The sequence below is a fragment of the Ruditapes philippinarum genome, unplaced genomic scaffold, assembly GCF_026571515.1.
Source record: "Ruditapes philippinarum isolate M1 unplaced genomic scaffold, ASM2657151v2 ctg162_1_1_1_1, whole genome shotgun sequence".
NCBI lineage: Eukaryota > Metazoa > Mollusca > Bivalvia > Venerida > Veneridae > Ruditapes > Ruditapes philippinarum.
In genome coordinates, this window is record NW_026866001.1 from 327,191 (window position 1) to 471,369 (window position 144,179).

General features: G+C 30.8%; 6 protein-coding genes across 6 annotated transcripts; 3 read left to right on the forward strand and 3 right to left on the reverse strand.

Annotated features, from left to right (window-relative positions):
* The first annotated feature begins 22,173 nt into the window (after positions 1 to 22,173).
* Positions 22,174 to 33,063, forward strand: LOC132730975 (homeobox protein HMX3-B-like). The gene is made up of 2 exons (XM_060717063.1): positions 22,174 to 23,748; positions 32,205 to 33,063. The coding sequence occupies exons 1-2, from the start codon at positions 23,379 to 23,381 to the stop codon at positions 32,789 to 32,791; spliced, it is 957 nt and encodes a 318-aa protein (XP_060573046.1). The 5' UTR covers positions 22,174 to 23,378; the 3' UTR covers positions 32,792 to 33,063.
* An 18,945-nt stretch (positions 33,064 to 52,008) lies between these two features.
* Positions 52,009 to 53,506, reverse strand: LOC132730967 (alpha-(1,3)-fucosyltransferase C-like). Its single transcript, XM_060717054.1, has one exon. It carries the CDS (start codon positions 53,500 to 53,502, stop codon positions 52,009 to 52,011), a length of 1,494 nt encoding a protein of 497 aa, XP_060573037.1. The 5' UTR covers positions 53,503 to 53,506.
* Positions 53,507 to 59,441: 5,935 nt separating this feature from the next.
* LOC132730973 (uncharacterized) lies at positions 59,442 to 74,928 on the forward strand. The gene is made up of 11 exons (XM_060717061.1): positions 59,442 to 59,766; positions 61,265 to 61,393; positions 61,897 to 62,306; positions 63,164 to 63,312; positions 64,194 to 64,353; positions 64,936 to 65,069; positions 65,457 to 65,589; positions 66,439 to 66,611; positions 68,390 to 68,501; positions 72,878 to 73,044; positions 74,656 to 74,928. Exons 4-11 carry the CDS (start codon positions 63,177 to 63,179, stop codon positions 74,664 to 74,666), a joined length of 1,026 nt encoding a protein of 341 aa, XP_060573044.1. The 5' UTR covers positions 59,442 to 59,766; positions 61,265 to 61,393; positions 61,897 to 62,306; positions 63,164 to 63,176; the 3' UTR covers positions 74,667 to 74,928.
* Positions 74,929 to 79,261: 4,333 nt separating this feature from the next.
* Positions 79,262 to 79,828, reverse strand: LOC132730968 (uncharacterized). Its single transcript, XM_060717055.1, has one exon. It carries the CDS (start codon positions 79,826 to 79,828, stop codon positions 79,262 to 79,264), a length of 567 nt encoding a protein of 188 aa, XP_060573038.1.
* Positions 79,829 to 96,446: 16,618 nt separating this feature from the next.
* On the forward strand, positions 96,447 to 102,328 carry LOC132730982 (uncharacterized). Its single transcript, XM_060717074.1, has 2 exons — positions 96,447 to 96,779; positions 101,758 to 102,328. Exons 1-2 carry the CDS (start codon positions 96,452 to 96,454, stop codon positions 102,285 to 102,287), a joined length of 858 nt encoding a protein of 285 aa, XP_060573057.1. The 5' UTR covers positions 96,447 to 96,451; the 3' UTR covers positions 102,288 to 102,328.
* A 12,020-nt stretch (positions 102,329 to 114,348) lies between these two features.
* On the reverse strand, positions 114,349 to 114,909 carry LOC132730969 (neuroglobin-like). The gene has a single exon (XM_060717056.1). It carries the CDS (start codon positions 114,907 to 114,909, stop codon positions 114,349 to 114,351), a length of 561 nt encoding a protein of 186 aa, XP_060573039.1.
* Positions 114,910 to 144,179: the final 29,270 nt, after the last annotated feature.

Here is a 144,179-nt window from a genome sequence, read left to right on the forward strand (position 1 = left end):
ATGAAAATAAAAGATAAACAAGGGGGGTTGGCAATTAATGAAACGCAATCTCAAAATACAAAATCGGGTCCATCCGGCCAAGGGAACCCAATGCAGGATACCAAACAAAAAACAGAAAGAGGTCAAGCCACAGGTGATTGCCGTCGGATGGTAAGTCACAGTAGAACATGAACTTTTTAATGCCCACTTTGTTCATTGGAATAAACAAACATGCAATATTTAAAGACCTTAAAAATCAGCATTATTGAATGTGGTCTTTTTTGGGAATAATATCCATTTTTAAACAAATATCATATTCGAAGCAATAAACATCAGTTTTTCTTCTTCCCCATTTTCCTTACAAAACAAAAGTCGAGTTTAAAAAATAAATGTTGCCCTTACAGCCTTTACAGCATTTTGCAAAAGATGACAATATTGTATCTTAATGGAAGTTACTTGCTTTTACCTCCAGGAGAAAATAAATATCAAATATGAGACATTAGTGCTAATTGAGTGTTTGAAACGAAATTAGAATTTGTCACAAATCACGGTAACTCTATTAAACTCTCTCGATCCCAAAACGCTTTAGAGTATAACAGACCCGCATAGCTTCACCGGAAGCTGCGCGGCGTTCGTAATTATTTGTAATAACATTCAATTACGGAATGTTACACGGGTTAAACGGACTAAATGGTCTAAATTATTACTTTTAAAGGGAGAAGCAATTAATTTGTTTGAAAATGTTTCTCTTCGCTCCCCCTTAAGAAACTACAAAAAAAACCTTTTTTGTTAATTTTTTTTGGAACATGTTGTTGATTGAACCAACGAAAGCTTAGGGCAAAATATCAATTGGAACCAATGTTAATACTTCTAAACCTTCATTTTAATTCTGTTGATGAAAATGTTTCTTTGAGAAGACTAATAGCTAGTCCTTTTAATTTTTTTTTAATTCAAAATGACTACATTTATTTTGCATGCGTAATTTACATGAATTTACATTTTCAAAACATTACTGCAAACGATTTCAATCTTAAAACCTTGCTCAACAGCGCCCGCAACGGCTTTATAATACTTAGGTCGCTGGTTTGGATCCTCGAGCGGATTCGTCGTAGGTCACTTGCGGAGAAATTGGTGTTATTAAGGAAAATCGGTTAGGTTGGTTTTGATGTATATGTTGAATTGTAATAACAAACTGTTTCAAAATATTTTTCATCAAGATTTTTTCATACCAGCCTGTGTTTCTACCAACATTTTTCATGCCTGTTTTATACCGTTAACAGAAAACCTTTAAAGTCGGCAATAAGCTATGTCGAACGTTGGAGAAGAAACATTGTAAGTTTTCATTTGCCCGCACGGATTAATGAAACTCTAAGTGCTTTACCTGTTTGCGAGTATCTCCTCCCTTATACACTCTCGAATACTCTAAGTTGACCGATGCGTAGGTTTTTCCCTGTGGTGCAAAACTTTTCAGAATACCGTCTTTTTTCAGGCAAAAAATTTAAATAGTAAATTCTAAAAAATAAGGGTAATGAAAACCCCAAATTATTAATTAAGACCCCATACTTAAAAATGGCATAAATCATAGGTGTAATTTTGATTTCCAAAAATTTTTCACTTCTTACCATATAATAATTTATAACAAAGGGATTGAGCGTGTGCCGTTCCTCATTTAACTCTGAATGCATTGGTCAGATAAAAATTTAAGTGATTAAGACAATTCGGTTCAGTGAAGATTTGCTCTGTAATGACTTACAACACTTTCTTTATCAATCTAGAACCCAACCCTCGGGCAATCGGTTCCATTGGGAAACTCCGCCAAAAAGCTCCTTTCCCAATTTGGAAAACCGATACTCACCGGTTTGGGGAATTTCCCCTTAATCACCTATTTTACCCAATGGTAAGATTTAATTTTATGTGAGACTTATTGAATTGTTAAATGGTAATTTTGTTCTTGGTTTGTTGTGTTATGTTTTAACTAAATATATCCCATATAATTATCTTTGTACCAAATAGACCTTAAAACATTATAGAACAATTTTTACATTTTTTTCCTGCCCTATCTCCATATTTTAGATTCTTGTTTGTGGGTTTTTCCTTACTCTCGAGCTTATTTTAACTAGGTGTTATAGTTTTGCAGGGGTGTTCTGCTTACATTGTCCTTCCAGAATGAGCCAAAAATATTTTTAGAAACATTTTAACCCTTGAGAAAAAGGGATACAAATAAATAAGAAAGTTTTTAAAAGTTTTCCCAAGGTAAAAATTTTTAATTTACTTTTTTACGGGGGAAATTAAGGACTCTAAAATTTTTCAGTATTTTCACCATATTTCTATTGCTTAACTAACGCGGAAGGGCTAATGTTCCTTATTTTAACCTGTTTTTGTTTTTTTTTCCGTAGGTTGCAAGTGAAGTTTACGGCGTGTATTTTTTCTTTATTTTTTCACTTTACAATATTTCACTTTTAGATAAATTTGTAAAATTTTCATGATAATTAGAATGAATCCTGGAGACCGTGCCTGCTTTTAAACGCAAGCAACCAATGAGGGAAGAAAAATTAAGAACAGGACATTTTCAAGCTAAAAACGATAAATGAACCTGTATGACTTTATTTGTAATATTATAAATAAAATGCTTTAGTCCTGACTTTATGTTCATTAAATGAAACCTTAGGTTATATTGAATTAGCGGGGAAAAATTTACTAAAAGAAATATAAAAGCACGGTTCCAAATAAGATTTAAAGAAATAATGGAGGGCGGATAAATTTAAGGACCGAACATACACCAAAAATTCCAGAATTCTAATAATTATTATAATAATTTCTATTTGGGCTAACGGTCGGCCCTATTTATTTAATTCCTGAATGCACGCACATGTTGCCGATTATTAGTATAATTATACTGATTATATCTATTAAAGGCTCATTATGCCTAAGAAATGCGACTTATTTTATTTTCCAAAAACGTTTATTTTTTGGTTTCTTGTTACTGATTTCAAAGTAATACTCATTTGCCATATGTATTGACTATCTTTTGCAACCAAAGTTTTGTTATATAATTTGTATCATTATAGTTAGTATTTTGTATGGAAGTCAAAATACTTCTTTGTTTTACATTTTGCTACTTTTATGTCACATAACTGCACATTCAGTGCGTTAAACATCTAACAAGCTCTAAATCCATTATTCAAACACTATTAAACACATGTTTGACATTTCTAAAGAATTAACAAATATTGATTGCTGAGCATAGTGTCCCTTTAAATATATTTTTTTTACAAAGAACGATCTTTGTAATTCCCTTTAATTGTTTAAGTACTAGATGCATATATTGGTGGGCCAGTTAAAAGCAATTTAAACAGATTTGAAAAAAAACAACAAAAAAACAACAACAAAAAAAAAAAAAAACAACACATTTCACAAACGTTCTTTACGGTTTGGCATGAAAAAGTTGAAAATTTGGCAATTTTGTTGTTTGGTTTTGGTTTTTTGTTGAGGAATAAAAACACGCTACAATTAGTTTTTTTAGGCCCAAACTTTTTTTTAATCGGGCCCCAGTCCCGTTTTCGACCCAGTCTAGGTTTTGGCCGACCATTTTGGTCCACTTTTTTTAAATTGTAAAATTTAGTTTATTATAAACATTTATTTATTACATGTTATTTATTTATTTTATATTAGTTCTTATTTGGAAAGAAACGGACAAGACGACGAAGTGGGTACTTTTGGCAAATTGATTTTTAGTGATAAATGGTATAACCAGTTAGAAAAGGGAACAGAAAAGAACATTTCTTTTTATTTCATAGACACAGATTACAAAAAATTACATTTTTGGTAATAAACATGTAACAAATAAACAATTAGTTTACAACATAATATATATGTTACAGCACTTTTAACTATAACTATAATGGGATGGTGAGATATGGGATTGTGCATCAAATCTTTATTCTATCATATTAAAGAAATTTCAGAGCATTAGGAACAAAACATCAAATTTCATTAAGTATTTACAAATAATATGTCTAATCAAATGTTCAGTGATTCAGTATGCAATGTGTTTAATTCATGTATGAAGCGAGAGAAAAAGAAATTTACAGTTTCATCTTTGGTTTATATTATACTGTAAACATGCATAATCATGTGACATTATACTTGTTCCTTAACAAAAAAGTCCAAGTAACACACGAAAAAAAAATAGAATCCAAACTCATACATAATAATATTCAAATAACATAAATTACAAAGTACCATGTTTGCTACCCTATTTATTTGAAACATAGTTCGCCGTTTAGATTTGTTGGGAAGAATTGCATCTGGTACGATAAATATAAGTATTTAATGATGTGAAAATTACCATGTTCTAAATAGTCATCCATTTTAAACAAGGAAATGGCGTAATTAAAGATATGGGAGGTTACTATTATTATAATATGTAATGACTGTTTTTGATAAATAAATTTAATTAATCAATTTGCAAATGCCACTTTTATGCCTCCGAACGTTCTGATTTAACTTACCACTTTTCCATTTTCAGACACATTCAGCATTCTTCTTAAAGTCACACTTTATCCAAGCGTCGTAGCTACAGAATTCACCGCAACCAATGTGTCGATTTTGTCTGTGTCTTTTGTTACTTTCTGTAATTACCATTAATTACTGAAAAATGACGCGTTGTAAAACGCGCAAAAAACTGATTAGTAATTATATTTATTTGTCACCGTTTTTGTTGATATTTTATGGAAGTGAGATAAGTGTCTTGATCGGCTTCTCTTACATAATGTGACGTAAGTAAAAGCGCCAATGTGTGAATCTATTATTGAAATATCAGGAGTGGCGTAATTATTATGGAAACGGTCTGGTTTGAAATGGTTTTGTTTTCGGATACTCATAGGTCATGTTTTAATATTTCTTTATCTATTACATAGCACATAAAGGATTTGACACTTGGCCTGATAAATTTCGAAACAATAAGAAGGTATTGAACTGATAACAAGCATTTGCTACTTTGTTATGAATATAATATCACATGTGCATTACTATGTGCGCTTATATATGCATGTGGTTGCCATAATGTGTTTATTTGTTATAATTTTTGTTTCCTTGTTAAAAGGATATATTGAGCATTGCTACAGTGTCTGTTATATGAAATTTTAATAAGTATTATAGAATAAATAGCTTAGTTCCGGGTATTTCTGGATCATCCCTCTGTATATTCTGTTGTGTACACTTAAAGTATTGTTTTCTTCAGCAATATTAAACTGTATTTATAAACAATACTCCCTGCCAGGTTTTTAACAGCCAAGAAGAAACATTATACCGCTGTTCAATGCGCAAGGAAATCGTTTGTAATAAAAACCGGAATTAAAATGAAATACTAAAGATGTCATTTATTGTGACACTTTTTGACGTGTGATGTTCTTAATATTTTTGTCACAAAACTATCATCAAACTTGATTTGATAATTAAAGGCACATTATTCAGATATCCATATAGCTTTTTATTCTTTATCAAAAAATGGCAAGTTTGTTTCCAAAAATGTTTTAATAGAGGCTTTAGAACATGTAAGGTATTTTACAACTGAAGAAAGTAGTGCTGAGCGCGCAGTAATTTGTCTTAAAAGTAACAAAATATACACAAAATAGTATTTTAACTTCTATACAAACCACTAAGTCACTATATAGTTATGAGAAAGAAACTATAGGATAATTCATCTACTAGTATATTGCAAATTAATATTTCTTAGAAAATGTAACATAACATAACATATAGTTTATTAGCATAATATGTGTTTACATACATACATAGCCATTTACAATGCAAGAAGTACAGACATGAAATTTTTAACAGAAGAACATGATCAATTCAAAAAGGATAAGTATATTGATTACATGTACATTCAGTCAATTTTTAAAAAACAATACAAATTATCTGCAACTGTGACTAGATCAGTATATAAAAAGTTATCTATAAAAAATTGCGTTTCTTTGATCATTATATAGTATGATAGTATAAAATACTAAATAAATCGCCAGTGTATTTAAACATTGTTATTGGTATTTCGTAGTTGAAAGGAAGAATATATGAATTTAGCAACATTGGTAATACTTTTTGAGGATTCACATGATAGAAAGGTTATGAACTTTTGGATTGATGGCCATCTACAATAATATGGTTTAAAGTATTTGGTTCTTAGTTCACTATATTTCGAGCATACTAATAAAAAATGATACTCATTTTCAATCATGCGCATATTACATTCGAAGTTGTCGAGCGACATTTGTGTATCTTCCACTTTCGATAGCTAGTTGATTAGAAGACAATCTAAATTTAGATAATGCTATTTGATATTTTCTTTCATTTATACATTCTAGATATTTTTCAAAATTAAATATAACAATATAAAGTGAAAAAAAAAACATAAAAGGTTATGAGAAGTAAATTTAAAGTTATAGCAATTTGAGATGCAATGGGCCTTTAAGTGATGTAATTAATAAGAACAATTAGATTTAGTTAATCACGCTGTCTAAAGCAATAAGAATGGGCATTGTAGAAATAGTTCGGAAACTAGTCCTAGTTTGGCCTGGAAGAACTTCTCATTTGATCGGCAGCTTATGAAAATCTTATCATACTAAATATGGTACATAATATGTAATTAAAAATGCTCTAATTTGTACATAAAAGAATCAAAATTTTTAAAAACAGTATATATCAGATTCATTTGGAAAAAAGTTTTTAAACATTTTTGAAAAGAATCGGTTGTGAAATTTTGAATCAGTAAATTTTAAAAAATAATTTTCTTTGTGTTTCATTAAAAGATTTAAATAAAATTTAGAAGAAAAAAGACAGGAAGGAAAAGTTTTTTTTGTATTCTTTAATTTTCATGATTTCCCCCAACCTTGTAAAAAATAGACATGCGGGTTTTTAAAAAATATGCTTTAAAAAGGGCCCCTTTTGGGCCCCCCGGGCAAAAAAGCTTTAATTATTTCAAAAGCAATTTTTTTTTAAAGTTGGGTTTTTTTTATTTTCCAAAACTGTTATTATTTTACTTATTACCTAAACCATTTTTTTTTTTTCGGTTTGCTTTTTTTTTATTATACTGTTTTAAAGGGTTTGACTTTTGTAAGGGGGTCAAAATACTACTTTGGTTTCTTTTTCCCACTTTGCCCACAAGCTATTTCCATTAAAGAGCTCTTTTTTCAGGGAACTAGCGTTTTTCATGCCTTTTAAAAACCATTTTTTAAACATAAAAATTCAGGTTAAAACCCTTTTAAAAAAAAGTAAATTTTTTTTCATGTCTGGGTTAAATGTGCCTTTAAAAAATTTTAAGAGTTTTAAGAGAAAAAAAATCTAGTGAGGATCCTTAGGGCCTTTTTTTTTCCCATGACTAACCCGGGGGGTTTATTAGGTTGTACTTTTTTTATTTTTTTATAAATCTTAAATTTATTTAAATTTTTAAAAACTAGACATTCAAATATTTAAAAATTTAAAAACGTATAATTACTTTAGACATTGTTTTATTTGACTTTCAGAAAACGTGTTTCCAAAAAGCCCGTGGTCCAAAAAATACATTTCCCCCATTTTTCAAGTTAAGTTTAATCACAAAATGGGGTTTTAAAATTTTAAAGTTAAAAATTTTTAAAAAAATAAAATAAAATCTCCCCGTAAACCCCCCCCGATAATAAATTAAACAAGGAAAAAAAAAAAAGGGAATGAAAAAATACAGGGACATTTTTTTAAACAACGGGAGATTTTAAAAATTTTTTTCAAAGATTGGGCCCCCTTAAAAAATGGAAAAAGCACATTATTTATTACTTAGGTGATTACACAGGAGTGCAATGAATACTCATTTGTGACCGTTTAAGTATATGACAAAAACAAGAAAAAAAACAACATTTGAATTGTTGTGGTATAAAAATCTAAATTCCTTCAAGGTTAAGCTTTATCGTAATTATAAAAGACAACCGAAATCCCATGTGTCACACGCCGACGAGAAACGTTATACCAGAGATCGTAGTCCTAGTAAATTGTTCGCAATAAAAAATTAGAATAAAATAAACCCTGACACTAATTGTCAGGGGCGATCCTGTTATTTCTGTCATAATTTTGTGACAATTAAAAGCCTTAATGACCGGCTGGTGTTACAAATCAGAGCCTGTAGGTGCCATATAACACCCAGTGCTTCATCGTAAAGTAGACCTTTTAAGAATGGTAACACCGGGCTTGCTCATTTGATTTAGCAAAAAATCTAGATAAAGGCTTCTGTCTTATATATTATCAAAGGTAAACGGACAGTTGCCCGCCGGACGATTCAACGATTTGCCCCCCCCCCCCCCTCCGCCCTCATATCTTTGGAAAGGGCGCACATTTGTACGGAAGAGTATACTGACCCCCTTATATATTTTATATGCCTGTTTAAAATACGACGATACATGATAACAACATAGTTCGTAATGTTTTTTTAAAAGTTATATATGTAGTTCATTTTGATCTTTTCTGTTTTTTTTTGCTACTATACTGTTAAAGATACGTATTATAAACTTAACTCTTTCTTAAGACCTTACTTTTATTTATAAGAAATATGTTTTTTCTTCTTTTCATTGAAATTCTACCTCAAGAAGCAGACGTTTTCTTCGAGTAAACGCTTTTATTTATTTGAAAACAGTATGTTTTTGAGGCATTATTTGTTTGTCAGATATAGAGATGATATAATCATTTATAGTATATATAATCTTTACCTGAGTTTTTAGCTTAGATGATGTTTTATATGTTTCGTAAAATAAGTTGATCGTTATGATAACACGCTTGCGGTACACGAGTATTATATAAAATATTATAATTTAACTGATATATATTATTTTTATATAAATGGTATTGAAACTTGGAGTAACTTATACTATAAATGTTTCTTACATCTTTATCAATGATTATACATGTTTTTTTTTATATCAAAACGAGAAAAGGGCCATTTAATATTATAATAATAGATGCGACTTATTATACCAAGATAATCTAATTTAATTTATAAATTCATACATCTTTTTTCATGAGATTCATATGATAAAGGCTAAAGTGTACAACTACTGTATGTTAAGAAGAACATTCTGTTCTCTTAAATTTCCAAATATCATCGAAGAAACAATGCACATTTGTGATTTATGGTGTATAATAACAGATAAAACTCTGCAAGATCTATTTTAGATATCATATAACTTGTCAATTTTTTAATGATATGTATTATACAAAGGATTTTTTTTCTTGAAGGCATAAAAAATATATAAGGGGGTCAGTATACTCTTCCGTACATTTGCCCTCCTATTTGTTTCTTATATTTGTAAATCTTGCAATCTATAGCATGTTGATAAATTTTAAGCCATTAATTATTTGTTCTAATATACAACTCATTTTTATACACGTATAACGTTAATAATTGCACATTATGAAGTGTGAATATTGTTTACAACAATCTAAAGATTGTTTTAATTCTTTTTAAATGTACTGTTTCAAATGCATTAGACAGAATCGTGAACAGAAATTCCGTTTCTTAATTTTTCTAAGACGTTAATCAATTATACACACAAATCATAGACATTCAAAGTTCAAGGAAATAATTATAAAATGGTGACTTTAGCAAATTTAGACAGTGAACTCAAAAACATCTTTTAGCAAAAATAACGTTATATAGATATGATGATAAATGTTATTTATGTCAACCAGGGGAAAATCTATTCCCAGTACTTCCTGTAGAACTCTATATTAATATAGCTAAAGCATACTGTATAATATACACTTTATGACGTTAAACTGGAGCTAAATTGAAACCAGATATTCCTAAGATTCTTCAATTGTCTGACTAATGCTTAATTATTACACCCTTATCTATTAGGTATAATCCGTCACTTAACAGACCGTACTTAAAACTATATGTAGACATTGTTTCATAAATCACGAGATAATATACAATTATAATGTACCTAAGTACATGGAAGATTTATCTATTGGAGGTAATTGTCTCCTGATCTTTTATGATAAGTTCAATGTTATGGTTGATGACCAAAACATTGTTTTGAAATCGCCATGTTTATACTGCAATTTCTCCCACTCATTTTAGATTTAATTTTCATATGAATATAGTGCTAAGTAAATGTGAAATATAACAATGAAATAATGATGGTGATGATGGCTAGGATGATAACTTTTATGATGATTATGATGATGGTGATGATTATAAAGATGATGATAATATTGATAATTATGATGATGATGCTGGTGATGATTATGGTTGTGGTTGTGATTAAGATGATTGTTATGATGATATAAGAAATGATGACGATGATGATAATGATTACGATGACGATTGATGATGATGATGATGATGATGATGTTTGTGGTTGTGACAAAGATGATGACGATGATGATAATGATGCTGATTATGCTGATAGTGGTGGTGATGAAGATAATGGTTATGATGATATTATAAATGATGACGATGATGATGATGATGAATACGATGACGATTGATGATGATGATGATGATGATTGTGGTTGTGATAAAGATGATGATGACGATGATGATGATGATGATGGATACGATGAAATTGATGATGATGATGATTGTGGATGTGATAAAGATAATTGTTATGATGATATTATAAATGATGACGATGATGATGATGATGATGACTATTGATGATGATGATGATGATTGTGGTTGTGATAAAGATGATGATGATGATGATGATAGTGCTGGTGATAAAGATAATTGTATTGAAAATGATGATATTAAAATGATACCGGTAATAAGAATAATGATAACAATGATGATGATGATGTTTTGGTGAAGTTGATGATGATGAAATAAATAGTAAGAAAAATGATAAAAATGATGCATGCTTTGTTAAATATACACTTCATGCTATGAACTTTCTAATCAGCTTATAAAAGGAATGCAGCATGTTTGGAATTATCTGGATAGAACCAGTTACACAAACATTAATTAAAGTATTCACCTGTTATTGTTTCCTTATTTGTAACTAATTATTAAATTAACAAGTTATTACTTTATTATTATTTACTTGACGTGTTATTCATAACAACCACCAAAGGTGATTGTTATAGGGGTTTGTCACCTTTTCATGCGTTAAATAAATAATTATGGAAACCGAATTCAATATTATCGTTGTTCTAACGTTGAACTTATACCTATTTGTCTGGAATTACATAAGCTGGTGATAGAAATAACAAACTTATTGATGATACCTTTGGTGAATCGATACATAGTACCCGAAACAAAATATCTTTGTTGACTAAATCTTCAAGGTGCGATGCAGATTTATGTTTTGTTTCTTTTTGCAAATAATTGTCCAGTGATGCCATGTGTGGGAATTAAGTTAATCACTCGATCAAAAATCAGTTAATTAACTTTGGCGATATCCAAAAAATATTTTGAGCTATGTCATCTGATTTCTTTTTCTTAATGCAAACTTTGCAAGCATGTTTCAATTTCAGCAACATGTGCGTCTGATATAATATTTTATAACAAAATGTTGTCAGCTATACGCACTAAATGCTGATTACAATTACTAATTCATGTACTGTAACTGTATATGCTGTAATTATAAAGGAACTATATAAAAATTACGTTGACTTGAGACATAAATTATATGTAACCATTGCTTCATAGTACAAAGAGGTAATGATGAAAGGTGTACACATGAAATGCAATTAGAGGGACTCTGAACAGGAACATGACCTCATTATTGATACGTTGTATATCAAGAAGCAGTTCAAACGCATCTCATTACTTCTTCCGAATGACGCCATGTTACAGTATAATATATATGACAGTACAATGTGGCCTTGATTTAAGATGACGGACTGAAAGAAAGACATTGTAAAGTGGCATTTCATCGTTAAAGTTCGTAATTAGAGTATTATTAGATTTTACCAGGAAAATGTGCTGTACGGGCAAGAACATGGGATAACAAAGGATTTTATACCATCACAGACCATTGCCAGGCCATCCTAATTAATAATATGATATCAGAACATGATAAGGTGTTGTCAAAAAAAAGATATTAGCAAGCATCTCATCAATAAAAACAATACTAAAGGTCATCGCAGTGTTCAATGTCATGCATACTTGTTGACAAATTAGCATTTTCATTAGATACTATGACGTCAATTTAAATTTAGTTTTGTCTGTGTTGTATTGATCGTTCTTTTCATCAAAAATAGGCTTGGATGGTAACTTTGCACTTTCCATTACTGTCCATGAACAGTTTCAATCAATCCAAGCCTGCAACATTTTCAATTTTGTCATTTTGCGTTCTTTAGGGATTCTTTATTTCTCTATTTTGTCGTTAACGGAAAGTATTGTCCATTGTCCATTTCCCCATCCTTTATCCCATTTTATACCCTTCCCCTTCTCCCCTTTCAACTTTTCACCCATTATCTCTTTATTTCCCGTATGGTCCCTTTTAGTTTTTATCATATCACTTATTACATGTCCCTCCTTTCGCCGGCCGCCCTTGTGTCCTCTTTTGGCTTTGTTCGGTGCCTTCTGGTTGCCTTGCTGTTATGGCTGGAGTGTGTCGGGGGCTGCGTCCTGTGGACGTTCCCTTTTCCTTGTTGACCTTTGTTATCGTCTTTTAGTATTAAAATCATAACAAATTTATTATTAACTTTATTTGACTTGTGTCTATTTATTTAGTCAGAAAACAATAAATTTGATATTTCGAAGTTATTAATCATCTGATTGCGATAAAGACTAATCAGGGAACTATACACCCGAGGCTATAGCTGAAGAGATTGTTCGTAATAAAAATTGAAATAAAAATGGATCTATTAACAAAGCGTTCAGTATGACATTTATTGCTGGTTGCTCATTTCATTTCTATAAAAAATGGATAATTATAATGTTCAATAATTGACCGGATTAAAAGGATTTAAAGGAAAAGGCAAAACAGAAGTAAAAAATTACTATCAGTAGAAGTTTACTATAAATAGTACAATTGTCTACGTAAGAAAAGTAAATTGCTTAATAGTACAATAGGCACCAACATGTTTGCGTAATGGGCCGCATAAAAACAGGTGCGCCGGACGTTGTACACGACATATTTTATTTTGATTACTGAAAAACATCATGATTATTACTATGTCTTTGTTTAACAATTCTTTGCATTATGGAAAATTAATAATAAAATTATTATTTTCACTGGTGCTTCCCAAACTTTGGATTGATTTAAAATATGAAAACTATCATTTTAAATTTGATTGGGAAAATTGTTTTTATTACTTACCGACTTGTTTTTATAATTAAGATAAATAAGAAAAAATAAACATTTTTGTTTGATGCAAACCGTCTTTCTTTGCTTGTGAGAAAATCATTCTGCACTTAAAACCAAACACTGCATGTCAGAGTCAAATTTATCTGACTAATCTCGTTCGAAAGAAAATGTCTGAAAGCAATTTTCCGGGAAAGGTACAAAATCTTTTCAAGCAAACAACACTTTTTTATAGTCTTAAATGGAAATACATGTTATTTATTGGAGACTAGGGGAAACATTTACACAGAAATTGTTGTAGTTACCTATGTCATTATATCTGTAATATTTCTATGAAATATCTATATGACATTAAATCTAAGCGAAATTAAAATGAAGCATAATATACAGCCATCTACTGTCTTGTTAATGCTTATCTATTATTCCCTGTTCATTAGGTATAATCTGTCACTTAGAAGACAAAATTGTCAACAGGAAGTTCCAGTGCTGTGATTTAATAAATCATGGGATATGTCTTATATAATTATAAACTATAAATTGATTTTGAGATATTAATATCTTATATTTTATGTAAAAAGTGTTTGCTAATTTTGTCGAGTATGAACCAATTTAGTTTTATTTTGCCTTATTATCATATTGTTTTTAAGTTGTAACACCACTATATTATTCAAGTTGTTGCTTACTTCCTACTAGGATGAACTTGAATTCATATATTATGGGTTCTAGAACAAGGGTACAAGGAAACAAAAAGGGGACAGTGACCTAAATCATGTGTTGATTGGTCAGTTTTTCTTATTGGAAATGTGCATATCAGTAGTTCTGGAAGTTTTTATAAATTATTATTCTCAGGGACTGTTTGCAATTTGCAATAGTTGAACAAGTAAAGCCCATCAAATTATAAGATAAACTATCATATGATACCCAATTAACTGTCATGTGAAGCCAATACAACTGGTAAGCGATGTCCACTCTGCTGTCATGTGATGCCAACTCGTCTGTATTGTGATTTCTTAGCTGCTGTGCCCCATTTTGCTGTCATGTGATGGCAAAACTCATGTCATGTGTTTTTTCCTATTCGTACCTGGAGATATGTCCTGGCGATTATTGAATTTAGAGATTTAAATTATCTTACTATTTATCTGCATCTTCATGGTGTAGAGACAAGTTCTACTCAAAGACCGGTGTTAAAAGCCTAGTTCATCTTGGACAGCTTTTTCAATGACATTTTTGAGAGAATTATGTTCTACACTAACTGGTACATGTATATGTACATGGTCCTCTCCTAAGGCTAGAATAACACATAGAAATTCAAACAAAGGAAATCGTTTAGAAATATTGTTAAATTGACGCATGATTTGGCCCAGAAGACGGTATGAAGTTCGTAATTAGATATAAGAGAAGTAAACTGATATTTTAAATTAATGATAAGTAAAGATACTGTAACAACATTCTATCGTAATAATTACATAAAATAAACGTGTATAGTGTTACACATATTTTTTCAAATGTACGAAATGGCTGCGAATGACGTCAATTTGTTACATATTCCATAATTCCACAGTACAAAGCGGAATGTACAAAACATAATGATGGTCACCGCAAGAGTACAAATATAGTACATGTAATTAAAATCTATCGATGAACACTATATTCAACACTTAGCAACGGATGTTGTATTATAGCTGCGTAAACGATGTAAATTTCATACCGTAACGCAATAACGTTTTGTTCCTAAATATTACTTTACATATAAAATTGAAAACGATATTCGTCGTGAAACTTAAACACATGACATTTTTAACTGTAATATAACCATTGTTTATATATTTATAATCATGTTAAATTAAAAACTTGACCGGTCAAAAAGTGATTTTTCGTCGTTTTATTAGAGATTTAAAATGTAATGTAATGAAAATAATCTTATGATTTAGTGTCATTCTTGCTTGACTTACTGAATTGGGCCCTACAAAAGCTCTAAAGCTCGCCACAGACCCGCTACACCACATAACCTTATTACCAATTAGTTTATATAACATACATGCCAGACATTATAAATCAGAGTATAGGTTATATGTCATGTTTTTCGAAAATTATAAATCAAAGCATATGTTATATAACACATATCAAACAATGTTAATAAAGAAAAATGAGGTCATTATTCAGTGTTGAGTACAATATTGCTTTTAATCTATATTGAACGAGGCGCTATATAAGTTTTGTATATGTGTACGAGTCCAATAGTATCAATATTGTTCTCAACCATGTTTAATGACTTCTTTATATCACATCAACATTTTGACAGGACTTTGTTACTTTATTTACAATAAAAATTTGATAATGAATTCGGTTTATCAAAAGGAAAACGAACCTTAATGAAGTATGATTTAATTAATGAGCCGCGTCACGGCAAACCAACATAGTGCGTTCGCAATCATGTGTCTAAAATTATAAATCAAGGTATATTTTATATAATATTTATGTCTAAAATTATAAATCAATGTATAGGTTACAATTTCAAATGTCGTACGCGTGTATTATATATCAAAGTATTATATATCAAACAGGGTGTGTATCAAAATAAATATAACAGATGGGAGCAATTTATGAACAAATCACGTGACTTTGGAACTTGTTATAAATAGATAATTGTCTAATTTTAACGTTAATGATGATATAAATTGAGATAATTAAGGCAAATAGGATAAAGTTATTTGCAATATTTCTTAATTTACATGCCCCTGTCTGACCTGTAAATAATATATTTACATGTGAAATATATGTGTATACATATAAAGGAAGTATTTATAAACATTAATCAAAATTTGAAATGTTATTCAGGGGTGCTCTATAAAATTATCATTTAAAAAGGACTTATATATTTACAAAAAAATGATTATCATAATGAATAATATTGTAAGTATAATGGAAATAAGTATGATATTAGTACAATAATTTTTATCTGCCCAAAAACCCTAGCCATACAGGGAAAACCTTTTATTAGAAAAACTTAGAGGTTTTTACTCTTTTTATGAAAGGGCCGGGGGACAAATTTTAGTTTCATAAATTTCCCCACTTGGGTTTTAACTTCGTTGGAAAATTTATGTGGTTTTTTTTTAACCCTGCGGGAAAAACAATTTTTCTATTTTAACATCCCCCGAATTCGGGCAAATTACATTCCCAAATTAAATATTTCAACTTCACGAATTCACGATTCAACTTCTTTAATTCATAATGTCATCTTTTTTCACCAAGTAGAAATCGCGAATTCATGAAGTTAAAATTGTGAATTCACGGAGATTAAAACGGGAAATTCATGAAGTTGAAATGTCCACACGTGGCTCACACATTTGACTAACAATACATGTATAAGCGTTTCATGACGGACGAAAGTTTAGTTCATGCTCGGTTATTCTTTATAAATATACAAAATTACTGTACCATTTTTTAACTGTTTCTCTGAAAAAAAAAATTTGAATACTCTAAAATACAAACTAAGTAATCTAATACCAATGTCATTTTATTATGCTCAGATTTTTTCTATTTTCTTTATGAATTAATAAAGACTTTTCCTTTCAAAAGAAAACCCCTTTGTTTTGACTATCAGGGTGTGTTCTGGTGCATTTTTTTTTAAAACCTTTTTTTTTATATGATGATATATCTTTCACGTGGACGGTCTTAATTCTGCTTTATTTGTCAGCCGATATAATCCGAACCGACTGGTAACGTCGCCATTTTTCGGATACTAAATTCATGTTGAATATTGCTGAAATTCTAGAATGATTGATATTAAATAGCTGTGAATTAGTCTTTCTTCCTGACTGCAACATAAGCCGAAATCTTAACAAATGCATGTCAATTTCTTCATGATAGATCTTTCCGAATAATTATAAGTCGTCTGCTTTATACAAACGCGCGCGTGCAGACGCCTACTTAGTTTCATCAAGACATATTGTTTTAGATGGCGCATTTTCCGCCGTTTTTTTTCTTCTGAAAGACGCATAAGGTCGGAGAAATACACTAACTATAGCGATTTTCCAAAAACAGAATAGATGTAATTTTAAGCAATAATAGTAACGTACCATCCTAGCCCTACCCAACATTTTAATATGGTATAACATACCTTTATTCAATATGTTTATCAACCCCAACAAAGTTTTACCATCTAAAAACTGGGTATAATTCTTATAGACCGCGGCAGTTAAAATATTCTATAGCTCTTATATCATTATATTTAACATAGGTTTCAACACGCATTTACAACAAGAAAATATATTTACTTTCATATGGTCATGAAATCATAAACTTTCAATTTGTGCAAATTGACAACAACAACAACAACAATAAAAAATAACGAAAACAGAAGAACAACATCAACCAGTAACTGGTAGCTGTTTGGTGCATTTTAACCAACTGTTTAAATAGAAAACCATAATTTTTGATCTGAAAAATAAAAGATAAACAAAATAATTTTGTGTTAAAATAAAGGGAAGATAATACAATGAATTTAAGGACAAGATATTTAATAGTTCATAATTATCGGTCTTTTGACTTGAATTTAAGTAAACCTTATCATAAAGATAGCGTCATTACAAAAAATTATGTTCTGTTTGAATTTTTGTTCGTTTCAATTTCCAAAAAGAGGAATTCAAATACAATCATTTTTTGCTTAGCGTAACATACATGTATGCGCAAAGCAATTTAAAGTTACATTATGCTCATAGACAAGTTGAACTAAATTTACTTAACATTTCAAAAAATTGTTTGTTAAAACGGTGATTGACCAACAGTTGATATTGGAAAATGTTTAGTATAAACTAAAAATATATCTAAAATATACAAAGACTGTCCCATTCTTTTAATAAACTGAACAATACTCAGTAAATTCCGATAGATATTTATTGAACTTTTCTTTGGCCACGTGAGTTGTTTATTATACCTTCAATACAAGTTAAAAATATATATAAGAATTATGGCAAAGTGTCAACTTACATAAACTCACCGTTGCACTCATTATATACTCGTAAATATACTTGGATGAACTTAATGTCAGTTTAACTTAAAAAAAATTGCAACAGTCCATTTATTAGTTTTTATATATTCCACAGCGATAATTTCTGTTAAATTAAAACCAGAAAAGAGATAAAAAAACGAAAAAGAAATGTTCAAACTTTTTTTTCAGGAAATGTCAATTATTCTGTCGCTGTATTTATTTCAAGTTAATATTGGCGACTCGTATCGTCTTAGTATATAGAATTTTATATACGAGGGGAAACAACTCAAATTGGAAACAATGAGAAGTTAAGTGAACGTTTACCGCTTGAAAATACTTATTATTAATTCTTTTTATAAAGAAAAAAAAAACATAAATAACTGAACTTAAGTACGAATTATTACGCATTTTTAAGCTTAATTAAATTACTAGTATATTTTATTGAAACAATTACATTCGATTACAACTAGATACAGTGACTTTCAAATTGAAAGACCATGCTAGATATAATTCACGTTCAAAATGCGGCAAAGGGTTGGGTCAAAAGACTTGACCTTGACCTTATGACAAAACAACATATTGTCAAAGAATCGCTGACTCTGTATCGATAAACTTGTTATTAGGTTAAACGCAAAGCTTCAACTGTCAAATGCCGAATGTTTCATGATGGTATTTGAATATCAATGCTGATCCATTAAAACCTAATAAAAAAACAGCAAACTTTCTTTTTTCCGAACCTTAAAGATGAAAATGAGTTATTTCATGTATATAAGATTTAACACAGAAAAACAAACACTTAAACAAAATGCATTTAAAGTTTGATCCCAGTTACAAATAAAGTATATGCTCGCACATATGTGACGTGAATAAATAAACGCAAGCTGTTAACGCATTCGCAACTTTTCGGCTATTTCCGCCATACTTAAACGGTAAAATACAATGTATATACGGCGAGGTGTTTGGATTGGCTGTGTGCGGTCTTATTTCGTCAACACCTGTAACTTCCGCTAATCTGTTCATCACATTTGATCCAAGTCTAACACTTAATTAAAGGCTGAACACAGAGAATAACTATAATCAAAATGTTTTTTTTTAATTTACTTTCGTAAATCATATTTGAGGTACCTTTTACAGAGGTTAAAATATGTAAGGTAGAAATGTAAAATATTCCTTGGTGTAACTAATTTAACTTCGAGTTTGTGCTTATTTATCAGTCCTTTACATTATGTAAATTTTTGTTACTCTGTATATAATTCTTCCTTTTTTTCTAATATACTTTCTGGAAATAATAATAATAATAATAATAATAATAATAAGAAAAATAATAATAATAATAAGAATATTAATAATAATAATAATAATTATTATTATTATTATCAATATTAATATTATTAACATCATTATTATTATATTATATTATATTATATATAATAATATTAATAACAATAATAACAATAATTATTATTATAATAATTAAAATAAGCAAAACAATAACAATGATAATGATAATGATGATGATGATGATGATGATGATGATGATGATGATGACGACGACGACGATGATGATGATGATGAGGGGTGATGATTATAATGATGATAACGATGATGATGACGATGATGATAAAACAATTGTCAGAAGCGATTCATATTTTTTTCTTTTGGTGATCGTCATTGTGATTGGAATAAATATAATATTTGATCATTATTTTTTTTATAAAAAGTCTTTAAAAGTTGTGTTTTTATACTTGTGTTGTGGCTCCGGAAGTTAGTTGTATTTGAATCAGAGAACTTGCTTGATTTGTAAGATTTTGCGGTACGTCACATTTACAGAATAAATGGTGTGAAAATATTTAACGATCGTATAAATTAAGTCGTATTCAGGTAAATGAATAAATTCTGTAGTACGGAAACGGAACGGCGAAAGACGGACATTTGTGGTAACTACTGATACATTCAGATGTGAATGGAGGAAAGTTTTAATTAAATAGTTATTGAATTAATTCAGCAAAGCGAGGAAACGAATTTGAATACCTGACAAGAAGTATTGAATACCACAGATAATTCATTACCTTTTAGCGCGAATTGGCGCGTGCCTCTTTGAAATCTCGTCTGACACGAGATTATATCGCACGCAATTCGCTACAATAAGAGAAAGGCAAGTTTTAAATAAAAATAGAAAACCATGTAATTTGTCACCAATTAGGGAGAAGCAGATTGTATCGAATTATTTTAGACTGTAGAAAACAAGAAACAATTACAGATCCACGGGCCCGATAACGAAATAATGACAGAGTGAAAAGACGAGATTCTACGAGAGGGTTTTGTTTCAAATTGCAGAAAATTATATAGACGCTAAATATATGGCTAAAAAACTTAAGAAAAGACAAAACGTTGCCAAACAGGTTTATTTTTTGAGTAGAGATTTTTCTTTATTAAAACGTCAACAAGCTTAGAATTTTAGAAACAATCCTTAAAATGATTATATTTTAAACCAATAATTACGACAAGAGGTGCGGTCCCTTTTTTCTGTCTTGCGTAAACAAATTGAATAATTAGCTTGAAAAATATGAGAAAGTTAAAACAGAAAAAGAATAATGAATAACATTCAATAAATGTTAAGATTGTTTTGAAAAAGAAATAATAAAAAAGTAATGAATAAAATAATGAATAAAATAAAAATGTGAAATACGTCATCAACATATTATGAATGAATGAATGAATGAATGAATGCATGAATGAATGAATGAATGAATGAATGAATGAATGAATGAATGAATGAATAAATGAATGAATGAATGAATGAATGAATGAATGAATGAATGAATGAATGAATGAATGAATGAATGGGTGGATGAATGAATGAATGAATGAATGGATGAATTAATAAATTAATGAATGAATGAATGAAATAATGCATTTATGAAATAATAATGAAATATAGCTGGCAATAATAATGAATCAAAAATAAACGAACGCCGGAAAACAAACAAAAATACAAATGAACTTCAGTGACCGAAAATAAAAAGAGAGAAAACGAATTAAATCTAATATATGATGTCGGTAATGTTTTGAATTTAATGGAGACATGTATACAGCATTTTTTATATTTTAAATTTTCCGTTTTTTTTTTTTGTTGTTCTTTTTTTTATTGTTTTTTTGTTTGTTTGCTTTGTTTTGCTTTTAGTTTATTTAACTCAAAGACATAAAATTACATACACTGGCTTTAATTTAGATTATTGTCATAAATTCATCAATTGCATTCATAAATTCATCAATGTATTTAATAGTGTTTAACTACAGAAAAAAGTCATGTTTTATTGTTTAGTATTCTTCAGCCTAGTATCATGAAAATACTAGTTTTTCGAATAAAAATTGTTCCTTTTGAAGTTTTACGATCTAAAATCATTATTTTAACATGTTGATCTTGTGTTTCACGTGTGTAAACTTAAGTCTCATTTAATTTCGTTCCAAATAAATGTCATTTTCAAAATTTCTATGACATGAAAACTTGTGTTAATATGCTCTGACATTAAAATGGAAACCTTTTTTTTTGAAAGAAAAAATCATCCCGAACGTGAAATTTGAAAGTTTAACCCCATATTGTTTCCCATCTCATGTTGTTTTTATTTGACACGAAAATTACCCGTGTCAGCGCTTTCATTGAAGTGATCAAAACTAAAATCTGCAGATATTGTACAAACCCGTTTACTCTAAATGTTTCTAAATTGACACCTATTTTCTTTTTCAACAGATGTGACGTAAAATTAAATACGAAGCGCCAATTAATCGCATAAAGTCACTCTACCCCAATCATTGTCCTGGCGCAGTTTGATATGTTGTTTTCTATGCTGGAGTTCGGCGACAATTGCCTGGTTTCATTCGGGTATTTAGCACGCTTGATCAAGATCACCTCCCTGTAAGGTGACAAATCATTGGCAACGAACCGTAAGAGCTGGTGCTATTATTCTATGTAACATCCATTCTCTCTCAAATTTTTGCTAAACAGGACGTAGTGCCGTATTTTCAAAGATGAAAATTAACTTAAGTCTGTCTTCGCGGGTGATAAACACAGAGACGGTAATTTGTTCGGGCACTCGATGGAGCTCACGTGCCAAAAGCGAGCAGTAGAGAAGTTAGAAGGCAGGTGAAGGTATCCGAATTGGGACATGCGCATTGCGATCTTTTTGTCTCTCTCGTCAAGACGTCTGTTTATTGCTGTAATTAGAGCTAATGAATGCGCATCAACCTGTGGGGAGGGGCCGAACTACAATAGGGCACCCGTGACTGTTGATTGAAAAGATTAGATGCCCCTAAATTATAACTTATTTTATGCCCGATTTGCAATTTTCTTTACTGCCCATAACGGATCACCAAAAATATTACTTTAGATCGGATGTTAATTTAAGAAAATAATAGTTGTTCGTTTAAACATTTGAATAGACAAAAGAATGCCTCGTTGAATTGATTATTTTCTATTAGAAACTTCACCACAAGACCTGATGCCATGAATAGCTGTTTCCACAGAAATCGCAGTCATTTCAGACGATTGGATTTCTTTTTCTCTGAGCGGCCAATGATAAAAGATATTGCATCGTTTCAATCAATACCAAATTAGCGAAAGGCGGAGCTTTGCGGAAAAAGTCAACTCGCGGAATTGTAATCGCACAAATATTTGTCTTGGCTCATTATGCAAACATATTTGTAATTGAGAAATGGGCAATAGAGATTTTGTTTGATTGTGAAAAAGCTGCTAATATTGCTGAAAGAATTGCTGTGCTAATAGGAATGAGTGTGGAACAATTTCGATGTCTGTTTTAGATAGTTTTGTCCAGAAGTGATTTAGATGATACAGAGTGATTTTTTTATCGAAACATTCAGGAAAAGAATAGAAACTGTGAAAATATGCTTCTCAATCATGATTAATTGGATAAATTTGATATAAATGAAACTGCAAAGGTTAATGTTCCATTGAAAACAGTAGTCTTTTGGCATTTAGAACCATAGGAAAACAAGAAAGAAAAGTGTTTCTATTTGGTCAAAAAATTTGATCTAATTGTTTAGTTTAAATTTAGAAAAAAAATCAAATAATTTGTTGTTTTTTTTAACAAGTTATTTAAACTGTATGATTCAAAATGTCGGAGGAAGCCACTTCTAAAGAAACGTCTCCTAGTACGCCTAAAAGAGAAGACAAGCCGGCGACAAAATCTTTTTCTATAAACAGTATTTTAGCACGGGTAGAAAAAGAGAAAGAGAAAGAAAAAAGTGTTTTTGATAATGGCGATAAGACATCTGAAGATGACGGTAGTAAGACAGATGAGGATGTGCCGGCTGTTGTGTCGAAAATAGACTTTCCAATGTTCCCGACGGCATTGCCGAAAGGTTTCCCAGGGTTCCAGCGTTCCGGCGACGGCGGACTCTTGCCGTTAGGACATCTGCCGGCATGGTACCATTGGTATGCCAGTCAACAAAATTTACAGTCGTGGCAACAAAATCACCGTAAATGTAAGTATATCTAAATAAAATGGCGGAACTTATTAATATATCTAACGCATACATGACGTTAAAGATTCTTAATTATGCAAATTAGTTACTCTATCTTTATGTATAAATAAAAATATTACTTTAACATAAAAATATACATTTTATTAATTGTTTTTCGAAACAAAATAGTATGTAAGTATGTTTCGATAAATCCTTAAATGTCATACAGTTATTGTACCGTATTTGTTTTATTTTATTTTATTCATTGAATTTTTATTTTTGTAATTTACATTTAAGGATTTTGACATTATAAAAAAAACTATTCCTTATTAAACAAATAGAAATCTTAAACTATTTTTATGGTATGTTAAAATGCATTTATAAGGATATTTAATCATATGAAATGCTTGTATCATATAAAATGATTATATCATATAAAAATATTTTTATCATATAACATATATATGTAATATGACAATTTAGTTCTCAATTGATTTTTTAATAATATAATACTACTTGTATTTAAATCCACTAATCAAACGAACAGAAAATACGTTTATCTTAAAGAAGCGGATATGAATTACGTTTTAAAGCATGCGTGTCATTTAAACTTACGTGTTCAACTTCCGCTTTAAAATTTAACGTAAAAAAAAATAATGTAATTTGTGAATGAGGTGCTTCAATATTTGACATTGTGCGTATTTTAGCGATTATACCATTATGACATCTGCGTATTCCTATGTTAAGAATTGCATACAATTCAAAATAATTTATATAACAATTCATATACGTCATTGAAACATTAGACTTCTTTTTGGATGGAGAAGAATGTAGGATATATATCGGAGAAATTTATAACAAAAATATATGGAAACACAAGCACTGGGGAAACAAATTAAATTAAATTTAATATTTGATCAATCTTATTGTCAATAAGATTATATATTTTTCTGATTTTCTTCAGTTTTTTAGAATGATGTTAATCAATATTCAATCAACAAATATCGGGAATATAATCGAAGTGATTTTGCATATATTTTTTCTTCCACCTGTTAAGTTCCTTTTCACTTTTTCCGTACATATATATGTGACAAAGCGTCTAGTTTAAAATCGACCGCACCTTGTACACTACTTTTTTCTTTTACTTTGGTTTTGGAATTTTCGTGCTCATATGTTCTTGATGTTAATTAAAAAAATGTAAATAGAAAAAAAGTGTTAGACAAAATATACATGTATCATTACTATAACAATATTCTGGAATGAAAGATTTATAAAAACTGCCTGTCAGATATATAGCATATTAACAAATGCTGCAGCGTAATGATTTGGTGCTAAAACATTACATTAGAAAAGGGAATAAATATATGTTTTCTGCCGATATATAATTATACTGAATTTTGTAAAATAGAATAGATTTTTATCCGAAATAAGCTACTGACACTTTAAGCATTTATTTTGACTCTAATTAGATATATCAGCCGACACAATATTAGCAAAATATAAAATATCTAGATGCAATCAGGGCTTTATATGACTGCATATTTCTATGCGTCTAGCATAAAGTCAGGTAAACGAGCACCTGTTATAAATACGAGTGTTTATTAGTAAGCATTTACAAAATTTGTCAAGAATGAACACTTACCATTTTAGTGTTTAAAATTATATTTATTAACAGTCGATTTACTAGACTGATTTAAAATTAGCCGGTTTACTTAATGTAGCGAATGTGTTACGATTCATTTGAAATACTGCAATCCTATTGGACATAAGATAATTTCAAACACTAAATATTAAAAAAAGAATCCCCGACATAATGTTATATATCCTTCCCCATCTGTATAAATTAATACGCAAGTTGTAATTTGGGCAACATATTATGTTTTTATTTCATCACATATTTTTTTTCAAGTCTTACCGATTAATGTTACTGATTCAGTTGATACATGTAGAAAAATGTATATAGTGCTGAGTATACTTTAGTCGATTCAACATTTCAGCATATATTTTAACGACTAGAAATTAACATAAAATATACTTGTACATGTACAAATTATTAATACTTGTTCTAGGTCTAGTAATATAATATCATTTGTAGAATAAAGACAAGAAGAAAACTCATTGTCAGTCATTTGTTACAAAACTTTGATGATAATTAAATAAACTTAAGACGAATTGAAAATTTAAGTTGTTTAATTTCATCTGACCCTAGATATAAAGCTTAAATTTGAAAATTAACAATCTTAAGTTAATCATAAACAAAAAGTAAAATTTATACATTTTTGAAATTAATATACATTACATTTAGGTAATTTAAGAAAAGTTGTTAGCCTTTATCAGGTAAAGGTGAGTGTTTTTTAGTCATCATTTATGAAATTTCAATCTGCCTGGGCATTCATGTGGCCAGATTTAATACAAATAATAAAGCAAACACTAGCATAATTAGTGGTTGCAATTATGATTCAAATATTTACACAGAGCGGGTATGATGCGCATATTTGAAGATATAGTGTTAAATGACAAATTGGTTCACATTAAGTACACTAAATGTACTACATACTTTGAAAAATAGAACTATCTCAATGGGCAAAAATAATTTCGACTTATCAGCTCAGTACATTAACGCCTATACAAAATCACAAAACACTGAAATATAGAATATTCTCATTTAAAGGCCCATTATGCCTCGGAAATGAAATCATTCTTTGTTTCCAAAATCATTTTACTTTTGGTATTTTGTAACTGTATAAAAATACTCATATATATTAACTAGCCTTTACTTCTTATGCTCTGTTGGCAATTGGTTTTGTTATAGAATTATTATTTTGTAGGGAAGTCAAAATACACGTACTATATGTACTACTATGTTTACATTTTGCTATCTTTCAGACACATTACTGCACATTTAGCGCTATTTTCGTAAGTTGTTATACAACTTACATGCTCTAAATCCGTTATTAAAAGATCTATTACACACATTTTAAACATTCCTTAAGATTAAGAAAAATATGAATTTCTGAGACATCATGTGCCTTTAAACATAGATACCAATTAATAGAGGTTAGAAATATATTCAAATTGGACACAAATATGACATTGTTGTATTTGTACTATAGATAATTTGAGTTAAATATTTGTCTTTTGGCAAATTATGTTGAAAGAAACAAGAGATATCTAAATGTTCGTCAACATAAAAAAATATAATTTGACAGAAAAGATATTTTATTGATTTGGAACTTATTAACACATATATACACGTACATTATAATATTATATATGTGAAGGGGCGATGAAATCACACAATTTTTATAAATATTAAAAGGAAAAACAACTGATGATTACTGCTTAATCTTACATACAAATTTGATATCTTATAATTTAACCAAATTACCATCCGTTAAGAGATCGACCAAGATTTATTAACATGCGCTTATAACTTCGATGTTAATAGTCCGATGAGAATAGTATACGACAAAGAAAGACATGAGCGTGCACTAAACCTTTGTTTAATATATTCGTAACGGTTATAAAACAACATTTTATAGTTTAGCCCATCTTCATCTTAAAATCTGGAGACAAAAAAATCATCATTTTTAGTAAAACATTTCAAAATATATACTGACTGAATGAGGATCAGTGCTGACCATGATCAGACAGCACATATGTGCATCACAACATCACATGGGCAAACTCAGTTGCCACCAACAAACCGAGAGCTAGTAACGTAGAAACTTGAACTCAAAATGCAACATTGCTCTTGAAAAAATATAGCACTATCTTATATATGATCATAATTCAAACGAAAATATAATAACATAATTGAGTTCTAAATGGTCATTGAACTGTTTTGCTGAGTTGTTTTGATAAATGATTAATCAAATCAAATATCTTCTAAACAACCATTTTCAAATGCTTAATCACCATCATCATTGACAAATTTTCGAAGGAAATCATGGACTCATTTTACCATTAGAAACATATGCTGATAATATACCCTTGATTTAACACACAGTTTTATGCACACAAAATAACAATATTTCAAAATGTTTGGTTCACTTTTAATCCTATTTTACAAGCATATACTATACATGGGTCATTTCCGATTTTTGAATGGTAAATATATATAATTATGCCAACCAAAACAACCCGCTCATTAAAACAACTTATTAGTATTCATTGACCAATAAAATAAGTTAAACGCGGATTGGGCTAGTTAATAATATCATTTTCTATACTTTGCTTTTTTTCATAAATAATATGGTATACATATATATTGGTTACATTTGCAATACAAATAACTTTACTGTAACATTTAAACAATTTCGTCAAAAAACTTACGCATGTATTGATTTTTCATATTTTACCTGCAACTTATACTTAGTGTCATTTCTGTCTATGCATATGTTATTTCAAAAATAGAATAACTTCAAAATAGTAAATTTTTATCATAGATTTAAGCTGTACAACTGATTCGGTGTTAGGAATAAGTGCATACTCGAAAATGTCTAAAAAAAACAAACCTTTTATGACTGGCTGACATTAATTGTAAAATGACTGAATCATTATTTTCGTATTGTATTAATTTTCGTGGTTTTCGTAGATAGTTTAATCCACCGTCAATTAGATTCTCAAATTAATATATAAAACTTAGTTTCTGTTTGTTACTTATACTATAGCTTTGAAGCTAAATATCATGACCCTGCAGATTTTTACAAATCAAATTGAAATAGATATACTGCAATTTAGAAGTCACTTTTACATCGATGGAAACTGGTATTCAGATAATATTTAATGAACGGGATTCTTTACAGTATTCACTACTTTTATAACTTGTGGCCTATATTTTCATATTCGGTTTAAATGCATACATGTATTTAATATCTCTTCAAGAAAGCAAAATGTTTGCACATCCATTAATGTTTTCATGAAGGACAAAAACGCATGGCAGCAAATGTTCCATTAAGTAAAACCCATGCTTATTTTCCCTTAATTAAAATAATTACTTATAACACTTGTTTCAAGTAATGCAGATAGATGTCACACGACTTGTAAATGTAAAAGTTATGCTTTTATTGAAAGTAACAGTATTACACAATAATGCATGTAGAGGTTACATTTGAGTACTTGAAGAAGACAATTTGAAATTTGCGATCCATTTAGCGAAGTCTTATCACGACAATCCAATTGTGAGCAGAGCGATTTGCAGAAAAGAAACCCTTCAAAAGTTGATGCACCGCGAAAAAGAGCCCTTAAAACTCTTGAAATAATTTGTTTCTTTGATAATAATCGACTTAAGTGGGTGTTTTATTAATTCCCAGAATTCATCTAAACATTTCAATATCAGGAAAGATGTGTTTTTATTTCCATAAAGACAAATTTGCCAATACTTTCAAGTGTTAATAGCTGCCTTCCCCGCAGCGCCATATTGCTTGTGATCACGTGACCTCTTTCTTCCGGGTCAATGCGCATGGGCACCGCGCGTGCGGACCACGTGTGGCGTACTTGATTACAAGATGAATACGTGACGGGACAAATCAACTCATTTTACGCTTTCTTGATAAGTGTGGAAAATTAGTCGCGTTATCTTGTTTACAATACAGACAATAATTGGTGGGTTGGATTCGACGCATCTTCTATGACTTCCAAAAATGGCGTTCTCTGGACCCCTGCTTGTGTTTCAATCGGTAAATCCAACGGCACGGGGCCAGATTACAATTAAATATCGTAACCCCGTTTAAATCTCACTTAAGCAGTTTTATCAAGCTCGCTGCGATAATTTCTGATTTCTCTAAGCTTCATTGTCACGCAAAAACTCTTTGTTTGATTTTTTGTGATAAACATTTGTCATAAACACAAAATATGTTAAGAATTAAGACAAGAAAATTGCTCTCCGAGCAGCATAACTAAGAAGCAAAACTTAAATATAAAGCTAAATATAAATAACTAATATTCTTTCAATAATGTTTTCTACATTGTAAATGAAAATCGTAAAATAATTTAAGTGCGGTAAATTTATGAGCCAGTTTAGTAGACAAATAATTACTTAATACAAATAAAGAAAATAAATCAAATTTTATCTATAATGATATTTCATTCCCGAGATAATTTTTTTTTATCAAATACGTCGGCAAAATGTTTTCAGTTCACATGATGAAGTATTCTGTTTCTTCTTCTGATTAAGCTCTAAGTTTGACGTGTCTGTGAAATCAGTTTTATACCGTGATCACTTCCGTTTTCACAATATGAACATTTGTGGGCCATAGACTTAAACATAAATCACTTTTGAAGTGATTCATTTTTATTGTAAGGGGATGTACTTTTCTTTGTGGATGTATCTATTTTTTTCCATTTCATGTTAAATGTTCAATTCTGCTAAAGCCGGTGCTAGGGCGCGTTTACGGTAGCTTGCACGTCAGTATCGCCCATGAAAAGACTCAGCCAAACCTTAAACATTTTCAATTTTGCCGTTTTGGTAGATTTTAGGGTTTCATTTTCTCTCTTTTTCTGTGATATAATTATTATCAAGAATGCTTATCACTTTATTGCATTATATAAATGAAAAAAAAATCATATTTTCAAATAAGTAGGAAAAGAAAATAGCTACTTTAATTTGAAGATAGATCCATTTAAAACAGTATATTGATTCATATACCATATGGAAAAACTAACGGGGTATATAATATGTACAATTACATCTCTCCAGCATGCCATTTATCTCTGGACACCTGACAATAACTGCATACAATCTAGTCTTATGCAAATATTTACCAATTCAGTAAACAAACTTGCTATACATGTATATCTTTTAAAACCTTAAGTCACCGAATAATCCACAAAAAATACAAATCATTAGTAATTAGAGTTATTAATATAATATACCGACAGATAATTTTATGACTTTTTTTCTCTTAAATCGTCTGACTGTGATTTATTTTTACAACTTCATACTGTGTTGTTTCATATTATTAATTCGAAACCAATTTTGTAACACTATTTATAAAAACAAAATAAGTGAAGTGGGTACTCTAAAGCACACCTAACACTCCAAAACTGAAAAGGTTGCCGGCTCGACTTTATTGAATTGACTCATGGACAGCAGGGGTTCATACAAGTCAGTCTTCACCCCCTAATACCGCATTTGTCAGAGTTTGAAATTTTGAAGTCAAAAATGTGTAATTTAGAATTAAGTCTCACTTATTATATGGGTTTCTTTTATTTTGATTTCAATATGGTTTTAGTTATAAAATTGTTGCAACATAATGACACATTTGTATTCGTAATAATTAGATCATTAAGTAAAATAAAGATAAAATATTGTTTTTATACAGTTTGTATATTATAAAGTTCATGTACTTGAAATACAAATGAATAAATATAGTATTGCTTTATCAAGTCTTTATAAATTAGATTTACTACTGAATTTTAACGAATTTAAACAAACAATATATGAAGAAAGTATATAAAAATGACAATGAAATGAAGTGTTTTTTTTAACTGTAGCGCATTTACACACATTTTCCTTTTCGTAAAACTTATAAGATCTCATTTAATCATAACATGAAAGGCGAAGAAAATAATTACTTATATACTGAGATATCACGGAGTATGCGTTCTCTATGTACTTATTTAAAGGGAAAATTATTTGTTGCTGCGAAAACTTAACCATAAAGTGGTAAAACGCTTCAGATCTTACAATATTCAAAACCTATGGCTTCACTTTGAAATCATGTAAATTGTTGCACTTTCGACGAAAAAGGAAAGAAAAAGAAAAAGTAAATGTATACCAAACTTTCCATCCTTGATATTTAAGAAAATACACCAATCAAAATGTTAATAACTCTTGGATTTGGATTAATGTCAGTATTAACTTTATAATTTAACTAAAATGTATGTGTTGAAAGGTAGTAATTATATCGTTTTTTAACAATAAAAAGTAATATCTTAGAAAACAAAGATACGAAAAAGCTTTTCTGTAAAACTAATTCACTGGCATTGTGAACTGTGAATTAGGGTTATCCTTTATAAACTGATATTATTTAGTGAGATAAAAACATGTTTAATAGAAACAAATGACAATATCCGTAAGAATAAGATGTGTGGTAACATATTGCCTATACGGTGTCTAATACCGGAAGTGATCACACCAGCTCATGACGACAATATGACACTTGATTGCGTAACGGCACGAGACGTTACTTTATTGGTGTTCATGCAATTGTACTTATTGTATCAAAAACCTGGCCATAACCATCAAAGGTGTCGTAAAGATCTGGAAAAAGCGACCATTCACCGACCTTTAAAAGTTCAGTGTTTTTGTTTATAATTTGACCACACATGAACTTGCCACATGGATATCCTTCAAAAATAAGACAAAATAGATATATGTTGAGTATAGAATATCTTATTTATATCATTATTAAAGGAAACAAATTCAAATCAATTGATAATTTAAAACTATTTTTTTTCTCCTTCCATTTCAGCTTGGAATACGGACTCGGTTCACAGTTTACAGTCACCGGATTCAGACGACGATGATGTTATTGTTGACAGTGCCCAAACAAAAACCGGAAGTGATCGTGAAACATCTAATCACTCACCCATTGTCATGGAGACAGAAGAATCTGACGTACTTTCTAAATCGTTAAATAACGATGACCACTGTTCAGATTCTGGGGACGATGAAAAGAAAAATAGACGTAAAAAGAAAACTAGGACAGTTTTCTCAAGAAGTCAAGTGTTTCAGCTTGAATCTACATTTGATATGAAAAGATATTTGTCAAGTTCGGAACGAGCTGGCCTTGCAGCTTCGTTACAACTTACAGAAACTCAAGTAAAAATCTGGTTTCAAAACCGCCGAAACAAATGGAAACGCCAGCTGGCTGCAGAACTTGAAGCGGCCAATATGGCGCACACTGCTGCGCACCGGATGGTGCGCGTGCCAATATTATATCATGACACCGCTTCCGGCCATGGGAGCGGAAGTGACAGCAGATCTGTGAGATTGGGGGCGTCTTTGTTTCGAGATCCTCTGTTTCTATCAAACAATTATTCACAGATATGTAGATGAACATAAATATTCATTTCTGAACGACAATCAAAAGACAAAATGTTGTACATATTTATTTTAGATGATGCCAATTATCTGGTCATTTGTTGTGAATATAAAAGATGTTTACCGGAATGTATTTTCTATTTATACTGTATCTTTTACTTAAATACATAACGGCTCATGTTACATAACAGGTCATCAGTAGGTCAGTAAAAAACATGTCAACAACAACAAAACAAACAAGAAAATTCTAAGTAAAAATTGGAAGATATTATATATATATAGTTAATTGATATTCGTAGAATACATGTCCGGGCTGACATTTAATAAATTGTTGTCTGTTTAACTGTAATGCTTATACATTCTTGAAGTCAATTTCATTTGTTAATTGCTTAACGAAGGTTTAGCAAAACGCTGTAAACTCCTCGGTAAGGATGTAATCCTTGAGATAAATACACGTTATAAATCAAAGATGTCAAGACGCCCGGATGTGTTCATGATGTCGTTTACATTTCATATATGATATATGTATTGATTGTATAGGAATATTATCCTATGGGATACATTTTTGTGTGAAAATATATGATTTTGTTTTCTGAGCAAACTTGGCCTAATTTAGGCTTTTTCTCTACTTTATCTATTCTCTCTATAAATTTGTTATTAATTGATCTATTATGAATAGATACTAGGCTGCCGTTGGAACACACATGGTCGCATTGCAAGTTGACGTTAAGGAACGTATGTACTTTTTCTAATCTTAAAATTCAGGTTTTTATCAAAAAGCTGTGATGTGCCTTTAAATAACTTTATGCTTTGATCAGTCTGTTTGTCCAAAAGCCTCATCTGACAGTATTTCCGACTAGTGTGTTTAAACGGTGTTATATTAATTTTGAATGAATATTTATCTCACATTGTTTCTTGTTTCAAATGTAATATTACATTTTCTTTATTACACCCAGTTCATATAACGCAAGCATAATGTTATAAGAATATTTTTAATTGTTAGTTTGTAAATTGATAAGTTATATGTCACCACCACAGTAATGAGATAAATTCGACTTTACCGTCACAGTAAAAAAATCAATTCGAATTTACCGTCACAATGATGAGATCTTTTCGAATTTACCGATGGGATAAACTAGATGGTTCGAATTTATGATCACAACTTTATTGTGTGAATTTAATTCTTTTTTTTATTAATAATGTGACGTGATGAAAATAATCAAACATTCGATTTATTAGACAAAAACAACTTTCGTTGCTTATGTTTAATATATGCTATAAAAGTATAAAATTAAATGCCAGACAAACAGATCTACCCATGTGACCATTGCAGATCAAGATTAGTTGTAGTTGCCACATCCGTGCCGGCTGAGCATGGTCTGTACTGTTTGTTATTTAATGAGTTCATGTTTTCAAAATGTTCCCTCAAAGTAATGAATGAATGGCTTTGTCCAGAATAAACATGAATGGACAAGTCCATCTATAATATTTAGCGTCGTTAAGTGTTAAACACTGTTGTCTGGTATATTAAATTAACACTTACAAAGAGCTTACCTCCAAATTCATGTTCATTATTATTATTATTATTATTATTATTATTATTATTATTATTATTATTATTATTATTATTATTATTATTATTATTATTATTATAAGTATTTTTTTTACAAAAATAATAATTATATAGAAATTACCCTTTCATCGTGTTAGGAATATAACGACAAAATAGTACTTTCCTGCTTTATTTGTATTAAGTATAAAAACAATTAAAGTGAATTCTGAACATTTATTATCATTAATTTTACATTTTTAAGCTTTTAATATATTTCCCTTAAGTTAATTTTTTTTAATTTTTTAAATGGTAGTTTATTATCTGGAGATGAGCAGCTTTAAGATGTATTTTCACCTCATTTTCTTTTTCATTGTCGGACTATTGTAAAAGTCCAATGATTTTGTTTTCTTTTTTGATGCGTCATTTGATTTTACTAGTGTTTACTTAACAGAAGCTTGTAATTTAAAATGTTTTCGTTTAAAAGGTGAACGTTTAACCGCATAATTTAACGGTTACGGAGTGACTGTCATTGAATATCTGTTTGTAAACAGCTGTCCTTCATACCTATGAAAGTTAATACTCCGAAAGCCTGGTTTAGCATTATTTTCAATCTTCTTTCTTTTAAACCGTTTAAATAATGTTCAATGTTTAAAATTATTTTGTGTCTAAAGGAATTGCAGTATTTCAAACGAATCATAACGCATTTACTTTAATAAATGGGCTAAAATTTTTTTCAGTCTTTTATAAAAGAATAATTTCAAACACTAAATTGGTTAGTGTTTATTAGTGAGCATTTATAACATTAAAAAGGTCGAATGGGTAGCCGTTCTTGACGAATTTAATTTTTAATATAAATGTGTTTGGTTTATCATAATTATTTAACTTTGCTAATCATTTTACAATTAGGCCACTAAAGTTATGAGCCTGACGTCAAACAAATTGCAACACAAGGTTTTTTTAAATTTTTTTTTGCTATCAACATGTATCAATGTATCTTATTTAAAATCGCAATAAACGCAACATTTAAATCGCGTTTTTTACGAAAATCTTTGTTCCGATTTTTTTTCGGGTTTTTACCTGTTTTAAATAATTCATTTGACAAGAGAATTGGGTTAAAAAAAGCTTGTGTTCCAATTTGTTTGAACCAAAGATTTACTTTGATCTGACTAAATCGGCATAAATATGTATCTTAGTACATGTACATTAAAACATGACACTTCTGTGACTTCGTGCCAAGTGGTCATGTTAAAATATCATTTTACGCGTATGTATAATGATATATAATACAATTTGTAACAAATTGTATCAATGATTGACATTTCCGTGTTTTAAGACCTCAGTTCGCATAATATAGTGTAATGTAATATGCATGTGATGGAATTTTGTGAATATATAAGTAATTTGTATATAAAATTGTTGTATGTGATTGTTGACATGAAATGAATAAAAGTTGTGCAATATGAATCATAGTTTAGATTTAAATATATTAATATATTATTTAAGATGGGTGTGGCGTGGTTGTGTAAGACGCCACTTTTAACCAATAAAAACGACTGGTTTATGAGAAAAATAATCGAGTCACGTGATTATAGGCTGATACAAGTGACAAGGAATCTTCAGTTCAGACGTGATCAATGTTGGTGCTATGAAATTCGGGGGGGGGGGGGGGGGATTGAACACGCCGCATCAAAACAAGTAGTTTGCCCTTTTCTGGATTACGTTACTATACTAGATTATGCTTCAAGTTTAAACATCTATGGAAGCGCTTCCGAAAAAAAATTAAGTGATTGCTCAAATGGTTTCATTGATTGATACATTAAACATTTTCCTTCCGTCGAAAGAAAAGGGTTTTGAATACCCCATGTCACGAGCCAGTTATGAGATCGAATGTATCACTTGATTTGCGTGCATTTTTACTATCGATATGTTTTCGAAACAAAATCTAATTTTATATACATGTGAATAAATGATGAAATATAAATATTCAGAAAAACAAACAAAAGTTAAAATAATATAAAACTACAGAACAAATTTTAAATAAAAATCTAAAAAATGCGCTTTCTTTTCTTCCACTCACCATTACTGTTACATGTACAGGAAACAAGAAATGAAATATTATAAGGAGAGAGTTTCTAAAAAAGCTTCTAGCTTTCTACTCAATCCTTTGTTTTGCATTTGATTGTAATTATATTGTGTATATATATTTGATTGAAATGAAATATTGTTTAAACCAAATGAAATATTTGCATTTAATTGTCAATTAAAAAGAACATAAAAAGATATTAATCATATCTTCTTGTAATTTATTTCGCTGTAACATTGTCCAGAAAAAAACTAAACTCTTTAAGGAGAATTGTATCAATAAACTGTATCAGAGGCTTTGGAAATGATTTAAACATGACTGTATGAAGTGAAATCGATATCCCTGTTTATGTTTTATTCTTTACCTATTTACTAAATTTAATTCTACTCAATTCAATTCTATTGAATTTCAATTCAATGGAATTTCAATTCAAAAGTTTATATGTAAAAAACATGTGGACATATACCATCATCAATTCAGAAGCAGTACTAGACGTAAACAAACAATATAATCTTTTCAAAAAATAATTAACAAAACTAATGATCTAAGTTGGAGGGGAAGAGGTTGAACTTTATTTTTATATATATTATTTAAAATGTAAAGTAAATTGAAAGGTTGTTTGAACTTAGGTTGTTTTATAAAGGAACCGAAAACAAACGTATGTGTTAATTAATGGCGGGAATCTTATATATTCAATGGTATTAAGTATCTTATTTCTGCGATAATTCAACAATTTTGAAAATAAACGACACATTTCTTAAACAAATATAGATTTAATTACAAATGTACTTATATTGTGGATTTAATGGTACATTAGAGTTAATTTCCTTCTTCTTAAGACATTTAATTCTAGTGCGTGTTCTTTTTGAACATTTTGTACCATGTAATTAAATTAAAACGTAAAAAACCTATGTAATCAAAAAGTGTACTTTTAAGGCAAATTACGTCAATGTTAACTTCTTTTTTTTGTACAATTTATTTTTGACATAGAAAATCGGTTAATCGTATAATCATTATAAAAACATTAGGTGCCTATACATTGTAACTATAGCAACGTAAGCTTGTATATATTAGTTGTTTTTTTTTGACATTTATTAAACATAATTAATTTCATGCAACATTAGTTCTTGGAATGTTTTTAGAAGCTTCCGAATGTCTCCGAACAATTCATTAATAGTAACAATCGTAACAACTCGGCAATCTCCGTCAAGTTCGAATTCGCCCGAGGTGTTCCGATTGTAATAGTAATTGTACTACACGTACTTCCAATTAATTAACACATACATTTATATAGACTAGGAGCCATGTTAACTCAATCTTGACAATGGTAAATGCCATTGGTCATGTTCTGTTCCGTTCACGAAACATTCAACAAATTTAAATTAAAAACATGCTTAAAAGAAATCGATGACCAGTTCCCTCACCTGCAACTCTTCGTATAAAACAAACACTGTTTTTTATGTTTCCGACGGTAAATTGGTAACATTAAAATGATTATATGATTGTGTGTGAAGTTATCCTACATGAGAATTTTTCAGTTATCATTAAATCAATTTAATGGTTTTCGCGATCCCCGGGAAAATTCAGCGACGTAGATTGACGCATGCAAGCCGTATAAGAGATGCAATTTGAACTAAATTCTTTCCAATTAGCAGGAAAAGAAGATTTTCGAAATCAATTAGAAAAATTTCTTTTACTAAGAGGATGAAGTTATTGGGTTTACCGACTATTCTGTGGTACTTAAAGTCAGAGATAAAATAACACGCGAGCATGTTGAATGTTTGAAGACTTGAAGACTTCAACTGTTGGTGCAACATGTTGTAATAAATGTAACTCTCAGCTTTGTCATCATTTTTCTAGAATATCCGAGTTAATTGGACTTTTGTAATTTTTATCATTCGTTTTCCGGTTTTTGTTTCCTTTCTTTTTTCCACAATCCGATTTTGTGTGTTACAGCTTTGTGAAAATGAAACAGAAATTTGACCCAGCTCCTAATCAGAAATGTTTTAACAGGGAATTTTAAAATGCAATTTCCCTGTCAAATGCTAGGCAGATGCAAAAATTGTCAAATTTCTTCACAAGCCTAAAACGAATACTGCAAATAATTAATTGCATTGTCAGTGTGGATATGTTGATAACGAGGCAACCCAATAAGTTCATACAGGTTTACAGTAAATGTTTTTAATATATATGTATCATTACTTACATCGACTAGTACTCTGTTCTGTAGCCTGGGTTCCAGTCTGTCGATTTTTTGTTATGTTTCTGTTTGGCAAATCGACATTATCAAAACGACGAACGAATACGGAAAAGCGCATATGTTATTAATAAAGAAAAAAAAATGTTATAAATAAGCAAAAACTATCAACGCCTGAATCCCAGGCTGTCTGTTCTGTTCTTATATAACCTTATTTTAATTGGTATTTTCCTTATAGCTGTGTGCTCACTCAAAAGGAAAGCGTTAGTAAACAATGTTTTATTAGATCAGATCTTGCCCACTTTAGTAATAATAAGCTAAAATAAAAAGATTGGTTTACGAAATGATTCCAATTAATGAACGTAAAACAGTGTATCGTAAATATTCATAAAAGGCACACTGTCTCAAAAGTGAATACATTTTTCCTACAATATAAGTATTATAATGTTTAAATTATTGTAAATTATTGTTTTAGAGCATGTTAGAGGTTTTTACCAAACTAATGTAAGGCTGAAGGTAAAATTACTAGTCATATAGATAGCAAAAAGTAAACAAAGTAGTATTTTGACTTCCATACAAAATATTAAATCACTATTTCAAAAAAAGCATCAAAATAAAAAGATGGTTTAAGTAAAAGGCCAATGAGAATCTTTTTGAAACGTATAACAGGACACAAAAAATGAATGAAAAAAGTAAGAATAAATAATGAAAAAGCTTGTGAGAAAAAACAATATAAAGGCAGTTTGGGGCATAGTGGACCGTTCAATATTTGTCACATATTAAATCGTTTATGATAACCCTTACCACACTAAATTACTTATATACACCCGTTCATTTTTCAATATAGACAACACAGTTATCTTTTATTATTTACTTTTTTGGCATTTTTTTAAATATGTAACGACTGTATTGCCAAAAGTGTGGACCATGGCATTGGTTTGTACTGGTCGCATGAGTAAAATGTGTTGCTGCAAGTAGACTAAAGGCTTCAGATTTCCTCAGATTTCTTTCTGTAGTTATGATATTGATATTTCCATTTACCTAAAACTATTTCCATTTACCTAAAGCTATTTCCATTTACCTATAAATATCTCCATTTATCTATAAATATTTCCATTTGCCTATAAATATTCCATTTACCTATAAAGACTTCCATTTACATTTATAAATATTTCCATTTACCTATAAATACTTCCGTTTACCTATAAATATATCCATTTACCTATAAATATTTCCATTTACCTATAAATATCTCCATTTACCTATAGATCTTTCCATTTACCTTTAAATATTTCCATTTACCTATAAATACTTCCATTTACCTTTAAATATTTCCATTTACCTATAAATATTTCCATTTACATTTTTTTTTTAAATATTTCCATTTACCTATAAATACTTCCATTTACCTATAAATATCTCCATTTACCTATGAATATTTCCATTTACCTATAAATATCTCCATTTACCTATAAATATTTTCACTTCCCTATAAATATTTCCATTTCCCTATAAATATTTCCATTTATATTTTATGAATATTTTCATTTCCCTATAAATATTTCCATTTACATGTTATAAAAATTTTCATTTACCTATAAATATTTCCATTTACCTATAAATATTTCCATCTACCTATCAATATTTTCATTTACCAACAAATATTTCCATTTACATTTATAAATATTTCCATTTACATTTATAAATATTTCCATTTACCTATAAGTACTTTTATTTACCTATAAATATCTCCATTTACCTATAAATATTTCCATTTACCAATAACTATAGATATTTCCTTTCATTTTTAACAAATAAATAATATTGATTTCACAGCTTTATTTTTTTCCGTATATTTGCGACAAAAATAGTTCCTTATTCATATTTAAAAAAATGCAGTGCTTGTTTTTTTAAAAAAAATATATATAAAACAATGCCATGTTTGTATTCAAAAGATAAAAAAAAATCGTTCCTTTTTCTATGCAAAATAAATCATATAATATTGAATTTGAAAAGTGCGCTTAAAGTTTAGGAGTCTTTTTTAAATAGCAACACTGTATATTTATTTATTTCAATTTAAAATTTAGTGAACTATCGAAATTGTTTTAAAGAATTATTATCCTTATTCAGGCTTATCGTGGTCTGAAAAAAAATGTTAAGGAGATGCAAGGTTATAAAATCTCTCAAACAACAACAACAACAACAACAACAAAAACACAAACACAAAACACACACAACAAAAAACAACAACAACAACAAAAACCAACAACAACAAAAACCAGCAAACAAACAGAACTTGATAGAGAAAAAAAGGCGCGACCAAGTTTTAAAACAGTAGTTCAAGAGTCCTTGAAACAGTTGGAAATGACACAGTTCAGCCTACTGCAGCCTTTTTTTAAAGGGGTCACGGCCAGATGTTACCGTAACAACATTAAATAACACTGATAATGTGTGTTTTCCTTTCTTCTGTGCAGAAAAAGTGACTATACAATAGCATAACGGCAAAGAATGGGCATAAAAAACAAAATTTGCACTGTCAAAATAATAAAAAATTGAGACGTTCAATTAGGGCGTTTCGGTGCGTTTGTGTGTGCTGCTAATATACGGTGTGCTTTCGTTTAATTTACACGGGATCAAATGCATCAAAACTTTAATTTTCATTTTTGATTTACATTATACAGAACAACCATACATCCACACTCTCCGATTTTAAATTAGATTAAATCGTGTTCGTTTAAAAGTATTTGCATTTGTTATTCAAAAAAAAATTCTGTAGCTTTCTCCTTAATGACTAAACACCTGATTTTTATTAATATCAATAAATCACGGCTACACTTTCACTTGCTTTTAAATAAATAAAAAAACTTTTTCACCACGAGTCTTTCTTTCCATTCTTTACAACTGATAATGTTTTAAATTATATATTGTGTATACAAACGGATCTTTATATTTAAATTCTTAAACAATTTCAATCAAATTTTGCATTTCTATTCTCAGCCATTTTTTGCCAATTTTATTCAATCGAGAAAACTGCATTGTGGGATCTCGCCAATAATTCTAGAGAGAAAAAAATGCCATATGATATTAAATAAATTTTCTGCCGTTTAAAGCTATCTCATATGATAGCCCGTAAAACATCGTTGAAAATTAATTAAAATGTTCTTAAATGATCTAACAATGTACTTTTTGTATCAATTTTCCTTTTGTTCACGTTCTAAAGCACGGCTTTGTATCATTTATTCCGTGTCTAATTGGGCGAAATTGTCTTGTCCCTTTGGTTCGCGTATAAAACTAAGAAGCACTAATTGTCGACTATCTGAGATAAATAACTGCACGATCAACCATTAAGCTGTTTTAAATTGACTAGACCCTTCTTTGTTTCATTCAATTATAGATAAATCATCCGTAATGCGTTTACTTTGAAGAATAGAGACTTTGTAATGAGAGCAATTTTCTAGGAACCCGCCTTGTGCAAGGTTTGTTATCACAGCAAGGTAGCCATTTCAATTTTGTGGTCATAATCTTGCAAAACAAGACCTGGTATTTCTTGGAATTATTCTCAATTTCTTGTTCTGAAAGGAACTGAAGGTTACTGCCATTATATGAAAGACTTGTACGTACACAGTACATCATCTTAAAACTCTTATAATATAACTTTTATAATTTTTACTTAACATACAAATGTTACTTTACATTTTATTTTTGTAATTATAGACATATTTATTAACTAACAACTTCATTACGGTGCCTTTACCACTGGACTTCGTTATATTATTATCAACATTTGATGATTTTCATGACTGTCTACACCACGTGACTCTATGATTGTCTACACAACATGACTATGATCGTCTACACCACGTGACTCTATGATCGTCTACACCACGTAACACTATGATTGTCTACATAACGTGACACTATGATTGTCTACCCCACGTGACAATATGATTGTCTACATGATTGTCGACACCACGTGACTCTATGATTGTCTACACCACGAGACTCTCTTACTGAATTGCCGAGAAAATTATTTATTGACAAGATACCTTTTTATCAAATTCGAAGTTCTCATAATATCGTAAATATACATAAGAAGAAGATAAGAAAAGTACCGTTTTGAATTTTTATATAATTATATTATCATAATTGTTTTCACAGATATATTTAATAAGAGCCTCTACTTACATTATATATTCTACAAACCACATATGAGCCGCGTCATGACAAAACCAACATAATGGGTGTGTGACCAGCATGGATCCAGACCAGCCGCGCAGTCTGATCAGGATCCATGCTTTCGCGTACAAACCCCATTACATGTAGAGAAACTGATAGCGAACAGCATGGATTCTGATCAGACTGCGCAGACTGGTCTAGATCCATGCTGGTCGCAAACCCATTATGTTGGTTTTGTCATGATGCGGCTCAAATATGTATGTAGACATTGACTGTTTGAGAAGAAGGGAAATTTGATCTTGACGAGACTTCAATATCAGGTTTTACCAAAAAAATATAAACCAAATTACAAATGTTAATTCTTTCTTTCTTTCTTTTTAGAAACATATATGATAAAAGACTCTCCCCTGAAATCTTATTTTTTTTTTTTTAAAACTTAAGAAATTTAGAATTTTGCTTTGGAAAACTTTCTTAAATTAAAATAAAAGATATATGTTTTGCAAAAATTGCAAAACGTATAAATATTCTTTCCTAGCATTCAACAAAACTACAGCGTATAACAACAACAACAACGACGACGACGACGACAACAACAACAACAGCAGCAGCAGTAGCAAAAGCAAAATAAGGCAACAAAACAATGGAATGAACTCTTTTAATGGCGTAGTAGTTCTCAACAATTCTTAACAACGGCAAGTAGAAATTCTTTTAACATTTCCTCTTCTGATTTAGAAGTATTAAGCCGTTTAGCTTTGTCTTTTAATAACCTTAACGTTTGTTACAAGCGTGTGTTTATAACGTGACACCGTATTTTATCTTAAAAGTTTCTTTTTCCTTTCTTTAGAAAAAAACTTGTATTTTACATAAGGCATTAATACATTATCAGAAAAGAGTTTAAGCCAAGATTATGGGCGTTAATACGCTCCTATCTGTGACCGGAATGAACTTCGGACCATAATTATTTGATTCCATGTCAGAAGCGATTTTTCGTAAAATCATTAGAGTAAAGCCGGTTTTTATACCTAGTAATTAATGCACAATTAATCATACAATCAATTTTCGACGCTATCTTGAAAAGAGATAGTGTTCCTAAACTTAATTAGAATAAAATAGGATATTTATTGCTTGAGCTTGCGTTAATTTTCAATAAAATCGTCAAACCGGAAGGAGCGATGACACAAACACTAGTTCACACTCTCGCGAGAAGTGGGCGCGTGAATTTAGGCCACGTGCCGACAGTGCTACCCTCGAATCTAAAGTAATTGTCGATGAATGTCGGTTTCTTTTATCGGCAGAATGTATCAATATGCTCACTGTCTCGGCATTAATATCAATAATTGTTATAATTGTTACACTGAAGACTGACATATTTATTAAAGTACATGTGTTTTCTTTTCTTAGCCAAGAACAGGGTCTGAGGTTATGTAGAAATTCCCTAAGCACAAACTCAGATCTCAGGTATTTGATTGGTCAAAAACTGTCACAGAATGTACACTGACCAATGAAAATCCTTAAGTTTGAGAGAAAAGTTTTAAAACCTCATGACAAGGCCCTTTAATTTATGTAATTTGCCACATTAGTCAACGATTCGTGTCTTTACTTTGAATATATGTTTCTTTCAAACTAATAAAAAAATATTTCAACCTTTAAAGTCGCTCACTATCATTATAACACCAATTTTCAGGTTTTTACTTCACTTACAATTCCGCATTGACTATATCGCAAGGAAAGTTTGCAGTAACCAGAAAAAGATAAATTTTACAAAATGGTATTTTCTTTACAAAAAAGTATGAATATTAAAAAAGAACGAAACTAATTTTTGCAATTATTTAAAAAAAGAAAGAAAAAATATCAGTTCCATTATAAACTGGATCACCCTTTCTTTTAAGTAACACACTTTAACCAATGATAAACGAGTTCAGCCAATATGTCTTGTTGAAGTTAAAACATAAATTCAGACTAGTTTGTTAAGTCTAGGTTAGAAAATAAAACTCAATCTTCCAACTCCCCACTCTCTTTCCCTTTAACATACCGTACCATTTATTTTTTTTATCTTTTTAAATTAAACGCTACTCTTCTTTAAGAGGGTGGGAATTTAGAATCGACAGACACGCTAAAAATGTATGAATCTTCTTAAACATTTTATAACATTCCTTCAAAGTATCTTATAACACTTTGGAAAATAATTTTGACGTATTTTTCTCCAGAGCAAATATTATAGAAGAAAACGAAAATTATCATAAATAAGTTTTAGAAAAACACTTTGTTTTTCCTTAAATCTTAAAATGGAATTTCTTTAATGGAATTTTCTGAGTCCCGCCGCTAGACAAAAATCACCCATTTCCGGCTTCAATTTGCAAGTGTTCAGAAACGGCGAACTTCTTTCTTTTCAATTTGACGCAAAAGTATTTTCCTATCTATTTACCCCCATTAAATCGCGGCCTTTAATGCGATATATTAATTTACAACACAAATTGGAGAATTAATTTTGCTCAGAATAGATAAAATAAATACAGCGTTAAGTCTGAGACGTTGAATATATTCTTGTGATGAAGCCAACTAACATCTCGTATATCTGTTCATTTATCATTACCACTCGCGGAATAGTAATTAAGGAGAAATTGTTCATTTGTAAAACGTCTCTTGCGCGGAAATTGCCGCTGGATGGATCCAGACATTAAGCTATTACTTGCCTATTATGGTGAACACCACCATCATCCTCTTTTCAAGACCAATTAGGGAACGCTTGTCAGCCTCTCGCGACATACTTCGAGAATTCGCGAGAATCTAATAGCGTTCGAACCTATGGGGAGTTGATGGCTTGCTTTTGTATTTAATACCATTGCTTTAAAAGGAGAGAATTTGTGACGACGTGATTTGACTTCTACCTAATGCGATTTTACCCATACCAACTGACACGCAATTTTATTCGCATTTTATCATCTTCTATTTCATTCTAAGTTAATTGAAGATCGGATTTGTCTTCGTGTTTATTTGTCCGCGAATGCAATATAATTACTTCATTTAATTTGGGGATCAGGGCAAATCGGGATTTATTGGGATTCAATCTCTGTTTAAAAAGGGCAATATGTCTGTAGAGAAATGGAATAAAAGGAAAGATTGGAACAGATCTTTCTATCATGATGACATAAAATGGAATCCTTACTAACAACTTAAGTTTAAAGAGCCCCGAGGATTTGCGACACAGTAAAGGAATTAACTTGATTTACGGCAGTTCCATACACTAAGATGAGGCCAATTATATTGTCGACATTTATAAAAATCAAATTATTTCTTTTCTTTTCCTTTTCAGTTGTATACATACATTTTAGAGGAGAAGATTTCCCGTTGGCATTTGTTAAGGAATTATTGAATTATTTTATTCAATGTATATAGATATGAGAAACAGAGATGTTTTCTTAAGGTATTAAAATGTAATTATTGTAATATATGACCTTTTTGTTGTAGTAAGTAATTTACTATGGGGGCAATATTTATAAATGCCCAAAAACGAAGTTAACTATAATACTAAAAATCATTTCAAAATGATCTATTTGAATATTTTGTAAAGTAAACCGAGTAACCCTGTTCGCGTATTTCATTTGTTTTTTAATACTGTACAATCTTCTATAGTATGTCCCACCAAAATTGAAAAGTTCATTTTTTTGTATTAAATATAACAATAAAATCATTTGTATGTTAACCCTGACGTCAATATCTTTAGGCATTTTTTTCTAATATTTTCAAAATGTTCAAATTGTACTTTTTTCAAGGTGACTTACGTTGTAACCTGACGTGACGTCAATTTCAATACTGACGTCATTAAGGGCTCGAGGGTCACCTTTTAGTTTACAAAAACTTGTTTAATTTCCATTCAACCTCGATCTGTGTTAATTCATACACGACATATCTTCATTTCCATTTTTATTGGGACAGACTATAGTGTTTTTATTACAGATGAAAATCATTGGATCTAAGACCTTTTGGGAAAATGCCAAATTCCTTGACAATTTTAAAAAATAACAAAAATACCCCCCCCCCCCAAAAAAAAAAAATAAAAAAAAATAAAAATAAAATATATATATATATAAATAAATTAATTGATTAATTTGTGAAAACTTTGTTCTTTCATATAAAATACAAAAAATAGAATTCGAATCTTTATCAAGAGGACAACACAATTTTATACCTGGTAAAAAGACATGAAGACCTGAGTAAAAAAACCTTTTGTCCCGCATGAACGACAAAGAGTAGCAATGGCGTAGCCAAACCTGTTTTTTGACCGAGGCAATTAGCGGGGTCAGGGGGGATACCTCCCACCCCCGTATTTTTTTCTTTATTTTTACCTAGAATGTCTCTGATGAATTTTGGAGCACTCTGGGACAAGCTTTTTGTCTTTCTGAATCTAATCATTTGTCTAACATTAAAGAAAATTTTATTTATATTTCGGAAAACAAACAAGAAAAGTTTATGTTCTTTATAAGATTTGAAATACAGCACATTTTATTAAATTTATCTATTAGCCCAGGTTCGAAGTTTCATGAAAATTCCATGGTAATTCTTCTGTTTCCAGGAGAATCCCATTACTTTAAAATCTTATTATAGTCAAGTGACATTTGTTTATGAATATGTATCAAAGCTCGACCATTTAATCTAGCATCCTTCATAGATGATCGAGTCCATTCTTCTTTAACTTATATTTGAGGCATTTCTTTTCTTTTCTGTTTTCTTTATCAAGACCAATTATTCTACCTTATATATTTATTAAGTTCTCAAATTTTAACCATGACAACTGCCTCGGTTTGCCTAAGAGTGGCTAGGGCGCTGAGTAGCATCAAATAAATTTTATGTAAAGATAGCCTAAATGAAAACAAAATCTAAATTGAATCCATTAAAAAGAAAGAAAAGAAAAAATTAAAAGAAAAAATAATACAAGTAAAAAAAAATCATGCACTCGGAACACCTCACTGCTTATCCATGATCATTTCATACGGATTGGTGCGTATTTTTTCTGTTAAAATTCTTAAATTGTGAAATGCACTCAGACAAGGTTATATTCTGGGTAACAATATCCAATATCCATTTTTAGATATGAAATTTGAAATTAAATTTAGCTAAAATAACATTACTTATCTAAATTTTAAATGATTTACTACTCCATTGAGTTTTTTCCCATTAAATGGAAAAAATGAAGAAAAAAAATCTTTAAAGAAAATAGATCTTTGAGAAATTTTGAGAACTTATTTTTTATATTATCACATGCATCACATTCTGAAAGCCTTTTCGTGAATACGACGAAATAAAAAAAAAGGAATGTAATGAATAGTAAAATTTATTTAAAAAGAAATATCAATTTGTGACAAAACTATAACTGAAAAAGATGTGTTTATAAAGTTCAGATGTTCAACTAAAGATTTATTTATAAATACCGTTTTTTCTAAATTTGACATATATGATATATTGAAATCGTGTACTTTTCAAAACTATTTCTATAGAATTACTTAACTATATATAGACAGAGTTCATGTACGAGGGTTTTTTGTCATTTAATTTAATCATGTTTATATGAGGATTAGTTTATACTCACTTATTTTGGTAGCTATAAGCTTATTGAAACCCTCTCGGATCCTTTCCTGAAAACCAACCAGTATTAGGCATTAAGAGTACAGTCCCCCCCCCCCACACCCCAAAAACAAAGGCTAACCCCTGACGGTTTCGGATTAGTGAGGATAACGAGACCAGGTTGTTTAGAAAAAGTGACATATTAATTTATTATTTATTCAACAAGAAAATATTTACAGAAGGGCCAAAATCATTTTAGGCCCAACTCAAATTTTTGTATAAATGTACATAATGATTTTGCTTAATGTATAATGGTGTAAGAAGTTTGACGGAAAAAACTAAAAGTTGTGACTGACATTTTTGTTTATTTTTTTAACGTAAACTATTACCAGTTTTGGAAAATACTGTCAAACAATTAATCAACAATGTTTGTGTTATAGAGATATGACTTGTTTGTTAGTTTCATTTTACGCCTTTTCCAACAGTATTTCAGTCATATAGGCGGGCAGTTTCCTAACCATCGTTCCCAGTACTAGACTACCTTTCTCCGCGCAAAAACTACCAAAGCATCTCCCGCGGATCTAATCCATGCCAGAGAGGTATAACTGGATTAGAAGTCATCGACTCATACCCCTCGACCACGGAGGCGGTACTATAGATATATGAAGTTGTTATATGTCTGTTTACAAATAGAGAAAAATATATTCATCTAATCTACCCTCGCATGTGCACATTTTAAACTCTTTATTTTTGAAAGTTTACTTTTTCATTAACTGATGGTTAACGCATCAGGAATGAAACAAACCTTCAATTTGATGGTTTTTACCAACATTATTGTTGTGAATCATACATAATAAGTTTTAAAATCAAGGGCATTTTATGTATATTTACTGAATTTTAATGTAATTTTAATTAATATACCAGCATGACAAACAAGAGAAATAAGTTACACTGCCAAAAATAAGATAATAAAAGTGATTCTATAAACGAGAATTATACAATGACATTTAGAACATAAAGACAACAGTAACTGGCCTATTTCAACAGTAGAGAGTAAGGCCTGCCTAGATTTTTGACAATTAAGTCATCCTAGATATTGAATAATCAGGACGGCCTAGATATTGTATAATCAGGTCAAACAAGTTGTTGAGTCAAGCCAGTCAAGATATTTAAGACAGATTTTGAGTCAGTCTTGTCTAGATATTTGTTTCAGGCATGTCTGGAAATGAGACAATCAGGCCAGTCTAGATATTTGAGAGGCAGGCCAGTCTAGAAATTTGAATCAGACCAGTTAAGATATTTGTGTCAGGCCAGTCTAGATATTTGAGAGTCAGGCCAGTCTAGATATTTGAAAGTCAGGTTGCCTAGATATTTGATAATCAGGCCAGTCTAGATATTTGAGAGGCAGGCAAGTCTAGAAATTTAAGTCAGGCCAGTTAAGATATTTGTGTTAGGCCAGTCTAAATATTTGAGAGTCAGACCAGTCTAGATATTTGAAAGTCAGGTAGCCTGGATATTTGAGAATCAGGCCAGCCTTGATATTTTAGAGTCAGGTCAGTCTAGATATTTGAGAGTCTGGACAGTCTAGATATTAGAGAGGCAGGTAAGTCTAGATATTTGAGAATCAGGCCAGCCTTGATATTTTAGAGTCAGGTCAGTCTAGATATTTGAGGGTCAGGCCAGTCTAGATATTTGAGAGTCAGGCCAGCCTAGATATTTGAGAATCAGGCCAGCCTTGATATTTTAGAGTCAGGTCAGTCTAGATATTTGAGAGTCTGGACAGTCTAGATATTAGAGAGGCAGGTAAGTCTAGATATTTGACAGTCAAGTCAGTCTAGATATTTGAGATTCAGGACAGTCTAGATATTAGAGAGTCAGGTCAGTCTAGATATTTGACAGTCAGGACAGTCTAGATATTTGAGAGGCAGGTTAGTCTAGATATTTGAGAGGCAGGTTAGTCTAAATATTTGACAGTCAGGTCAGCCTAGATATTTGAGAGGCAGGTTAGTCTAGATATTTGAGAGTCAGGTCAGCCTAGATATTTGAGAGTCAAGTCAGTTTGGATATTTGAGAGGCAGGTTAGTCTAGATATTTGAGATTCAGGACAGTCTAGATATTTGAGAGGCAGGTCAGTCTAGATAATAGAGAGGCAGATTAGTCTAGATATTTGAGAGTCAGGACAGTCTAGATATTTGAGAGGCAGGTTAGTCTAGATATTTTAGAGGCAGGTTAGTCTAGATATTTGAGAGTCATGACAGTCTAGATATTTGAGAGGCAGGTCAGCCTAGATATTTGAGAGGCAGGTTAGTTTAGATATTTGTGAGTCAGGTTAGTCTAGATATTTGAGAAGCAGGTTAGTCTAGATATTTGAGAGTCAGGTTAGTCTAGATATTTGAGAGGCAGGTTTGTGTAGATATTTGAGAGTCAGGAAAGTTTGGATATTTGAGAGGCAGGTTAGTCTAGATATTTGAGAGTCAGGACAGTCTAGATATTTGAGAGTCAGGTCAGCCTAGATATTTGAGAGTCAAGTCAGTTTGGATATTTGAGAGGCAGGTTAGTCTAGATATTTGAGAGTCAGGACAGTTTGGATATTTGAGAGGCAGGTTAGTCTAGATATTTGAGAGTCATGACATTCTAGATATTTGAGAGTCAGGACAGTCTAGATATTTGAAAGTCAGGACAGTCTAGATATTTGAGAGTCAAGTCAGTCTAGATATTTGATTCAGCATATTGATATAAGACTGAGCAGTTTTAAATTCCACGCAAGAAATTTTAATCATGGATAGTGCTTAAGTTCTATCAAGTATGTTTATTTCTGAAATAATCGTTTGTTGACGTACATAATGATTTTAAAAATGGAGGCATTTTGTTGCATTCAAATGAGATTAACAAGTAATTAGAGACAAAGCATGACGTTTATATTCTCTTTTTTCAGAGCTTACTAATTTAACAAAAGGATATAAATGCCACTTAAAACAAATTTTATGACTTTTTTTCTAAAATTCTATTTAAGTTTCATTCAAACGTGCACAGCTCAAGTGCAGAAACTTGTTGATAAATTCATTATAAAAATATATATTCGAGATATATTTAACAATATTTTACCAAAATCTCACGGACGCACTAGGACAAAGAAACCAAAATCGGGACTGTTAAAAAGACAGGAAAGCACAATAAAACCGTTCATTTACATTGGATAGTGTGAATAATAAATAGAACAGCTTACTACAGTTTTTCATTTTCTAAATGATTATTTTATATTTTGTGTGGAATAAAACAAATGAGCCGCGCCATGACAAAACCAACATCCGAGCAGTCTGATCAGGATCCATGCTGTTCGTTATCAGGTTCTCTACTTGTTATAGGGTTTGTTAGCGAACAGCATGGATCCTGATCAGACTGCGCGGATGCGCAGGCTGGTCTGGATCCATGCTGCTCGCAAATCCATTATGTTGGTTTTGTCATGACGCGGCTCAAATAAAGAGAAGAATTACTTTGATCCATTGTATTAAGAATCATATAGCAGGTGTTTCTATTTTTTTTGAGTACATAGGCAAATTATCATAATGCTAAAAGGGAAGTAACTAAGAGCGATGCAAAAATATGACAAACGTAATTGTCTCCCTTTTGTTTTTTAACTGTATTAAAATCTAGTTAAATTGCTACACGCCGTGGCTCATCACTGCTGTGTGCAAGTTATTTTGTCTCCCATCTTTCAGATATGTACAAAGCAGCGATAGAAACATGAAAATACATGTCAATCCTATGAGATAGAAAGCAAATCTGAAAAGTCTTGACCTTTTGCTTTCACGAACTCCAAACGCTTGTAAATATAAATTTTGAAATGCTGACGTGTCGTTTAGCTGCCACCAAAGTCCTATATTTGAATACGAGCGTCTGTTGGCGTCTATATGGTTTAATTTTTCACATAAGTTACAATATGCTTTCTGCTGCATTTGCTCCAAATTAGCAGAATAAAACTTGGACTTATTCTTCAAATATTTTATATACTTATTCTTATTACCACCTAGAGTTTTCAGAAAATGTGCCAACTCTTCCGGTGAATGAAATTCCGCAGCGTTAATGACGGTTTGAGGCGGGGTAATGACGTCATAATTGGCCATTCCGTAGACGACTTGAATGATATCTTTCGGGAACCAATCAAAAAGCTTTTCCGTGACGTAATCTGTATGGAACGTATTTTCGAATGACAAAACATACCTATATTCGCTTATTATCTTATACATACAACTATGTTTGTCGTCTTCGTTATAATTTCCTTTCGGGCACGACAGTGTTCCGCAATCACCATAAATATCAACATTGATGTGCTTTTTTAATTTCTGCACGTAATATTCACGCTTGGATTTCGTTTCGCAATCGCTCACAAGCCAGACTACATCTTTGGATTTCGTGTAATAAATGCGGTCATAATCCTTCCCAAGCCTTAGCTGTATTTCATCGCGGGTTGTTAAACCTTGATTTACCGCATCCTGGTTTGTTAGAATTTCTCCATATGGCATGAATATGTCCGAATCCCGCCGGTAAGTCATGGTCCAGTTAAAAACACTTCGGAACCGAAATATATTGATGTATTTTTCAGGGTTTTTCCATACATCAGGCATGCGCATTGCAAGCGATTTATCTTTCTTTCGTTTTTCAGTTTTATTTAAAGCCGGGTCCATCATTCTTTCAAAGGCTCCCATGTACCACCACGTTTCTCTTTCTGCAAACACAAAAACTTGATCGTTATCCCGTCGAACCGGTGGCATTATTTGACCAAGATGGCATCCTTGGAAGATGATAGCATCTGCGTCTAGAGGCCCGTACACAACGTTATCCCGTACAGGGACGATTTCATGGTCTAACAGTTTACAATTTCTATATTCACATTTTCTCATTTTCACATTGTGTGCTTTCATGCGCAACCCGTGTCCCTCATGATACGTGTCAAACCATTGTATTGTTTTCATTTCACCGCGCTTTCTAGGGGAGGCTACTCGAATATCTGTTTGTTTCACATGATATGCAGAGTTATTCTTCTTTCTGCGAATTTTTCGCTGGTTGGTATCAATGTTTATGTGTTTTAAAACAAGTAAAAGGAACATAACGATCACAATTATTATCGAAATGTTTCTTCTTAATAAAAAACTCATTCTCCCGTTTATTAACTACAAAAATCTGAAATATAAAAGTTGCAATTAATGATAAGTTTTTCCACATTTTGATACGAGTAACGTCAGTTGTTTTTATCCATGATTGAATACGAGGAGGATCTTGAAAACGCTATTCATTTGTGAATATATGGAACAAAAAATCATAAGCAAGGGACGTGGAATTAGAAGACAAAATGCAAGTAATTAAGCAAAAGGTAACCCTATTTAGTAAAATAAAAAAACTTACTTTCGAATCTTGAATGTGGCAAAAACTAGAAATTACTAAAATTTATTTAGGATAACGCTTCTCAGAGAAGTATTTGTATTTATTAATTATAGTCACAGTTGGGTTTAAACGAAAGATCCCCCTTTGTCCAACCCCATTAACATTTCATTATGATGTAGATAGATCGCATGAATTTTTATAAGAAATGTGAAGCATTACTTTAACTAATACGTGTACATTTGACATCCAAACTTACCTTTAAAGTAATTTAAAGCCATAAAAAGACTTGTGTCGAAAATCTATTGCCCATATAAATAATGGTGCTGAGTACAGTAGGACGGCATCAGAACGGACGGACGAACCACCAAGAACTTAAGAAATCCTCATTGAAAAAAAAACATACACAATTTACACTTACACTTTGAAAATAATGACAATTTGATAAAATAAGAAGACGCATTTCATGAGTATATCATGATTTTACTTTTTCCTAACAAATGGCCTGCGGCTTCTTATCTAATTAATTTTACATTCTAGATAAAGATCAAAACATTATATAACATTACAAATACTATATCTTAAAAACAGCAAAAAAAAGAAAAAAAAAGAAAATTCAAAAATTTAAATTGAATAAATAAATAAAAGTACTTACATTAGCACGATTGACTTAGTATGACTAACATCGGTAAAGATAGGGAGATACTTAATATCATAATCATCAACGTCATCATTATCATCATCATCATCACCATCATCTTCATCATCATCATCATCATCATCATCATCATCATCATCATCATCATCATCATCATCATCATCATCATCATCATCATCATCATCATCATCATCAACATCATCATTATCATCATCATCATCATTATCTTCTTCTTTTTCTTCTTCGTCTTCTTTGTCTTCTTCGTCTTCTTCGTCTACTTTGTCTTCTTTTTCATCATCATCATCATCATCATCATCATCATCATCATCACCATCATCATCAACAACAACAACAACATCATCAGCAGCAACAGCATCATATCATCAACATCAGCATCTGCAGCAGCAGCACCACCACCATGATGATGTTGATGATGATACTAATCATCACCATTTTAAGCTTTAGAATGAATTATTATTATCATCACCACAACACCACTACCAACATCATCATCATCAACATCATAATCAACAGCAGCAGTTATAGTAGCACTACCATAACCGCATTCATCATCATCACCATCATAATCACCACCACCACCACCATAATTATCATCACCAATGCCATCATCATTATTACCAGCTGCAGCAGCAGTTATAGTAGGACTACCATCACCACCAGCACCATCATAATATCATCATTATCAACAATACCAATCATCATCCCCACTACATCATAATGAATAAAATATAAAAAAAATAAAATAAATAAATAAAAAAATGATTTATAAATGAATAAAAGAATAAATAAATAAATGATTTATAAATAAATAAATAAATGATTTTTAAATCAATGAATGTTTTATAAATAAATAAATAAATAAATAAATAAATAAATAAATAAATAAATAAATAAATAAATAAATAAATAAATAAATAAATGAAAACTATCGTATATTACTAGTACTAAAAACAAAACATAAAAGAGAACAACTGATTGCACTATAGGCAGATTTTATTGCATCAGTGCTGACAATGACATATTCTGTTTAATTTCGTTTTTGTGCAACATCTTTAAACGGTTAGTTTGTACGGCATAACATTTGATGATATAGGAGTATTAGATGAGCCGCTCTGCATATATTTAATCCTTTAGAGTTAAAATGACCGCTGATTTTAAACGGGAGTAACTGTTAAAATGATTGTACCGCCGGCGTAATGCATTAAACAAATATTAATAAAAAGATTGAGTGTATAAATTTCTAATCTCAAGTTGGAGTGACATTGAGGACTTAAATGTCAACAAAACGAAATTACTATTTATAGATGTGTGATAACTTTTGAAATATTTTTACCTGTTCTACACACCTGGGATATGTTTTTATGTCAAATTGATATAATGTGTGTATACATCAAATCGTAGTATATAGTTGAAACATTTCTTTAAGCTAATGGACGTTAAAACGGACATATAAAGGTACATAATAAAGGTAATGTTTTTTGTGGGTTTTATGTCAACTTTACTTGTCTAAAGTTCGTCTGCTAACGAAGGAAATTCAACATGTTCAGGTTAAAGTAACATATTAACATGTTAAATATTTGGCTTAATCTATTGATATTTTAAATGCTTAAGTGCTAAGTACCATAAGTGTCAATAAAGATCATTGTACAAGAATGTATCTTGATACATTAGTTAAGATAATATATAAAAGGTTTAAAATAATCAACATAGCAGTGGTATAACTGATTTTCATTTCCGGGTTAATGAAACATAAATGGTTTCGGTCAATAAACTGTTTTGAAATAGCAAATACAATGTAAAGTATTTAAATACTTAAAGTTAGTGTCAATTTCTGTATATACACAAAACGTTTAAAAAGTAACGTTGACCTTGTAACCTCAACTCATCAAGGGCATCATGTTGTCATAAAGTACCATACATATACAGTCAAACTTGTCGGTCAAGGTCAGTATTTAAACTTAGTGTAATAAAAACTGACCATCTTATTTTAAAGACTTTGCTTGGCACCCTCAAAGCTATTTATCTTTCAGAATAGTTGTTAAAACGAATAATGTAACATGTAGTTACCGGGTTTCTGTATCCGGGTTCAAGTCAATGTACACTGATACAGTATTGACTGTATTTCAACTAACTGCAATAAATTCAAGAGTAGTTTGTGACAGGTAGTCGCTAAATAAGGTATAATACGCAAGTTGAAGAGATGGTAAATATGACTGCTGTTTTATTATATGAGCATAATCGTAAAACTGCCCTTGATGGTTAACCTAGGGCCAGAAAATCAAAGAAACTTTGATCTGTCATTATTTAACCGTGAACTTACTGGCCCATTAAAGTTTTATTTGTACTTTTCGTTATCTTTATCATCAATATTTGTGTGTATGAGTGTATTTGTATTTTTTATATTAGGGTGGGGTATGAGTGTATTTGGTATTTTTTTATATTAGGGTGGGGCGAAGGGGGGGGGGGCAAAGTGAGACGGAACCTTAAGAGTATATTATGCTTGAAGTCGTTGAGAGGTATACATTGTACAAGTTGACCTCCTTTTGAAACACCCTATCTTTTGAAATTGATCTTTTTTATGATCGTAAATCAAACATGCATTTATATGTCATGGCAACACCTGTTATCAGTGTTTTATAATTCAACACGTTTTATCTCGATTTCTGTATTTAACAAAGCAGAATTACATCACAAATCTACCTTTTATAATTTGGAAAGTTTTTTGTATACATGTATATTGGACTTTGCAATGACTTTTGAATATTTTGCAATTGATTTAATCTCTTAAAAAGGAGCGGTTGTCTAATGTTTTAAGTGTTCGTCATTGAGTCACCACCATTTTCCTTAAACTGATTTTTCCAGGAACGCACTATAGCGTTATTGTTTTAATTTGTAAGACTTTATTTTTCACATTAAGCACGTAACTATGTTCTTATTATTTTAGTTTTATTGCACTGACATATTCAGACGCTTGCTTAAAATAGGTTTTATTTTAATGGTTGGTATGATTTGTATATGGGCTTACATTTAAGAAGCGGAAGTTATTTGGTTTTAAAGATTTTTACTCGCCTTGGATGGATCAAAATTAAGTTCAACCCCTCCAGGTGTCTGAGATATCAACCATTTCTTGATGTTTTTTTTTTCGAAATTTGATGCACATACTTTCTTTCAAAATTTATAATTATATATTTTAACATTAACCTTTCAATTTCATATACCGGTAATGTACATGTATATTGAGGCAGTCAAAAGGTGATTATATTATGGCGGGTAATCAGAGGAGTTTAAAGATTTATAGTGATGATTTGGAAGACATGAGCGGCGTCACGACAAAACCAAAAAATGGGTGTGCGACCAGTATGGATCCAGACCAGCCTGCGCATCCGCGCAGTCTTATCAGGATCCATGCTGTTCGCTTGCATCTCTGTAACAAGTAGAGAAACTGATAGCGAACATCATGGATCCTGATCAGACTGCGCTGATGCGCAGGCTGGTCTGGATCCATGCTGGTCGCACACCCATTATGTTGGTTTTGTCATGACGCGGCTCACATAGACTAATGATAATAGAGATAGATACTAAATATGTATCTAAATATAAATCTGAGCACGTGCTGTTTTTTCTTGTGAGACTACATTACTGTCTACAATATCACATTACAGAGATTTTCACAATACAGACGCAGTCGTTTGTAACTAAATAATACTACCATTTCTACATTTGAAGATGGTGTTACAGTCAATTTAATATTTTATTGTGACCCGTGAATATGATATAAAAAGATTCACCCACACATCATCGCCATGGATGACCAATCATAAAAAGGTGTATCTATAGGACATCTTATTGTGTTTAAATACAAATGACAAGTTTCATCTTAATCGAAACACTTAAGGTGGTATTTCTTTTTATCTATATCTGGTATAATTGTCCATCTTTTTTGCTTTCCTCGTAATGTTTCTGATAAAAAAGTACAATCACAAAGTTTTTACTCTCGACATATTTCTTGACTTTCATGGAAAATCGCCGAAGTGTCCCAAATGTGTTGTACATATTCGCTACACCTCGCGGATTACCAATTATCTCCGAAATTCGACGAAAAGGGTCAATTCAAAAGTAAAAAGCCTTAGGAAAGACTCTACATTTTTGTTACTTTGAGTCACATATGGACACATTGACGTTTGTCGAGTCTAAAATCGTAGAAATTGACAGAAATATCCCGATTTCTTACGATTTTACTCGCAATGTAATACTATAGTTTATTCTGCCATTCTCACTTTAAATATTAATGTTGTATTATATGCATTTACCATGTAGAATAATAGAACCGAACGAGTTTTATTATTATATTTGAAAATAATGATAAGAAATATTGAGCTTTGAAGATAGAGAAAATTAGTCTAGTAAATCTAGCCGATATTCTACCGGAAGTTATTCATTTTTCATATACATATCTACGAAATAACAAGAAAGGTCCAATCTACGGGAAATATTGAATGAAACCAGATGTTATTGAAAGTGGACATTTAAGTTTTTATTACCACACAATGCTTTTTCCATGAATTGTATGTTAAAGCAATAAAATCTTACGTAATTCAACTTTCGGATAATCAATCGACTGAAGACATAGGAAGAATTATTATAAGTAATACTGCGCTAAATGCCTGTTGAATGTTTAGATATGCACGTATATACAAATATTTTCCGCATTTGCAACACTGGTAGTGTCTCATTTATTCACTTAGATACTAGTACATGTAAGTGCTAGACACGCAGTGATCTTCGATATTTTTTACTGAAATTCGGTTAGCCATTTTCTGTATTGCTCCAAAGTACTCTGGGGTTAAACAAATTTTGTACGTTCGTGTCCTATGGCATGGGACATGTTTTTTTGCGTGACAATATTTAGCTACCGCAATGAAATGACTTGAGATACGGTGCTATAGTATAAGATTAACCTATTTGAAAACTTCCTGTTACAGGTACATTTATAATTATATCTTATAAACTTTTTGATATTTTTCTTTAAAATAAAATGCTATCCTTCATTCTATTTACAGGATTACTCCTGCAGTTTCAAATTTTCTAAATAAAGACATCGTCATGATAACAACGCGAAATCTAGTGACAAATCGAAACAGCAGACGACATTAACCGGAAATCATGTCGTTCGGACAAAAAGATGCGGACAAAGAGTGGCCTACCTTTAACTACGAGGATGTACAAGTAAGCTATTCGCCTGATGGCGAGGGCGGTGAAAATGACAAAATATTCACGGACTTCAAACCGGCCACAGAGTTTCATAACATTAGAAACAAAAAGAGGAAGTCGAAGAAGGCTAGGGCTCTAAGATTGATTTCTGGTAAGAGACATTCGTTTTTTTTAAAGTACATTTAATACATATATATATATATATATATATATATATATATATATATATATATATATATATATATATATATATATATATATATATAATATTATATATATATATATATATATATATATAATATATGAAAGAAAGAAAGTCATGAGCAAAAAAATCATGACAAAACATCGATTCTTAACTGATATTCAAAAAGTAACTAAAACTATTATTGTTAATGGCTAAATTTACTCTTTAAAGCAGCATGCCTCCTGATTCATCCTAATTTTTATGAAAATTTTAAAATGTATTTAAAAGTAAAATATTGTGAAGTGAACAAAAATAGTAATTGACACATTGCAATCGGCACTTAAAATCCACGTTAATTACGACTAATAGGTCAAAATAATTATGCAAAATAGCCACTACTGCTTTAGTAACGCAATAGAAATATGGTGATTAATACTGCAAAAATCAGTCATTAATTGCACATAAGATATAAATAATCACTTGAATCTGTTTATTTTCTTAAAATCTTAGTACAGTTTTCCCAAGTTTAATTTTCTTGAAATATTTTGGCTCATCTGGAGGCATGCAACTTAAAAAAAGTACACCGACACAGGTACAGGACAAAAGGGGACTTTTCAGCATTTCCTGGCATTGGAAATTATGAGGTAGAGCAACCGACAGGGTGATAGTTAGTCAGATAGCTTATTTAGTCATGTCAAACTACTGACCGGACTTGAGTCCAACGGCAATTAGAAGTGAATGACCTTTCAACACTCGGCGACGGGACACCTCCCCAAACAGTTGAGAAACCTCTCAAAACGATAACTTACTATTTATAAAAGCTTTTAAAATGTAGAGACCTAAAACTACAATGTACTGATTTTCAACTTTAACTAATAAAACTAAATTTAGATGATGAGAAATATCTTATAAAACGCATCTTTCTTATTATTCTGTGTATTTAATTCAAAAGATTACATTCTAAAATTCGTGTGATGAATTGTGATGACGCGTCACAACAAAACCAACATAGTAGGTTTGCGACCAGCATGGATCCAGACCAGCCTGCGCATTCGCTCAGTCTGATCAGGATTCTTGCTGTTCGCTTACAAACACTATTACAAGTAGAGAAACTGATAGCGAACAGCATGGATCCTGATCAGCACGTGCAGATACGCAGGCTGATCTGGATCCATGCTGGTCGCAAACCCATTATGTTGGTTTTGTCGTGACACGGCTCAATTGTTCTTCCTTAACTCTTGCATAATCCAATTTAAGTCTAGTGTATTTCAATATGACCATAATACTTAACCTGGGCAGCTACCAGTATATTGCCAGCCAGATCGTATGGGGGTGCAGATTGGCTCATACGGTTCTATATTGGTGGTAAAAGGCTTGTCATAATAACCATCAGAGGATTTAGCCCATTTATGTCACGCTTGCATTTATTTGATGAAAATTTATGTGCATTTTGTAACATTTTCAGAGTCTGAGATAAACCGGAAGAATCAGTCTTGCTGTCAAGACCGGAAGCGATGTGTCGTCATATCCGTCCTAATAACATGTGTCATAATTATCGTTGCCATCTGCATTTTCCTAGGTGTCTATTTTGGTGGTAAGTGTTTTTACTTTTTTTTAACAAACATCGAAACAAGCAACAAAATACAACAAAATAGAAAATAAAAATGATAGAATACACTTTTTCAATCACACACCGCATGTTAAGTGTACACGATGAATTGTTTTTCTTTATCCATGTTAAACAGAAAGTGTTTTAGAGGGAAAGAAGCTTTACTGATTCAACAACATGATATTGACCAAAAAAAGTTTAAAACAATACTGCAAAGTTTTCCACAACATTTTATGTCAGCTACGATACAGTTACTTGTAAAATATAAGTCTTGTATATCAAATCAATCAAGTGGTTATACGCTACTAAAATCTAACATGGATAAGAAAAATGCAGACCATACGGCCGGGAATATTATTCTTTAATTTTGTTTGGTGACACAGACACGGAAGGAAATAAAAGAACTGATGTTAGAATTGACAAATAGGGGGCTGAAATGTTACGTTTACTATTTGTACTTATAATCATTTAATTAAACTTCATTTCAGTTCTTGTTAAAGGAAATACATCAAACGAACAGTCACAAAGTGGCAGTTCAGTAGATATAGTAAATTTATCAACTAACACAAGTACCGCCACCGCCGCAGCCACCATTGACTGCGGCTACAACTAAAAAAACCACAACAACCCAACCTCTCCCAACAAAATCACAATCAACACCACCAAAAACAACAACTTCATCTACAACAACATCTTCCAGCACCACTTCTACAACAACAACAACAACGACGACAACAACTACAACTACTACTACACCTGTACCGACGACGACGGAGCCGCCGGTACGTGATTTCAGCGGAAGTGACGTTGATACCAATGACGTCATAGCAACTGCTAAGAATTGTACAAATGAGATCATTTTCAGCACAGATGGTTTAAACCAGGATCAAAAATGCAGGTTGGCATTTCTATTAATAAAGATTTAGGCATCTCACCTTGCGCGTTTTCTGATTACTTAAACTTTTTATTTGCTGAATGTCTTAAAGGCCCATTATGCCTCAGAAATGCATTTATAATTTTATTTTTATTTTTCAAAAACTTCTGATGTTCGATGCTCTGCTACAGTTTCCAAAAAGAGACTCATTGGCCGAGTACATGAACCATCTTTTATATCTATTGCTTTTAAGCAATAAGTACAGTTATATCGATTTAGTATTTTGTCTGGAAGTTAAAATAATACTTTGTTTACATTTTGCTACTTTAATAAAAAACTTTATTACATTTATCGCCACGTTCTTCAGGTTATACAAATCTAACATGCTCTAATATCACTATTTAAACGTTATAAAATTAACAATAATGTATTGCTCTTTGTCAAGAATTAAAAGTGTCAGTATCTTAGGCATAATGTGCCTTTAAATTGACTTGTCCAGCTTTCCTTTTTTAAACTGACCCGTTGACCTTTAACCGTTTTATAGATATCAAGATGGATATTTTGAAGAAAGTCTGCCCACAGTATAAAGCCGGGTCAAACTGTATGGCAGTGCAGACTAGCAATAATGGCGACAAAGGCTTATCGCTTTCTGTACCAGCAGAATATAAACGATTTTAAAATAAAAAGAAATATCTCCTTAATTTTCTAAATTATATTCGGGGGATATGTTATAATTGCGACTGTTCAGTTGTGTTCACTAAGAAAGTTTTTTTAATCCACAATTGAACTGCCTGGCATAATGAATAAACAATTTGCCAAATTTTGCTGAAATGTGTTTATTTGAAAAGTCACTTTTAAAAGCATTATGTTGTAATTTTCAGTTTGTATTTCGAGATGCTACGTTGTGTATACGTATTAAGTACGAGGAATCTTCTGCACGTGCCTGTACAGACACTAGGTGAGATAATGGAGAATAATACACGTGACGTCTTCCCTATTTGGATTAAAATCGTTCCTGACACTTGTAAAGGTATGATCAACAAGTCAAATATGTTGCTATTGATTTGTAAATATTTCAGCAATGAATTTTGCTTTCTTGCGAATTGCCTTAAAAAGTCTTAAAAACAAGTTAATTGACAAAACTTGCGTCAGTTAGATGAATGCCCGTTTTTATATAGCTGTAAAATTAAGAAATGATAATAGATGCCAAGTTTTGCATTTCGGATCCAATTTCATTAAAATCAGATCATCGTTTTAACTCCGAAACTAGCGTAGGGTAGTAGAATGGCAGTTAGGATATGATTTTTATTGGATTGGTGTCGGATCGAAATTTCTGTAAACCCCGAGTACTTGCTTATGGACTGGTTACCCGAGGTATGGATATTGCGATCCGAATCGCAAATTCATATTTATTAGATATTTTAAATTGTTTCACCATGACAAATTACTTTATCATGGAAATTATGTCATTTCATCCGTTACAATTTATTTTATAGTAAGATATGAATATACAAATTGTTTCATAACGACGAAATGACTTCATCATAAAACACGCAATTCATTCATTAAAGGCGTAGAAATGACGTCATTTCATACCACAAAACTCATCTGGCACTCTAACACACATGTCAGATAAGATTTCCAGACGGAAACAAGTCTGATATGCAAGAAAAACATAATTCACGAAGTAGCGTCCCTTTGACTGTATTTTGAATTTTGTAACTTTAAATATGGTGATTTCGATTCGACGAAGACAATGCCAAGCGTTATATTGTTTTGAACCTAACACGTTAAAGACCTACCTTCTATATTTCTTATGTCAGCGCCCTCTGGATGCTTCCAGCGACGTCATTAAAAAATGTCCATCACTTACGAGCACGAATAATTTAAAACTATTTTATTTCCTTACAGAAAACGGTGTTTTAGATATAAATAATATAACTAGGTTGCCTGTTAAACTATCCGAGCTGTGTTCAAGTCCAGATGCCATTACGTATTTTGGTAAACGGGACTGTAATATGGTGCATAATTCGGCGGCCCTGGCGCAGGAATCTGACGAAAATAAGTGCAGGTAAGTAAAATTATCATAGAATTAGCATAGATAAACAGTATACAAAATATCTACTAACATCGGTTAGGCTTGTCACAGGATTAGGAACATTTAAGGGAAATCATGTTTATATATGTTAAAAAGGACAGCGATTTTGTTAAACTTCTCATTTTGATTAAAATGATACATTGCAGCTCATTTTATTGCTTTTTTTGGATATCCAGTGATGCAGCTTTATGAAAAAATATGGACATGACCGCAGTTGAGTTCGAACCTATCATCTTAGAGTCGAGAGGCATTTTAACAACAGTATGCTACCGGTCGATTGTTAGCATTTGTTTTAAATCATGACGATACCATTAAGGTTACAGTGCAAATAGGAGCATCTTGACTATTATGGATAAAAGCCTTAAACTTAATACGGATGGAAAGAAGTTCTACCACTTGGTTAATGTAAATAGGAACAAAGATCACCGTTCATTTCCTTAATCTGTGGAAGCAAAATGTCGACCATATGGACTAAACCATTGTTCTAGTACATTATGAAAACGGAAATTGTTATTGTCTGAATCAGAGTAAAAACTGAAATATTCTTTATTATAGAGTCCGGTGGGGTATGATCGGGTGTGTGTCACGTGCTATGTCATGTCCGCTCGAAGAGATTGAGTCTACCATTAATTCTTATGAATCCAATGTCACGGATATACTTCACACTGCCAGACAGGATCTGTGTAATGGTAAGGTGCATTTTTCCGCCTACTTGAAGAGAGAGGAGACTATCCACTAACCCCTGACCGAAGCATATATTCTCCCTTTCTCGAACTTTATGCCATACGCTGGGCGCAAAGGCTAAAACATGTTAATACAACAAAATTTTGACTTTCTCGTGTTTTTTGTTTTGAGACCAGCGGAGCAAAAGTACTACAAAATGTTGCCAAGTCTCGTACTTTTTTTTCCGGCGCCCTGCGGAGCAAAAATACGACATGGCACAAATCAGCCACCATACCTTTTAGATGTTGGAAAAAAGTACCGATAATGTTTTGACAATTTGTATTATTTAATTTTGTTTATTTGTAAAATAGCCTTGTTTAATTTGAAATGTGATACCCCCGTTATATTTTCAGATATGTTTGAAACGATATCCCAGACATCTCAGTGTAGTTTGACATTATATAGACATATGGGTTCTATATATACAAAGTGTTCTAGAGTAATTCAGATAGGAAGTCAACTTAAGGTGCAAGACCTCGCTTGCCCGTATGTATTATAGTTTCTTCCATTTTCACTTTTTTGTCCACATTTAAAATTAGGATTTGTTTTTTTAAAATTTAAGTTAATCCCTTTTTAAGGACCTAAGCAAAGCACGATGACTGCTTCTTAGAAGTCTTAACCTTTTCTTATGACACCAGTGTTGATTGACGAAGCCAGAGAGAAGAAACTTACTTGAGAAGGAGTTCGAACCTACGGAAACAAAGCTAAACAAAGCTATATTAAGGAAGTTGATGCTTGAAAAGAATCTTATGCATGCGTATTGAATTATTTCTTTAAATGATTATCAAGTCTTAGTAACATAACTATCTGGATGTTCTTTTTTGTATTGTTTTAATCATCAAGTTTTATTGGCATTCAATTTGTTTGTTCATCATTAATTATCAAATTGATAAAATAAATAAATAAATACATAAATAAATAAATAGATAAATAAATAAAAGATGAAAACAATATAAGCTTGGACGAATTGCCTTTTTATAAATAAATTTTAACAAATCAAACGAAAAAAATAAATGAAAAATAAATGAATAAATAAATGAATAAATGAATGAATGAATGAATGAATGAATGAATGAATAAAACTTAATTAATTAATTGATAATAAATAAATGTATGAAAGAATGAATGAATGAATGAATAAATAAGTAAATAAATAAATAAATAAATAAAAATTAATTAATTATTTAATCAATTAATTAATTCATGATAACAGCATCATTGTCCTTCCATATTTTGTTTGCGAATCGCTTAATGCATTGAATAAATGTCTAAAATAGATTCATTGCCTGATTTATCAGACAACTGCATGTATTATTCATTTGTTATATATTACAGATTATTCGAGGTATTTTTCGAGTGCAGCTACTCTCATATACCGTCCTTGATGCGGTACGAGACATGTGAACCGAGGAAGAATGACCTTCGTCCGGTGACCTTTGACATTGCTCAAACCTTGTCCAAGGTCGATCTTCGTCCTAGTTATTTTATTAACGTTTCAACTTGCATAGGTAAGTTTTTTTTAGATCTATATATTATAATTACTATTTATGACGTTTGAAATCAATCAGAGTGAAAAGCTGTGTTTTTGTAGTACATCGGAGCATATGATATCAACAAAAAATTAAAGAAAAATTATAAATTTCACTTATTAAATGAAAAAATCTGCATAAGATATGAAGAATACTCGTAGTTAAATGAAAAATAGAATTTTTGCACGACTTTCGGCCAAGTTTGAGTTAAAAACGTTGCAACGCTTTTTATTGCTCGGACATTTTACACAATAAAAATATTATTATGGGATATAGGAAAGTGAAAATGATTTGAAATTTGTACACAAGATTTTAATCCAGACCTACACCAAACAACAGTGTTAAAGTCCCGGAAAATTATTTCATATCCAACTCCCTGTGAAGTCCCTTTAACAGAAATAACCTGTTTACCCAATGAAGATAGAGAGTATAAAAATAGTTTAATATTTCATTGATATTGTTCTCAATTGATCACGAAAGTTAAAAGGGTTTAAATAAGAAAATATGAAATCGCAATAACAACAACAACAACAACAACAGCGAAATCGAAAAAACAACAACAACAGCAAGAAAAAAGAAACAAAAAACAAACAAACAAAAAACACACACACAGCACACACAAAATTATCAAATAATACAACTACAGACCCCCTCCCCCCAAAAAAAAAGACCACACAAAAAAATACAACAACAGCAAACAAACAAACAACAAATATTAATAATTTAAAAAACTGCCATGGCAGTTTTGTTCTTAAGTTAAAGATTTGTATAGCTTTAATGTGTGGTATTGTGTAAATCATCCTTACATGAATACATATGACTTGTTTTGGAAAATAGAGAAGACAAAAAAAAACAAGTAAAAAATACGGTCAATGAGATACTGTACAGAATTTTGCATATTGTTTATAGCATTGTAAATCCTGTCTGATATATTATATTTAAATTTACAGACACGTTTGTGTTTTGTGACTGACTCACATCATATGAGCCGCGTCACGACAAATCGAGCATAATGGGTTTGCGACCAGCATGGATCCAGACCAGCCTGCGCTTCCGCGCAGTCTGATCATGATCCATGCTGTTCGATTACAAACCTTATTACAAGTAGAGAAACTGATATCGAACAGCATTGATCCTGAGGCGCAGGCTGGTCTGGATCCATGCTGGTCGCAACGTTGGTTTTGTCGTGACGCGGCTCATATGTTTTTGTAAATTCACCGACTTTCTTAAATTTTACATGCACATTGTGTGAGACAACTTATGCTATTTTCGTATGGTTAAAACATATTTATTTAAGCTCGATTTCGAAACAAGCTCTTTCATTCTGTACTTTATTTTGTACTTTATTCTTGTATATGTCGGGACCCATAATGCTTGTGCAAAATTTCAGATCAGTCACTGAACGCTTTTCCGGAAAGTCATTTTTATGTCGCAAAATTACCCAAAAAATTGCAACGCTTTTCACTGAAACTGGACTAAGAATCGCAAACAAAATCAATATTCAATTTAGTTTTAATTGCAAATATTTCTATTTTAAGTGCTTGGCTTTATTTTTGTAAGAATTTCAAATTTCATGTTTAAGACTTTTTGACCTCATTGGAGAGCTCCTTTCAGTTTTATTAAATATTTCTATTTCATTTCACAAACAACATAGTATATACATGTACTCTCACACTATTTTTTTAACTTTATATTATTTCCTGTCCCACTTTCGTTTTATAGAAATGCCTATTTTACTTTTCATATTTTTTTTCCAGGCACACCAATTATCTCCAACTATATATGTGAATCTCCGAAGAAACTCGTGGCAGTAGTTGATACATTATGTTACAGAAAGTTCAATCTTGTTACAGAGGGTACTATCTGCAAGTAAGTAAATAAAGAACTATTTCATATTAACCGTTTCTTTATAAATGATATAAAACAACGTTTTTCCCTTATTTAAGGTGTAAGTGTGATTTTAAAAGGAAACAGTCAACCATTGGTTATTAACAAACCAATAAATGATGGTAATCATCATTTTATATCAATGTCTTCACGACAGCTAGAACTTGGTATTGGTACAAACTGATGACTAATTTCATAATCAATGTCATCCTTAAATAGGGTCATACAAACCGAGATTTATTTGCTGTTGTTGGTTCCCTCCCGTGGTGGTTACCTTTTTATCCCCCGCCGAAAAATTTCGGCGGAGGATATAGAAATAGTCTCCGTCCGTCCGACCTTCCGTCCTTCCGTCCGTCCGTCCTTCCGTCCGACATTTTTGTCCGGAGCATATCTCTAAAAGTATTTGAGGTATCAACTTGAAACTTCATAGGTGGATAGACCTCATTGAGGAGGAGTGCAGTGCACAAGAATGATAACTCTACCTTACAAGATTATTGAGTTATTGCCCTTTGTTATTTTTCAAAATTGATTTTTGTCCAGAGCATAACTCCAAAAGCTTATGAGATATTAACATGAAACTTCATAGGTGCATAGATCTCACTCAGGAGGTGTGCAGTGCACAAGAACGATTACTCTACCTTTCATAATTTTTGAGTTATTGCCCTTTGTTATTTTTCATACCTAATTTTTCACCTGAGTGGAGCATAACTCAAAAAGTGTTTGAGATATCAACATGAAATGTCATAGGCTGATAGATCTTATTGAGGAGGAATGTTGTGTGCAAGAATGATAACTCTTCCCTATACAATTTTTGAGTTATTGCCCTTTGTTTTTTTTATGTTATTTTGTCCAGAGCTTATCTCAAAAAGTATTTGAGGTATCAACTTGAAACTTCAAAGGTGGATGGATCTCATTGAGGAGGAGTGCAGTGCTTAAGAATGATAACTCTACCCTGCATTATTTTTGAGTTATTGCCCTTTGTTATTTTTCAAAATTATTTTTTGTCCAGAGCATTACTCAAAAAGCCTTTGAGATATCAAAATGAAACTTCATAGGTGCATAGATCTCACTCAGGAGGTGTGCACTGCACAAGAATGATAACTCTACCTTTTATAATTTTTGAGTTATTGCCCTTTGTTCTTTTTCATACTTAATTTTTCAATTCAATTTTTTTCTCAAAAAGTATTTGAGGTATCAACTTGAAACTTCATAGGTGGATAGATTTTACTGAGGAGGGATGCAGCACACAAGAATGATAACCTACCCTGCATTATTTTTCAGTAATTGCCCTTTGTTATTTTCAGCCAACAGTATTCACATAGGTTTCAAATCTGTAATCATTATAGCCATCAGTTTTCATTACCAAAAGACCTCTTAAAATGGAATTATTCCGCTCTACTACATATACATTCTTCCAATGAGCAAACACATTCGGCGGGGGATGGCCATGTTGACATGGCTCTTGTTCACTAGTTCATGGTATGATTTATTAGTGTCATGTGTGAACGTCTAAATAAAAATGATTTCATGAATATAGGAGACTTAGTATTGTGAATAGACTTTAATCATGCTTTGATTTTGTTATTAAATATACTTTATTTCTTATTATATTTCTCTCCATGCACGAAATATGTTCCTTTTTTGTTCTTAATGTAGAAATGATCGAAATTTTCTAAAACGTTTTCCGACATCAAAGTTCTCGAGTTTCTATGACTATTCTTTGATGCCATGATTGACAGGAAAACAAGTCATTTAATTATATATACGCAATACACAAAATAAATCAGTACTACTAGAGAAAGTAAATTAGCTTGTAAACAAGTGAAAGAAAAAACAACAAAGTTAAGCTGTTTTTGTCTTTAAAATATTATAACAGTCACATCATTAATTTCTAAGGTTGTTTATCCATTGTACCTTTTCCCAAAACAATGTTTGGAAGCAAATACGGTGTTTATATCAACTAAGTAATTAACCGATATAAAATGGCGGAAATGTGACTGTCTTATGATAAATCAGTTCACAGCGTGATTTATTTCCATGATCGACTTTATATCACGTCTTTTTTAAAAGTAACAAATGAGCCGCGTCACGACAAAACCAACATAATGAGTTTGCGACCAGCATGGATCAAGACCAGCCTGTCTGATCAGGACCCATGCTGTTGCTTACAAACCCTATTACAAGTAGAGCATCTGATAGCAAACAGAATGGATCCTGATCAGACTGCGCGGATGCTGGTCGCAAACCCATTAAGATGGTTTTGTCGTGACATGACTCAAATGTCTAATTCAGAATGAATGCCATTCCGGTACAGGCATATTCAGTATGGTATAAATGCCATGACGTTGTATTTATGAATAATCTGTTTGAATTATGAGAAGAATATTTACAACTTTATCTGGCATTTTCTACAATCTTAAAGAGAGTCCTAGCCCGCATGCTAAAAATGTATCTTGTTTTCTTTGAGCATCTCCATCAATAAAAAAAAAACGGTTTCAAGAATAACAAATATGAATCGTGCGCTTTCTAAAAGTTAAAGTCTATGATTCTTTTTTGAAAACCAATGTTTTGGTTTTAATACGTATTTACAGTTGACTCAATAAATATAAACTAACCGCAGACAATCTTATTTGCTGCAAAGTTTGAAAAATACCCAAAGTAAAATGGTAGTTCCAAATGTTCTGAAGATTTGTTTAATTTTTATATCTAGTTTGAATACAAAGATGTCATGTAAACTAGGTTTTCCGGCACTTATTTGACAAAATAACAGTGACGTTGTAATCATTCCTTCATCTTATGTTTCAAGTTACTTGCGAACAAGAACAAAAAACAGAAAAAAAACTATTGATGTGAAATTTAAAAATGATGTTACTGATGCCTCGTTAATTCGTAGAATTATATATCTATTAATGCATTTATTTCATTTGTTTTCAAAACCTAGTCGTCATGGAATCAAATGTGTTTACGTCAACGAAGTGATTAACCGATATAAGACTAAATGCACTCTCTACAGGGTTTATTTGCCTGACCAACTTGTTGTCACGTATGTTTAGTTACAAATGTCGAACATATATTAAGTGCCATTCCGGTACAGACAAGGCAACAATGATATTAATGACATTGAATTTTACTACTGAATGAAAAGTTTCAGCTATGAATTAACTATTTACTACAATACATCAGATTTTCTCGGTTCTCATCATGTCCAAACTTCAATCTTGCTTGTTTAAGTTTAAGTTCAAGGTTGATTCCTATTTGTAATATATTTTTGTTTGGCTTTACGTCGGACCAACTCTTGGTCATACTTATGGTGACTTTCTCGATTTTACTGGGTGAGGAAGACCTCAGTTGCCCCTCCATGCATTATAACCGGCACACACCTGAGTAGAACCATTGACGTTTCTGCGCAATATTGCAAAAACAGAACAAAATTGGGGATAAAAACATAACAAAACAAAAAACTAGAAAACTAGACCTCTTTTTAAGAAACAAAAAAAAAAAAAAAAAAAAAAAAAGAAACAAACAAAACTTCTCAACTTTTCACAAATACTTATATTGAAATAAAACCCTAATCATCGATTCATCACTAAGTCTTATAGCTCTTGCTTATTTAAGATGATTGTTTACATTTAACGCTAATACTTAAAGAGAACCCTCATATCTCAACATCTCCTCTGTAAGCATTGAGCATAAATTTTATTTCAAGGAACATCATTTTACAGTAAAATAATGATAATGAAACTTTCATTGATTTTACTTCCTTGAAACAGCGCCAACAATAAACCGTTGATTGAGGGGTAAGCATGCATATTCATTACGAACATTCTTACCTAAAAGGTGTAAGGGAAGTTATGCACTACTTATCCATTTGCATTGTTTAATAAGTCAAGGTATGGCTTTGAATTAAATATGTAATATTTAGTATTGATTTTACGGCTAGTTTAACACAAAAAAAAATTGAAAAACAAAAATCAACGAGGAAGGGAGACATTCACTGAATGCACCCTAACACCGGCAAATAGCACAGCAGGATACCATAACAGGACAGGGCACATGGGCAAAAGATATTATATAAACACTATTCTATATTTACACTATTCTATGTTTCAACTGTTTTGTATTTACAATTGTCTGTATTTCCACTATTTTGTATTTACAATTTTCTATATTTACACTTGTCTAGATTAACACTATTCTAGATTAACACTTTTCTATGATTTACACTATTCTATATTTACACTATTCTATATTTACACTATTCTATATTTACACTATTCTATATTTGCATGGTTCTATATTTACGCTATTCTATATTTACACTATTCTATATTAACACTATTCTATATTTACACTTACAGGGTCATCAGTGAGTATATATATGAATGTGGTCCGGAGTATATAGAAGAACTTGGTTTAAAATGTACAGCTAGTCAAATCAAAGCCGCCATGATCAGCGAAACAGCACAATTGTTTGCGGTGTATGGTTTGAACATGACGTCCCTGGCTAATCAAGATAATTGTATAAGTAAGTATAACATGGAGTAGCCCATACACAATATAAGATTGTTTGTCTAAAAGAACTGTTCGAAGATTAGATACTAGTAAATGGAAGGCAACAACGTATTACCTTTGTATTTCAGTACTTGAAAGTTTATATCTACTTCATCTAGTTTACAAAATCTTTGTTTGATTTTTTTTTAAGTTATGCTTTCAAAATGCGTGTATGAAAGATATTATTTGTTTATCTCCTTAGGAGCAAATTAAATTGTGCTATATTCCTTTAAGAGTAATTGGTGCACGCAGGAAATCATTGTAATGTGAAAAGTAATTCAAAGTATAATATGAAAGGTATTGCAATGCGTAATATGAAAAGGCATTTTAATGTTATTATGAAAGGGTATTTCAAAGTATTGCAAAGTGTAATATGAAAGGTATTGCAAAGTGTAATATGAAAGGTATTGCAATGTGTAATACGAAGGGTAATACAAGGTGCAATGTGAAATGTAATTGCTGTTTAAATTTGAATATTTTGAAAGTAAGGACTGTCTCTTTAACAAGTAAATTTATCAACGCTCAACAGCAAGTCCTGTTTCCAAAGTTGTACCACACGAAAAATATTTGCAAATGCATATCTAAATTTTCTATATTTTGTAGATATAACGATATTTTTAATTATAAACGTTGTGACTCTGTTATTTTTGTTTTAATAACCCCACAAGTATAAGACTAAAGAGCTTTTATAGAGAATATAGACTTAATGTGCCGTATAAATAAATGATATAATTATCCCGAGAGTAAATTTATCAATATTCTGACTCCATATCCAAAGGGTGTACATGTATAAGCTCTATAAATTGCCTTTGATCAACCATGTACATTATTTTCTCACAAGTATTTGCATTTAAACAATCAATGAATACGACACTCGAATTTAATATGTTTTTCTGTCATGATTCTATATTGTTTATTTAGAGAAAGTAAAAATTTACCAATGAATATACGTAGTATTTTTTTTTTAATCATAGTTATGTTGTTGTTTTTTCAACGGAACAACAAAATGATAACAACAATATTGCCTTTTATATAAGATGATCTATTTTACTTAGCAAAACTGGTTACATCGGAATGAATGATATGAATTTTTATTGAATATTCTATGTGTTTAACACACTTGGCGTTGTCATTGTTTTAAAATGTTTGCCAAATGTTCAGTATTCTTCCACCAGTTTCGTAATGTAACGATCTTAATATAAAAATCACCATTTAAATGAGGCTATTTATATTAAAGACAAGGGAAAAAACGCAATAAGAGGGTGTTGTAAAAGTACATTGTAATTATAAGCCGAACCGGTTTTTATCATTAAACATTGTTTTCATTTATATGTAAATACAGTCAACTACCGGGGTATCTCGACATCGCTTTTCTCGATTTTTCGTTATCTCGATGGAACCTTTAAAGTCCCGATTTCATTAAAAATTCCTTCTTTATCTATATACTAGTAAATTATACATCTCTTTCTTTTATCTCGACTTTTGCATCTCTATCTAGTATTTTCGTTTTTCGTATTTTCGTTTAAAACATTTTATTGTCTTTGTAACTCACTATTGTACTGATTATGTTATCTTTTTTTTTCAGAACCTGCTTAGCGCATGTATCTTACCCATACGTAACTATATCCTAATATTAAAAGAAGAATTTCGGACGATATATGACCTTAATTGTGTTGATGCGCCATAAAATCAAACAAACAATAGAAAGAGTAATGGCGCTATGTTTGTGACGCATGCGCAATCATCGCTTTTAGCTCTGATTAAACAATGTGTATCAGTGATTGAATATTTTGAAGAAAGGACTTTTGCCATAGCTTGATGCAATCAAAATAGATTGACTTCTAGATGAATGGCACACAAAAAGATAATACGTTATTATTGTTTTTATTTAGTTTACTTGTTTTATTTATCATATACACACATTTGTCATTTATAGTGTTATGATGATTTACGAAGATTTGTAGTAAGGTTTTGCTATTTTTCCTCTACAATTCGCATATTACGTATGTCCTTTACCGAAATGTCCAAATTTCCATAAAAAGAAACCCTTTTAAATCAATCATTTTCGCTAAAATTTCGAAAGACTTGTGTTAAATATACATGTTTTCATTCAGTTTTATCCCATATTTATGCCTAATATTCTCACAAACAAATAAAATCTATGATAGATTGATAAACTTAGTATGATTTATTTCTGATTATGAATTGTCATATAATTTGAATGGTGCATTTTAGTTTGTTTAGCTTTGATTTGCCGTAGTTCAAGCATTGGTAGCACTTGAATTGATATGATTTCATATGTCTAACATTGTGTCATAAATCATCGCAAATTATCATACATATCATCATGTAATTACATATTGAAATTTGTTATCATTCTTTTAATGTCAAATTTGCAATTTCATTTGGTATATTATATATATTTAAAAAGTGTTTTGCGCACATTCAATTGTTTATATTGAATCAGCATTACTTAAAAATATTGGCAATGACTTTGTCAAACTCAGGTAAAACTTTTAACCTTTACATAATATCTTTGTTCCTTATAACAATTTGTACATTGCATTTTGAATTGAACATTTGGTGTCTATCTTATTCCATAGTTTCGCCTCATGCACATTAAAATATTGACAATAAAAGTGCTCTCAGGTCATAAAATGTACTAAGAAAAATGGTTCATTTGTCCTAGATTGATTTATTTTGAATTCTTTAAATTCAGTATTGATACATACTTAATTTCTAATTTTATCAGACACCATTAAATTTCAAAACTCACAAGTCTAACTATGATGGCATATTTTACATTCAGACCTAAGATAAATTTCACAAGAAATAAAAAAAAACTATTAACACTGAACATTTTTGACACCTGTTTAGAATTAAAAATTTTTGATAATTAATTTGATGTATGAGTGTTTTGTTGCTGTAAGTGGCAACTTTTCGTGAAATATTCAAATGATGTTTCTCTGTTGTAACCAAGTGCATGACATTTTAGTAAAGTAGTATGTTTCACTTGTGGTAACTAGTACATTTCAATAATGGTAACTAGTACGTTTTACTGATGGTAACTTGTACGTTTTACTTGTGGTAACTAGTACATTTCAAAAATGGTAACTAGTACATTTCAATAATGGTAACTCGTTCGTTTCACTGATGATAACTGGTACGTTTCACTGATGGTAATAAGTACGTTTCACCGATGGTAACTAGTACATTTCAATAATGGTAACTCGTTCGTTTCACTGATGATAACTGGTACGTTTCACTGATGGTAATAAGTACGTTTCACCGATGGTAACTAGTACGTTTCACTGATGATAACGATGGTAACTTGTATCATGTTTCACTGATTGTAACTCGTACATTTAACTGTTGTTTCATTAATGATAACAAGTACATTTTATCTCAGATAACTAGCATGTTTCAGTAATGTTAACAGAAAAATTGAAACTTTTATTTACCAAAAGATTATGATGACAATGTTTATTCTATTTGACTCTGTAACTTACATATACATGATTTTAAAGGCATATATTTACTGCATAATGTAGACTGTAAAAAGAATTATAGAAAGTAGATTTTAGAATATTATTTATAATGACATAATTATATAGACAATTTTTATTTTGTAGATTTTGTAAATGTATCTATTGATTATAATCCAGTGCCTGGAAAATGTTGACACATGTTTTTTTTTAATGTTTAATAAATGTTATAATATTTATTGAGTTGTGTTTGTGTGTTTGGTATAACATAATGTAAAATGTTTGGTGAATGTATGTTTTAATATCATTTAAATTGGATTGGTCTACATAAGACCTTTCTATCTGAAACGGACTTCGTAAACAGACTACGTAATACGGAATAAATTGGGGGATTTCAAAACATAACTGTGCGAATAAATATAAGATAAAATGGTCAAAAAACGCTCTAGTTTTTGAACGCGTATTTCCGTGTTATAGTATGTCTATAACACACGATGTACCGACACTTGTAACTTGAAAAAAAATCACATCTTGGTCATAGGTTGATTAATTAGCAATACATTAACAGTACATGTATATAAATTAAGAAACTCATATTGTTTTTTCAGTCTTTATATACATTATGGTAATATTGTCTTCATCTTTAATATGTTGATGGTATATAACAGGACTAAACGTTATTTTTATCACTGATCATTACGTTCAAAGAGTAATTTTGGGTATTTTTAGATATTTTAAAAGACATTGGACACACTTTCCAATAAGTATTTCAAATACTGATTAAAACAAAGGAAATGTATAATTTGGATACACTTATAAAATATTGCTTAAAAAAGTGTTTATGTCGAACAGTTAAATGATGAATAAGAGTATTTGGTTCAAGATCATTTTATCTGCTACACGTATTTTAATTTATGTAATGGATAATATATATCACACAGGTACTAACAACATAATTCATTCATGGTTTGTTGTTATGTCTGACACTTAATTATAAACACACTGGCCATAGCTTTCGCAGAAGCGGTGGTTCCATCGAAGCAGTGGTGAAGTATTCGCCGCAGAAGCGGTAGATAAAATATGGCCATTTGCTGTTGCCGGTAAGTAAGTATATGACTGAATTTTGTTTTATGTTTGTATTGTTATAACATATTTATTTATTGTATAACAGACGTTCAATTATAGACTTATTCACGTTTAATCCAACTGTATCTCAAATTCAAGTCAAAGTAGGTCTCAACGTTATAGACATATTACACTTTGATAGATAATTATGGGCATCTAAATTTACATTTTACGAACAAAGAGAATTAAGCTTTGAACAAAAACAACTTTCACAGGAAAAGGTAGCAACAAAAGAAAGAGATTTGCTAGAGAAAATATGCTAAGTGTACAATATAAAAATTGTTAAGCCAGAAGCATTATTCAAGTAAAAGAATTTTTCCATCTAAATGATTGGGTGAAAATATCAAGGTCAAATCGATTTTGATTTTCCCACAGGAAATAAGCATAATTATAATGTTCACTGACCATTTCTGGCCTTAAAGGTATATCTTATAAGTGATATAATTAAAAATTATTCAATTTCTTTTCCAATGTTTAAAAATGACAAAAATTATCTGTCAAATTATGGAAGCTCCGTTTGCAGATATCTTATATATCATTTAGTTATTACAGCTCCTTGCTACGTTAGGTTTGACAACAAAGGCCAAGTTATGATATCGTTTTGAATTCAGCATGAACATTTTCCAATGAAGCATATTTATTTGTAATTATTTGTAAAATGAAAATAAATAATATAAAGAGAAAAGAAAAAATGAAACAAGCTATACCAAAACTTAGTCTTGTATTATAAAAAACGTTCAAATGTCAGAGCTTTCTTCAAGCATAAAGCAGCAAAACATTTTGCTTGAATATTGAGTTTAAAAAGTAAGGCTTTTGTATATTTTATTCAAGATTATTATTTATTTGTTTTGTTTATTGTAAAGAAATATATTTAAATTTAATTAACATATATATAATATGTAGACAACTGAGGAATAATATATTAAATAACATGCCGAATTTTATCCATAAAAGCACACTTGTTTTTAACCACCGTTTCCCTAAATTAATGGTGAAATTGGAAATATCGTCAAACGTTAAAAATGGTACAAAAAATGAAAAGATCCACGAAACTTGAACACAATATCCGAACTGTCCTCCATTTGAAAGCATTTAATAAATAAACTTGAAATGTACTTTCTACCGTATATGTCTTGGTTAAAAAAAGCAACAGCAACAAAAAAAACCAGACCTTCTTTCTTCAGAGCAAAAATAAATAGAAAAAACCCTGATCATTCTTGTTTAACATATCATATTTTTATTAAACATTATTACATTTATTTCACCACACTACCCATATTGGACAAAGAAATTTAAAAAGCACTGATTATTTCTCTCTTCCACATTTTTATACTCATTGAAACCCTGATTGTTTTCAGTTATCAAATATTGCTCCTTACTAGGCTCATACAGACCTGACATAGATTTTTTCTTCAAAAATTCTTGCATAACACTTATGAAAGAGAGTTTTACTCTTTAATCAAATGTTAAAATCTTTGACAAATAATTCATTTATATGATATTATAAATATTTTTTGTCTTACACTTTATCCAATTCTTCCTGATGATAAAATGTTCATAAAGATTATGATACCAATTCCTTCAAGTTTCTGGAGAAAGATAACCCTCTTTTAGTTTTTCCATCATGTAAAGAAACACGTGACTCCAAGTTTTTGAAACTTCTGCTGTAAAATATTCTCCCATACAAAATTCCCATCGCCACATTAGTGCTCTATAAAATACTTCAAAATATTCCGGTCTGAATCCTGAGGAGTTTTTGTGCCGCTGTCCAAGAACAAATAAAATGTTTCCCAGTTCATCTTGGTAACAGTTGGTTTCATTTAGACTATCAATTGCAGCAGCTATACCGTTCATAAAACGAGCGCCGTGTACTTTCAAAAGTGGATTCCTAGCAAGTTCCGAGTGCCGCACATTTTCCACTTTGAAAAGCTCTTTTGCTTCAGGACACAAATCAAATATTCGCAAAAAGATCTGAAGTCCATTGTCAGCTATATCTGTTGTCATATATTTCCATGTAGATTTTACAATGATCTTCTCTGCTTCTGTTAGACCAGTTTGTGCTCCGAAATTCTCTTGTAACTCTTCTTTAATCTCTTTAAATCCTTTACATTCTGTCTTTGGCTTTGGTATTGAACTGGAACAACCCATTGCATCAGTCTAATTCACAGAATATTGAAGTAACCAACCTTGCACAACATGTTGTCTTCAATAGTCCGTTCTTGAAAATAAACAAAACAGCACACATTGAAGTTCATCATCGTTAAACAACAACATGATTTTCCTCTTACATTTTAATGCTTTTATTTGGAAAATCAAATATTAATTTACTTACGTACTTATATCTATTTATTTGCCTTTTCATTTTAAGCGGCCACTTCTGAACTTTACAAACAGCAGTATCTTAATTAAAAGAGAAAATCCAATATAATATTACACATCCATCCAATACAATCGTTATTTCATCCAATAGACTTTTTCAATGAATATGATCTGTTTGAAATAGTAGTGCTGTTTAGTTAACTGATCCAATTCTAAATCATTCCTATGTAAGTTTCTCTTTCATTTATGTAACTTTTGCTCTAAAAACTAGGATAATAAATCAATGTACAGAAAAACAAATGACCTGTTTGAAGCAAACGAAAAAAGCTCTGATTATAGGCTTTTTCCATCAACTGATTTTCTTCACAAGGAGATTCTGTTATTCTCAATTATGATCACACGTGATGCGCAAAGAACATCGTTTCCTTGCTTAATCAAGCTCAGGTCACGACAAAGCTAGTTTGTTTCAAATTTATTATTTTATCATTAACGAAACATGACCTGTGTTTTGCAGGGCAATATCAATCTCGATTTGACAATACAAAATAATATAAAAAGGTCAAAAATGGAACCCTTAATTGTGAAGAACGTCATAAACAGCACAAATCATAACCCTTGCAGGTTTGGTTTGATTGAGTTTGATGATGAACGAATGTGGTAAATGCAATAATCTACCATCCAAGCCCCCAGCACCGAATAAAGCAAAATTAAACATTTTAACATGTTCTACAGATTTCCCCGTCTCCTATATTCTATAAAATAGTTTTTCTGGATCATTGATGCCAGCACTATTAAGTGTTGAAAATTGTGTACAGCTCAAGCCGGTGCTAGGGGGCGATGGGAATGTTGCACTTATCCATTGTCCCTCATATACTCAATCATACCGAGTCTGCAATCTCTAAGTAATTTTGATATGGTAAACGCTTCCGAGGAATCAGTTTGTTTCCAGATTTTTCTATTAAGAAAGGACAAAAATCATTCATTTTTAGATGTTTTGGTTGTTCTCAATTCAATCAAAATATTTCTTTGCAATTCTATTGTCATTGAGGGATCTCCGACTATGCTGTAGAATATACCTTCAATGATAATTAGCTTTTACAAGGACTTTAAAGAATCAAAAGAGTCTGATATATCTTTGGTGATGATTCTGTTTCATGGGTTTTCTTGTGTTTTACTAAATATTTTATACATAATTGTATTTTAGTTTTTATATAATCGTAAAAAAACTTTTCTATAACAAAATGTTGCAATATGCAAAATCTATAATTCCCCTTTAAATTTAATCATTCACCCCATTGGTAACAATAGTAATTACTGATAGACTTTTAGCAAATCTTAAATAAAAACATAAACTATTATATACCGGTTATCTTCCTTATATCTAATGTTTGGAAATGTATATCTAGCCAGCGGACGAAAAACAGTGTCACACAAATGTCGACGATATGAAATAAAAATATCCCTTTTAAGAAAAATGCCACAAATTTAGAACATGTCTGCCATTTACACAGTTTCCTCTCCGGAGCATGGCATAAAATAAAAAAAACTGTTAAAATCTTTGGGATTTTGTTTGCACTAAGCCATTCGCATCACATTGTACTGCTTAAGGTTGCAATATTTCTTCCTCATCTTAACCGTAATATCTAATTCCTAGTTGATAAAATATGTATGTAAGTAAAACAAAATAAAATTATTGAAAAACAACAACAACAACAACAACAACAACAAAACAACAGGATCTCCGAAGAGACCAAAAAACGGTCAAATTGAAAATAAGGCGGACTCGGTTCAATTGAGACGTTAAGCGGTACTGGACAGTGCAAGATACCTTTCGCGCCCACTTGCAATGGCTAATGCAGAATTCAACATTTGAACATGATGAATATGTTGAAATGCTGTCTCCTTTATTCTATATCTATTAAACAGTTTTTGTATCAAGAAATGACAAAAATCATTTATTTTTAGAGTTCATGAGTTTATTTGATTTTACTAAATATCTTATACATAATTGTATTTTACTTTTTTATATAATGTTAAAAAGTTTTTTTTATAAGATAATGTTGCAATATGCGAAATCTATAATTCCATTTTGAATTTAATCAGTTCACCCCATTGATAACAATAGTATTTACTGATTTACTTCTGGCAAATTTGAAAAAAAAGCTTTTTAAACTATTTTATCAACTATCTTGCTTATATCTAATGTTTGAAAATGTTTATCTTGGACGAAAAACAGGTGTCACACAAATGTCAGTGATTTTAGATAAAAACATCATTGTTGTAAAAAACTAACCAAAAATATGAACCATGTCTGTTATTACATTTTCAAGACCTTATTCAATGTTTTCCATCATTCACACTCAAAAGAGCTAAAATAAGTATGACAAAGTAACTTAGTTAATGCTTAAATGGACACAGCATACAATAGCACTTTCTTAAAAAATCAATGATCACTCTTGAAAATGCACTTTGATAAAGGTCGTTGCTATTTCGGCATGATCTGTTTCTAATGAAAATATTTGATGACAGGTCAATTACAGAAAAAAGAAAGATGATCAAAGAATTGTTCTATGTTTTTATGTATTAATTAATGAGCGATATGAAGTTCCGTTATAGAAAGAAAATCTTACCCAGCACTGCTGATATGAAGGATTATCAATATACAATATACAATATAATTTATTACTAAGTGTCCGTCAATAGTTTAAAAGAAAAATATAATAATAATATTAATTGAATATCATTGAAAAACTTGATATAATGGATTATTCAACGTCATTTTTTTCTAATTTTGAAATATTTAAATATAATATTTAATATATATTTCCCATTGACTCTTACTGCGTGTTCAGAGAATCGTTGATTGCGTAACAATTCGAATATCTGACCAAGACAGTCATAAAGAAGGAGTTGGTGCTGGTAGATTACCCTCAGGATCCTGGTAGAAAGTCACATTGAACTAACCAGAATAAAGTTCAGCCACCTCATCGTTACTGGATAGATAAACCGTCAAGCATTTAACCAGTACTTGTTGCTTTCTCTTTAGCAAGGAACTGATAACTGCTGTACCTACTAGAGCAAAGGTACAGAACGAATGACCACAGAACGGAATTCATGAGTCGTCCGATTCACAGGCCAACGGTCTACCTACTGAGCTAACCTGTCGGTTATAGAAGGTAATAGCACCTTTATTATAGCCAATAAAGAGTATTCATTAACTGCCCCTCTATATCTCTTATGAACTTGTCATCTATCATTTTAAAGAAGAAAGCAGTATGACAAAAACGATATTCAATTACCATCCTTCCATAAATCTCATGGGTAAGCAATCTTTCATTTTTCATTGAAATTGATTATGGCGAAGTAGCAATGACCTACGACAAAATTCTTTCGTTTCTAGAGTGGTCACTCAGAGAAAATGATCTTGATAATTAACAATGCTGACATCCGTCACAAACTGCGTGCCGTTTCTACTTTTCGTTAGATTTAATTGGAAAATGTCTCTATACTGGTCCGTAGAGATTGTGAAGTTATCATCAATATAGTAAATGCAAAAGTAACCAAGGGCATTTCACTTGACCTAATTGGTGACATTTTTGTTGCTAATGATATATTCTCACTGCAACAATATTCTTATATTATAATTTACTAGCTTCCACAATTTTTGTGGCAACGTTCTTGGTGACATCCTGTTTGATTACAAAACAAAGGTGTTATGTGACATTTTAATTTTTGTTGATTTCTTGTATAAACCAAAAAAATGTGTGGACAATAAAACTTTCTTTATACACGTATTTTGATAAAATCAGAACTTACTCCTAAATTCTTACCTTAAAATATAAATTTCATACTTGAATTTATTAATTTAATCCTAATCCAGAATGTTAAAGCTAACAATGGTGCAGATGTTGACCAAACTGCACACATATGAAGGATTATCCGGCTCTTAAATAGTGGCAAAGGCTTATCATTTGCAATGGGGTGACACAAAACGATTCACCTATGTGTCTGTGTTTGTGTGTGTGTATGCTTATTATATAATTGATATAGTGAACTTAAAAAAAATCTTGTGAAAAACAACTTGTCCAATTTCAACCCAATTTGGCAGGGTTGTTCTTTAGGTAAATATCTCCCAAGGTTGTTCAAAGATGGCCATGGCAACCAAAATTAATTATAACAATAAATTTAACAAATATTTTGTAAAGACCCACAAAGCCTAGAGCATACATATTTTGCATAAGACATTGTCTGTTAGATTTCTACTAAGATTATTCAATTTATAGCCCTAGTATCAAAATTGGACCTGCTCCGAGGGTCATAGGTTTTCCATATATGTTTATAGTCAAAAACTTAAAAACTTCTCTGAATTGACATAAGCTAGAGAATATATAATATGCACGCAACATCGCTGAGTAGACATCTACCAAAATTGTTGAAATTATAGCCCTATGGTCAAATTGACCCAGCCCCGGGTTCATTGATTTTCATTTTGTACATATAGTGAAAACAGAAACCAAAAGAATATTTTCTGAATAGGAGAAAGCTAGAGCTTATGTATTTGTCATGGAACATTGTCTGGTGGACCTTAATCAAGATTGTTTGAATAAACCCCTTGGGTCAAATTTTGGCCTGTCTAAGAGGACCTACTTTCTTGTCCTTTGATGTACAGCTATGAAATTTTGACCATGTGCACAGTTTGAGATGTTAAACTGAATGTTACAATCAGCTTACCGATATTTTTACAAGTGACCTTCTCTCTTGTTTTTTGATGTACAGCTATGAAATTTGGACCATGTGCACATATGATATTGTAGCATATCATTCTGCTCACGGTCATTTCAGACTTTTCGTCGTTATTCATTACACGCCTTGGAAAGTAGGTTAGAATAAAACATTTCAATGAACTTATTAACAGGCTATAACATTTCCCGTAATTCATCTTTTCTGTAACTGTGTGTCGTTGATGAAATAACAACAACTTTGTTTAAAGGTTACAAATTGGATATTAAATACTGGAAAAAGACCCGACTTCGTATTAAATTGATCAAATAATTGCATGCAGACATTAAAGTGAACCGGTAGACGGTCATTTATCTTTTTATCTGACGTAAAATAGCTTTGAATGTGATGATTGTGGCAAATTATTCGTACCATGTTACACAATGATTAAAATATATTGTATTGTATTTGACCATACTGCTCTTTTAAAAGAATATTTCAAAGTGCCATCATCGCGATCAAATCCTTATCAAACTCATTTGATTAATAATTAATTGCTATATACATGGTTGGTTAAAGGGGGTAAATTATTATTCACTATGAAATCCCTTTGAACGTAGGCTCGAAATATTGATTTAATGACTTTTTAGATATATACAGTATGTCTGACTTTTTTCTTTATTCTGAACAGATGAATTGAGGAATAATAATATGAAATAAATGTTTTACCGTTAAGCTATTTTTGTAATTGCTTCAAAAGAAAATGAAAAATGATTTGGTTCGTTATTCGCATTGTCAATCACAACCCGTATGTTCAAACATCAATGCCTATTCGAAATCCAGGACAGTTCCATTCGGACAATCTCTGAAAGAACCATGCAAATCTCCGAATTACTGAAAACCTCTTAGCAAGGACACATTTCCTTGTTATGCAAAATTTGATATAGAGAATGACAAACAAAACAATTGTATAATCGGTACATTTAAGTTTGTTCGATAAATAATAAAATCATACTAACATTTATTTGTACATAAAATAATTTGTTTCCTTAAATAATCATATTTTTTTTATCGCAACTGTTGAAACGAAAATCAAGCTGATAAAAACAACTAGCGCATTTCTCCTTGCAATAAATCTTGGTACTAAGGAGTAATACTCCTTATTCTTAATTGCAGCAGACAAATTTACCAGCAAAAAATGTATTATTTTGTATAGCTTTAAGAGAAAAAAATGCATTTATTGCAGGAAGCAACCCGCACTCACACACCAAATTACGGGAAATATCAAATATAACGGAAACGAGGACGTATAATAAAGACATTGATGCTTTGTATGCTCAGAAATACAGCTGTAAATATTTTTCCTGAAGGTACATTGTAAGCACATCTTTATATCAAATTACGTCTGCGCCGGAATAATATATATTCTGGTTCAGTGTTTTATTTTCTCTACAACGTAATACATATTCATTCAAGCAAATAAATACAGAAAAATCGGTTTGGTAACAAGAAAAACACATATCATTTATTTATCTTATATCGTTTGTTTTAGTCATAGAAACACAAACAGCACGTTTACTTTCAAATTTTCTTTTTAGAAATGTGATGAAAAAAAAACAACAACAAAACAACAAGAAATAAAAACATAAAAAACAACAACAAAAAAATAAAAAAAACCAAAACAAACAAACAAACAAACAAACAAACAAACAAACAAAAACAAAAAACACAACATATTACATTAATTAATTAGTTAATAATGAATAGTCAATATATTCATTTTCAAAAAAAACACCAACGAATTGTAAATGAAAAAAATGCTACCTTCCGAACGTTACACAAGGCAAACGTCCATCTCTTGTAATAATGTAAGCTAAAACTTTAGACATGAACCAATGCTGGAAGAAACCAGGAAATTGCCAAAAAATTGTTTTAAAATTTCATGTGCAACCCATGAACTGTGTTAAAGTGTGATTCAATTTCATTTTACGAAAAGTACCTACCAATGAAACGCTCTAAGAGACGATATGTGTTTATGTATAAGAATAATTTAGAGAAAACTAGTAAGAGTCGGGTCGAGAGGGAACCCATATATTAAGTAAAAGACGATATCGTGTTTGGAAAAAAGTCAATTAATAGTTAGAGATCGATGTTCTTTTTAAAGTATAAACTATAAAGTCTTAGACATAATGTAATAGTTGGTTACCTCAATTGAGGTATACACACGTTAGTGGACAAAGATATGTTTTTAAACATGGGTATTTGGATTTATTCTACAAGTTTAGTGATTGTATTAATATCTAATGTACCATAACTAGCACTAATTTTCACTCAATGTATTATAAAAAATATTGAAAACAAAACACGATGCATATTTATATTGTTTCGACATTAACAAAATGTTTGATTTAGTATTTTGTCTGGAAGTAAAAGTATAAACATTTTGCTGTTTTTATGACAAATAATGTCACATTCAACCCCGATATCCTATTCATTAATATTTGTCTTTTTTTAAGGAGGATATATGTATTTGGTTCTGAGGGATAATGCACTTTTAAAAAAAATATATGCTTATACGAGTACGTTATATATGCAGAGTTTTGATTGAAATAAATACAGGAAAGTATAAAGTAAGTCAAGAGATTACTTTTCAAAATATACACTAATTATATCTAACTTTATTGAATTTCTTTTTATTTAAACACTAATTATAATTATGTAATCTTTTGAATGTATAATTTCTCGTGCAACGTAAATAAGTTCACGCCACGTATATAAGCGTTTTGTGTAATATATCAAAATACTTATCTCCTGTTTCACAAGTTTGTGCTATTGATTAAAGCCAATATAAATGTTTGAAACTTATCTTTTAAATCTCTTTGCATTCAATATATAACAACACCAGACGTGTTTCTTAATGAGCTATGATATAACCTTTTTTTATAACATATTGTCTTCGTCAAAAATTGATTATTGGTGTTTATTGCATAGTTTGTAAATAATATTATGCTATAAATCAGGAAAAATAGGACTGACATATTTGTTAAAACTTTCAACGTTTAGCACTAAATAACGATATTTTGATTTATACCTTTATAATCATTTACAGAGAAAATGATATGTATTGGAAATTTATAGGTAACAGGAGATCAGAGTATAATGATACCATACTGACATAATTTAAGTAATGAAATAGCATGGTATGCAATTTGCAGCAGAAATAAATTCAAACGTGAATAATTCGTTATCAAAATGGCAAGTTTTGATTCGTAAACTATTCATAGAGTGTTTTTGAACTTGAGTAATGAGATTATTCCGACGCTCTTGTGCCTCACCCGTTTATTGCTTGCTGTCAAATGCGGCTGGGTTGTATAATGGGCTGCATTCTGTAAGATTATACAAATTATTTTAGTTCGATTGTTTTGGAAGCTATGAGCTTATTGAAACACTCTCAAATCCGTTCCTGGAATCAACTAGTACTTAGCAATGAATGTACAGTTTCTTGCTCAAGGAAATAACTGCAGGTTTAAACCCACGCGATCAGCAATCCTTAGATTACTTGTCCGACGCGTTAACCACTCGACCACGCCGCCACGCTGCAATCAGTTGATGCCGCCTTGCCCTGTTGATCTTTGTTCTCATTATTTTATTAATACATTATTTGAGAAACATGAGGATATGTCATCGTGCATTTGCAGACCAAAGTCGGCAAAACATTTAGGATGTCATTTGTTTTTATAGTTTATCATAAGATATATGAGCCGCGTCATGACAAAACAAACATAGTGCGTTTGCGACCAACATGGATCCAGATCAGCCTGCGCATCCGTGCAGTCTGATCAGGATCCATGTTGTTCGCTTACAATCCCTATAACAAGTAGAGAAAATGATAGCAAACAGCATGGATCCTGATCAGACTGTGCGGGTGCGCAGGCTTATCTGGATCCATGCTGGTCGCAAACCCATTATGTTGGTTTTGTAATGATGCGACTCATATGTGTTTAATTTCTTAGCAGTAGGACTATATAAGTGCGTTAACTGCCATACTCAAGAACAACAGTGGTTTTGTCTTTAGGCATTTTGATTTTTCTTATTCCTGTAACCTAAACATATGCCAATGGGAACAATAAGTATGCCTTTTTGGAACCTGAACAATATAGTGACCTTTGTAATTATGCTGTATAATGCAAATCACGAACAATACATTTATTTCATTATCAAATCTAATATCATTCTTTTCACGGTCATTCATGGCTAATGTCTTTTTCAATAATCCTTTTCAAACATAGGTTACATATTATGTTGAAATATTTAATTTAACTGGTTAATAAGGAATGCGAATGACTTAGAAAGAAAGAAATACTCCAAAATTTATGGATTAATTCTTGGACCTATTGTTACATTTATATAAATGATTGATACAGTGCGTCGGGTAAACATTATCCTAAAAGTAAACATCTTTTTATCAAAGAAAAAATATTGGCGATTTTTGTATAACGCTTTTCTTTTTCGCCCCTACATAGACTATTGAACAAAAGAAAACTTTCAACTTATTATTCCATGATTATTTTATCAAGTTTATAACAATTTAACGGCAAAGTAGCAATGACCTCGGACTTTCTTTGTTTCTAGAATGACCACATAGAGAAAATGATCTTGATAAATTACAATGTTGACATCCGTCACAAACTGTGTGATGTGTCTTGTTTCTTTAGATTATTCTATAGGAAATTGCTCTAAACTGGACCAGAAAAGACAAAAGTAACACAGGGCATCGCAATTGACCTAATTGTTAGCAATGTTTGTTGATAAAATACTACTGTATATACAACAACAACATAATTATTAATGGTAATATAAACCTTCGATTGAGTTCGAACTCTCTTAAATTGTTTCCCCATAGAAGTTGAATATTTTTGCATTTTAGAATATGAAATGTAGACAAATATTTTATTTACGAGTATTGCAATCAAATCCTTACCGCATTCAATGTATTAACAATTAATTATCCTAAATGGTTGTTTAAAAGGTGGCGATATATTTTCAACTAAGCTATCTCTTTGAACGTGGACTCGAAATATATAGATATAATGACCTTTGGGATATGCACTGTATATCAGACATTTTAATTTTTATTCTGTTCATGCAATTAAGGAGAACTTAATGAAAATTAGTGCTAAATAAATCAATTAAATGATTTCAAGAAGACAAATGAGATCTGCTGATTGCGTGTAAAGAGATTCGCCTTACTTTTATTTTGAAACAGCATCCACCTAATGTTTGAGGTATCAAATTACAAAAAATACACTACCAACAGTACATAACTTATTAAGTTTTATCCTGTCACTTGTATCAATTTCGGCCCGATAACAAGGTGCCGTATATTTTTACTGATCTACGGCACTTGATCACGTAGTTTGCCGGACTTCTTTACAGGCCGTTCCAGTGGTATGAAAAAAAAAACTGTCGTTAAATCTTCTGTGTGTAGAATAACGAATTTTGGAAACGTTGATTAAACTGTGTTTGTTTATTTTATTTCACTCTATAATTTTTCAAGCGAAATAAAAATTATAAAAAGTGAAATAAATATTCACTTAGCTCGTGTGTGACATTAAAATAGCGTACTTGATTTGATTGTTTTGCACGTGCTGTTTGGCGCTACATTGTGACGTCACGTAAACAATACTTTAAACGTCTGTACAGCGTTAACGACTGAATAAAAGATATTGGTGTTCGAATTCATTTTCTTAGTTAGACTATTTTCTTTCATTCTAGATAGTTTTTACAACAAAATTCGACAAAAAAATGTTTTTATTTATCACATTTTTCAAACAAAATGGCGCCTTCAATGTGAAAATACACAGGGAGATAATAAGAGCGGCGAGTACATTGTTGTAGAATAATGCACGCTTCGGGCCTTTTTTGGTTATAAAAACATTTTCGATAGTGTGATTAAAGGGTGTTTGCCTAATAAAATTCTTTAACAAAAAAACGGTGACAGGATAAATAGAATAATAGGTTGGTGCCGTGGATGGAAAAGTTTATCTGGCTCTGCTCCGGAATTTATTGGGTTCGCCTTCGGCTCACCCAATAAATTCCTCCGCCTCGCCAGATAAACTTTCTCCATCCACGGCACCAACCTATTCTTCTCTATGCACTGACGTTTTTCTTTTTTCATGAAACAAATCACGCTAACGCTAATTCGTACATTTGATAACTAAAATAATCATATTCCTATAAAGAAAAGACAAGATTGCATTGTTCAAACTCATACTTGAAACTTAGTATGAATGAATCCTTTCATCAAGTGGTAGTACGTATTCTAAATTTCAACAGACTGATTCACTAGAAACAAAAATGACTGAAATGAACCATTTCAAAGTTTATGAGAAAATAGCTGTTTTAGTAAAGGAAGAAAGCAACCATCGCTCCAAGTTCTGTTTTTATTTTAAAACACTTGGTTGTTTTCAATACTTTGATTTGTTTGCGACTGGTTTAGTTATAACTTAATCATTTCATTTACAGTTACAAAACATCAGGGAACGGTTAAGAAAACCGTGTCTTAACAAATGTCTTTTGTCTGATTTGTAATTTAAAAGTATAAACATTACATGCTTGATGTGAAAAATTTGTTTTAAATGTTATCAGGATTGCAATGTTCAAAAGTTTAAACTCTGTACCAAAATATGTCTTCAATTGATTTTAAGGGTCGAAACTGGAGAATAAACTCAATTAAGATAAGCCATTGACATTTTCTGTTGTTTTTTTTTAAATATTTACCTCCCTTGCAAAAAGTTCCAATACCATTGGCAAAATATGAAAAAAATCAATAGACGAGAAACAGCTGATTTAGGGAAATTGTCTTTCATAATACAAATTTACAAATGATTTTTATCAGTTTTCATGAAGATGGTTTAATTTTGAGAACACTTTTTATCTTATACTCATATAATACAATTGAAATGAATACAGTACTTGATTACAGATTGGAACGATTCCTATAGCACATCCTTAACAGCTACTGTTTTCAGTCAAAGAAGACTCGACTCATTAGTCAGACACCAAATTGTATGTTAAAGGTTAGAAACTGGATTGTAATCAAAGGATGAATAAGGACATCACCTGCTATTACGTTGATAACATGATTATATGCAGTCATTTAGATAAACTGGTAGACGGTCATTTGTCTTCATTTGTCTGTCGTAGAATAACTTCAATTGTAAGGGTCGTGGCATAGTATTCAATAGTATCAATATTCTATATTGTAAAACATATTTCAGCACAAATGGTTTTCGTAATCTTATATAAATGATTTCTTTGAGAATAAGATACATGAACTTTATGATTAACAATTACGAAGAAATTCAAGTACAATTAAAGAAAAAAACAAATACCGTGAAAAATACATCTGTCAATAATATCAAATTTAGTTTTCAACAACTTATACTGTTTGCCTAGCCTGGTTTAAACGAAGAATTAGAAAATAATCAAGAAGTAAAGATACCCCGTTAAGGCTATATATTACTTACAAAAGCAATGTTCCATTAACATCTGTCTTTTTCTATAAAAGATATGTCATTAAATATTCATATTGAATCAAATACATTAAACAAACGCAATAACGCAATTTTAATTTTCTCTTTCTAGAATGTTCGCTCGTTGTTGTTAAATTTAAAAAATGAAATAATGATTTCCTTCAATAATTGCATGTAAATTTCATGTTCTAGATTTAATTACTGATTTCTTTGGTAGAAATTACTTAACATGATTCTGAAAGATCAACAAATATTTAACATATTTATCGTGCATATAATATATGTAAGTCAAGACATTGCAAATGATATAATTGTTAATTTTTTCATGTTAAGTGATTATAAGATGATGTTTTCTTTCTATACTGCGACTACGAGCTTTTTACGACAGTAAATTCTTGTTACAGTAAATGGGAAGATAGATAATTTTTAGATTTAACCCTTTCACTGCCAAAGGGACGGCTTAAGTCGTCCCAGTTATTTTCGGCGTATTTGCCAAATGGACGACTTTAGCCGTTTCTATAATAATAATAGTAATAATAATAAATTAATAATAATAATAAAAATGATAATAAATATAAAGAAAATTGAACCATGGACAAAAATTATTATTATACTTATATATTTGGAAAGATATATAATTATTATAATACTACTAACAAATAATAATAATCATTAATGAATAACATAGTAATGACAATAAAACAATAACCCTCTGGCAGCGAAAGTGTTAATTGTAGTTGTATTTATTATAAGAAAAGAAATATACCTGCTTTGTTTGTCTTCTTACTAGCATCTTAAAAAAATAACTTTACAAAGCACTTAAAGATGCTCTCTATGGAGAAACATATCTTAAATTAATAATTCAGTTAGATGTATGAAATGTTTAATAAAAAAAAAAAACAAAAACAAACAAAAACGAACAAAAAACAAACAAACGAAAAACACCCAAAAAACCAACAACAAACAAACAAATAACAACAACAACAAACAACAAACAAACAAAGAATTTGATTATGATATAGTTATTTGCAAACAGCACAATGTTTTACGTAAAAATGTTTGATGTACTCAATTTATAACTATCTGAGTTTGCACAATCAAATAAGACTTATATGTTTAAAATCTATAAAATGGACTTTAATGCACTCTCTTTAATATGGAATCACTACATCGATAAAATAACCCAAGGGAACATTGATAAAACAAACGACACATTTCAACAAATTGATATTTGCTCTAGTAAGAACTGTTTTAGTTCATGCTATGTTATATAAGCTTGTGACACAGTATAATATGAAAATATTTATTTCAAATTGGTATATTGATTTTATTAAAGGTAATGCCAAAAGATAAATAAGATTTATCGTTGACTATTTTTGAAATATAATATATCAGAACTCGAGACGTTGAATTTCATTTCATAGCCTACAGATAACAAGAACGTTCAGACATGAGCAACATGTCGCGCTAACAAATACTACTTAGCATCTTCAATAATCAATGTTTGTATATCTTCATGATTTCTGCATACCTTGACATAAGATTTGGTCCATTTAAAATGATAATAATCGCAGCATTGTATATATTCGTTATTTAATACAATTAAGGGAAAAAAGGACGCTTAACTTAAAAAAATCTATATATGTTTATCCATAGATGTGCCAACTAATTCTTTTTTCAATAAATTTAAATTCTCCGAATCAACTTTATGTTGTTTTTTTGTACCTCTGTCATTGAAGATAACTATCACTTATTGTGGGAATGTCCATGTATACAACAGTATTGAAACTAAGTGTTTAGATTTATCAATAGCAAAGACATTGAAGTAAATAATAACATAAGATACTTTCATGCGTAACCATGATAAAAACTGAGCTCGAGAAAAGGAAAAGAACACGCTAGAAACCTTCTGTACCAAACAAATATGGTCACTTAAATTTTAATTGTATTTTAGTAAAACCAATACAGGTTTGCACCAGTGAAAATAACAATACGTGTACTTGTGACATTCATTTCAATTTAATAAAATTTTCTTTAAAGGAATACTGTGAAACACAGATGCATAAAGATATTTTTAAAAGTGATTGTTTTGTTATCGAAATGAAACAATCATTTAACGATTGATAAAAAGACACAATGCAATCTATAAAATCAATCTGAAAATTTTAACGCGTTTATGTGTCACAAGTTTTATATGAGACTTAAAACATTCTACTCAGTCTGATTATTAAAATCAATTATCTATCTACATGCTTATGACATCTTTATATATTTGGAATGTACAGAGCAATCTAAATCTGATATAGATTAAACATAACAATGCCCTTCTGTCCAAACAAACCTTCACATCAGTGTTGTTGGTGTTGTTTGTAGGCCATTTAACCAAGCATGTTATATTGTAATATTTCCGATTCTTGAAGATCGTCATCACTGCTGTGGTTTTGGTACTTGAAAATTTTCCTATTTCATCTTTTATGTGGTTCAAAAACTCATGATCAGTATCTGTTATGTTGCCTGCATTTTAATTGAATTGTTTTAAAATATGAAAAACAAGATCAACAAGGAAAGGCGGCGTTCACTGAACGCAACCCCCATATGACCCAGCAACAAGAACCAATGGCAAGGAGCCCAGGCGGACCCCAAACATAAAAAGGACAGGGCAACGACACGTTAATCAATAAATGATAAATAATTTGTAACTGATTAGGAATTCAAAGAAAATAATAATAGGCCCACAAAGGGGAAGGGGACAGGAGACCGGGGGAAGGGGGGGGGGGGTTAATCAAAGAAATAAAAACTAGAGGCAATGGGGAAGATACTTACCGTAGACGAGAAAACAACAAGGGACACAAGCAAAAGTGTCACCAAAACAGTATAAAACAACATAGACATACATCTGAGGAACACAGTGGGGCGCCGCCTTGGAACGGTCAGCAGCATAATAATGACTGCTGGGGAGTTTAAACCGGTTAATGGTGCACCAAACCTCGCTCTTAGCCCCACCATGTTCCTATAAACGAGACAGTGTAAATAAAATGAATCCCCGCCAAGTGAAATTCTAACAGTTGTCATGGTTACAAAAGGTTAAATAAGTAAAACACTAAAATGATCATGTAGAAACATATAAAAGTAAACCCAATGACCATAACAAAAGTACTCAATGTCCTAAAGGAAGACAGAGCAACAAGAAAATCACCTACAAGGGCCCGACGAAGCAAGGCAGAAGACGAACATTAAGACAATTCAGTCCCAAAGGGCTTTACGAACTATCCATCATAGAGTCTCCCACTTGGTCCGTCAGATGCAATCAAAAGAGGAAAGCGTAGTGTCCAACTGTAAAAGGGTTGAACACTAAACATGCAGTATGTCTTAAAATAGTAGGGTCATAACCTCTTTTAATAAAACGTTTAATAATTTTAGTAAAAACAGCAGAAAAATTACCATGACCCAAAATCCATAAAATGGCCATAAAATCCAGGCTGGCTAATCCCTTGTCGCAGAAGAGTTTTTAAATCACTATTGAATTTAGAAATTAAATCAAAGTTACGATTGTAAAATTTAGTAAAATATTTCCGTAATTTATGATAGCGGTAGCCCTGTTTTAGAAGCTTGCTGGTAATAAAAATATTCCGCTCGTTGAAATCCTTTACGTTGTTACAAGCTCTAGCGAATCTAATTAACTGAGAAACATAAACCCCGTAGGATGTTGCATGGGGTACGTCTCCATCCAAATGTGGATAATTAACTATACAAAAGTCAAAGTCATCTCTTTTATCATAAATTTTCGTGTGAATAGAATTATTGTTGATAGTAATATGAAGATCCAAAAATAAGCATTAAAATAACTAATTACGCTTCATTGGATTGTTTACCTTTTTTAGTTCTATTTTTAGTGTCTGTTTCTTAGCATCAACAAAACAACTTCTCATTGGTTTATATTTGATATTCATACACCTTGGCTATTTATATGGACTTGTTTCCAGTTTTCATTGCTATTAGTATTTTTGTAGTGTCGCTTGATTTTCAAAAAATAAAAAAAAAAGTTTCTCGAAGTTGTTTTAGGGTGTGGCATTCCCGCCCTTTCATTTTATTAAGTTTTAAAGTTTCAAGTTATCACTGGACATTCATATTAATTTAGAAATTAATTTCTAATTTGAAGAGATATAGACCCTTGCTGGGTTTGTTATTCTATTCTAAAATGTCTTCAAGGACTACTGAAAGGAAAAAAGGTCGCGTAGACTATAAAAAAATGATCGAAGGAGAACCGTGGATTTCGGACGACAATGGAGAAGAGGTAAATAAGTTGCCGACTGCTTCTGCGGGTTTATTGGAGGAATCGAAGCCCTGTGTGATTTCAGTTTGTGAGAAGCAAGCGTCTGCTGATTCTGAGGACTCAGATCTGGATAGCATGAAGGAGGAATTGAAAAAATTAGAAAAAGAAGAAAAAGAGCTTATCGTCCAGCGGGAGAAGGCAGAATTAAGACGCAAACTTAAAGAAAAGAGAGACGCTGTAAAATCTTTTAAGGGTAACGATTTTTCGTCTATTTCTATCTCGTTGTCTGATGCTAAAGAACCGAAGAAAATTTGCTCAAAAAAAGTAAACAAGAGCTCTCCTTTGCAGAAAAGTCAGGATAAAAAAGTAACTTTAAACTCTTTGAGACAAGATAATGATTTAAAGCGTAAAGTTCGGCGTAAGCTTAGCAAATTAGGTCTTGAAGAACCTTCTATTGATACAAGTTGTTCCGATTCGGATACGTCCGATAATTCGGACAATGAAGTTTCTAGTATTGTTGATTCGTCAGATGAAGAGTTCTCTCCCAGTTCTAATAAAGATATTAGAAGAAAGAGCTCTCATAGATCTGGTATCGAGGCTTAAGCGTCTGATAGAGTGAAATTTGTTCAGAAATATCCTCATTCTCAGTTAAGATACGAATTTGTTGACCAGAGTCTGTCCTTCAATGATTTGTCTATGAATCTTTTTATAGCTGGAGAATTGGAGATTATCTCTGATAATGACACCAAATCTACAGAAAGAAAAGGACGAATGGGATTACTTAAAAGATTAATGTATTTAAGCGTATCCTATGGTTTCAGCATTTTAAAGGCATATTATGCAGCTGTTCTTAGGGAAATAGAGCTTGGTAAGAAGTCCTGGTCTGATGATTTCCATTATATTGAAATGGCTATTCTAAGCAAATATCAGCCTCAAGTTCATGGCAAGTCTACATCTAGTACAAGAAATCGTAGAAATTTCAACAAGCAGGTTTCTATTGATAATTCTGTTGATGAAAGTCAAGGTTCTACTTGGTTTTGTTCTCCTTATCAGAGGAATAAATGTTCTAACAAATCTGGTCACATGATGGTTGTAAAAGGTAGGAAGCGTATGGCTCAACATATTTGTGCTTCCTGTTGGCAGAAAGATAAAAAGAAATTGGATCATCCGGAGTGTTGCACAGCTTGTCCATATGCTATGCAATGACTTTTTTCATGCAACAGAAGTTTCAAGAATGAAAATAAGGTTGAAGATTTGTTTTTACCAGAATTTTGTTTCAAAAATTCAGAAAGTAATATAAAGGAAAATTATCATGTTTGTTCTCAAACTGGTTCATGTCACATGTGTAGTTTTGTTGAAATTAATTCTACCTTTTCAGAAGTTAATAAGAAAATTTTAATTCATGAATTGGTTAAAAAGTCAGGAAAACATAATTTTGAAGGTTGCCGTATTCCAATTTATAACAAGATAAATACTTCTTATATGAGACAAATTTTGTCAACCTTTCAATATAATGATATGCTGGTATGTGATTTTTTGGAATTTGGTTTTCCTATGAATTTTTCTGGTAATGAAAATGCATTTTCAAAATCCTTAGAAGCTTCTAATTACAAAAATTATAAAGGGGCCAATGATTTTCCTGTTCAAATTAACAAATATTTGCAAAAAGAGGTTCAAAATGAGCACATTATAGGCCCTTTTCAAAAAAATCCATTTTCAAATAATATGTTAGTGTCTCCTTTAAATTCAGTACCAAAAAAGGAGGTTTCAGACAGAAGAGTAATTTTAGATTTGAGTTCAAATACTTCTTGCGCGGTAAATGATTACATTGAAAAGAATGAATATTTAGGGATGGCAAGTTCTACTATTTTTCCTAGAATAGATGATTTTGTTAAGTTGATTTTAGCTAAAGGCACTTCGGCTAGGTTATACAAAAAAGACTTGAAAGGCGCATACAGACAAATTAGTATATGTCCTTCTGATTATAATTTAGTGGCTTATTCTTGGAATAATCTTTTTTTTGTGATGCTGTTTTATCAATGGGTCTTCGCAGTGCTGCTTATATTTGTCAACGTGTTACTAATGCTGTAGCATTTATGTTACTGGGTATGGGCATCTCTGTTTTGAACTATTTAGATGATTTAGCTGGGGTTGAAAAACCAGAGCTTGCTGACTTTGCTTATTCAACTCTGACTAGAGTTTTAGAGTTGTGTGGTTTACAAGAAGCTGTAGAAAAATGTTCACCACCCTCTACAATCATGACTTTTTTTGGGCGTTTTGTTCAATACTGAGACTATGACTATGGAAATCACTCCAAATCGTTTGATTGAGATTCGTAGTTTGGTGAAAGTATGGTTAAATAATAAAGTTGCTACCTTAAAGGAGCTTCAGTCTCTTTTAGGGAAATTGAACTTCGTAGGGGCTTGTGTTAAACCAAGCAGGATTTTTGTGGCTAGATTGTTAAATTGGCTCAGACAATTGTATGGTGCAGATAAAAAGATTAAACATTGCATTCCTGATGAGGTTAAAAAAGACTTGCTATGGTGAATTGAATTTTTGCCAAAATATAATGGTATTTCCTTGTTGTATCTAGGACCTTGGTGTGAGCCTGATACTATTTTAAGTTGTGATGCTTGTCTAGAAGGCTGTGGTGGTTTTTGGGAAGGGAATTATTTCTATGCTTTATTTCCTTCAGAAATTTTGTCATTTAATTTACATATAGGTGCATTAGAGATGCTAGCCTTAGTACTTTGTTTACATCTGTGGGTTTCTAATTTTAGGCATTCAAGGATAGTCATTTTGTGTGATAATCTTTCTACATGTATTGCTATTAATTCCGGGAAAGCTAAATGCCCGTTTCTTCAAAAATACATAAGGGAGATTTGCTTCATTTCTGCAGTTTATGAATTTGAAATTAAAGCTCAACATATCTCTTCATCAGAGAATCGTTTAGCTGACCATTTATCAAGATTTGAACAGGGGGAATTTCATCGTAATGAGTTCTTTAGTTTAACAAAGAATTATAGGTTAAAAGAATTTTCAGTTAAAAGTACTGATTTTGATATCTTAAATCCATGGTGATTTTACATTAAATTAGTGGTTTAATTGTTTTTTAAATTTCAGAGGTTCAGTTTATGGGGTTGAAGCATGATCTTATGTTATCTAACAAACAAGCTTATGCTGAAGGTACATGGAAAAATTTGAAGATTCAATGGGAGGCATTTCTGCTTTTCTGTACCTATTTTCATTTGGTTTCTCTGCCAGTTTCTACTGAAACACTTCAATTATATGCTCAGTTTCTGAGTAGATCCATGAAATCAGTTGATTCAATTAGAAATTACATCAGTGGTGTTAAAACAATGCATTTGTTACTAGGTGCTTCAGTGGATCATATTAATAATTTTCTACTAAATTTATCTCTTAAAGGGATAAGTAAACAAAAATTGTATTTGCATAAACAGGCGACTCCTATTACTCCAGAAATTCTGCTGAGTATTTTTAAATGTTTAGATTTTACTCAAGTTGATAATGTTGTTTTTTGGTGTTTGTTTTTATTTGCCTTCTTTTTATTGGCTAGAAAATCAAACTTGGTACCAACAAATTTAAGAGATTTGCATAATCCAAAGTTTTTGTTGAGAAAAAAGATATTGTCAATTTAGGCACTTATTTGTTGGTTAAGATGAAATGGTCAAAAACTATACAAGCAGGAGAACGGATTTTAGAGGTTCCTTTACACAGTATAGATCATTCTTGTTTATGTCCTGTATCTGCTTACAATAATATGATTAAGGTAGTTCCTGGCAAGGCTAATGATCCTTTGTTTTCGCTAGGCTCTAATAAACCAGTTACATATGCAATCTTTATGAGAAAATTGAAATCTTGTATTGACAATATTGGTTTAAATTCTGAGGACTTCTCTACTCATTCTTTTCGTAGAGGTTTTGCTACTTATGCCTTTAGGCTTAATTTACCTGCAGATCTTATTCAATTAATGGGTGACTGGAAGTCGGATGCCTATAAAAAGTATATAGAGTATTCTTTTCAAGATAAATTAAGAGTATCAAAATTCATTAGTAATAAATTAAAATATGATTAGATATAATATATAAGGTCTTTCAATTAGTAAGCAGATTTTCAATTACAATTATCTAAAGTATTCATTAAGGGTAGTATAAATTGTTATGACATTCAAGTTCCTTATTATAGTGTTTATTTGGTTACGTTTTGAATTTTGAATTTCTTATGTGGCTTCATTTTAATCTATGGAGTTTCTGTTACAACATGATGAATACACAAGTTGGCAGAATTTTCACATATAAAAAAAACTTCACAATTTGCATATCAACTGTTAAAGGACAGAGTTTTTATGTAGGCCCTAATGTTATAGTTCTATTTTCTACATGCATGTGGCTTCATTTTAATTAATGATGTATCTGTTACAACATGATGCTTACACATGTTGGCAGACTTTCACATATTGAAATTTCACTATTAGCCTAGCATCTGTTGAAGGACAGTGTTATTTATTTAATATGTTAAGATTTTATTTTCTTATGTGGCTTCATTTTATTTAATGAAGTTTCTGTTATAACTTGATGATTACACAAGTTGGCAGAATTTCACATATAGAAATTACACCATTTGCATAGCAACTGTTGAAGGGCAGTGTTAGTGACAAGTTTTCACATATAGAAAACGCATTTTTCATAGCAACTGTTGAAGGACAGTGTTATTTACATAATATGTTATGATTTTATTTTCTTATGTGGCTTCATTTTAATTAATGAAGTTTCTGGTATAACTTGATGTTTACACAAGTTGGCAGAATTTCACATATAGAAATTACACCATTTGCATAGCAACTGTTGAAGGGCAGTGTTAGTGACAAGTTTTCACATATAGAAAACACATTGTTCATAGCAACTGTTGAAGAACAGTGTTATTTATGTAATATGTTATAATTTTATTTACTTATGTGGCTTCATTTTAATAAATGGAGTATCTGTTATAACTTGATGTTTACACAAGTTGGCAGAATTTCACTTACTGAAATTTGATAATTTTCTTAATTTTGTCTCTACTATTGACAGACATTTATTTAAGTTAGCAGAATTTTCTTATTGGGTAAATGATTATATATTTGAAGTCTTTATATATTGTATTTTGTATTTCAAAAGTATTGTATTTTGTATTTCAAAGTATTCTATCTTTGAATACCTAATTAATTTCAGAGTTCAGGAAGGTGATCATTGTGGGTGATTCTATGATAAAAAACTTACCACCGATTGAGGGAGTTGAAGTTAGAGCCATCAGAGGTGCTACAATCGGTAAAATCAATTTTCTTCTAGAGAATAGACAGCTGTCTCTTGGTTCTAGTAACTATATAATTATTCATGCTGGTTCCAATAATATTGCCAATGGCAATTCATGTGACTATATTTTATCTGGTCTGGCAAATTTGATTGCAACAGTCCGTCGTTTAAAACCAGACATTCATATTATCGTTTCTTCTATACTTCCTCGGCCGGTGGATAAGGATGAAACTGAGTCAGTTATCAAACAAGTCAATACTTGTTTTGAAAAAGAAATGTCCAAAGATTTGAATGTGAAGTTTGTGAAATCTTTCCGTCCATTTTTGTTTAAGGGGCAGATCAAAAGATTTCTTTTTGCCAATCTAGATGGAGGGTTACATTTGAATACTGAGGGCTCAAATCGTTTGGGTCATTTCTTCTTGAGGGTTATTTCTACGCTGACTTATTAATTATTATTTTTGTTATGAGTTTCTTCTTGATTGAAGAAATACTGTCTACAGTTGGATGTGTTAACCTTCTGGGCAGTTAAGTCATAACAAATTATTCTAAGGTTCTAATTGTATTATATATATATATATATGTTAGTCATATGGTAGTAATTGTTGATTCAAATTACTATTTCATTTATTTCTACAATTTGTGTTAAAATTTTGAATCTTTAAGAAGATTCCTGTATATAAATTTTGTTTCTGCGGTCTAAGGTAAAATTTTTTTTTGATTTTGTGTTGTTTATTTTGATTGCCTTAGTTTGTTGGGCTTAGGGATGGCGGTTATTTGATTATCTCTAAAGTACTTTGTCGTTGATTTATCCATTACTTTAGATCTTGTTTACAGATAAAGACGTTTTCCATAGCACATCCTTTATTGTAACAGTTTGTATTTGGAGCAATAAAACACATAAAATACAATCATGAGTTGTAGACTCAATGTTAAAATCTAGTTCTTAAAAACAGGAAAATAAGAACTGTTTATAAAAGCAATAACCAGATTCCGTGCAGTCATTAAAATAAACAGGCAGACGGTCATTTGTATTCATTTGTCTGTCGCAGAAAAGCATTGATTGTAATGATCTTAAGAAGAAAAAAGGGTTTCACGTTGTTGAAGCTTTAACGACTGTAACAACTGACAATATTGTATTTGACGCATATCGAAACAATGTTTCAATTTGCACTGCTGCTGTCATCTTTTTAATTAATAAAACAGTAAAAATAATTTTTGATATTTACCTGCACTCTATGTGAAATTGTAATAAACAAACAATGTCACTAACCTTGGCTCTTAATTTAGTCGGCTATTATTAAAAACTACTTGTAAAAGGCTTAACGGAATATAGGATTATAGCCAACCAATCAAAAACACCGTTACATGAAATTAACATCAGATTTAGCCAGCGATTTTTTTACTGTCAAAATTACAAAGATGATTAAAAACGTCGTTTTGTTTTTTCGCTTCGCTTTCTGGTGATTATTTGTATTCATTAAAAGAGACATTAGATACTACGGACAACAAGAAAATAGCTTCAGCACTTTCCATATGTTTATTCAGAGCCTGTTTGTGTGACAAAGGGAAGTTGGACAACTCTTAACATGTTAAAAATTAAAGAGTTTGTGTAAATGTGACATTCACCTCAATCTTTGGTGTCTGTGAATACAACATTAACAATGTTCATAGACTGGACATTTATTCAATCATCATACATGTATATGTGTAGTATATACTACATTAGAGTTATGTCATAATTTATACAAGTGTGTGAATTTGCTTAACATTTGTTGACCTTTCTCTACTGAAAATGTTCTTAAGATCCTTTCTTACATTTGTTTATAATATGCTATCAATAAGGAGTTACATATGATATTTTATTATACCTATAAATTTTCTCGCTAAAATACACGCAAATATTGAAGCGCAAATACGCTTCAGCGGATAGAAATTTCCGTATTATGTTAGTGACAAATACGGTACCATACATGGAAGTGCCGGACTATTTTTGACGTTGGTTCCGATGTTAGCCTTGTATAACGTTGCATTTGGAAACGGGAACCAAAATTATTAAAGGCGTGGCCAGTTTGCAAGAATTACGTATTCATCCGTCAGTCATGAATTTATTTCTTGACAAATGCATTTCATTTTCTGAATAAAACGAAAATGTATATAATAAAAGGAAAATTATGTTATAGTAGCTTTCTGAGACTATGTATTTTTCTACACACAACGTTGGAAAATTGATATCTCGCTCGACCTTCGGTCAATTTTATTGAAGAAGGATATATATTGAATATTGTCTATTGGAATTTACATTTGTACTATAATTTCAACCATTAAGATTGTACGTTACTTATTATGAGTTGAGAAAAATGAAATAATGCCAACAGAAAATGAGTTTTAGTGAGTACATGCATGCCTTCCTTTTTCTTGTTCTTCATCAAGATAAGATATTCACCGAGTTAATATCTCCATTGATTTTAATTAGTTAATTTCATTTTTTCAATTCAATAGGAAAATCTATTTTTGTTCAATCAAGGCTAATTCAGGCTATTCCGTCGTGATTTATTTTAAGTTTTTGGAACGTAGAATACAATAAACCTTTAACGTACTTGATTACAGATTAAAACGATTCCAATAGCACAACATACTTTACTGCTTCTGTTTTCAAAGCAGACGTGAGACATTAATCAGACAACACATTTTATGTTAAAGGTTAAAAACTGGATTGTAACCACAGGACATCACCTCCTATTAGGTTGATAGAATGATTACATGCAGTAATTTTGTAAACACGTAGACAGTCATTTGTCTTAATTTGTCTAACGCAGAAAGGAACTATTGTAATGATCGTGGCATAATAAACATAGTGCAACTTATATAGGTGCTTGGAAATGACATGTTCTGAAGATATATATTATGTAATAACACATGAACTAAAAAAATCCTGCACAAAATATCACATTATAATATTTAAGTAAAGCTTATATGTTACATGAAGGGATGTCAGTAGCCGGGTGGTAAAAGTATTTTACTTTAAACCACTTGTCCCTCAGCGCTGTTTTTTCGAATCAAGGCATATGAAGAAGCTTTAAGGTTGTTCAAGCTGCATTAGTTTACACATATTTTATTTCAATCATTTTGCACAAACAAAAGTCACATACAGTAATGAAATAACACAAAAGAATGCTATAAAAGGATCAAGTCCGAAAAGCATAATATGCTTATAAAGGCCTTTTCTTAACATAGGATTAATTACTATTAATAAAACGGGTTTTATGAAAATGGATATGAATATCTCGGATATACATTTGAACTGCCCGCAATATGCTGATGTCGTCACTTTAAAGTTTGTGTTGCCGTTAAGTAGTGTGTGGAGAGTTACATTTCAGTAAGCTGAAAGAGTTTGGAAAAGGTTGCGTCTGATAGTTTCGTATTGTTTGCATTTAAAGTAAAAATATGGAAGTCCATAATGGCATAGAGGTGTGTTTACATTTTCTTTCTGTATAGATGATGGTTAAGAGAACTGCACTTTGATCGTATACATACATGGTATATTTGCTATTTTCTGATACTTGTATAGAAATATTTTGAACATTTTTAATGTTTCTTTTCAAAAGACACTTAATAAAAAAATGAAGGGACATTTTGTAGATCAACTGGCAGTTCATTCCATTCTCGGAGAGCTGACAGAAGAAAAGCATTATAGTATAAAGATGTTATTGTATGTATGCCTTGTAAATCGTCCGAAATTCTTAAATTATAACTACAGGAGGTACAAAAGTTAAAAGGTAGTCATGAGAGAGCTCATTTTTCATCTTATAAAGAAGAATCAATTTATGTTTCCCTCTCCTTCTGCCAAAAGGTTCCAAAGGGCTTGATTGGTTACTTAGCAGTAGCAAACTAAGGCTAATCACTAACCTTTTCAGCAAGCTAAAGTTAAATGCATTCTTCATATCTGTTTATCAATATTTGTTCACTTATACTTTAACATAAATACTTATTGTTAGTTTGAGGTAAAGTTATATCTACTGACAATTTATATTAAAATTTCAACCAAGATAGCAGGCTTTGCAGTAAAATGATATCATATTGTCATCATTACAGGAATAAAATAAAATAATATGTATAACAGTCGTAATGAAATAAATTGTGAATAATTCGTTACCAAGAGTGAAAGCTGTGATTTGCACAGTATATGGTTATACTTTTTATAACTTTAAAATCATAGGAAAGCTGAATTAAGTTTCATGAAAAAATTGAATTTAATGGACGGGTAGAAACGAGTTTTAATATAAACTAACTGCTAAATGTCATAGGATTGTGATTAAAAAAGCTAAAAGAAACAAAGTACTTGATATGGGATAAGAAAGGTTTGTTTTCAAAATTGGTATGTGGTGATGGAAAATATGAATGACAAAAGATGTGTATTAGATAATGTACACAGAAGACAAATACTCAATGAACGCAAATGAACGTTCATGAAAGTCGCATTAATATATAAATAAAGGTGTTCTTTTAAGTTACATCAATGGCATAACATCTGGAGTGCTCTTTCATGATGTTTGCATATCGTTAACATACAAATCTTCATAAATCTATAACGTTTTTTTTTGTGCAGTATGATAAAATACATTGTACTCTCTGAGAAGAGAATGGAAAGCATACAATACTTTTTGTAAACAATAACAAAGAACCCCAAACTTTGTTATCGATTATGAAAACAGTTTAAGAAAACATAAAAAATAAATACATTGAATAACACTTTTGTTATTACCGTCATATTCATTTAGTTTTCAACAAAAAATACTGTTTCTCAAGCGTTTTTCTTCTTGAAAATAAGAAATAATTAAAAAGTAAATATACCTTCGAGAATTAAATAGTTTTTTTTTGTAAAGGATATGTCATTTGATATTTATATTGAATCAAATACGTTAAAAGCATCCTTGGGCAGTTTTATTATTCTCTTTCTAGAATGTTATGTCGCTGTTGTAATATTAAAAAATGATTTCCGTCAATAAATGCCTTCTGGAACTTTTTTTTAGACTGAATTACTTTTATTTTACTTACTATATCTTTGCTAGAAATTGCTTAACAATGTTTCTGTAAAATTAACAAACATATAGCATGAAAGTAAGTCAATACATTGGAAATGATCTAAATGTTGATATTTCTATTTTAAATTATTGTGATCTTTTATGTTTTTCGCGACAACGACTTTTTCACGACTTTTTGTGAAGTTTTGTAATCCCTCTGACAGATTTAGTTGCAGTAATTTAGTTTTACGTAAAACATGTTTGATTAATGTAGTGTATATTTATCTGAGTTTGCCCAATCTACTAACAGCGTATACGTACAATGACTATAAAATTGACTTTAATGCACTCTCTCTTTGATAGTCACAATATCAATAAAAATGACCCAGGGGAACATTGATAAAACGATACATTTCAACAATCAATATTTATTTAAGTAAGTAAGTAAGTGCCGTTTTAGTTTAATCTATGTTACATAAGCTTGTGACACAGTATACTCAGACAATATTCATTTTAAATTGGTATATCGATTTTATCAAAGGTAATGTCAAAACAAAATAATATGATTTGCTGTTGAAGATTCTTGAAATATGATATATAAGAATTTTGTGTCAACAAGGAAGACATGAACAACAGGTCATCATAATGGTAAAACATGTCGCGCTCACGAGTGGTACTTACCACCCTCTTCTATATGCAATTTTATATATTACAACTTATAGCCTACCTTGATATAAGGTGATACAATTTTCTTCATTTAGAATCATTATAATCGCAGTATTTGTATATATTTGTTATTCTAATTAAGTAAAGAGCAAGTTTAATGTTCTCTGTACAAAGCAGTGATGGCAGTTTAGATTGTCTAAACCCAATACAAATATGCAACAGTGAAAATGATAATAGTGGTGACATTAATTTAAATTTAATGAAGCTATATTTCTTCAAAGAAGTATTGTGAAATACAGATTCATAAAGATGACTTTAAAAGAGTTTGTTTTGTTATAAAAGTGAAACACTCATTTGATAATTAATAACAAGACACATTTCAATCTTTAAACTGAATCTTAAATGTTTAACACGTTTATGTTTTAAACGTTTTAATATGCGACTTTACACATTCTATTCAATCTGGTCATATATGTGCATATACATGCTTATGATACCATATTATAAATGAAATGCATTTACATGGACGATATAGTGATCTATGTTATAGAAAAATACTGTTGTACATAATAAATCACGATAAGCACATTAACATCGCAGTTTAATTAAAAAGGGACATCTAATTTTATTTGCTTGGTCGCCTGTTAATTATCTTAACATAATGATTTTACTTATGGCTATGTCATTGATATTTTTTTACAATAGAGAAAAACAGAATCCCTAAAAAATGTCAAACACGGCAAAATTGAAAATGTTGCAGGCTCGGTTTGATTGAGCCTGGTAATAAACAGTACTGTAATGTGCTAGTTATCGCCTACGTACACCTAACACCGGCTATAGAAGAATAAACTGGTAACATTTTGAATTTTGAAACATTCACAGATGTGTTCATATGGTTGTTATCATGGAACATTTAATGTGACATGTTAGTGTCATTTCAATGAAAAGCGGTATATTGTCACCAAGTAAACATGCGTGTGTCCTACATGGAACATTGGTTACAATCAAATAACGTTAATATGCCTGTTTATAGTTAAATAAGTTTTCAATAACAGATCCTTTATTGTATCAGTATGCAATCGAAGCAATAAAAGACATAAGACATAAATAACAGTTGTAGGCTAAAGGTTAAAAACTAGATTTTAAAAATAAGAACACTAGTTTGTATAAAAGCAATAACATGATTGCGTGCAGTCATTAAGATAAACGGGCAACCGGTGATTTGTCTTTATTTGTCTGACATTAGAAAAGCTTTGATTGTAATGATTTTGATAAATAATTGTAACGTTATTTAAAGGTTAAAAGGGTTGAAAGAAGGATATAACAATTGCTGAAAACTTAACAACTGAAAAAATTGTACTTTACACAGATTTAAGCACTTTTAATTTGCATTGCGTCTGTCTTAAAAATTATCATAAGACTCAAGTAAAACAAGCTTTCATGCTTCATTTATTATTGCCAAAAACAACTGTAAAATCATTTATTTTGACCACCCTACACCGTATTATTGACTAACTCATTTGATGAAAATGTATGCATTCATTTACCTGTATTGTGAACATATGAATTTGCATTTTTTATACGTTTCTAGTTCTAGGTTTTTGTTTATTATTGTTTTATTTTGTAATAAAACACGAACGAGGGAATAAGTAAGAAAAATGAATCGAATAATAAATTCTTGGGATTCTTGAGGTCAATGAATATTTTTCAATTTTTCTATTCTATTCTTTGATCTTTACATGATTTCTTATTTTAAAACCAAACAAAGGTTTAACATAGTGTTTGTTCTTTGTCTATAAACATTTGATAGTCCTACACGAGAAAACCATCTGTTTTATTATATGACGGTTTTCCGTGTAGCAATTGCAAGTCAAAAGCAGATGACATTTACCTCGACTGTAAGTGAAGATGTTATAAAGAAACAACGGTACTTACCGTGGCTCTTGATTTGGTCGTTTTTTATTTAAAGTCTAATATTAAATGGCTTTACGGAATGTAGGGTACTAGCTAACCAATCAAAGACAAATAAACATCAGGTTCAGTCAGCGTTTTTTTTTTCGAAATTACAACGATGATTTAAACAGCTTTTTGCTTTTCGCTTCACATTCTTATGATTTTTTAAATGCCTTAGAGCAGACATCAGTTCGGAAAAACAAGACAATAACTTCTGCACTTTCCATATGCTTATTTGGAATATGTTTGTGTGACAAAGGGAATTCGGACAACACCGTAAATGTAACAAATAATAAATTTCTTTTTCGATCATATAAATATATATTTATTAACTTTGACGATTTGGTCAATATCCATGTCAGTGGACCTTGTTAATGTGATTTTCACCTCAAATTGTCGGCGTCTGTGAATACCACATTATCAATGTTCGGAGACTGGACATTTATTCAATCATTATACACGTATATGTGTTATATATTAAACGTTAGAGTTAAGTCATGAATTATACAATTATGTGAATTTGCTTTACTAAAAATGTCCTCAAAGAAATCGTGGTGGATTCTTTCGTACTGCATTTAAAATATGCTAGCAATTAGAAGTTATTTATAATTTTATATTGAAAGGACCGAAACGAAATAAACATGTATTTAACGTAATGTACATTAATTGCATTATCTACTCAAAGAAAATATGACTGTCTATCTTAAAAGAATTACAGTTTTCACATTTCTTTACTTTAATAATGCGTTCAGGGATATTAACAATGTGACAAACATACAATAGTGTCCAATTAAAATTGAATTAAATCAACATTGAAATGCTTTGAATATTCATTTTAATATAAGACAAATATCACAACGAATTAAGACAGAATTGTCACAACGAATATAAAAAATCTTTTCTGTCGATCAATATTTGCTAACATGTAAATATTTCTGAAATAAATATAAGCAATTCTAGAGAAGGATATGAATTGAGAATTGCCTACTTAAATTTCAATTAATGCAATAATTTCAACCAAGATGACATGATTTCGCAGTAAAATAATACCACATTATCATCGAGGAATTTCAGTTTAGATAATAGTCGTGATAAAATAGATCGTAAATAATTTGTTCAGAGCAAAGAGGTTTTAAGGCGCCTGTTTGCTCGATATTATTTTTAACACTGGAACACTGGTTAGAGTCATTACCGTCAATCAAGCCAAGCTTGCAACATTTTCACTTCTGGTGTTGTGGAGGTTCTTTAACGGAGAAATAAAACCATCTTATAATAAAAGGAGGGATTAAGTGGTTTATTTTTATCAGATATATAATCGTTTGCGCGACATTATGTAGAAATAATTTTAACCTTTTAATTTTTTTCATGATGTATATTGTTCATCAGAACATTTTCTATACAGTTACTGCAAATGAATGTTTCCGCAATTTATTTCTGTCAGCTAAGTCCTTCGTGTGATTGCTTTGCATTTACCATAAAATAAAAATGTTGCCGGCTCAGTTTTACTAAACGGTAACAAGCAATCATGTTTATTAATCTAGGGAATAAAAGGCAAACATGTGCTAGTAAGGTCTTAATAATGTATATAGAAAATGTTACATGTTTATCACTTGATGAAACCAGCGTTGAATATATATCATATGAAAATGTTCTGTTTTATTAGATTGCAAGACTGTTTCTCTAAATGAAACTATAAAACCAATAAGCAAATAAATGAATCTAAAAATTTCTCTTTACATGAGACTATCGCGTAGCACAGTTCTTTCCCATTAAAGAAAATGTATAAATTATTACTATTTTTAGACATTTGTCGTCGTATAACACAATGTAAAACAAAATGATAAATGTAAGAATTATTCAATAAGTGTTTTTTCCTACGATTTCAAAAAGAAAATGTACATATCATGCATCAATGTGAATGCAAACTGGCTAGCTGGAAAACTATTTTTTATCATTATATAATATACCATCTACCTTAAGATTCTATCGTATAGATATGAAATAATCATTTGGAGATCATAAAGGTAAACGGAGAATATTCAAGGAGTGTAAATAAAAATGTACGAAGAATAAAATACAATATGCCCAATTAATTTCGTATTTTATTCTTTGTTATCTATAAAAACACATATTGCTAAAAACAAAGCATACTACAACATAAAATCATTAAGGTTTTATCATAAATAAAAAGTACGTGTGCCACGAATGATTCAGAATTTTAACATTTAGATTCGTGTGTAAAAGATTTAGTGTTCAGCTTTGAATACCCCTTACGCCGGGGCTAGGACGCGAGAGGGATGTTGAGGATTTCATTATTTATATTAATGACATTTAAATGGAGACTACAAATATAACCAATTGTTTTTATTTTTATTGCTCTCATGGGATCTTCCCATTCACGAACATTTACCATAACTCGTTATACTCGTATGTATTGTCGGATTGATCTGCTTATTTGAAAATCTGGAAATAAAGTGATCCCTCGGAAGCATTTATCACAACACAATTACATGAATATTGCAGACTTGGTTTGATTGAGTCCGTACATGAAGCCAATAAGTATAATTGCATAAAGATTTGTATTATACTATAGGAATTTAATTGTTTTACGCCGCCCTCTTTTAATTCTGATTGTTGTATGTTTTAACAAATTGAATATGATACGTATGGTTTGTTTAAACAATATAAATACAAATGTATTCTGATAAATATTGTTAAAAATATTAAAATATTACTTTTTATCCCGTTTCTATTATATAATACACACCTACATGCGCTTAGTAAAAACAGATTTCAATAGAACTCAGGAAGCTGAAAATGAAACTCTTACATTGACAACGTTTTAATTTTAATAGAATGGTATTAATAAAAAAGAGATAAGAACAACTTTAAAATAATTTTGAAATATTAATAATAAGCGTGTGTTGTAGATTAAGGTGGCATAATGAGAGAGTAGTTCTGATACCAAAGGCAGGGTCTCTGGGGATACAATTGTTAACAGATAGATTAATGAGAATTACGAACAATGAAAATGTCAATAAGATGGTGATATAGCGATTCGAATGCCATTAAACCGAGCATAGATTGAACAGTTAAGCAAATGAAAAGTTTTCGTGGCAACTTTACTGGAGTTTGCACCCCTAATAAAAGAGAACGTAGAGAGTTTCAATCTAATCAATTTATTTTTTGTCAATTATCATGTAAATGTAATGATTATAAATAAAATATTGTTTAAACTAATAAAAAAGAATAAGGTTCGCAATATTTACAATCTGCATCCTATAAATAAGGTAGAAATCTGTTGTGTATGAAATGTGTTGTTTAAGAAGCTATTCCCACAATTAAACGTCTCATTAGCAGACTAATTCTCTAACTAATCACCTTTGTACTTTGAAGTTCTTCAAACCTATGACAACTGAAAACGTTGTTTTCAGTCAGGGTTTATGCATGTTGCCGTCTATGCCCCCACACCCAAATGGCTTATATAACATGTCCCTATTCAATGTTTAGTTTGATATAATCTTATACAAAGATGTACACAGAAAACAAAAATACAACACAATACATTATCAAATGGCTATTTCAAATAAACCTTTTTACACATCATCTGCAAAATATCATAAAACATGTAACATTAATGTATTATTTTATAAAAATAAGTCTTTAGATGATCTTCCAAAAGGTGAAATGCATTTTGTCTGTGCTTTTAAACAAGATATTTTAGCGCACTGTCTTCATCCTGAACATTTGATGAAGTTTTCTTGTAAGCTGTGATTTATCTTTATGTCTTCATTTATATCTGTTTCTGAATGTTCTCTATTAACATGCACCATATGTAATTATGTAACTTTCAACACACAACCACATGCACGCACCACACTCATATTTGAGTCAGTTTTGTCTTAAGGTTTATCAATGTCCGCCAATATAAATGATGATTTGCGCAATATGTTTTAAATGGTATTTATGAAAGGTCTTAAGGTAAACTCTAGCTAATGCTCTGGTTCGTTTTTTTTACCTTTACAAATATACAAACAATTACACGCATAAATATATTCAATGTAACTGAGAACGAACAAGTCAAAACAAATTAACCGGAGAGATTGATAAAGCTTAGCCTATATGTATTATCCAATTGTGTTACTTTAAACAGTATTTTATTTGCAATCATTTCATTTATAAATTTCACTGATTGAGATAACAGTAAAATATTTAAAAAAAAAACAGTACATGGTCCACATATTTGAAAAAATGTCCCTAAATTAAACCCAAAATTCAAAATGCTGTATAATCTCCAAGTAAAGGAATACGCGTGCGTGAAATAACACTTTTATATTATTATCATCAAGTTATATTATTAAGCTCTTGTTACTATTTATCAGATTGTACGCAGGAATAAAACAGTAATGGGAATAAGTTACCAATCAATAATGAATTTTACAACAGCTATTCATATCCCAGATTACCCTATATTATAGTTTCCGTATGCTATACGCTACCATTTTGAGAAATGGTAATTGAAAAAAATAGCCGTATTATCAAACATGATTATAGTTAAGGTTTTCTTTGACCATATGAGACAGTTATTGTCACAGTTAAGTAGATGAAACTCCTCAAATGACTGCTATGCAAACTAAAACGTTTCATAAGCTAGATCTATTTAATCATCAAGATGATAGGCTTAAACGGAATCCTTCACAAAACACTTACACGTAATATCCAAGCCGAATTTTAAATATTGATATTCAACGTTATTTTGATTGTTTTACAGGTATCTATATCAAAAATGTCTTCAGCTATTGATATTATATTGTTTCCTTATGACGTCATATTTAAATGCTGCTACGTGTTCTTTTCAAAAAGGAAATATTTAATTTGGTGAGTTGTGGCCTTCCTTAAGTTTTTCCATCATGTAGAAGAAAACGTGACTCCACGTGTTTGAGACATCCTTCGTAAACTTTTCTCCCATACAGATTTCCCACCGCCACATAAGCGCTTCGTAAAATACTTCAAAATATTCCGGAAGGAATCCAGAAAAATGTTTATGCTGCTGTCCAAGAACAAGTAATATCTTATTAAGCTCATCTTTATCTGTTTCTTCATCATTCAAGCAATGAACTGCAGCACCTATTGCAAGTATAAATCTTTGTCCGTGTGCTCTAATCTGTTGGTTCTTTGATAGTTCTGAATGTCTTACGTCTTCAACATGGAACAATTTCTTCACATCTGGACAGAGTTCAAATATTCTAAGGAACACTTGAAGTCCATTTTCAGCTAGATCCTTTGTCATGTATGTCCAAGTTTCTTTAACAATCCGTTTCTCTTTACATGTTAGATCATTGTGATTTAATTGTGATAAGGCTGCATTAAGATATTTTTTGTTATCCTCTTTGTAAACTTCTCCCCTTCTTGATGAGTGTACACATCCCATTTTAGAATTTCAACTAAATTTGAGCGTAACTATTTAAACACTGCTTACAAATTGAAATCCCTGACAGAAACTATCAGAATCTATTGTAACATGATTACGAAAGTAATTTTACATTTCCACCTTTTCTACAACTTTGATCTTACTAATATCATATCACGTGACTATGTATTCGCGTCACAGTTGTTGAAATAATAGAATAAAATTCCAATACAAATAGAATTTCTCCTCGAGCAGCTGACAGATATTTAAGTGATGTTCACCTGTAACTAGATATTGATCAACATTGTTGGTATTTAATCTTTGCTTAATGATATTAGTAATAAACCATGGAAATTGAAATGCGTCATTTCTCATTTTCAAAATTCATTACATATTAAAGACATTTTCTACAGTTTTATGAAAAAATAATCCTTTAATAGAATTTTTTATATTTTTTGTATGATGAGTAAAATTTAATGACGAATTTAAAAATAAAAAGAAAAATATATGTTGACGTGTTGGATTTCTTGTAAAATGGCAGTTTCCATGGTAACCGTATATCTAAAAACTGTCAAAATAGCCTAACTGTGTTATAACGAATAGAAAATGTATAATATAGCTTAAAACACACAACGATCATTGTTTTATGCAAAGATAACCTTATCTAATGATTCTGTATGAAACAAATGATAATCTGAACATATTTCTTTTAAAAAATGAGTTTTCCATGTTCCTCAACCGAACAAAAAATGAGAAAAATGAACATGAATTCTCAGAATAATGAGAGATATTGAAAAAAGTGTTTCATAGGATTTTCTAATTTTTTTGTATATTGTGTAAAATTTAATGACAAATTCAAAAAAAAAAAAGAATAATATATGTTGGCGTGTTGGATTTTTTTTTAAATGGCAGTTTCCATGGTTACCGTATATCTCAAAATTGTCAAAATAGCCAAACTGTATTATAATAATGTATAAAATAGCTTATTATACTTACAATAAACATAATTTTATACAAAGCTTGCTTTATCTTAGGGTTCTGTATAAAAACAAACGATTATTTGGACATTTTTCTTTAAAAAATGAGTTTTCATGCTTTTTAACTAAACAAAAAATGAGAAAAATAAACATGAAAATTTTCTGTAAAAAATTAAAGCTATCAAGAAATTTCTTTTATAGAATTTTCTACATTATTGATATATCAAGTAACATTTGATTGTGGATTCAAAAATAGAAATAAAATATATATGTTGAAGTGTTAGTTTTTTTGTAAACGGGCAGTTTCCACGGTTACCGCATATGCCAACTGTCAAAATTACCACGCTTTCTTAAGAAATATCAGTGTTATACTAAATGTATTGTCAAATATAAAACATGTTGTAATAAGAATTTCTTTTTCTTTTGATGTTATATTAAGTAAATGATACTGAATTTTTTTTTTAAAACATATCAAGGGCCATATTATTTTTTTCACTCGACTAACATAGTATCCGAACAGTAAGCAAGTATTCAGAAATTTACAAAGAAAATAATGAAATTCTGAACATTTCTTGGATATTAATTTTTTTTTTTATTCAACACTTTTAAAATATATCATTTTAAACTTCTTTGCCCAGTAGTCTTCCAGTAATCAAGTCGCGACTCACTTTTGTCACTATACCACAAGTGGGTGGGGTAACGCGCGCAGAATAATCATCAATGCTGTCGTACTAATGCTTGGAGAAATCCTTTATGTGATGTTGTCTAAACGACATTCTTATTCTTTTGAACCAATCTCCTTTTGAACATTTAGAAATATCTATTCTGTATTATTTACTCATTATTTGCTTATAGCCGAAATTTAAACACTTATCCGAATACTATTCAACTTTACCTTCATTTGAAGAGTAATTAATCCGTGATTATCTTTCTTGGATGCGCATAACGATGCGCACAGAAAACTACCGAAAACGTCTTTAAGCATTATGGTTCAGAAAGGAATAATTTTTCATTCTTCAGAAAAGTCCATTATGAGTTATTACAGTTAAATAAAAGTTTTAGAGCACATGCTTTTCAAAGAAAAATTAGTGCTGAATGTGAAATTATTTGTCATAAAAGTAACGAAATGTAAACAAAGTAGTATTTTGACTTTTTACGAAAGATCAAATTATTAAAGTAGAACTAACTGCCAAGAACAGCAACAGAACACAAATATAATTCATGAAAATGGCCAATGTTTTACTTTTTGTAAACAATCACAAAATTTAAAACTTTTGAGAAATTCAAGAAGAAATGCGAAGAACAAGACATTTATTTCGCGGGCATAATGAACCTTTAATGTCTGGTTTAAATATACTGAAACAGTGAGTTTATAAATAAATCATATATATCACTATTTTGTTATTATTAAGCTTAGTAACGAAGCAATGTTTACAAAAGTAAAACAAAAGCAAACATAATGGTGTCAATTAATGTTACGTAATATCTCTCGTAATCAAAATATAATTAGGTAACATAAATATATTTGTATCTGAACCTCAGTTTTGTGTTAGACAAATATGTTTTTTCAATTATTGCAATTAGCCATTAATCACGATATGATAACTATTGGAAAAAGGAAAACATTTTCAGCTTTTTCTGGAGTAGGCAAAATACTTTTCGGATAAATGAGAGTAAGCAAAAGACTTTCAGCTGTTGTTGAAGTATTCATCGTACACAGCCCCCATACAAATTCTAGCAGCATTGTACCATCGGCATTGAACTCAGCAACTATGCAACGACTATGAGAGGTCAGAAGAACAAAGCAAAACCGAAGACATGTAATAGTTACCAATTAAAGTAATTAGAGTAACGTTTTCAGCTATAATAATTATTAATAATTAATAAGCAGAAGTCAATGAAAAATAATAATGTTTTACAAATATAAAAACAAAAGTAATGTTTGTTTTGTTTGTTCAGCATATATTGAGATAAGTGCCAATCAGTATAACATACAGAAATAGTTAACATAAATCTGTTTTAATATTGCACGACTCAATCTTAAAGATATTGTTTCCAAGGCAATACAATGCAAAGCACCATATCACACAGTAATGTACAAAACGATACGTCATCTGGATTGGAAGGATAAAAGCCTTTATTTAAGATTATTTAAGAAAAGGAATTTACATGTGTTTTTCGTATGAACAATAACCGTGCACATAAATTAAATAATTATCTATTCCGGACGAGGAGATTTTATTCACAAAAACTATTGTACTGTCGTCTGTAAAATTTCTAAGGCTTCCTAATTTGGGCGAGGCTTAAACATTAATTTTAATATTAAACGATTTGTACAAATGATCGAAGGCAGTGATATATCACTGTCTTCAGACCAAAGTCACAAAACCTTGGAAAGCCAATAATATGTCATTCGTATTGAAAACCTCTCTTCATTTCATTGTTTGCTTTTCCACTGATCAGACAGTTGTTGTAACAGTTTGATGTTATCTCGCTTTGATTGATGATGCTAATAGTGGTACAATTTGTCTTCCCTAAACGTCATTGCTATGTATGTGGTTGAAACGGTGGAAACTGTATGCCAAAACCGTCGAAAATGACAAAGAATGACACATAAATACTCTGTATCGCAAGGAAGAATAAAGTCGGGGCGGGGTATCGTGATAAATTTATATGCCTTATGTTTCTGGATAGATAACTCGAGTTTAAAAACTTTCACACTAATAGTTAACACAACATCAGTTTATAAATAAATGGGTTCGTCCTTAATTACCGCGGTCAAAAGCACAGTGTTAGTTGTCGTCACAAGCAACACAATCTGTCTATTGTATCAGAGTGTATCAAAGACAATTTGGATATTTAATTATTTGGAATTTTTTCAGGTGTTTGATTCAATGGTTAAACGTATACATTTAAGCGCTCAGAGATATGGGGATCTCAATATTCTAATATTATAGAGAGGGATCAAGTAAAATACTGTAAGCATTTTCTTTGTATTAATAAAACAACAAACAATGATGTAGCGCTAGGAGAATGCGGTCGTTTACCATTATAATTATGTTGATTATGTTACTAGATTTTTAAATGCAGAATCATAGATATCCTAGACACTGTTTTTTGATGCTTAATGACTCGGATGACGTCTGAAGACGTACATGAGCGTACGAGGTTTGAGATTTTTTTTAGTTTGGTTTTGGATTTGTTTGGTTGTCAAAAGATGTGGGTGATATCACCATGTTGATCACTTAATTTAAACCACGACTGTCTTACACAGGACTGTCATAATCACAATAATAACTCTTCAAGATGTTATCTATATAAATAGTTTAAAATCTTTGTTAGAATTATATTATAAATTGGATGTTGTATTTTATATACGTAAAAAGCTTTGCCAAACATGTGCTCGAGTCATAAACTGTGTCTCGAACTTGGAAGGCATGTTGGCATACCTAGAGTCGAAAGACTATGTACCTATTGTACCATCAGATGACAGTGGTAGAATATGAATGACATTAATTTTGTGAGTGCCAAAATATTCACAGGCAAGAGATTTATACCTTGGTAATATCTTGCGTAACGTTAAATGTTTTAATGCTAAGATGTCTACTAATAACACACAAGAACTGTTAAATATATGTAGATTTATTCATACAATAGTAAAATGAATCATTCTGTTTTTGCTATGTAAAAGCTGTACTTCTAAAATTATTTGGTGCAACTCTCTGGGACAGTTCAATTACTGGTATAGCATATGTATTCTGGGCCAATTGCATTTCTTCAAAAATAAAATGTTTTTATTATTATTATTATTATAATTTTAAATTTTGAAGCTTTGGGTGTTCTTTGAGGTTTCCATTTTTGAGTATTCACAACAAGCTAGGATCTACTCTCTATAATCCCTTCCCAAATATGTACACTTATTTTACATGTATTTACAGTGGAATGGTAGTTATGTAATAGGTGTATTGACAAATAATTTTGAGTGTTGTTATATTGATCATTGATGCCAGCACTATTAAGTGTTGAGAATTGAGTACCGCTCCAGCCGGTGCTAGGGGGCTTGAGGGATGTTGCACTTATTCATTATCCCTCATGTACAGATTCAATCAACCGAGTCTGCATTTTTAATGCAATTTTGTTGTGACTAATGCTTTCCAGGGATCATGTTTTTGAACGTATAATCATCATTGACATTAGCATGTCATAATTTCCAATAAGACTCGTCTAGTTCTAACAAATTGATGTAAATGAACTCCCAATAGCGTGATTTAATATCGGCATGCAATTAAAATGTTGATACGCAACTCGCAGATTATTTTGTAAGCTTGAGCTTTTAACTTTTAAAATTTCTTGTTGTTAATGTTTTGTTTCACCCTATGATTATTTTTTTTAAGTATTTTCTGTTTATATAGAATCAAATTGCAGTTACTTCTCTTCGACCGTCAAATTATACACTTAAGTATTTTTATATTTTAGTTTGATTTTATTGAAATAATATGGCGCATCTTGAAACAGGCAGCTTTAATAGATAATTCATATTGATAACATTGAGTTAATTAGGATAATTACTATCAATTTGAAATAGACTATTCGGGAGTACACTCTAAAGGTTCATATGCAAATTAAAGCTAATGAAAATGTTTGTGTTCTTTTTTCGCATTTTTAAATTTAGAAGTAACATAAAACTGTAACATAAGCATACAAATTTTGTAAACATGTCATGTACAGAAACACATATTTTCCGATAAATAAATTTAACGTGATCATTTTTATTAGAATTATCACAAAACCAACATGGTTCCCAAAAAGGTGATAGATAGGTCGGTCGTATTGTAAGGTAGTAGACTATCATAAAAATAATGTAGCATTATGATAAAATTCAATCTTCAAATATACTTCTCGAAATCAATATTCTTGTTATTATGGAAGCAATTCGTTGCCAACTATCATGCCTTGTTGATCTGTGTTGAACAGTTTGTTTGTGGTCAAAATTGTATTTATTTGTATGTAAACTCCATTGTTGCATTCTTTGATTGAGTTCGCCGTTAAAAAAGTTAACAAGTATTTCACCAAAATACATTTTGTTAAACGACAAAACATTTATTGGGTTTTCTTAGAGTAGCAATACAATTGTGATCATCATAACATGCTAGTTTACGCCGACAAGCAGAAGTAACTTTTTAGTTTGATGCTGAACTTCAAAGAGACATGTGTGATAATAGATTATAATTAATGTACTAAATTCAAAAATAAAAGGACTCTTTTAAAGTAAATTGTGCATAAGTCTGTCGATCAGAGGTCGACGTTGCGGCGTGGTATTTATTTACATTTGGAACTTTTCCTTGTTATTGATGGTATTTAAGATAATTTTACTTAAACTGTTTCATATATTTTTGTAGTTCATTGTAGTTGATGACATAGCATGACAAATGTTATGCAAATGATATATATTACTGGATTAAGATGAGTCTGTATGCTGAAAAAATATATGCTGATACAAACATACGCAGGACAGCTTGCCTCGCCATAAATAAATTAAAACATAAAAGGATTTATCGTCAATTTAAAGGAATTTCTCTCTCATTTTAATTTTACAGTACTCAAATTAAATTGACCAATTAAATTTAATGGTTTATCTTTGAAAATTAAGCAGTCATTGCCTAAATCATGTGGTCACGAATCATCGGCAAGCTTGATCATGGAGCAAATGTTAATAATGTCGCAGCGTATTCAATTAATTAATCTAAGCATTTCAGTTTTATACGAAGTTTACATACACTTTATTGATAATTAATAAAAAATTAATATATAAAGAAAATTGAATTGGAGATTGTGGTAATTTATAACAATCCATTATATGAGAAAAAATCAAATTTAATAAGCATCCATATTATGCCCAAAACATGCGATCAATTCAATATAAGTATCTACATAATTTATAATACTACTTATTTATACTTTTGGAGACAAAAAATTGTCAACTCATTTTTGAAAACTCATTTTGATATATGCATGTATGTGAATAAAAATTGCGTAATGTGAATATAATGTACGTAATAAGAATAACAAGTTGTTCATCAAGATATATTTCTGTTGAAGCGGAGTGTACAACAGCTATACTGTAAGTGAGTGTAATACGTCATAATCTCGGTCTCGTATGTCTCGCGAGAGTAAAGAAGACCGTCAAAATGGCGGCGCCCATTTACTTATTTCTCAAGTAAAAATATTGTCTAAAAAAACGAACTTCACAGATATATGGTTTCAACAGAAAAATTGTCATGGTACATTTTTTTAAAGGACAAATATTGATATAAGACAGACATGAATCTATCCGTTGCTATTCCTTCATTTGAATTATTTGTACTCATTACTACTGTACAGTAAGAGTTGCCTCTCTTTATTTTCCGCTCTCGTGAAAATTGGCTCGCTTTTAAATCTTCGTCTATTTGCTAATAATTCCATATATTGAAGTTGCAAAATTATTTTTAAATGTTCGTCGCGTTAGAATGTAAAGGAAAGTTTGGTGTTGTCAACTCGAGATTATTAACTGACCAAGTAACATTCTTAACGGCATAGTGTACGGCAAAAAAAACGTGTTGTGCTCGTTCTATCGTTTACATTTCAACATGTCGAAAATTTGAATGTTCTTAATACAGCTTGTTATTTATTTAAGTTGCATGTTACCAGCTTCCATTTTGTCAAATCGAGAAAAACAAAACAAAACGCTTTATACCAGTGCAGTATGTAACTCTCGGATCAACAGTTAGATTTTCCCTTATCTGTTTAGTAGACCCAAAGTATGAATTGTCAAAGTTTAAAGTCTGGAGTTTTGGCAACGAATAGCCTCAATACGTTATATCTAGACATTGGTGTCAACTTATGTGTATAAACATATTTGAATATTGGTATATTGCCAAAGAGAGCTTTTTTGTAGGGTTTTCGTCACATCCGCACTATAAAAGTCATATGCCAATTATTTTAGTTTGACTGGTATACCGGTTGAAGAAGATCTCCGCTCATCCTGTGCACTATTTTAGCCACTGACGTTCACCTGAGTTAAACCTACCGGCGTTCCGTAAGCTAGTTGGAAAGAAAAAGCTCATAGTTAAATGATAAAATATAACTAAATACTAGTTTTTTTATTTACAGTCTTTATTATACTTGTACACAACTCTAGCCATGCCAACTATTTGACATTTTGTTAGTCAAAGTTAAATCGTAAAAAAATAGAACTGAATTTCCTGTGTATAAATCAGATTTATGAATATTGGTAAAATAAATAAAATGAAAAACCAAAAACAAACTCGTTATTTCTGATTTGTTTCTCTTTCTCTTGCATTTGATTGCTTGAGTCAAATCCTCGACATGGTGCGGTGCGGTTTATAGTGGTGTGTTTTACCATCATTATATCTCCTAAGTAAACTATACTACTGTATCACAACTACTCTGATTTTTAGAATATAATTTGAAGATACCGTTTCTATGACGTTGTTTGTATCATATGTTTTATACAGAAGATATTTATGTATAGCTGATGGCAATATAACAGGAAACAGGCGTCATTCGTGAATAATATAATCTAAAATGAGGCATTTTTAAGTTCACTCGATATTGTTTTTAGAAAAAATGTAACAAATGTAAGGAATAAATGACAATTATTTCATAAAATATAGATACATTATATTCCTTTTTTTGCAACTGGCAAAATGTTTTATATAACATTTGTACTTCGAAATTGACATGAAATAAACAAACCTATTAAGAATTTCAAACTACGCCTAAACATTGTACAACATAATAACTATCGCACTGCAAAAAACAGCTTAATTTCTTTCATTTCTCTAATGATATATGTATAAGTTCTTACAGCATTTTATAAAATCTTAAAGAAATCTTCAAATATCAAACTTACTACAAAGTATACGTGTATATTTGTAATGACTTAAAGTGTGTACAATACTCCTTTTATGACCAATTATGCTTGTTTGAACTACAGGTTTCGTGTTTTATACACAAAACAATAATTGCTTTTGTTATTCAAAATAGAAAACATGCTTCTAAACATTAAGGTCATAAATAAGGCCACAGCAAATATTACGATGCTTTAAATTCTCATAGTTTTGATCAGTATTTAGAAATGTTTTTTGCCATTTATGAATTTAATGTTACATTTGTCCGCTTTTGTCCTGCTAAAGTTAAGCCTATTCCCTTGAAAATATCCCTCGAATTTCATTCTTATTGTGTTTTATCCAGTATTGATGGCACTGTCAATGCTTCAATCACAAACAATAACATATGCAACTATATCTGGCGTGTATCATCAAGAGACGTCATGCACGAAACAGATAACAAAATGTACGCGAAACAAACAGATCCAATATGCATAAAATGAAAGATTGAATAACTGTGATTTACTTGTTTTGGTACAATAACATAAAACAGACTCCACAATTTTAATAAACTTATTCCTTTATTTTGGGACAATAACATGAAATAGATAACATTTCATAGAATATGTACCATATGTACCATATTCAATTACATTATCAGTTATATTCAATTACATTATCATTTGTAAACATATTGTTTAGTTAATTTTAACATTGATGTCATTGATTTCTATATATATTTTACACAAAACAAGTTGGATTTTGCAAAGTGATATAACCAAGGAATAAAAGGTTCGGACAAACAATAATGAACACGCATCATTAAATCTCTTCAGGAACATATATCTTTTACAACGTTTTTAGTGCAGATATCAAACATTGCAATCTTGAAAGTGTATAGATATTACACATGTATAGAAATAACATCTTATTGAGCGGACAACGATTAAGGCTTGCATTTTCCACAGTAAAGTCCCTTTAATTTGTTGTTTTCTGTCCTTGTTGTATTTGTCTTAAAATCATTTACAAATATCAACAAAAAATGTAGAAAGCAATCAGTTACTAATGTATCTTTATTACTAAAAGGACAGTTTAACTACAGATGCGTCAACATATTCGTATCATTATTATTTTATTCTGATACTTTATGACATATATTGTCATTCAGATAGATTTATTTCAGTATTATGTAGTATCAATTAAGGCTTATTGCAAAGGGTTCACTGATCAACTTTGTCACTATTATCGCCTTTTGTCCATGGCAAACAATCAAAGATTTTAATTCATATTTGTGACATACTTGTAGCTGTGCAAAGCTATAGATGGAATAGCACATTGACATTCCAATACGGATTTGTAAATACTGACGAGTATTCTTGAAGAACATATATCAGACATAAAAAAATAATTTGCTACTTATTAATTTGAAATTAATCCTGTTTCGCATAACTGAATTTGTCTCTGTTGTTTTCATTGCTTTTACTTACGTAAATAGACTTTCGTTAATATCAATATATAAGCAGGGTAAACAAAAATACATTGTATATGTGATAATGATAGTGACGTTAAAGTTATCAATAAATTACTTTTTCTTCTTTCATTACAATCCGTATTAAATGTAATCATATTCACCAAAAACAAACTATCAAACAGATAAAATAATAGCAACGAATAGGACACAATTGAATATATCAGGTTTTGGAGCAGGCAACTCATATATCTATTATATCTATAAAGTAAATCTATGTATAAATTTCTTTGTTAATTAAATTTGTGTGTTAAGAAAATACGTGCAACATGTGGGAAATTTCTAAACTGAGTAATCCTACGGTTATCACATTGCTCTCAATATCTTATATTCTTTTCTTTTTCATATTAGAATTCAAATTGACCACATGTGATCTTCCAATACCACTATCATTTGATCAAAATAATATAATGCTTTATTTTCAAAACCATGATGAATTTAACAATGTCATTTTATGATGGTATTATGATTGTATTTGTTTTATGATGCGGTCATTGTACCACACAGATTATTGTAATTTTTTTACTGTTTTTTATGAGATCAGTGTCACGATTACTAGGATCAATTGTGTTTGTCTTGTTATGTAGATTTGCATATCATGTTATTTGAATAGCTGATTTGTCTGAACAGACACACAATATTTGAATAAATCAGATAAATAAAGATCTAAACGTTGACCGATATTTGAATACTGAATCATGATGAGGAAATAAAATCGAGAATAAAGATCAACAAGGCAAAGGCAACGTTCACAGGACGCAGCTTCCCAACAAACCCAAGCAGGGCACACAGAAGGCACCAAACCAAAAGAGCGGCGACAAGCAATGTGTGACATAATAAAAACTAAAACGGGAAGTTTTGTGTCAAATTCAACCAAGACCTATAACGTTAGCCGTAAAACATCTTTTAGTTGTAACAATAATTATGTTTATCATTAATACATTTACTAAGTTTTCTTTTAAGCGCGTTCGTTAAATAAACGAGTATGTTTCTTGTGTTAAAATTTTAGGCTGATTCGATTCTGTACATACATTAAGAATTTAACAATGAGCAGAAAAGCTTTAAAACTGACTATTCCTTTTAATTAACTCCTTCTACCCTAAATAGTTCAAATTGATATGTCTATCTTTTCCATCTGGACAAAAACATTTATCATACTTTGGGAAATGATCAAAAGATATGTTGGCTGAATAGCAAACGGTTTGGATAATGATCAGACGATACGGATATGCAGGCTTATCTTGGTTATTTAACTCATGAATTTGCATGTAAACATAATTAAATGTTGCGGAACTAAGATAAGGTAAAATGCTGCCATTTAATGCAGGATTTAACTGTGTAGCAATGTTTTGTGCATCGTCATTCATTCGCTGTAAGGCGATAAAAAACCATATTGCTTTAATAAAAGCATTTTCAAAATGTTAACAACCGTTTGCGCAGCACATATATATAGCTTTAAATAATTTCAAAGTTGGAAAGGCAAATTATTTACCCTGAACGCCCTTTACAAACACAAAAGTAAATAATTTAAGAAAGTTATTATTCATATAGCCATAATAACACTTCCAGACCAGAGACCATTGGTATTGATGTACTGCCAACGAAACAAGTGTGTGCTACATGTGGTCTTTATAAGTGTAGAGCTGAATATCATACAGGACCGCATATTAAAACGCAAAAGTGCTAGAAAGCTTTTAGTGGCTGCTGTTTACTTCCAAGGTGAGGTATTTATTCGAACCTGTGACTTGCAAAATGGTTAAGTCGAAATCAATATATTAACAATCTAATTACAAGAGTGTACAAAACTCCATCACAAATAGTACATTTAAAAACATTTTGATAGTATTAAAACTGACCCTGGGCACGGAAGGGGCCTCAGCTTAAAGTAAGGAGATACAAATTTTCGTTTGTAAAATATTGTTCAAAAGTATGTTTTTCAAGCCATAGGACGTTAATACGTCTGCTGCTGTTTTGATGAATACTATGTTTCGGAATGATTATTACAAACTGTCTTTGAACTGAACCATAGCCTTTGTGATACTTATGTCATCGAGTAGTCTTGGAAAAAAAAAACAAATTCCCGAACCGTTTTGTAAAATTCTTTGAAACAATGTTCAATTTGCTTTAGCCAGTGAATGGCGTGAGCGGTAGTTTGCAGTTGACGAAACATCCATGAATAGACTCAATCAAACCGAGCCTGCAACATTTTAAATTTTGTTGTTTTGGACATTCTCAAGGGATTCATTTTTTCTCTATTTTTGAAAACAACCACTATGATTTACAAATGAAAGAAAAAGAACATCCATTTATGTGATAAATGCACGTGCAATTTTTGCAAGATTCAAAAGTTTCAATCATTTTGGGACCAGGTTAGTTATTCAGAGCTGCAACGGTACCATGAGGACCTAACAAATTCAGTTGTAGAAGAAAGAGATGGTAAGGTCCGTTTGCAAAGTCTGTCTGGAATACGGGGTAGTCATATAACAGTGTCAGTATTATTACGTAGTAAAAGGAAATTATCCAACATAAATGCCCATAAACTTACGCTTGTGCTCTTTTAACCTTGACGCACATATAATTTATGTACGGAAAGTTTGAAACTAAAAAAAAACAGAAGGAAAAATTAAAGCAGTAGGGCCTGATCAATGTTTAGATAAAAACATAAATCGTTCTCAGAAAAGTTGTGGACGCTTTTTTGAAAAAATAAATATGTTACACAGAGGGAAATAATTTACCACGAGATGCTGGCAGTAAGCAGTCGCCAAGTATTCATTTTTATCACACATTAATGGTCAATCACGAGCGAGCTAAGTGATTCGGAAAGAGAGGAAAATCCTCAAATAAATGATTTCTTACAAACTACTGTATGATAATCCAATAAGAAAATATGATAAACAAGATCAGCAAGGAAAGGCGGTGTTCAATGAACGCAACCCCCACACGACCAAGTCACAAAAACCAGTGGCAAGGAACTCAGGCGGACCCAAACAAAAACAGAACAGGGGACAAGGCAGAACACAGAATGCTAATCACTAAAATGATAAATAATTTATAACTGATAAGGAATTCAAATAAAACAAATAAATGATCAAATAATAGGAAATAATTTGTAACTGATAAGGAATTCAAAATTCAATTAAAAAGTCACATTTGAAGTAGAAAAAAAAATCCCCATAACATTATTGTTCAAGAGGTATGCTAGATGATATTATTACCCCTCACTTTTTTCGTAATGCTAATTTCCCATAGGCCTCTGGGAGTTATTTTTACTGTTAATGCAAGTGTACCACGTGACTAAGAATTTTGTACTGTTACAAAGGTAACAGTATTTTTTAAGAAGTCACGTGGTCTATTTCCTTAATAAAATGAAATAAAATGGCCGCCATTTTTTTCTCGATTCATTATTATTTTAAACGTTAAACCCCGATAGGACATCAATTTCTCCTTTGGAGTCACTATGACACTCATAAAATATAGTTGTTCGCACCCTGGTGTGCTTTTCGCGTATAAAATATCTTTTTGTTGAATTGTCAAAAAGTGAACATCAGTTTTCAACGGGAGTAATTGCAAGTAAATAATTATGTGTCAAACTGGAACATGCAGACGATTTAAGCATGCAACTTAGGATTATTTAACAAATTTAATCAGTGAAACGTTACAGATATGGTGGACATCAGGATATCAACGTTATTTTGTCAAAAACCATGCTAACAATATTCTGGAAACAGAAGGATCATATTTCACAGATCATAAGCGTGTAAATGGGTTAGTGTTTTGTTTCCTAAATAAAACCTAGCTTATTGTATGTTTATGATTTGTAGATATCCTCACTTGCTGAAAGAATAAAAGAAAAAGAAAACTTCTCAAGTAGGCCTACAGTAAAGCACACTTAAAACTTAAAAGGTAAGGACAGTTTAGTTCTTGTTACTTTTGGTTATTTTTGTTACAGTTAAATTTAGTTGAAAATTCAGATCATCTCAGTATTTTTGTTCGGGGTAATAAAATAAATAACACATGGGTTTGTGAGTAACAGTAAAACTATCATCCCTCGTAAACCTACTGTTACCCTCGGCTACGCCTCGGGTAACAGTATTTTACCCGGGATGATATTTTTACTGTTACCCACAAACCCATGTGTTATTTATATACTAATACCTGCAATCCAATTAATATAACACACCTTGCATTTATATGTTTACGATTTAGTTCGGACACATTTTCAACAGAACGGTCCCCAAACTATGAAACAACCATCTTATATTGTTTTGACGGTAATACTAATTCGAAGCATTCTAAATGATATAATAAATACGCTACTAATACTCTTTTAATTACAAAAGCATGAATAATTCAAAAATTGTAATTAGCAATAAATGAAAAATTGAAAATCATGACCAAACATGATTGCAAACAAAGATATGCTAACACACAATGCTCTACATTTCATATTGTTCTTTAGAAAATACATCCCAGTGGTGCTTATAATTTGTCAAGACCTGTAAATTAATAAAACAATAATGAATCAGTTTTTTTTTTCATTTTAAGACATGATAGTTTATTTTTCAGAAATTTGTCATTGGTTTTGTGTGAGCTCGATGGTCAATAATTGTGAAAAAAGCTTGAAGCTCATTCAAACTACCAAGGCATCTTCTACGCCTGAACTAACCTGTGCTTAAGTATCGCAAGAAAATAATGTATTCTAATTCATATAAAACTCCGTATGTAAAAAAAAGTTAAAAATTGAAAGCCATAAAATAATATGCAGTATACTGAACTTCAAAATAATCATATTATTTTAAATATATTAAGTAAATTTAGACATTTATAACATACATATTATGATAACATACGATAATAACTTCACTTATAAAATTATTTACTAACAGAGAAAAGCGACAGCAAATGTATAAACTTAACTTTTGACGCAGTTCTTCAAGAATTTTCCAAACAAAAAAAATTATGTTCATCATATCATTACTTTACTTCTTAAAGCATTGCACAAAAAACGGGTCTGCCAATGAAAAAAAAAATATAATTTTACTAGAAGAAAAATCTCCCCTGTTCGAAATCGTACTTTATATTATTGTTGAAAAGTAAAACAATTGTAGAAAAAGTTTCAATGAAGGGTACAACCGGGTTAATGTAGTTAAGCCTGCATACCAAATATGCAACAATTTTGGATGATGTCTTGAACGGTGCATTGCAGATGATCCTATGTGACTAAGTGACTAGATGTGTGTAACGGAGTGAAGAGGCTGCAATCAGTGAATGTTGCTTTCCCTCGTTGTTCCTTCTTAGATAATCTTGCAATATTTTCAACTTTATTGGAAAGTACTGTCTGACGATGCAGATAGTTTAGGACTGATGAAAATATTACAGTTTGCAATAAATCAATGAATGACAGCACAAAATTATCTACTCAATAACCTAATAACTTTTGTTGTTTATTTGTTTGTTTGTTCCCTGCTGTACTTATTTAAAGGGAATTAGTAAACAGTTTTATATGTATTTTGTTATTTAATATACTGTCGGGTATTATTTTCCGTCCAGTGGGATAGGTTTTCACAAATGAAATAAACTACATTTTATCACGACCTCGCTGGTTGCTTAATTAAGATGAAAATTTAAAATGAAATAAACTAGTGCGCTAACGACTTAGCGTTCTGCGAATTATTTAAATGAGATTTATGTTTGGTGAATAGCCGACATATCAACAAAATGTTGATCAATCATAACATACATGCATATATTTATATATTAAAACTGTTAATTTATAAATAATGAAGCATTTATATTTTTGAACGAGTAGCTATCTGTATTAGTAAAAAGAAACTTTTAACACCAGTATTTGAAAAACGATGAGCTTATAATTATTGTCCAAAATATCTTTTAAAATAGAAATGCGTTTATTAGATTGAAATGACTTTCACTTTTTATTTATCGTTACTAGTAAATACTTTGTTAATATAAAGGAACAAAAATCTGGATAAAAAGTTGACCATTGGAAGCATAAATTACAGCAAAATTACACGAAAACTGCAGACTCGCTTTAATTGAATCAGTCCAAGAGGGATAATGGAAATAATGCAACATCCCTCACGCCCCTAGCAGCGACTTATGCGGGATTCATTCTTATCTCCAACACCTATTGTGCTGGAATCATTGATCCCGAAGGACAGTGAAAATGAAACCAATATTACAAAATAATAATATCATAATTGAATATCATAATGAACAAAACGATGCTATAAGTCAATAATAATGCATATGAAATTGTAACGACTATCCCGATTGCATTTAAGTAGACACATCAATAACAAAAAGTCCGAGTTGTTTACCAATTATCGGCTTATTGTCCTTGAGAAACGTGTCCGAAAAGACAGCCAAAACATTAAATAATAAAAATAATGATACAAAGCTTATTGTTGAAAAACAAAACACTGCATGCGTTGCTAATATATTTGATTATCTCAAAGCCGTCCAATGAAACTCTTCGAGAAAGCTTGTGGCTATAAAAGAGAGGTAATGTGTAAAAATTCCAATACTGGCTACAGCTTGTTTGTGTGATAAAAGGAAACAAAACATATTTTCCTTTGAGTTGAAATAAGATAAATTCACCAAGGAAGATGTAAAATTTTTGTTATTTTACTGATATTCATAAACTAGAAAAGACTGTGCAGGATATTTTTTATAATCATTAATCCGGAAATAGAAAGAAATAATATATAAACACATGTTCGGACATAAAAGTTAAATAAGACGAAGTGAATTTTAATGAATAACATATGTTTGTGAACAAAAAAGGCTACTCATTTTATGTAGGCAATATTTTCCACACGGAAGAATAGACAGTATGGGTTGCACTAACTCAATTTCATATAACAAGCATTCAATCAAACATTTCACTCAAATTAATGACCCAATAAAAACTCGGATTGTCTTCACGTTGAAATGCCAAATCGAGCTAACAGGGCCCGAAATAAAGACCGTACAACAAACATGGCCTTCGTTGGCAAAGGACTTGCAAGGTAACGGCCTCCAGCCTTTTCTTAGAATTTTTGAAATATGTCCAGAAGTCAAGCTTCTGTTCAAGGTTGAAAATGTGCGTCATTCACAACTTGCTAGAAATGCTACGATACAAGCTCATGGTAAACGTTTTATTAGCGCAATTGGTTCAGCTGTAGATTGTCTAGAAAACTTTGACAGAGAAGGGAACACCTTATGCAAATTTTTGTTTGACTTAGGACAGCAGCATCAGAACTTTAAAGGGTTTAAACCGGAATATTTTGAAATATTTTATGAAGCTCTAATGTGCCAGTGGGCAATCTGTATGCGCGACCGCTTTACTCCGGATGTTGCAAATGCGTGGAGTCATTTATTTGTGTTTCTGATGGAGAAACTGAAAGAAGGATATTATTCACACGAAGTTTCATATGAAGCTCACCTGAAAATAATCAGCAAAATCATTGACAAGTGACATCTCCTAAAAGACACTGATCGAATTGATAAATTTACAGCAGAAAAGGGCTGCTAATTGAAGTTTGATAACTGTAGTGGGAAAATTATTGACAAAACCTTTGATTGGTACTTCACCGTACACGTTGATATTGTAAGAAAACATGTGGAAAAAAAACATGTATTCATGTGGAACTGAGATGCACATACAAATGTACCTATATACGTCATATTTGGTAACGTTTTTTTATGTGTTTCAAGTTAAGTGTGTGTTTTGTAACTAAACCATGTTTTGATGCGGAATCGCAAGGTACCTATGTATTTACATATATTTGTACGACTGATCTTTTAAAGTCCAGTTATGATATATGTTATGATTCAAATAAAGGCATGTTTTCATGTGAAGAGGGATGCAAAAATGTTTTGACATTTCTTTTATAGCATCGATGTTCAGACAGTTGTGTAATAAATTGATATTAAAATAAAGAATTTGTATGTTTTTTTTTGGTTTTTTTTTCTGGATGTTTATATATAACAACATACAATAAGTCATGTTATTTTCTCATGCATTTAAATTACACACGTGATCTCACTTCATTCATTAAATATCTCTCGGTTACTTACTTACTCCTTTATTTTGCAATTATACAGGTTGATGTATTTCCTTCAGTAATTGTCACGCATTTCATTTGAATCTTATATCTTATCATAAAGGCAGCCGAAAACCATTACATGAACGAGGCGTATAAAATAGATGTTCATAGTACTTAATATAAAGGCATATAAAAGTTTTATTGACCTCAATATAAAGAAAACAGATTAACGAAAAGAGATGAGAAAGCGAAAACGGAGGGAATCATTTAGCGAATAGATTTCACTATTTACTCACTTGTTTGCATGTTATGTTACAAACATATTGGCAACATACAATAATTTTGATTTCATTATCTTTACAAAATGGCATATTACTGACAATAATTACATAAAAAAGTATAATTTAGATAATTAGGTAAATCAGTGAGCGACATGTGTTTCTTCAAAACACTGTAAGATTTTACAATTACTATTTAATTTCAACAGTGGATAATTTTTGGTATGTTTAAAGTTTGTAAGTTCTTTCCCAAAATTTTCATCAGTAGAAGATCGTAAATTGTAATGTGGTTCTTGATAATTTAAACTGTATATAATCATGTAAAGCAGCCCCAAATTCGTGTGTACTTTAAAAGTAAGTATAAAGACAATTAACTTGCCTCATTTATCGCGTTACATGTCTGATAAACAGATCTCTTCAACTGACACGTATTTTCGCTTAATAAAAAAACATATTTGGTTCAAAGCAAGATCTTAAATTCTTGCGAAATTCTGTTTGCAAATTAATTTCGTATAAAATTACAAAAATATGGTCAATACCTTCTGATGGACATATTCACATGTTTAATTCGCAAGAAAATTTCTTCAACCTAAACGTGACATTCCAATATGTTTATGACAAGAGAATATTGACCTTCGATTCAGAACTTTATTGATATACATGTTTGGAAATGCTGAGACCTTTGTAAATATTTGACTTTGTTATCAAAGTGGTGGGAAAATTAAACCCCAAAACTGTAAAAAAGGTTTTCTTCTCTTATTTTTATTGGGTTTTTCTTAGGTAAATTTAAAAATACTTTTATTTTTTTAATTACAACAAAGATATTTGTCACGCTAGTCAAAAGGTTTTTCTAGACCCCATATTATTTTAAATTGGGACTCTTCAGTTTAAAAATCATTACCCAAAAAAGGGGATCAAAAAGTGCAAATTTCCAGTGAAAACAAAACCCAAACAAATTTTAATTTCTCTGTTCAAAAATAAAATTTTTGGAAACTTTTTTTGGGGGAAAAAACTAATTTTTTTGTAGCCCTTTAAACAAGAAATTTTTTTGCGCGAAGAAAAAATCGTTTCCAAAAAAATTGACACAACTGGTTTTTTTAAAAAAAAAATTTTTTTTAAAAAAGTCCTTTTAAAAAAAGGGTAAAAGATTTTTTTTAATACTTAAAAAAATTTAATAATAATAATTTGATATAATGATTTTAAAATCACATTTTTAAAACAGTTTATGGTTTATATGAATTACTGATTTGCTTACAATTATAGCCTACACCATCTATTGAATTGTATTTATATTTTTGTGTTCATGATAAACACTGTTATATATTCGAATTAAATAGCATCACCCTAAAGGACGTTGACTTCAAAGCACTTGCCCCTCACTGATGTGTGTTAGAATTCCGGCATGGACTTAAAAATCTTTCATGTGAGAAACGTCGGTGATTCTATTCTGGTGCTCCGTTCGCGTCAAAATAATGCACAGAAGGGCACCCGAGGCCTTCGTCAACTAGTAAAGCTCGAAAGTCGCCATACAAATTATACTGTGTTGTCTCGACGTGAAAACCCAATTAAAAAAACATCACTCTTTTAAGCAAACTAGTTTGTTCTTAAATAATTTTTATCCATATCACTATGAAAGATATTTTGACCCCGTTTTTCGAGTGTCAATATTGACGAGTAATATTTACACGAAAACTACCTTGATCCTGTTGCAAGACAAATATTTCAAGAATATTTTTTATCTAAAACTGCTTTGTTATTGAGATTCATGTCAAATATTAATAACATAACCGCGTCCGCAAATGAGTCCAATGTCATAAATTTACTAAAAGTGCTTAACGTTAATAATAAGTAAGAGACACACGCATGGTTTATAGATCGCTCTTGGTTCATTAAACACTTATGGTTTTATTCAGGGACAGCAGTCATACTAAAAGGAAATAACCATTTGTCATATAATAACCTTTCCATGACTTCCATGTTGACCGCCGTATGAACATATTTGCGGATGATTCTATAATCAGAATTTTACCATTTCATGTTGAATCTCACTTAAGTCGGTGTTAGGACGGCAAGGACGGGTAGAATCATTTCCAATGATGCCGTTTTAGGGGAACTTAAGAAATTTATTTTTCCCTATTCAAGGCTATCGTTCCTGTTATTTGTAAAGAAAATGGTTGGCCATATTCAAGCAGTTCGAGAAATTAAAACTTGCAGTTTTGTGAAGGATACAACCACAATTGTATGCTAAAACAAATGTTAGAATGGTATTGAATGTTTACTGATGTAATGTGTGTTTGACTCACGTTTTGTTCATGGTGTGTACTTTACAACCACCTTGTTGTTTATTCAGCATGAAATGGTCCTTTGATACATATTGATCAATTATTATTAACAAAGGTGATTATTTTACAAATACTGTGTCACTTATAATTATGAAACTAAGCTGAGCAGCCAAACAGCCAAATCGTTCAGAAGCCGACTATACCTTTAGTGAATGGACTATACATGTAGAAAAGTTTCGTTTATGTACCATCAAAACAAACAGACAATACATTTTAAAGATATATAATGCAATTTGTGAGCAAATTCGTAGGTAATTATACTTTAAATACATATTTTTATTTGCATTTATTGCTGAAATTACAAATTGGCTAACAATTATGCTGTTAAATGACCGGATAATTGTTTTCTTTTTCAATTGGAATTCATAATAATCATCATAGTCGGCCTCTTTCAATGCTGACAGTAAATTGCTGATGCTTAAAATGAGTTTCTCTGACAAGTACGATAGAAATTCAAAATTAAAATGTGCCCCATAAATCAATTTCTTCAAAAACGTTACATATAGCGATACAATGATGTTGTTCGAGACTTACCTAATAAAGCACATTCTGATTTAGCATTCGAAACGTTTTGTGTGCGCTTTTTTTATAAAAGATCAAAGTAGTTTCTTATTTATTTTAAGCGATACCTTTTCTGTAACAAATATTGCATTTAAACCTGTTTCTCCTACACTGACTTAAATATCATTTTCTCCGATAAATATTCTCAAGTTAATTTTTTGTTTCAAGTATTTAGCAGACTTCATCAAAACTTATTATAACAAAATTATATTATAGCTGATTTGTGCGTTATAATTTATTAAAATGTTTGAAAACATATCTGTTTCGGTTAACATATATTTTCGATTATCTTATATATCACTGACAATTATTTTCTATCTTTTCGAAATTACAATAGTAGGAATTTATGATAGTTACAAAAAAGCAAAATACGGCAACACTTGACCTGTGTTTTCTTCTACGTTCCTTCTATACAAAAGTATCACAGAGGACAGATTCGACTGAAAAGTCCGCTTCTCCCATCAACAAAAGACACATATCAGCGATAACTACAATTAATATGTCTCCCACTGTATCTAATAAAAATGAACTTTTTAACTGATTCTTTCCCCATAATCAAACTTGTGCGTGTGCGTTCTTTTAGTAAATGACGTTAAGTACTCAAGTAAATTTATGAAACAAGACTTATTTGCAGACAAGATTAAATGATTAGTACGAAGCACGAATCTTAATACAAAAATAGTTTTAGATAAAAAAAGTTTCTTGAAATATGGTCTTGCAACAGGATGAATGTTAATTATAACAATCTAAAAATATGTGCATTATACACGTTCGTTAAATTGTGAAAGAAAGAAGATGCATTTAGATAATCACATACCATATTACTTAATAAAAGTACAAACATCGTATTGCATGAGCAATTATGAACAAAACAACGTTGACGAAACCATTTCTATCGTTTTCAATAGTGTACGACTCAACCATAACGTAGATTTATTTACAGTTTGGTCTTGGCCATTTATTTAGATACATTTAGTAACTACTTGAAAATCCTATGTGGCGTCTGATGTTGCTTTCTTTCTAAGCAGACTCAATCAAACCGAGTTTGTTTTAAAAATCTATAAGCTTTCTTCTCAATCATTTATGTCTGTGACTGATTTTACGTAGAGTTTATATAAATTATAGAATTAAAATATCATTATATTAATACAAGTAAATGAAACCGAATCTTCAATTATTGTTTTAATTGCTTGCTAAAGATCAGTTGTTAGTTATATACATGTCTTCACAGAGGCCTCATAGTTATGGATTTACACCCGTATATCCATATAGAAACTGATCGATACATTTTACTAAAATATTCAATGACTTAGAGTTGTTGTCGTCTGTTTATTCTTGACCTTATTAATGTTGAAATAAAAAGGGAAAAAAATAATTGATAGACATAAGTTAGCAAAATGAGTACAGATTTTAAAATGATTAGTGATATAAATCTATCATAACATTTTACTCTTGGATATTATTAGTAACTATATAAGAAGAAACAACACCTTCTTGGTAAACTTCAAGGGATTTGTTGAGATATTTCTGTGTTACAGACCATTATAAGATTTTAATTTGTCATTAATTTGTAAAATGTTAAATGTCACATTTATTTTATAGTGTTCATTGACTAATGTTTCAAAAATCTTAGAAAGAACTGTATATAATCAGTTAGAAATTTTTTTAGTTAAGCAGGGACTATTATATGAATTACAAAGTGGTTTTAGATGTAATTATTCTACTGACTTCTGCCTAATCCATCTCACTGACCATGTAAAAAGTCAAACTTCCAAAGGACTGCTCACCGGTATGATTATGATAGATTTACAAAAGGCGTTTGACACTGTGGGCCATGACATCTTGTGTAGAAAGTTACAAAAAATGGGTGTGGAGTCAGTTGAATGGTTTCAATCTTATTTAACTGGTCGTAGTCAAATTGTAAATGTAAATAATACTATGTCTGAAGCTATGAATATTACATGTGGTGTTCCTCAGGGAAGTATTTTGGGTCCTCTATTGTTTCTATGTTATGTCAATGATATGAGTATTAGTATTAGCAAAAAATGTAAGCTTATTCTTTATGCAGATGATAGTGCAATTTTATATTCAAATAAAGATCCTGATGTTATTTGTAATGTTTTGGGTAAGAAACTAGAAAATTGTAGTAAATGGCTTGTTGATAATAAGCTATCATTACATCTTGGTAAAACAGAATGTATTGTTTTTAGTTCTAAGAGGAAATTGTCAAAACTAGAGCAGTTTAAAATACACTGTAATAATAACACCATACAATCTCAGCCATCAGTAAAGTATCTCGGTTCTATCTTGGATAATGATCTCTCAGCCACTTCTATTGTTGATAATATAGTACAAAAAGTAAACTCTCGATTAAAATTTTTGTATAGAAAAGACAACAGTTTGAATATGGAGCTAAGAAAACTATTATGTAACTCTTTATTACAGTGTCACTTCGATTATGCCAGCTCATCTTGGTATAGTGGCCTTACTAAACAACTTAAACATAAACTTCAAGTAGCACAAAACAAAGCTGTTCGTTATATTCATGGGTATTCCTCTAGAAAATCATTGAAAGTTATTGATTTTAACAGTATTGGGTGGCTTATATAGAACATAGAGTCATACAGTTAAGACTCAATCATGTACACAAAATATTTAATAACAAGTGTCCATCTTATATGTATGATAACTTTTCTTTAAAGTCTGATGTTCATTTTTATAATAGTAGAAACAGTGTAGGGAACTTTCATATACCCCATGTTAATAGTTTTACAAAAAGTACATTTTTACCAGGGTATTAGGGATTGGAACATGCTCCCACTTGATATTAAAAAGGAAAGTAACTTTTTTAACTTTAAAAAGAAAGTAAAAGCTGAACTAAGCAAAAATATGAATAATTGTTGATAATTGTTTTAATCAATATAGTATGTTTTATATAAATGTATCTTGTGATTGGTTTTGTGATATATATAAATAGATATCTTTCATTGGTGTGTTAACTAGTCATATTTATAGTATTATTCCAGCAAATATGTGATATATGTAATTAGCATAATGTGCAATAGAAATTAATATTATTTGATCTTAGAAATTTAACATCAGTCCAGTATATCATCTCTAAGTATGGACCTGAATGCCAGTTCTCAAGAAAATATATTCTTTACCATCAAAGGATCCCATTGGAAATAAGTTCTCTATTTTTTATTAAATTTTCATGGGTTATCCTGTGTTGTAATTATTGTCTTGAAGTCAACAAGATATTTGATTTAATTATGAATGTAAAGTTATTATTTTTCAATTAATTACTGTGTTAAAAACAATGTGATAGATATAACTTTGATAAATTGTCTTAATTTGTTTTGTAATATGACATATATATATATATACACAAATAAATCAATCCATCAAAAAAAAATGGACGATTATTCTGCACGCTTAAGGCTACTAATTAGAACGATAAGCTCAGTTTTCAACATTGAACAGAGACGATCTCGAATGATAGTTTAAATAAACTACCTGACCTCTTGTTTCTATGATTTTTAAACACATACCCGACAATTAAACGGAAAAATGAGATTGAGCCAAATGCAAATGATATATAGAGGATAGTTTATTTCAGGTCAGTGTAAGATCGGGATATATTTCACCGAGAGAGATAGCACCATAAGGTATATTTTACGAATGGCACAGCCACGAGATAAATAGGATCTTTTGGTGTTCACGAGGTGAAACATATATCGATCTTACACTTAACTAGACAAATTAATGAAAAGCGCGCCAAATAATATATAATAAATTTACGATGTCACGTCATTAAGTTGGTTTCCCTTATTGTGCACGCTGATATTTCACTGCAGCAACGTAACGAGCTTAACACAAAACAGTGAAAAATATCAAAATGATAATTTCACTGTTTCAAACAGTGAAATATCAATTTTTTATTTTAATGATATATTTTCATAAACCACAGAAAAGCATGAAATACAAAGTTTAAGTAACCCTAATATAATATAATCAGATATTTTTTAAGTAATCAAGTAAAACTAGGAAGCGTTTGCTACTATATATTTGTACATCATTTTATTGTTTATTTTACTTGACATTGTAAACACAGTCCAGTCCAGTATTTACAAAGCTCTCATTATTTTGGTATTTTTTCATGAAAAACATTTTTTTTTCTTTTTATAGCTGAGGACATCGAAAGTCATTTTATCAAGCCATAAACATCTCTGATGGTTGAAAGTGTTTGCACTGGTTAATATAATATTATTCAGCTGTAAACAAGTCCTACGTAAATTTCATCTAGGTTTTCCGACTGTGCCTGTTCTACGTGTTTTATTTTTTGTGATCTGGTGGAGCAAGAAACGAACACAAAATATGGTTCATGTAGTTTTAGTCTTCAAAATCTATATATTTTGTTGCTTTTTATGCAATACAATTTACAGCCCGCTCATTCTAGTGAGCCACAAATGCACAAAATGATTTTTAAGTATTTTTCTCGAAAATAGTGAGTTGAATATTCAAAAAATCTTCGCAGTTTTCCCGAAATGAAACAGTGTTCGTAAAAGATAATTAAAGCGACTGAAATAATCCTCATTAGTGTTCAATATCAGGGAACCTCCTTGATTTTAGGTCTCCTACAAAAAAATAGTTAAAGTAACAACGGGGTTACTTAGAAACACATTACATTGATGCCGTACAAACATACTTTTAATAAGATGCTCTTTATCAAAACTAGAGGCGTCTTGATTACAATAATTAGATTAAAAATAAAGTATATTTGAGATAATTAGGTTTATCAATCAGCGACAGGTATTTTTTCACTTCAGATTTATTTGTTAAAATGGGACATGCCATTACAAAATCATTATTTTCCTTGTTTTTTGTTTGTTTGTTTTTGTCAATCACGAAGATTAATCATTGTCTATTAGCTATAAAACTCTTGATTTAAGAAATCGTCCATGGTCAAATGGTTAAAAATAATGGTTACGCCGGTGGTTCTACTCAAGTGCCCGTTCGTGCATGTAAAAATGCACCGAGTGGCACTTGAGGTATTCTTTGTTGGTGTGCAGTATACCGGAATAATAATATCTGTCATATGTTTCGGTTCGGATCGGAATATCCGTCCCGAGGTGACCCGCCCATTTGGGCGGTAACGAGGCTTGCCGAGTCACCGCCCATGGGCGGGTGACCGAGTGACGGATATTTCGATCCGAACCGCAAACATATGTCAGATAATTTTTCTTGCATAGTCTACCATATTCCATTATATTTTAAATTCTTAGATTTATTTTCAATAGAAATTTATATCATGACAACCGTAACTACTTTCTTACAACAGCGTATGAAAATGCAACTTCATTCATAACGGTAAAATGACGTCTTCCTAAGCGTGCCATTGTAAAGCACGCGACTCATCTGGAACCCGCCATGCCAGATGAAATTTCCGGCATGGGTAAAACTAACGGAAACGCCAGTCTGCTATGCAAGAAAAATTCTTGTACATAGCATCAAACCTTAAATGCGAGATCCATCGAAAACAATAAAACATAATAATGATATGGTGATTAAATACTCAGTTTCTTCATTTCTATCATTGATATAAATAACACGTACAAAGCATTTATAAATTAGAAGACATGAAGCTTTTCAAAAACTCCGTTTTGGTCTTCGCATGAGCAACAATGTTTAAAGCAATATTCATATGCATAGCACTTCTTTAGAAGTTTCTGAATGTATTTTAATCTTTGGTACAAAACAAGGTTAATTGTAATAAATCTGTTCTAAACTTATGTTTATAAAGAAGTCTTCGATACGTGATCAGCAAAGTACATCAGTTTTTTTGTTGTTTTTCCTATGTTTTTAATGAATTTATGTTTTAAATTGTAAATCGCAATTAACATTGAGCCTGTTGCAAGACAGTATTTCATGGATCTTTTCATCTGAAACTATTTTTGTACAAAGATTCGTGCCTAGAAATATGCAATTAGTCATATGATCTTGTCATGGGCTTAATGAGACTGAATTTCCTTGAGTGCTTAACGTCAGTCACACTATCACATACATGGTTGATAGGTAGTCTTTTATATTCATTGAACAAGTTAGATTTATGCAGTTATATAAATCGTTACAAAAAATCATTCTGAGAGTACATTTCTATTAGAAAAAGTACGAGATATATAAAGAACTTTTCATGTTAAAATATGATAAACAAGATCAACAATGAAAGGCGGCGTTCAATGAACGCAACCCCCATATGACCCAGCAACAAGAACCAGTTGCAAGGAGCCAAGGCGGACCCCAAACAAAAGCAGGACAGGGCAAGTCATTTTCCTTAATCTTTGTTGTGTTCTGAGGATGGTCGGGTTTTCAAAAAAAAAAAAAATGAATTAAAAAAAAAAAAAAAAAAATAAAAAAAAAAGAAATAAAATAAAAAAAAGAAAACGTGTAACATATTAACTGATAAGATATATGCAATATGAAATAATATGGTATAATAAACGTAAGGTTGACTATTGCATGCTGGCATATCATGCATACTTTTTGAAAACTTTTGTTTGATAGCGATATAATAGTGTCTTTGATAAAAATAAATTTCTTCGTGTAAATGTACGTACTGTAAAATGTAAAAAAGAACTAATTACTAATTGAATGTTTATTATTATACAAACCCGTTACTCATTACACTATAGTCGCTAATTTACGCCATGTTGTATTTTTTGAACATACGAAAATGTCAAAATGCAAAAATAAATGCCGAAAGAATCTGCACACCTACCCTTAAAAGACAATGTATTTTATTCTATTCCAATTCCAATATTTTTACACACAAAATGTACATAATCATTTGTCCATCGACAGGAAAGATCTTATTCTCCACTACGATGGTCAATTTTAAACTTCAACATCAATATAAACAATGCAACTGGCAAAATAAACAAAACATCAAAATGATCGCTGTTTTACTCCATTTACAATATCTTTCGACAAATATAAAATTGGCTCCCAGCTTTGTCGTATTAATACGCGCCGCACTCTGAAGGTGAGGACCAGTCTTCCTAAAGTCGGAGCCATTCGGTAATATTTTGGTTCCCATATTCAAAGCGCAGCACACTTGAATACGAAAAACAGAAAAGTAATATTATTTTAATATTGTATCATTAACATTTGTGATTATCAGTCATAAGTCAATCATTATTAAAATAGTACTAGTCAATCTTTTGAATTTATTAAGTAGAATCGACTGTTTTCTTTTTTTAAACATTATTTATGAACAAATAAAATGCTTTTTGTCAATAATTAAATTAATTCATTTACAGTTAAAGATCCTGTATGTTGAAATTGAGGTTGTATACCACACTTAAGTAAAATTATGTATGTGTATATAATTATGCCTATAAAACAATTTTCAAACATCAAAGAATATGTAAAAATATGTACTGCAAATATTTGTACATGTAATCAATTAAATATATGCATTCATTTCCTATTGAAAAAAATGACCTAGACTTTATGGAAAATATTCTTTTTACCCGACAATTAAACGGAAAGATCAGATTGTTTTAAATGCAAATGATATATAGAAGATATTTGTTTATTTAAGTATAAGAACGGGATATATTTCTCCGTCTAAGCACCATAAAGTATATTTCACGTGTGACGCAGCCA

Coding starts and splice junctions, on each gene's coding strand:
- LOC132730975 (XM_060717063.1), top strand. CDS start 23,379: ATGTCGGAGGAAGCCACTTCTAAAGAAACGTCTCCTAGTACGCCTAAA. Junction 23,749..32,204: donor GCAACAAAATCACCGTAAAT/GTAAGTATATCT, acceptor CTTCCATTTCAG/CTTGGAATACGGACTCGGTT.
- LOC132730967 (XM_060717054.1), bottom strand. CDS start 53,502: ATGAGTTTTTTATTAAGAAGAAACATTTCGATAATAATTGTGATCGTT.
- LOC132730973 (XM_060717061.1), top strand. CDS start 63,177: ATGCTACGTTGTGTATACGTATTAAGTACGAGGAATCTTCTGCACGTG. Junction 63,313..64,193: donor CGTTCCTGACACTTGTAAAG/GTATGATCAACA, acceptor ATTTCCTTACAG/AAAACGGTGTTTTAGATATA. Junction 65,070..65,456: donor CAGACAGGATCTGTGTAATG/GTAAGGTGCATT, acceptor TTATATTTTCAG/ATATGTTTGAAACGATATCC.
- LOC132730968 (XM_060717055.1), bottom strand. CDS start 79,828: ATGGGTTGTTCCAGTTCAATACCAAAGCCAAAGACAGAATGTAAAGGA.
- LOC132730982 (XM_060717074.1), top strand. CDS start 96,452: ATGTCTTCAAGGACTACTGAAAGGAAAAAAGGTCGCGTAGACTATAAA. Junction 96,780..101,757: donor CGCTGTAAAATCTTTTAAGG/GTAACGATTTTT, acceptor AATTAATTTCAG/AGTTCAGGAAGGTGATCATT.
- LOC132730969 (XM_060717056.1), bottom strand. CDS start 114,909: ATGGGATGTGTACACTCATCAAGAAGGGGAGAAGTTTACAAAGAGGAT.